This window comes from Callospermophilus lateralis, chromosome 7 (assembly GCF_048772815.1).
Source record: "Callospermophilus lateralis isolate mCalLat2 chromosome 7, mCalLat2.hap1, whole genome shotgun sequence".
In the NCBI taxonomy this organism is placed as follows: domain Eukaryota; kingdom Metazoa; phylum Chordata; class Mammalia; order Rodentia; family Sciuridae; genus Callospermophilus; species Callospermophilus lateralis.
The window spans coordinates 56,681,154-56,817,237 of record NC_135311.1 but is presented as its reverse complement, the minus strand read 5'-3'; the positions used below and the strand labels follow the sequence as shown (position 1 = coordinate 56,817,237).

Here is a 136,084-nt window from a genome sequence, read left to right as displayed (position 1 = left end):
TGTGTGTGTATGTATATCTACATGCACACATGTGCATCTCTGTGTACCTGTATAGATTTTTAGAATAATAGTCTACACATTATTCCAAATTTCACTCTTTTCACTTGATATATCATAAATATCTTAATGAACACTCATACAGAACATTATTACTAAGAGCTCTTTTTTTTTTTAATAGGGGTTGGTACTGGAGATTGAACTTGGGGGCACCTGACCACCAACCCACATACCAGCACTATTTTGTAATTTATTTAGAGACAGGGTCTCACGGAGTTGCCTAGCACTTTTCTTTTTCTGAGGCTGGCTTTCAACTTGTGATCCTCCTGCCTCAGCCTCCTGGGTCACTGGGATCACAGGCAGGTAGTACCACATCAGACAAGAGCTCTTTTCTTGCTATAAAGTATTTCAAACATGTAAAAACAGAGAGAGAGAGAGAGAGAGAGAGAGAGAGAGAGAGAGAGAGAGAGAGAGAGAGAGAGAGAGAAAAATATGTATATATGTCATTTATATACATAATGAGCCCTTATGTACTCAACTCCAAAAATTGTGAACCCAGAGCTAATCCTATTTTTCATCTGCTGACCCTGGGACTCAGATTATTTAGAAGGAAATTACCAATATTACATTTTAGCATCCGTGACCATTTAAGGTTATGTCTCCTAAAAGAAAAGGACTCTTAAGGAAACCATTTCCACAATACCATTATATTAAAGAAATGATTAGTACTCCTTTAATCTCACCAAACAGCCAGTCAGTCACAAGATCTCTTTTTGCTGCCCTGAAGGGATGCTTCTTCTCACTGTAGCATCATTTATTCAATTAGTGCCTTGTTGGTGATAGAAGATGGTACTCTATTTGTCACCATTACAGATGATACTGCAGTAAACAACTTTGACAAAAAAAATTTGCACACACTTAATTATTTTCTTAGAATAAATTTCTTAGGAGTGTCATGGCTGAGTCGAAGGCTGTGTGCATTTTTAAAGACTTTTAATCTCAACTGCCAAATTGCCTTCCACATTGGTTATAGTCATTTATGCAGTTCGTGAGCAGTATAGGAGAATGCCTAATTATTCTTGCCGTTTTATTTTTATTCTTCTGTGTAAACTTTAGAATTATTTTATCAAAATAAAAATGCAACAGAGATAGTTTTTTTGGTGCATTTTTATATGCTAAATTATCTTTGGAGTATTTTGGATTATAATACCAAGACTTCCTCTCCTAGATAAAACATTTTATGTCCTTTAGTAAAATATATTTTATTAACTTGAGTTTCTCACATTTTTTAATAAAACACTGGATATATAATATTCCATAATTACAAAAGGGATCATTGCTTTCTCTTTCTCTTCTCCCCACAACTATTGCTGATATTAAAAGATTAATATTTAGGGCTGGTGGTGTAGCTCAGTAGTAGAGTGCTTGCCTAGCTTACATAAAGCCCTGGGTTCCATTCTGGGGCTTTGAATAAAGCCCCAGAATGGCAAAGAAAAAAAAAGATTAATATTTGTATGTGACTTCTATAATTGTCAACCTTACTGAAAACTCATTAGTTCTGGTGTTCTATGAATTTCTAGACCTATATACTGATCATTTGGTGATGATAATAATCTTGTCTCTTTCTTTTAACTCTTTGTACCTTGTATTTCTTTTTCCTGTTTAATTACAATGGCTACCCTCCAAAATAAGTCTGAATGATGGTGAGGAGAGTTGGTATCGGTGTTTCACTTTTAACTTGAGTAGAAATGGTTCTCTTAATGATTTGTTTTTGCCTGAACGTGGTTGTTGGTTTGTAATTGATCTTAATTGAGGATTCATGATCACATGAGACATTTAATGCAGAACCTTTCAAGTAGTAAACATGCAACTGATGATGTTGTTTTTTATTGTATTTTCATCATGATAAAGATTTGTTCTTGAGATTTATTTTTAAATAAAGTAGGGCTGCTGAATTTTGTCTACTGCTTTCCTTGGGGCTGTGTATTTAAATGATTACCTAGGGTTTTTTTTCCCTGACCTGTTAATGTTGTGATATATTAACATTGATAGATACTTCATTCTTGGATTATGAAACAAATTTTTCCAGAGGTTTGTCATTCTTCTGAAATAGTGCTGAGTTCTATTATTTTATGCAGAGTGTCAGCATCTATTTTCATGAGTTAAACTGTTTTCTATCATTTGTTCTTCAGTGGTGCCTGTGAAAGTTTGAGATCAAGGTCATGCCAACTTGGCAAAATGAATTTGAAGTTTTTCTTTTCAACTCTCCTCTCCCTTACCACCTTCTCCCCAGTATGTTCTATTCTGGGAAATTTTGAAGGCTTATACCTGTTAAATTTCCTTGGGAAAAAATCTTTTTACATATACATATATGTTTGCATGTCCATTTATTGACATGTGTATATATTAACAATACATTTTAAATTTTTTCCACGATTATTGTAACTTTTAAATTTTCTTCTTGTCCTTGAATTAATTTTGGCAATTTATACTTTCCAAGAAAAGCATTCTGATTCTGTTGAGTTTATTGGCATAGAACTGCAAAAAGCCTTTTATTACTTAAAAATAGCTCTTCTGGATCAGCAGTTAAAACCTTTTTTATTTTGTAGCGCAGAGTACCTGTGTTCTTTCTCACTTCTGATTGGAGTTGCCAGAGATTTAATTAGTCATCTCATAGAATGTATTAGGATTGGACTCTAAATTCTTTTAATTTCATTGTTTCTCCTTAATTATACAAGACTTAAAGCTGTAAGTCATTCTCTAAAAGTAGCTGTAACTGAATCCTTAAAGTTTTGATAGGTAATAGTTTCATTACTGGAGTGTGGAAATATCTATGGTTGCTATTTTGAGTTATACTTTTACCCAAAGATTACTCAATAATGATTTTCTTAAATCTCAATTGGAATGCCTGTTTGTTTGCATTTTGTTGTTAATATCTGATGTTATTGAATTTTATATACAGTGTATGAACTATATTATGCTTAATTTTGGAAATCAACAAATTTTTGTGCCTTTATGTCATAAGACGTAATCAGTTTTTGTAACGACTATGTGGGCATTTAAAAGAATATCTATTTAAAATACATCATTAATATGTAATAATCAAAAGAATATTAATAATCTTATTTAAATCTTTTCTGTCTTTATTTTTGTTCATTTGATCAAAGTTGACAGGTGTCAGTTTTTCCACTGTGATTTTGCTTTACTCTTTCTGTTTTATGTACATTAGAAATGCTGTTTTTGTAGTTCAGGATAATAACATTTTGGTCATTTGGTGTAGGTTAACTATTTATAATATTTTAAAAATTCATTTTCCTTTTTTTTGACATTAGTATGTGAGAGTTTGTTGGACTTACATATCAGCTGTGAATGACACCCCCTCTCTTTACACACACACACACACACACACACACACACACACATTATGAGCCCTGATATTTTGCTTGTGTTCATTTTCCTCATGGATTTTTTGCTCAAATCTCTCAGTGAATCTTTTCACATCATTATAATTTTACTTGTATCTCTTTTATGCAGTTTATTGTAACATTTTGTTTTGTGTTCCTATGTGAGATGCTTTTATGGTAATGAGTTATTAAGCCTATGCATATTTTTTTAAACTGTTAAATTTGGTTCTTAGGTTTTTTTACTTCATGTTTTTCCATTAAAAAAAAAAAATCCTCCCTCAATTCTTTTTCCTACTTTGGTTTCTTTTATTCTCCAGTGATTTGGAAGATACCCAGCTTATTTTTGTTCTGCCAGTGACGCCCCCTTTCCTTTCCTCTCTGCCTTCTTTCTCCAATTTTATTTAGAATATACCGGGAAGAATGTCATTTATTCCTTCATCTGAGGGATGTTTATTAAGGAACTCGCATGTGTTCTGCGCTCAGGTGCAAGAGGGAGTTGAGAACAGATCCCTGCTGGTAAGGAAATATGAGTTAGGGAGAGGATCAGAGTGGGCAGGTCTCTGCACAGAAGGACAGTGGAGGATGCAATAGAAAATTCTGGTGTCTTCTTTAGTCTGGGTGTCCAGCAAAGGCCTTTGCACACACGTCTGCTCAGGCTGTGGTAACAAACTACGGCAGACTGGGAGCCTTAAACCACAAAAATCCATTGCCTCACACTTCTGGAGGATTGGAGACCAAGATCAAGTTTTCCTCTGAGACCTCTTTCCTTGGCTGGCTGGTGGCTCTCTACTCGCTTGTTTTAATTTCAGTAATATTGTTTTAATAATTTAGTAACACTCTTTTTATTTAAAATGACAACGAATTGAAAGGTACTCAATATAAAAATTGTTTAAAGATTTTTTAAAAATGTATCGTGCTTCTGTTTGAGGTTTGCAGCATGTTATGGGATTGTGCATGATCTTTGCATGCTACTCCTACCATGGAGACATTACCTGGAGCTACAGATAGATGGTAAATGGTTACTATAGTGAAGCAAACGAACAGAACATATCTATCATCCTGTGTAGTTACTTTTTGTGACAAGATTGGCTAAAAGCAACTTATTTAGCAAAAATCTCTAATACAGTGCAATTTGATTAACTATAGTCCCTAAGCTGTACATTCAATCACTAAACTTTGTGATGGCCATCTTGTTAATGTGTCCTCATATGCTCTTTCTTTTATGCATGCCGGTATTCTAATCTCTTTCTATAAGAACATGCATCAGTTTGGGGTGGGGACCACCCTAAGTATGGCCTCATCTAAATTTTTTAAAAAATTAATTGAGTAGTATATATTTTGGTTGTCAACACAATGTTTTAAGATAGGCATATATTGTGGAATGACTAAATCAAGTTAATTAATAGATGTATTACCTCACATACTTATTTTATTGTGGGGAGGACATTTAAAATCTACTCTTGGCAGTATTCAAGTACACGGTACATTATTATTATCTGCAGTCACTACACTATACAATGGGATCTCTCAAAGTTTTTTTAAATATTTATTTTTTAGTTTTAAGTGGGTACAATATCTTTATTTTACATGTATGTGGTGCTGAGGATCAAACTCAGTGCCTCAAGCGTGCTAGGCAAGCACTCTACCACTGATCCACAATCCCAGCCCAGGATCTCTCAAATTTATTTTTCCCAAAGTTTTGTGTCTTTTTTGACCAATATCTCCCCAACCATCTATCACTCCAGTGACCTTATTTTAACTTACTTGCCTCTTTAAAGAACTTCTGTCCAAGTATAGTCACATTCTGAGTTCCTGAGGGTTGGGGCTTCTTCTATATTTGAATTCTGGGGAGACACAACTCAGCTGATAGCAGCCTGTCTCAGGAGGTAACTTATTTTGAGACCTCCAGATAAGGTCTCAGTAGAAGGAACAGCATGATGCAAAGATCCCAGAGAAGGAAGTTCCAGGTGGAGGAATTAGCAGAGAAATTGACCTGAAATGCAAGGGAACAGGCTGAGTCTGAGGTAACCGAGGCCAGTGGAGGTGGGAGTGAGAGGAGGAGATGGAGTTGCGACCTGCAGTGGGATGACTTATCAGCTTGGATAGGTATGGGAAGTCACTGGTGGGCTTTACTCATGAAACATGATTGGGTTGATGTTTTTAAAAGGTTTTTGCAGTTGCAGTATGGACAATTCAATCTAAAGGGGGCAAACAGGGAGCCTTTGCAGCCACTCAGGGGAAAGTGTTTATACTTGATGATGTGGGATCGGAATGAAGTGGGTGAGTTTGGGACCTCTTAGTAGGTCACATGTCAAGGTCCAGTTCTACATGTCTGTGTTAAATGAGAATAATTTTCAGAGTTCTGGCGGTGCCCTTTACTGAGACAGGAAAGAATGAGAAAAGAACAGTTTTGGGGCGAAAACTGAACTGATCCAGAATTTTTCTGGGCTGGGAAATTTGATGGAACCCAGGCATTCTCAGAGATACTGACATTCTTCTCTTGTTGGAGTCTTTTAGCATTGAGACCCCAACTCAGAGCACAGAAACTCCCAAATGGAGGTGACATGATGTTGCAGAAAGAGTGATAGCTTGGTGATGAGGCTGGCAGGGCTTTGCAGATCATCAGCTGTGTGGCCTCAGTGGGGACCTCCTGCCTGTGGCTTCTGTGAGGTCTTGGGTGCAGTGGGGTTAGGGACACCCACCTTGTAGATCTGTCTCCAGGTCTTCAGCAGTCACTCACACCCTGCTTGTACCATGGATACAAGCCGTGGCACACGCTGGGAAATCGGCATGAACCATCTGGGTAGATGGGAGGCCAGCTTGACTGATGCCATCACAGCCTTCCAGAGGTCCCCCAAGCCCCTTGGTCAGTCTGTAGCCTGTAGTCCACTTAGGCAGCCTCATCATTGATTCTGACTTCAGTCTTGGCTCTTTTTTTTTTTTTTTTTTTTTTTTTTTTATCAGTGCTCTAGGCTTGTACCTGAGACTGTGCATGGTGACATGGCTGTATGTTCAGAGGAAACATCACCCCTTTCACCCCTGGGCCTTTGATCACAAGAGAGGCAGGAAGGAGGTGGCAGGGTCTCTAAGCAGGTTTCTCTTGCCGTCCAAGCCTGCTTCTTTTTGTCAGTTGAACATATGAAATAATGAATTAACCAATGAACAATTGAGAGACTAGAGCTCACTTGTTTTCTCAAGGATGGTTCTCAGGTGGGACAATGTATTTTGCTCAGAGCTGTATTTTTCTATGGTTGACAACAGATGAAACTACGAAAGTCAAACATCATTCTCCTCATGATGCTCCGGAATTATAACCATAAGGCTCAGACTAATGAGCATTTGTTCATTCTGCTAATGTGTGTTGAGCACCTACTTAAGTCTCAGGCATGTGCTGTCTCTGGGGACAGATCATAAACAGCAAACACGCTCGTGTTCCACTATAGAATCCAAAGTCATACAGATTATGATGAATTTCTGTAGAGAAGATAAAGCTGATATAATAAGTGATGAGAAGGTGATATGATTTTTTAAAAAGCAAAGTGATACAATCAATAAATGATGTAATAAATGATTGGGGCCAAGTCTGGCAAGCCACTTTGAGGAGGTGATATTTGAGACTTAAAGGATAAAGAAGAGCCGGGGGGAAAAATGCTCAGGGCACTTGGGGACAAGTGCAAAAGCCCCAAGGAAGCAGAGATGGTGGTGTGCTTTAGGAACTGATAGAGAGCCAGTGTGACTACTGTGTAGTGGAGGAAAGGACAGAAGAGATGAGAGGACTTCTGTGAAGACCAGGGCAAGCAGAATTGTACATGTTGTGGGGAAGGTTCCATAGGAATTCCATAGGAATTCCTCCTAGGGAATTACATGGTCATCTTTACATTTCTGCAGATCTTTCTGACTGCTGTTTGGAGTTTGGGTTGGGAAGGGTGACCAGTAATAAGAAAAGGGAGACTAGTTAGGATTATATGAGAACCCTAAGCAAGAGAGACCAGTGTCTCAGAGCATAGTGGTGGAAAGGGGCATGCAGAGACTGGAAGGGGTGCCAAAGAGATTTGGAGGTAGGGTTGATGGGACTTGGTTTGTTCATGCTTTGGATGAGGGGGTAGGAGAAGGGGAGTGACCAATGAGGAATCCCAGGTATTGGATATGCCGTTGCCATTTAGCAAAATAGAAAAGAGCATTCAGCAACAAGCAATGGATCCTGGAAAGTAAGGCTTCCATTTTGGACCTGTTATATTGGAGACCTTCCCAAGGAGCCACCCCATGTGTCCTGTGGATAAATACCTGTAGAGTTCAGGGGCAGCCTGGGCTGAAGTGTGAAGGCACAAGTTATCAGAATCTCGGGAGTAATGGAGTGAGGGAGTACAGACTTCTAGAAAGTCAGTAGAAAAGAGGGTCCAGGATTGAGTACTGAGGCATTCTAACATAGAAGAGGAAGAACATGAGAAGAATCCTAGGAAGGACCTGACCAGGAAGGAGGCAGAAGGAAATCCAGGGGGTCGTTGGTGTCCAAGAAGACAGAGCAGACAATGCCTCAAGAAGGGGAAAGTAACTCATCCTGTCCAAAGCCATGGAGGAGCTGGTGATCTGAGAGCAGAGAGAGGCCCCGTGTCATCAGCAATCTCCAAAGAGCAGTCTCTGTGGGCTTCAGAGACTCAGGCCAATTTGGGTGGGCTGAAGAGGTGGAGGAGGAGAAGCAGAATGGTACTGATGACCTTTTAGAAAGTTTTGCTTGGAAAGGGAGTGCAAAAAGGATGCCAGTGGGAATATGGAATCCAGAATGTGCCTTTTACAGAGAGGGGATAGTAAGACATTAAAGATGGAGAAGGGAGAAGGGTATATAATGCAGGACAGAAAGGAATACAACCCAAGAAAATTGAATACATTAATTAGTAAGTGGGTTTGGGTGTTATGTAAGGGAGACCTTGAGTCACAGTATTTTAGATAATACCCCAAGTTAATCTTTCTAGGGTTGGACGGATGTTTCTGCTACCCTAAGTTGTGCAAGGATCCAGTTCCTTTATACAACTTGCTCCACCATCACGAGAGTCCTTTTCCAGCGGGTCCAGATTAATCCAACCACAGTATCCACATTCTAAGCATCAGGATGGAAGAGGAGGCAGCCAAAGAGGTTGCAAATGTCACTCCCCTTCAGGCCATGTTAGTCAGATCTTGGTCACATGACCATGCCTGGCTTCAGAGAAGACTAGGTCATGTAGCATTTCTTTTTCTCAGTGTCCATCCATGTGGTCACCTGAAAATTTGGACTTCTCTTACCATAAAAGGTAGGAGGGGCACTCCTTAGCAGTCTACCCCATCAAAATCTAGAAGTCTCTAGCATTTTCTATCACAGTCAAATAAAAAGTGAAATCCCCAGTTAAAATGGGGAGAGATTGTCTTTCAGTAAATCAAGGGACCATTAACTTTTTGCATTAACAGGAAGAACAAAAGAGAAGAAAACAGATATTGATGCTGGAGGGTGGTGAATCCAATGGCCAGTGGACAGGAAATTCCCATCTCACAGCTTCTGTTTTTTTTTCAGTGATACTCAAGGTGAGGTCATTAGATGAATGCCAAAGCATTTGGAAAAAGAGAAGAATAATTACTTGTACTTGGGGAGTGCTTACTCTGCACCAATATTTGCTCTAAAATCTTTACATCTATTAATCTGCATAACCTTTTGAAGAACAGGTGAGGCAGCTGAAGACCAGAGAGCTTTAGTTATACTTGATTAAGATCCCACAGCTGGTTGGGTGGGAGAGCGAGGACTTGAAGAGGAACATAGCTCACCTATACCCTTAACCCTTGTGTCTTCTGCCTCTTCGAGGTATGGGTTGTCTACTCCAAGAGTGGGAAGAAACACACTAACAGAGACTTAACAAAGGCTGAAAGTCCAGGGGAGATTGGTGATCGTGAGTTTAAAATGATCCCGATAAGCTCCATCTTGCAGTTGTCCCCAGAAAAGTTCAAGTTCAGCTGCTAAGTATAGGTCCAGAGAAGCCGATAGGCAGGTGAACCCAAGTTAGAGTGCTCCAGGTATAGGTGACAAAGGGAGATACAGAGAGAAACCAGAGAGAGCAAAATACTGATATTGTGATAGACTGTGGCCTCCAAGGAGGGGGCGATGGCTGGTGAAGACACCGTGGGGTTGGTCCCAGGGAGCCTCTGCCATGTTGCAGAGAGGAAACTAAACCAAGTGGACTTGCAGGGTGGTGAATCAGTGTGGGGTTTGAAATGATGATTTTTAAAGTTTCCAGATTCTGGTAACATAAGAACCAAGGTAGGAGTGAGGGGGTGGAGGATTGGGAGAACCAAGAACAAATGGCTCCCAGTGGGCAAACCATGTGCCAAGTTCACTGTTGGCAGCCGACTCCAGGAGACGGAGCTCATTGCTGGGCTGGAGGGAGGGGCAGGAGTCTCACCTCCTCGTCTGTGGAAGGTGGTCCTCTGGGTGGGTTGACTTCAGAAGTGGATTTGATCAGGGATGGTAGAAAATCACTATTGGCTTCCAACCACACCTCAGTTCTGTGTCCCCTTCCCCCTGTGACCATACCAGAGTCTTCTGTAGCTCCCCTGTCCCTTCCATCAACAAGAGAGCTCCTCTTCAGTAATAACGAATTAGGAATGACCACATTTCCTCCTCGTGTCATTGTGACCTCTAGTACATTATATTCCCTGTCTGGACTTTAATGTTCTTCCCTATTAAAATAAAGCAGTTGGATCAGAATAATCATAGCGAATATTTATTGAGAGTTTCTGGGAGCCAGATGCTATTCCAAGTGATTTACATATATTATATTACATTTAATTGTTCTGACAGCGACATCTGAAGTAGATATCATTATTGCTATTTTTTTTTTCCTGATGAAGGAACCAGAGACACAGAGAATAAGTAACACGCCACATTCATTTCCGATTGCTGCTGTGACAGATTACTACAGACTTCACACAGATTTCTTTTCTGTCATTAGAACAGCACAAATTTATTCTCTCACAGCTCTGGATTCCAGAAGTCCCAAATCAATTTCACTGGGCTGAAGTCAGGGTGTTTGTTTGTCAGGGACCATTCTTTCCAGGAGCTCATGGGGAGAATTCACTGCATGGTTTTCTCCGGCTTCTGGAGGTTGCTTGTACTCCTTGGCTTATGGCCCCTTCCTCGATCTTCAAAGTTATCACTTCAGTCTCTGTTACCACCATCCCATCATATTCTCTGTGATGGAATTTTTTTTTTTTTTTTTTTTTTTTTTTTTGCTGTGAAAAGTGACATATTAAAAGGTTTAAGGGTTAGGATATGAATATCTTTGGGGACTATTATTTTATCTGCCATTCATACCTGTGTGGATCTCTATGTTGTATTGACTCAGAAAGGGCATGTGTGTTCCCCTGAGAGTCACCCATGGAATATCAGCAATGGACTGTGGCTCTTTTCCTCTCAAAATCCAAATGAAATTTCAGAATCCTTCTCAACACTGTTTCCAGGCCACCCCATCAATCCATCTGAATGGTCATGCATGATGAAGCCATTGGGTTATTCTCAACTGTTTTGTGGGTATGACATACTCAAGACTTCTACAGTTCCAAAGACAATTAATTGTGGCAAACCTGTGTACCCTTCTTGGGGGAGATTCCCTTTTTGCCAGGTCAGGATTAGCTTTAAGTTTTTTTTTTTTTTTTTAATTGGGGATTGGACCTAGGGACACATTATCACCAATCTACATCCCCAATTTTTTTTTTGTCTTGTCTTATGTTTGCTTTTATTGAGACAGAGTCTCCTTAAGTGGCACAGGCTGGCCTCAAACTTATGATCCTCCTGGTTCAGCCTCCTGAGTTACTGGGAATTATAAGCATGTGCTGCTGCACCTGGCATTAAACACTAACTCTTAAGGAGTTGGTTATAGGAAAAGCAGGTTTTTTTTTTTTTTCTTGGCTCCTTGGTGTGCTGGACAGGAATCATGGCTCTCTCTGACATGTTCATCGATAATTTCAGAGTTTGGGCAGTAGGAAAGGGAGATGGAGCACACAGGGGGAACATAGCTCCATCCTGCCACCCCATCTGCCTGTGCTTCAAGAACATACTGTAATTGCTGAGCCCTGGATGTGGCAGGGGGAAGAGGAAATTCACAACATGTTCATATAGAAGCAAAAGCAAACAGCCTTCAATATCAGTCAAGGCAAACACTTTTAAAGGGTTTTTGCAAGGGCCTGAAGCCAAAGAAAGTCCCCAACAGAGCTGTCTTGCATCCCATCCTCAGCCTTATCTTAGGCCTTCCCATTCTGTGTGTCAGAACCTCCCTGGGGTTGCTGGGTAATATTCCTTGGACCCCCACATTGGACCCCCTGTGTCGCAACCAGGACCCTCATTAGTGTTCTTTCTCCTCGAAAGCCTGCAGGATGCTAAGGTGGAGAGCTTTGAACTCTCAAGTCAAAGCTGAATTGTTTTTCCCCCGGGTGCTCTGCAACCTGCAGGACCATTAACCATATGTTCTCTCGGGCATCAAATTCCCCAGGTGGGTAAAAATCCCTTTGCAATAAGAGGGGATGGTACATTGACCTTTATTTGTGTTTCTGGTTTCCCACTTCTTTGGGAGCCCCTGGGCTCCACCAGGGCCTAATGAGCTGGTCCAAATGATTGCAGCTCTTTGGGTCAATACCTCCCTTAAGTCAGTCCTTTCCAGAGGTGCTGGCCAGAGAGCTGTGGGGAGGCTTTTCACCCTCTGGTCACACCTTGCATGAATGATCCTTCAGTTGACCTCCTTACTGTTCCCTTCCTTCCTGCCTCCTCCAGCCAGAGGCAGCTTCAAGAAACCTTCCCACATTTGCCACATTTCCCATGAAGATCCCCATAAATTAGGAGTGTCCTTGTGGATTCCCAATTCAATGTCACGTAGGTAGAAAGGATGGGGATGCAGACGCAGCACTTTTCAGCAGCACCTTCAGGGACAAATTCCCCCTAAGGAGAGCTGTAGGGAGTTCCCTCCCTTGACATAATTATGGCTTTAGGGGCCAAGATGGTAACTTTTGGCTTGTGGTTGGAATTTTCTGAAAAGGTTGAAATTTATGTCAGGCTGTTTCCTAACAACAACATTGTGGAAAGTGAAAAAAAAAAAAAAAACAAAACACAGAATGTTATGCTAGAAAGAACCTCCCAAATCCATCCAGTATAAAAGTATTATTTTGCAGATGAATTTGCCCAAGGTCCAGTGGCCCACTGGGAAGTGGCAGACCCAGGTCCAGGGTGGAGCATTCAGTTCTTTGCTGGGCTGTCTTTTCCACATGGCTACCTATGCACCTGGCTTTGGCTCTGTATATTGAAATATCTGAAATTGGCAAGCATTTCCTGGCCAGGTATATGCTTTTGAAAGGGGTGTGTATGTGTGTGTGTAAGTAAGAGAGAAAGAAAGAGAAAGAGAGAAGCAGATGTTGAGGAAGTAGCTGGAGTGCCTTGGCAGCCCTTAGAACATCTGGACCAGTTCAATCCTTATATTGTTTCTAACATGAATGGTGCTGCTCAGGTTCTGGATAGAAGACAGCTCCTAATCTAGCCATTTCATCATAGGGTCATAGCTCTCAGAAGTAGCAGCCAAACCCAGGGACTGGAGGTTGCTATAGAAACGATATGGGGGTGGGGGGAAAAAGCAGAGATTAATCCAGCTACAGTCGGAGGGGGGTGTGCAATTAGATGCTTCTTGATAGATACAAAGTTTCTGCAGTCTCTGCTGGAGTTCAGTTGTAGGCTGGTGATTGTCATTTCCCATCAAGAGGGATTGTAGCACTGGCCTGTTTGTGGGTCTGGGGTCCTCCTGAAAAGGAAGACCTCTGAGGAGTGTGAGAAATCCTCATCCCAGTGAGGTGCTATGATCTACATCCTGTGGGATTGTGTGGGAGTTGGTATCAGTGTGTGACTGCATGTGTGATTGTGTGGGATTATAGTTGCCTGTGTGACTTTGTGGTTGTATAGAGGGTTGTGTGATTATATATGTGAGATGCAAAGTGGTTGTGAGTATGGTTGTGTGCCTAAATATGTGAGGTGTGAGTGTATAATTGTGCGTGTGGTTGTGTTTATGTATGTGACTGTGTCTGTTTGTGAGTGTAGATGTGATTTAATATGCAGTTGTATGTCTGAGTGTGTGTGATTGCATGTGGATGTGAGTGTATGATTAGTTGTGTGTGATGGTGGTGTCTTGCTGGTTGTGTGGGGGTGTGTGCAGTGGTGCATGTGTGTGATTTGATGGATGCATGCGATTGTGTGGTTATATGTGAATGTGATAGTGTGAGCTCCTCTTCCCCCAACATGAAGAAGTCAGAAAGTACCATCTGTCTGAGAACCACCCAGGAAGGGGCTACTGACTGGGGGAATCCCTGAGCACAGAGAGGATGGGGGATAGTCAGGTCTGGTTCTCCAGAATCCCCATCTCCGTTGGTCATGTATCTCCTCAAGACTGACCTCCTCTCCCTGCCAGTGCCTATGAGGGGTGGGAACAATCTGTGGGGAACATCTCCTAAGAGGAGCATGCTGGGTTGGGGCCTTGAGACTGGGGCAGTCTCATGCTCTAGTCATGCTCTAGGGAGTGGAAGGTAGGATGCCCAACAAGAACCATGCCTTGGGGGTATCAGGAGCTTGCATCACAGGCCTCCAGCAGAGCCTGGGAGGTGCTCCCTAGAGATGACCCCATGCATGAATCCTGGAAAGGAGAATGGAGGGTGGCAGGCTATATTGGAAGGTCCCAGACAATGGGAGCATTTTCCTGGCAAACCCTGAGTATGTATTCTTTTTTTCCTGGCAAATAATGGGTCCTGATAAGGTAACATAAGCCTAACTGGCTGAGAGATCCCTTTGCTCCTAAGGTATTGCTCTGGTTGAGCAACAGTGGCCCCAAAGGTCCCCGTGGCTGGACCTGGCATTCCCTGGGGGGGCGGGCAGAGGTGGAGGCCAGTGGCAGGAAGTCATGGAATCAAGAAGCCGGAAGTGTGAGGAAGAGAGAGAGAGGGTGAGCTGGTGAGAAAACCACGTGGCATCCTGGGTTCAAGACCTACTTTTCCTTTGCAAATTTGATCTGGACTAAAAGAAGGCATATTCCCTCTGTTTTGGGAATTCTGAGAGGTGGGAATGACTAAGGCATGGGGAGCCTTATCGCTGGGATGCTATGGAGGATCCAGAAGAGAGAAGCGGGAGGGTATGTGCCTGCTTGGATGAAGCAGGAAGAGTCATTTTCAGAGGCATTTTGAACTTTTGGGGAGGAAGTGGTTGACCTAGGAGGGTGTCACAAGAGATCACAAGGGACCAAAGTTAAGATCCAGCACAATTTTAGGCTGCATTTCAGTGAGGATACTGAGGATAGGGTAGAGGAGGAATGAGTCCAGAATAGCACTGGAGCCTCCTAGGGACACTTTAGGCCTAAATGCAGAGTAACTGGTGAACAATGCTCTTGCCAGGAACTGGCATGTGGACACAGTGCCAAGCTGCTCTCACAGCTGTATGGTTATATGTGAGTGTGATAGTGTGAGCTCATCACACTGTCAAGGGACTTGATATCAGCAAAGGACTTCTTCCCACTTAGTTGTGGGTTGTGGGTTGATCAGAGATGACCAAAGAGGACCAGGAATAGTTGCTATGGTAGTAGAGTTCCCCAGACCCTGTGCTTCTGTGGACAGCCTTGTTCAGAATGTACCTGCTTCAGAGCCCTTCCACAGTTGCAGGCCTAGAGGTCACACTGACCCGCAGTGCCAGGGCTTTTAAGATGCGTGCACATCCATCACATCTCATCCCTGCTTAAGCAAAGCACTCTCCTGTCATGTACCTTTTTGGCAAGTTATTTAACATCGATTTTGCCACAGTTTCCTCATGTGAAAGCCAGGGGCTTGCTTGTAAGATCAACCCCATGGGGATGTATTGTTTGCATCTAATAAGCAAGAGCCTTTATAAAGCATGAAGTATATTGTAAGTGTTCAGTTAAATGAGTTCTTTTACAGATCTTTGTACAACCCTATCTACAATATGAGCTCACATTCAACAGGTTAGGAAACCAAGATTCAGTGAATTTAAATGAACTTCCAAGATGAACAAGCAACACACAGAAAGAAGAGGAGCAAAGCTCCTGGAAAGAAAAGGCAACTTATGCTAGAGAGCCCAAACAGGGGCAGAAAACCCAAGTCAAGGCTGCAGTGTCTGGGTCCCCTCATACCTTGAAGCACAGTGGGCTGGATTGGCTGGTGAAGCCCCCTCGGGATGGTATGCTAAATTGCTTTAATAGAGATCCAAAAAATGCATCCAAAGAATGAAAGTCTCTTTCTCTCTTCCTCAGCATCCTGAGTTTGGGATTGGTGGGAGGCTCTGCCATTCCCTAAGTCTAGCATGTTTTCTGTGGAGTCTAAGCTGAACCACATCCAACTGGCCATCTGTGACCCTCAGGGAATAAAAGAGACAGGAGGAGGCTGTCCCCTACCCCCAGCCTCCTGCTTGATTTTGATGGCATCCATTTTCTGCTTACCTCATAGAGTGGGAGGGGGGGGCATCTTCAAGGAAGGCTGGGAAATGATGTGGACTGGCCACTGATGAGCCAGGCTTCTCTTTTATTACTACAAAGAGCAAAGGCATTATTGGTGGTCATCTGGCAGTCTACACCTCCACTGTCAGCTCCTCTGGACACCCAATGACTGTCCATACTCCTCTTATGACATCCTCTACCCTGCCCCAAGGAAATCAACCCAAAACCTGTTGGTGATCATATCCAGATCAGAGTTCAGAATCTGGGAATCATGCTCAGTTCTCCTTTTGTGAGTCTAGCTGAATATGTTCATGGTCCAGAGGTCTAAAAAATAAAATAAGTGGTCTTTACCCTTCCCCATCACCGTCCCTCACCCATTGCTCCAACACGTCCTTGCACAGTGTACAGAGATGGAGCAGAACTCCCAGATTCACAAAACAGCTTCCATTCTGAAAAGTGAAGGAGCGATAGCAGTGTTTCACTGAAATGATAGGGTTCTGCTGGGTGGGAATCATGGAGATCTGTTGTTATGGTTTGGATCTGGAATGTCCCCCCAAAAGCTCATGTGTTGAAAGAGTGATTCCCCAATGCATCAAGGTTCAGAGTTGGAGATTTGAGGCAGTAATTAGGGCTGAGACTTCATCAGTGGATTAATCCATTTGCTGGATTAATCCATTGATAGTTGAATGGACTACTAGGTGGTGACTATAGGCAGGTGGGGCATGGCTGGAGGGAGTAGGTCACTGAGGGTGTGGCCATGAGGACTACCTCTTTCCTCAGCCTCTCCACCCTGCCCCCCTTCTAGCTTGTTGCCATAAGCAGCTAAGGAGCTTTCATCTACCATGCCCTTTCACCGTGATGTTCTGCCTAACTTCAGAACCAAGGTAATGGACTCAGCACTAAAATAAATCTATCCTCCGGTAGTTCTTGTTAGGTATTTTTTTGATCACAGCAACAAGAATCTGACTAACACAGGAGGTTTCCAGTGGAAACCCTGATCCTAGTTACTGGGAAGAATCCTTGACCCTGGTGCCATACTCTGTGTACTCACTCCCTGGGTCTTCCTTATTGTCCCTTTATTGTCTGCCGACAGCTTTCGCCAAGTGGACATTAGCAAGTGCACCATCATGTGAGACCACCATCCACCCATTGGATCTTCATAGTTGACTTTCTTCTTGATCATGAGATTAGATTTGAAGTCATTTTAAGAACAGAAGAGTCATTGGCTCTTCTAGACCTGGTGTGGTCTTGAACAGTAAATTCCTACATAACAACTTAGCAGGCTTTTGGTTTCTTTACTTCTTATCAGTGGCATGTTCCAATAGCCACATTCAGGATTCCTTCCTAGACATAGGTCTTAAGTCTTCTTTATCCTTTGCTTCTTGATGTCTGGAACTTCATGTTGATTTCTCTGGTGGCTTTCTTTAAGCCATGCAAAATGTTGGTTGGTGGGAAAAGAACATGGCATCCTTCAGTTGATCTTGACCAAAGGTGTGCGTGGGTGTTTGACTGAAACGTCTTAATAGGTCTTTGAAGAAAACAGTCTGTCCTTTGTTATTAAGGATATGGAGGCAGATGGCTTTTCCAACACTGTGCCTTTCTTGCAATGCAAGAATTTTATTCCTCTCTCTACCTATTTATAACATAATGACCTTTAAGACACTGTCATATGTGTACCACTCTGCTTTCTGTTTTAGTTAAAACTAAGATGCTGTAGTAAGGAGACCACAGAATGCATTGGCTCCAATAAGATAATTGTCACACACATTGACAGGTTTCAGGTTTGCAAATATCTCTGCTCAATGCGATAGGCTGTGATCAAAGCTGGGCTTCTGGGTCAGTTTTTCAGCTCATAGACATAGGAAAATAAGAGATAGGAAGCAAGGATTTAGCCTGCAAAGGGCACATGGGGGTCTTACTTTTAGGATTTAGCCTGCAAAGGGCACATGAGGGTCTTACTTTCTGTAGGTCAGGTCATAGGTACAGGGCAACCTGAAAACCAGGGAGTCTGGGGATGGGGGAATATCTGGCCACCTGAGTTTCAGGCTGCAGCTACCATGGAAGATGAAGAGGTACAGGGATGGGCAGCCTGCAGTCTGTGCATAAAGTCTGAGCCCTAAGGAAGTCTTCCTTGACTTAGGGAAGCAAATGTATATTCAGATTCATAAAATAAGTTTATATAACAGCACATGCTCTGTAGAAACACAGTGTAAGGGGATATTGAATAACCAAAATTATTGCTTAGATAAAAGTTAGAGAGCCTACATAGGTGGGAATTAGTCTTAGAAGGGCTGGTCCAATCCCTCATTTTACAGATGAGAATTCTTAAGATAAAATAGCTATGAAGTTTTTAGCATCCAAGAACAGATGAAAAGAGTGTTCTGGAAAAAGGATGATTTATTCTACCTTCTTCAAATAATACAGTGGATTTTGATGTCTTAGCTGTCATTCTGTTAGTGGGACCTGGAGTAGAATAAGAAAATGGGGTACTAGGAAGGGGTTAGATACCCATATCACCAAAGTTAATCATGGAAGGGTGGGGTTAGAGAGAACCTTAGAAATCCTGGTTCAGCCTCTAATTCTACAGATGAGAAACTGAAAGATCAGAGGGAGGAATCATCTGCTCTGAATTACACCTGTTTTTTTTTTTTTTTGTTGTTGGTCGGTTGGTTGGTTCTCTCTCTCTCTCTCTCTCTCTCTCTCTCTCTCTCTCTGTGTGTGTGTGTGTGTGTGTGTGTGTGTGTTGCTTTCAGAATTCCTCTTTGGGTTGATGGCCATTCAGAGGGCAGATGCTGGGGTCTTGGAGGTCTACCTAGAGGGATAGATCTACCAGAATGCATCGGTGTGATTCCAGCTCCCTAAACACACAGACACCTGCCTATGCCCAGCATGTGTTCTCAACCTCACATATGTACACGAATGAATGAGTTGACTTTTCCTGCATAGGGCAAGAGGAGTGTGTTCTGCTTTCTACATCAGAGGGGACTGTGGCAGCTCTCATTACCCCCACTGCCTAAGGCAGAACATCTCAGGCTTCCCAGTATTATGTTCAGAGCGCTTCATTAAATAACACACTAAACACCCCAGATACCATGCTCTGCCATGCACGGCACCACAAACTCTTCTTGCAATCATAGAATGAGAAAGGGCCAACTGTTATGTAGATCAACTAGGAGTTCCTTTGAGTTTGTTGAGATGAAAAGTGCTTAGAACAGTAACTCACCTAGTAAATTCTCAGTACATTTCACCATCATCTGGTTAAGATCAACATTTCTTGTTGTGTACTATATATCCTGAGATAGTAGAACTGTGTGCCTTGCCAGTGGTCTGATGGCTTTCCAGTGGCCCTGTTCATAGCCCATGGTCCTCATCCCTGCCATCTGCTCCTTCTCCCACATCCTTGGGCAGTGGTTTGCAGACAGGTGCACACCGGGATCATTTGCAGGTCATCATCTCATCTGACCTCCTCCTTCACCTGAGGCTGCTGGCCTCTCTTTCCTGGTTCCCAGGCACTGCTCATGTGATTTGCTGTCCTGGGCCCTTCTCCACATTGATAGAAGGGGGCTGAGCCAGTGTGGTTGGATGGTAAACACCAGAACATATTTACAGTCCTGCAGAACTTCTAGCACCATGAAGAGTGCAGGCTCTGCAGCCAGGTGCCTGGGTGCTGGCTCAGCTCCTGCTCCAGTTCTTCCCTGGACAAGTCCATTGCACTAGCCCTACCTGCCTTCCTCTGTGAAGACTGACTCCTATGTGGAGATATGTTGGCATGTGGTCTTAATGATCTACTAAGGAAGAGGCTTAGAATTACTTGGTATGTAATAAGCAGTCAAAATTAAAAATTTTAACTTATCTTTTCTTAATATTTTTCATTAGGAGCTCTTGATCTTGGGATAATAAAATTAATGGAAGCTAGCTGGGTTCAAATTCTGACTGAAGGACTCATTGGGAGCACAATTTGGAGCACATTATTAAACTAAGATCAGCCTGTTAGGCTACAGGATTAATACTACCTACTTCTTAACACACAGTTATTTCAGAAGTAAATAAAATAAATGGAATTAAGCACTTTGTATAATGCCTAGCATGTAATAAATAGGAATTACTAAACTTCAGTGCAGTGGTTTTTAGACTTTATGATTATTGATACCAGATTTAAGATCAAAGATATCATATAGGACCCTATTTTTATATATTAATTGGAATTTAGCTCTACTAGTATCTAGAACTGCAGTAGCAAGAAATAGTTTTTAAATCAGTGTGTATGAACTCTTATAACAAAAATATACTAGAAAAAATTGAGTGAAATATAGTTTAAAAAAGTATATTCACATATGTATATTCACTAAAGGCAGACCACAGTCAAAAAAAAGTTAGAAAATTCCTTATGAATTTCAAAAGTCTAGTTTGACCCCTGTTGAGCAGTTAGTCAAGAAAGAACTTTCACTGTGTTAACACATCCCTCAGTGGCTTTGTTTCATGGAAGAATTTCCAGTCTGTTATTTTAGTGCTGTGCTATTATGCATTAGATGAACTAGTTTTCCTGGTTGGTTTTCTGTTTGTAACATTCAATTGATAATCAACCCAGATTTCTATACAAGATTTGGGACTTTTAAACTCATTATGATGCTTTTTTTGTATATACACAGCAAAGAGGCTATTTTCCAAATGATGTTATTTTGCCAACATCATGAATGAGATGCTGCCAATTTGACTGGTTTGTTAAGAAGGTCCTTTTTTTTTTAGTTTCAGGATGTCCTCTTGTAGGTCACAATTTGCTAAGTTTTTTTTTTAATATGTGTGGTGTTTAATTTTATTGAATATTCTTTAACACATTCACAATACCAGTATCTTGATGTGATGCTTCCTCTTTATCAGTGTTGTCCAATAGACCTTTCTGCCATGACAGAAATGTACAGTATCTGCACTGCACTGTCAGGTATAATAGCCACCAGCCCATGAGCCCATGTGGTTACTGAGTTCTTGAAATAAGTGGTGGGACTAAGATAGTGAAATTTGATTTTGTAGAATTTTAATTAATTTAAATAGTCATACAAGGGCTTTGGTTCCTGTATTGAATGACTAATATGTAGGTTAGCAGAAGACCTTTTAATTGGTGTTCATTATAATTTTCTTTTCCTGATCTTTTTCCTTGCCTGCCTTCCTTTCTTTGTTCCTTCCTTCCTTCCATTCCTTTTTCCTCTCTCTCCCCCTCACTTTTCCCTTTCTCTTTCTCCCTTTCTCTCCTTCCCCCATTCCTTTCTTCCTTCCTTCCTTCTTTCCTTCCTTCCTTCCTTCCTTCCTTTCTTCCTTTCTTCCTTCTTTCCTTCCTTCTTTCCTTCTTTCTCTCTAGCACTGGAGCTCAATCTCAGGGCCTCAGCATGCAAGGAAAGTGCTTTACCACTTAAACACATCCCAGCCTTCAGGAGAGTTTTCAATTAAAGTCTCCTGAAAGAAAGCTGGGTGCACAAATATAATAATTACAATTTTAGAAATGGAAGGTCCATGCCTTTAATCCCAGTGGCTTGGGAGTGTGAGGCAGGAGGATCATAAGCTCAAAGCCAGTCTCAATAAATTAGTGAGATCCTGTCTCAAAAAATAAGATCTCTGAATGTGACTCAGTGGTTAAGCTCCCCAGGGTTCACTCTGCAGTTCCAAGGGGAAGATAAGAATTTTACAAATGGGAAATAATGTTTTTGAAATAGTACAAGTTACATAATTTTAGCTTCAATTTAAAAGTTTACTCCTCAGATTTTATTTACAGGACATTCTGCTATTTTTTTTTTTCTTGAAAACATGGTACTTAAACAAATCTGACTTTTTCAAATGTGAAAATAGAATCCACTGAGAGTTAGCTGCCAATTCCTGATAGTATTTAGTTGTAAGTTCCACAAATACAGAAAGGTTTTTTGTTTGTTTTTAGTACTGGAAATTGAACACAGAGCCTTGCACATGTTAGGCAAGCACTTAACTGAGCTTTATTCCAGCCCAGAAAGTGTTTTTAAAGATTGTCTTGTCTCTGTTATCTAGCATGGTGATGGTGTATAGTAAATTGTCATTAAATGTTTGTTTAATTATTGTAATTAAATATTAACAACCTAAAGCTTTAAACTACACAACAGTCCTTAAATCCTACAATCCAATAGTGACATCAGTTCATGTTAGTAGCAAGATGGAGATTGGAACCAGGGCCACAGTGCAGTCATCCCTGGCTGGTAGCTGAAACCTCAGGATGCAAGCTGCATCAGCACAGGGCACTGCCATGTATGGACACATATTTGGAAACAGCCCAATAGAATCAAGGTCTATTTACCTTACAGTCTTAGGTTCAGAGTTAGAAAGGACGTTCCACATGATTTAAACCAACATTCTTTCCCCAGAAGGATTTGTCTTTACAGTGTATTAAACATGGTTGCTATGGTCTGAATATGTTCTTCCCAAATGTATATGTTGTGACAATCACTATTGTGACCGCAGCAAAAGGGAAAATGAGAGTTACTATGCTCTCAAAATCAACTTAAATAAATTATTTCTCAATTCTAATGACATATACGTTTTCACTGGTTGATAGTACAGAGATTTACAAGGACAGTTATCTAAGGTAATACAAGGAACTAACGAACCTTACACTGAATTTGTAGATAGGCTTATTCAGACAGCTTCTAGAATATTTGGAGATGTAAAACAGGCAATGTCATTTATAAAACAACTGGCTTATGACCAAGCTAATCGTTGCTGCAGAGAGGTCATTAGACCATGGAAACATGAAGATTTAAACACATATATTAAATTATGTAGAGACATTAATGAACAAGGACAAGTCTTAGCAGCAGTACAACAGGCTTTAGATGCCAGGCCAAAAACATGCTACAATTGTGATCAAACAGGACATTTTAAAAAAAAATTGCCCCATAGGAGGAGGGTTTAACAAAGCTAGGTATCAAAGGAATAGAATACCAGGTATTTGCCCACGATGCCGTAGAGGGAGACATTGGGCTAATGAATGCCATTCTCAAACCACCATAGAGGGCACTCCGTTATCAAAAAACGGACAAGGAACAAGTGTTTACCAACGATATCATGGAGAAAGGCATCAGGCTCCATTGCCAAAAAACGGACTGGAGGGCCCAATGCTCCGGGGCCCAAAACCACAAATATACGGGGCAATGGAGGAACCCAGCAGCACCATCAAGGTAGTGCCCAGGACACATTATCCATTAAATCCCTCATCAGACAAACTAGTGGGAGCGCAGGGTTGGACATCTGCGCCTCTGCAAGAGCAGTACTAACTCCAGAGATGGGAATTCAAATCATTCCCATAGGAGTAAAAGGACCTCTTCCCCAAGGAACAGTAGGCTTATTATTGGGACGCAGTTCTTCTACACTAAAAGGACTTATGGTAAGTCCCGGGGTAATTGATCCCGATTATGAAGGTGAAATAAAAATTATAGCTAGTTCTCCAAGAGGTATATCAGTGATTTCACCAGGGGATAAAATAGCACAGTTACTAATAGTACCCAGCCTACATGATAAATTTTCCAGTCGTACTGTAGAAAGAGGTACCAGGGGATTGGGCTCCACAGGTGTAGATTGGGCTATGCTGTCTTTAAATTTAGATTCTCGCCCCATGCTAAAACTAAATATTCAAGGACACGACTTTAATGGGCTACTGGACACAGGTGCAGACCTTAACATCATATCTAGTCAGGAATGGCCAAAACATTGGCCATTACAACAAGCCACTCAAACGCTTCGAGGCCTAGGAGTGGCTACTAATCCCCAAAGAAGTGCAATGGTATTAGATTGGAAGGATCCTGAAGGATGTGAGGAAACTATACAGCCATATGTATTGGATCATCTTCCTATAAATTTATGGGGACGAGATGTCCTAGATCAATTAGGTTTGACGTTAACAAATAACATCAATCCTAAAGCGCCGACTACTAGGGCTAGACAAGGTTTTAGAAAAGAAAAAAGATTAGGAAAACAAGGACAAGGTATAGCAGCACCAATTCAAATAGATCAAGGAACAGACAGACATGGGTTGGATTTTCAGAAAGGGCCACTGAGACAATAAAAATTACTTGGAAATCAAAAAGACCAGTGTGGGTTCCTCAGTGGCCCCTGACTAAAGAAAAGATACAAGTAGCCCATGATCTGGTCAAACAACAATTAGCGAAAGGACATATGCAACCTTCCATATCTCCCAATTGCCATTCAGGGTCAGAGCAGCCACAGCAGCACCTGGTGGTCCTGGAGGGGTGCCAGCTGTGGGCGGGGCGGAGTCTGAATCAGAGTGCTTCACAGCTGACAGCCTGTGATCCACAACCGCCCTCATCTGCCACTGGCCAGGGTTCCACCCCCATGAGCACTGCACAGTGGCTGGTCTCTTGGGGACTTGGCAGTGCATGGCGAGGAGGGGCTTCTGTGGCCAGGGTGGTCTTGGAGGTTGCTTGATAGGGCAACCAAGGGCAATGTGTGGGGGATGGAGGCAGCGAGCTCTGGCCCTCTCTTGCCATGCATTTGGGGGGAGTCTGAGTCCTGGACACTGGAGGAAGCGCAGGGATGAGTGTAGGATGGAGGTGGTAGCTCTGCCGGTGCACTGGGCTGGGGACTGCAGAGATGGCTGCAGACCATTTGCCATCCAGGGTCAGAGCGGCCACAGTGGCACGTGGTGGTCCCGGTGGGGTGGCAGCTGTGGGCGGGGCGGAGTCTGAATCAGAGTGCTTCACAGCTGACAGCCTGTGATCCACAACTGCCCTCATCTTCCGCTGGCCCGGGTTCCACCCCCATGAGCGCTGCACAGTGGCTGGTCTCTGGGGGACTTGGCAGTGCATGGCGGGGAGGGGCTTCTGTGGCCAGGGTGGTCTTGGAGGTGGCTTGATAGGGCAACCAAGGGCAATGCGTGGGGGATGGAGGCAGTGAGCTCTGGCCCTCTCTTGCCATGCATTTGGCGGGAGTCTGAGTCCTGGACACTGGAGGAAGCTCGGGGATGAGTGTGGGATGGAGGTGGTCGCTCTGGCGCTGCACTGGGCTGGGGACTGCAGAGATGGCTGCAGACCAACTGCCATCCAGGGTCAGAATGGCCACAGCTGCACGTGATGGTCCAGGAGGGTTGCCAGCTGTGGGCAGGACGGAGTCTGAATCAGAGTGCTTCACAGCTGACAGCCTGTGATCCACAACCGCCCTCATCTGCCACTGGCCGGGGTTCCACCCCCATGAGCGCTGCACAGTGGCTGGTCTCTCAGGGACTTGGCAGTGCATGGCGAGGAGGGGCTTCTGTGGCCAGGGTGGTCTTGGAGGTTGCTTGATAGGGCAACCAAGGGCAATGTGTGGGGGATGGAGGCAGCGAGCTCTGGCCCTCTCTTGCCATGCATTTGTTGGGAGTCTGAGTCCTGGACACTGGAGGAAGCGCAGGGATGAGTGTAGGATGGAGGTGGTAGCTCTGGCGGTGCACTGGGCTGGGGACTGCAGAGATGGCTGCAGACTATTTGCCAACCAGGGTCAGAGCGGCCACAGTGGCACGTGGTGGTCCCGGTGGGGTGGCAGCTGTGGGCGGGGCGGAGTCTGAATCAGAGTGCTTCACAGCTGACAGCCTGTGATCCACAACCGCCCTCATCTGCGACTGGCCTGGGTTCCACCCCCATGAGCGCTGCGCAGTGGCTGGTCTCTGGGGGACTTGGCAGTGCATGGCTCGAAGGGGCTTCTGTGCCCAGGGTGGTCTTGGAGGTGGCTTGATAGGGCAACCAAGGGCAATGCGTGGGGGATGGAGGCAGCGAGCTCTGGCCCTCTCTTGCCATTCATTTGGCGGGAGTCTGAGTCCTGGACACTGGAGGAAGCACAGGGATGATTGTGGGATGGAGGTGGTCGCTCTGGCACTGCACTGGGCTGGGGACTGCAGAGATGGCAGCTGACCAATTGCCATCCAGGGTCAGAGCGGCCACAGCAGCACAGGGTTGTCCGGGAGTGGTGGCAGATGTGGGAGGTGCGGGGTCTGAATCAGAGTGCTTCACAGCTGACAGCCAGTGATCCACAACTGCCCTCATCTGCCACTGGCCCGGGTTCCACCCCCATGAGCGCTGCACAGTGGCTGGTCTCTGGGGGACTTGGCAGTGCATGGCGGGGAGCGGCTTCTGTGGCCAGGGTGGTCTTGGAGGTGGCTTGATAGGGCTACCAAGGGCAATGCGTGGGGGATGGAGGAGGCAGCGATCTCTGGCCCTCTCTTGCCATGCATTTGGTGGGAGTCTGAGTCCTGGACACTGGAGGAAGCGCAGGGATGAGTGTGGGATGGAGGTGGTAGCTCTGGCGCTGCACTGGGCTGGGGACTGCAGAGATGGCTGCTAACCAATTGCCATCCAAGGTCAGAGTGGCCACAGGGGCTCCTGGTGTTCCGGGAGGGGTGGCAGCTGCGGGAGGGGCGGGGTCTGAATCAGAGTGCTTCACAGCTGACAGCCTGTGATCCACAACCGCCCTCATCTGCAGCTGGCCCGGGTTCCACCCCCATGAGCGCTGTGCAGTGGCTGGTCTCTGGGGGACTTGGTAGTGCATGGCGGGCAGGGGCTTCTGTGGCCAGGGTGGTCTTGGAGGTGGCTTGATAGGGCTACCAAGGGCAATGCGTGGGGGATGGAGGCAGCGAGCTCTGGCCCTCTCTTGCCATTCATTTGGCGGGAGTCTGAGTCCTGGACACTGGAGGAAGCACAGGGATGATTGTGGGATGGAGGTGGTCGCTCTGGCGCTGCACTGGGCTGGGGACTGCAGAGATGGCAGCTGACCAATTGCCATCCAGGGTCAGAGCGGCCACAGCAGCACAGGGTTGTCCGGGAGTGGTGGCAGATGTGGGAGATGCGGGGTCTGAATCAGAGTGCTTCACAGCTGACAGCCAGTGATCCACAACTGCCCTCATCTGCCACTGGCCCGGGTTCCACCCCCATGAGTGCTGCACAGTGGCTGGTCTCTGGGGGACTTGGCAGTGCATGGCGGGGAGGGGCTTCTGTGGCCAGGGTGGTCTTGAAGGTGGTTTGATAGGGCTACCAAGGGCAATGCGTGGGGGATGGAGGCAGCGAGCTCTGGCCCTCTCTTGCCATGCATTTGGGGGGAGTCTGAGTCCTGGACACTGGAGGAAGCGCGGGGATGAGTGTGGGATGGAGGTGGTTGCTCTGGTGCTGCACTGGGCTGGGGACTGCAGAGATGGCTGCTGACCAATTGCCATCTAGAGTCAGAGCGCCCACAGCGGCATGCGGTGGTCTGTAAGGGGAGCCTGCTGCGGGCAGGGCGGGGTCTTCAGCGAGGATGGAACCTTGAGATGGGCGCCCACGAGAGGTAGACGTCAGGAGTGGACACTATGGGAACCGGAACACTGTGGTCCTTGGTGATCAGTGAGCAGTTGGAGCAGGACAACGACGCTGAGGCAGGTGAGGACCACAGCGATACTCGCCATACTCACGGGTTAACTTGACTTTTCCTTTGGGTCTTCACAATCGTCTTTCCCACTGGGATGTTTTTGTAAGTGTGGGTACATTTCCTGTAATTTCATTCTGATGAGTACCTAGGTAATGAAACTAACAAGTGCTGTTCCCTTTTTACTTTTTCTTTACATACTTCACCTCATCTAGGCCTTTGTTGATGACTACTTTCAGCAGGGCAGGGGGCCTAAACGTGCAGGGACACCCTCTTTGCCTTTCTTTCTGACTATATCTCTGTCCTATCTCTTTTCTGTCCTTCCCTTATTACTGTCCCTTCTGTTTCCATTCACCTTTTTTCAACCATGACCTTAGCACAGAAAGTTAGGGTCTAAATTGGAATTGATAAGCTGGGAGATCCCAACTGCTACAAGGAGGGTATGTCCCTGTGAGTATGTGTACAGGATTCCCCAAGACCCTGTCGGTGATAAAAATCTGGTTTCCAGAGGTGGCCCCCCTTCTGAGGAAACCAGTGGACCAGGACTGTCCTTTTCTTTGAGTCAGACAGGTGCTGGTTTCTTTCACTTTTTCACTAGTGTCCCTGTCTTAGAGACCAAGGAGAGGGTTCCACACTGAGTCCTTTGGTTCTTTGACATCCACTGAGTTCTTTGGATCTTTTGGGGGAAGGGAGGAGTGTTAGGTGTTTTGTGAATATTCCAAGGCCATTTCTAAACAGCAGGCAGCTTTTTGTTCTATATTCCTCTTTGGGTTCACTTCACCTCCTTATTGATTTTGGGTGTAGGGGTCTCCCTCTTCATGGAAAAGAATTCAAAATTAGATGTGGAGTTGAGTATTTAGGATGAGTAAATAAATCACAGCACATTATACATATATACATGTGTGTCTTTGAAATTTAGATCCTTTTCCCTGCAGTGAGTTCTTTAATCAGTTTGCCAGAAATGCCTACATAGAAATGCTAACCTATTGTAAGACTTGTGAAAGTGAGGAATAGTGACACTTAAGCCTCATTAGGTTGACAATACCTATAGATCTATTCTCATGATTTTGATAAAAATTTTCAGACTGAATTTGAAGAAAGCCCGATGGGCCCAGGTAGAAAAGTTTCAGCCCCCAAGTTGGCAGGATATTGAAGTTTGGCTGAGTTGAAGAATCACTATATTCAGTGAATGTAGGGTAACACCAGACCACTCCGCCTCCCAAAAATAGAACAACCTCTCAATTATCATCGCCTTCACCTCCCACGTGTGAAAGCCCTTGACCTAGGAATGTGGGCATTTACAACTGCTCTTTGTCCCAGGGAGTTAGTACTACCGTTGAACAAAGATGGTTCCCAGAAGGGATTCTGGAAGGATTTTGATTCCTATGTATTTTAATTTATTCAGCATTCACTCTGAAAATTAATCAGAATCTCACTTTATGCTAGACAGACTCCCTATAGAACCTTTCCATTTAATGAGTGGCAGAATACAATAATCAAAAACTAAAGCCAAAGGAATGATTATTTTCAATGGAGGGAATGAAGTGGTATTTTTGTGTGAGCGTGAAAGTAAAGGGTAATTTTAATAAGCACAGAAGTGGGGGGAGGTCTTCCTGCACAGAATTGCTGGTCATCTCTAATGTCTACCAGGATCTCACTGCTTTGACAGTGCAGCCATTTGCTCAGAGACACTGAGAAATCTGAAAGAGAGCTCTGTAGGTTGCCAGTATGTGCAGGTTCTCAAATCAAGCCAGAACCACTTGATCTGAGACAAAAAGTCACAGACAATAGCTCTGCTTTGAAGATTTGAAGAGTAGTTGGTTTGCTGTTTCTTTTAAATTTCCCATTCATTTTCATCATGGTGATGAGACGCACACACAAAAATAATTCATATGTGTAAAGAATACAGGGGATTGATAAAGGTTGGGAGCATATTTTATTAATTGTCTTTATGATTACATGATAAGGAATTGAGCCACCTTGTTCATAGAGCAGATTTTCAGCAGTAATGCCTCCCTTGATAAGAGTTTTATTTTTCTTGAAGAAAGTTTCAGGGTGTATTGCTGAGAAAGTTTTCAAATGTCACAGTCTTCCTTTTTATTTTATTTGTTGTGGTATTACATATTGAACCAGGGCTTCAGGCACGCTAGGCAAGCACTCTACCACTGAACTACATTCTAGCCCCATAGTCTTCCTTTGAAAGGAAGAGGTCGGAGCTAATTAACATGTTTATAGAAGTGTTAGGGAAGGGCAAGTTCAGTTTCAACTTCAGGGTGTATGCAGACAGAACCTTCCATAATTTTACTTATAATATATATTTTCTAATATTCATTGAGTACCACCATGGTGTCACATTTGTGCTTAGCATGTTAGAATGAATGGCTGGCTTCCACAGGACATTCAGGGCACTTTAGGATTGGTTGAGCCTTGCTGGAGAGAAATGGGAAGGAGAGTGATGGAGCTTATGGGGATGATCTTGAGATAGCCCAGAGTAGATCTGAAGGTAGACTAAAAAAACAAAAACAAGTTTTCATAATGGGAAATTTCAAACAGGCATCAAAGTAGGCCAAACAGTATACTCTGTGTATACAACCTCAGTTTCAAAAATTATCAACACCTGAACAGTCTTTTATCACTACTACCATTATAATTAATAATCCTTAAAAGCAATTATACACAATACATCAACATGGCTGTCTTCCCAAAACATCCTTTATTGATAAAAATAGACAGCTGCCCTTCATAACCCTGAATTCAAAGACGGATAGTGTTAGGTTGTATGTTTAGGTGTGTGGTTTCTGTTCATTTTAGAGTTGACTGAAATAAGGTTTGATGTTCATCCCTCACATTATGGATATCTGTTATTTCAGCACCATTTATTTGAAAGACCACAGAATTACTTTGGCATCTCTGACAGAAATCGGTTGACTGGGATCCAAGGTGGCAGAGTAGAGGAGATCCTGCTTCAAGCTGCTCTGTGCCTGAATCAGAGAAAGCTATCAGGTGGCTTCTCCTGCTCAGGGTCTTGCCTTGAGGGAACACAACATCTCAGTTCATGTGACAGGACCCCATCTGGCAGATTTTCACAGAATCCACCAGAGCTGCGAACACCAAGCAGAACTCAGAGCCTCTGTGTTCAGGTGAGACTCCAGGCTTCAGTCCCAAAGCCCACAGTTTGAGCACAGGCGCGACTCTCAAGTGGGGGAGCAGAGACACCAACTAAGCACCTCGGCAGAGTGGCAGAACTCCAGGGGATGCTCTGCTCCCACGCAGGTCCCCAGACCATGTTCTAGGCACAGCACAAGGACATCCCAGCTCGCCCCACCTCACCAGACACCCCAACTGGGAAAAGGACTGACTTGACCTTTCTCACCATCTTTGGGGGGTGTGGTTACCAGCTGGATCTGTGACTGAACAGGTACCTGGGTTCCAAATCCACTCCCCCAGCTGTAATAACTCGGTATAGAAACTATCAGCACAAAATCAGCTCTCAGTTGAACAGGAGTGCAGTGCCACCAGGACACTGCCCACTTGGTGCAATCCTAAGTTGGAGGGCGTGAGGTCTCCCAGATGAGACCTGATAAGCAAGAGAGGGGAGGAGGCTAAAACCTAGGAGCAACTCAGAGAGACCAAGATTAGGGAAGCCCAGACAAGAGAGGGAGAGCTTTAGTCTTCTCACACTGGTTACCTACACCACACTGAGGGCAGAGAACCAAGCTTGGAATAGACAACTCTACCTACTAAAAGAGAAGAAAAGGGAACTCTGAGAGTATTTTGTTGTTTGTTTGTTTTGTTTTTTGTTTTCTTCTCTTCCATATTATCCTCTTTCTTTCTCCTCTACCCCTCCTCCTCTGGTCCTCACAACCCCAACATATAACCAAGAACTTTGCATGAAATAGAACTGAGTCACCAGAATAGTATAATATAAAGGAATTGCATAAGCCACCCCTCTTTTTTTTTTTTTTACTTCTCTCTCTCTCTCTTTTCTCTTTTTTACTTCCTTTTTATTTTTCTTCCTCCCTCTCTTTCTCTTTCAACCTCCTAATTTTTACTATTTTTACTTCTTATAATTTTCTAAACACATATACGTGTTTGTTTTTATGCATTCTACTGTCCTCCCACATACTTGTCTCCCCTAAATTACCTCCTGTCTATTCCCCTGCTACTAACTCTCTTGATTAGAGTTCTCTTCCAAATTTCTAAGTTTTATTAATCCATTGCCCTCACATCTTTTGCCCTTAACATAAAGTCAGATACCTGACCTCTAGTTCTCTGTCCACCACCAGAAGAAAGTGTACATCTTCTATGAAACTACTGATTATATTTTAAATTATAATTGAATCTAGAATTACTAGACATTGAGACTAACTATGAATGTCTTAATAGCAGTAATTTACACATAGGTGATGTACTGTTTATTTTGGGAATGTCAACATTGTCTCTCTCCACAAAGAAGGGATCTTGGAATATACAAGAGCACTACAAATCTATAGGGTAAAAAGAATAACACACCAGTCCCACAGAGCAGGAACGAAATACCAGCAACATGAAAAGACAAGGGAAGAAAATACCACAAACAATTGAAGACAATGCATCATTAGAAAAATAATTAGAAACAGCAGAAAAAGTGACAGAGAAAGATTTCAGGATTTACATTATTCAGATGTTTTGGAATCTCAAAAAAGACATTAGACAACAAATACAGATAGTAAAAGATCACTTTGACAATGAGCTACATAAACAAATCCAAGAAACAAAAGATGACCTCTACAGGGAGATTGAGGATTGAGGATATATATATATACAGAATTACTTGAAATGAAAGAAATATGAAGCAAATTAAAAACACAAATGAGAGCATCACCAGCAGAGAATACAACTTAGAAGATAGGACATCACGAAGACAAAGTATATTGTCTTGAAAAGAATGTAGACAGCACAGCAAAAATGATAAGAAACCATGAGCAGAAAACCCAAGAAATATGGCATAGCATAAAAAGTCCAAATTTAAGAGTCATTGGGATAGAGGAAGGCACAGAGTTCGAAACCAAAGGAATGTGCAAGCTATTCAATGAAATAATATCAGAAATACTTCCAGACATGTAGGATGAAATGGAAATCCAAATCCAAGAAGCCTGCAGGACACTGAATGTGCAAAATCACAACAGACCCATACCAAGACACATTATAATGAAAATTCTCAATATACAGAAATAGGAGAGAATTTTAAGAGCCACAAGAGAAGTGAATCAGATTACACATAGGGGTAAACCAATTAGGTTAACAGGAGATTTTTCAACATATTCCCTGAGAACTAGAAGATCCTGGAACAACATATTTCAAACTGGAAAGATAATGGGTTCCAACCAAGAATCTTGTATCAGGGAGAGAAATGAATTACAGTAGATGGGGTAGAGAGAGAAGATGGGAGCTAAACTGTGGAGCCAACCTAGATGTCCTTCAGTGGATGAATGGACAAATAATGTGGCATTTATACACAATGTAATACTACTCAGCATGATAAAAGAACAAAATCATGGCATTTGTAGGTAAATGGATGGTGTTGGAGAAGATAATGCTAAATGAAGTCAGCCAATTCCTAAAAAACAATGCCAAATATTTTCTCTGCTATAAGTGGGGTGACTTATAGTTGAGTTGGGAGGAACAGCATGGGAGGATGAGATTAATTCTAGGGAGGGGTGGGAGGGAAAGAGAGGAGGAAGGGGATTAGCAAGGATGGTGGAATGTGTTGGACATCATTTTACAAAGTACATATATGAAGATTTGAAATGGGTGTCAACATACCTTATATACAAACAGAGATATGAAAAATTGTGGTATATATGTGCATTAAGAATTGTAATGCAAAAAAATAGAACATATATACTGGCATAAACTGAAGTGAACATACTTTATATCCAGAGATAAAAGAAATTGTGCTCTGTATGTGTAATAAGAATTGAAATGCATTCCAGTGTTGTCATGTATTTAAAAAAATTAAATGAATTTTAAAAAAAGAAATAGCTTCACTAAATACAAGAGAGTCTACTTTGGATTCTATTTTATTCTGTTGATTTGCATGTCTCTTCCTAGGCCAAAAGCACACTGGCTTGAATCCTGTAGCTCTACAGTGAGTTGTAAAGTCAAGCAGTCTAGATTCTCTAAAATTTCTTTGGCTCTCCAATATCTTTAACATTTTCATATAAACTTTAGAATCAACTTGTTTATTTCTGTATAATAACATGCAGGGTTCTTCCAAAATCCTATGTACTCAGCAATAAAAGAGAATAAAATCATGGCATTTTCAGATAAATGCATGGTGTGGGAGAAGATAATGCTCTGTGAATCTAGGCAAGCCCAAAGAAACAAATGCGAAATGTTCTCTCTGATATAAGGAGGCTGACTCATAGTGGGGTAGGGAGGGGGAACAAGGGAGCACTCTGAAACAGAGGGATGCGAGGGGAAGGGAGAGAACATGGGGTTAGAAATGATGGTGGAATGAGAAGGTCATCATTATGCCAAATACATGTATGAAGACACGAATTGGTATGAATATACTTTGTATATGACCAGAGATGTGAACTATTGTGCTCTACATGTGTAATATGAATTTTAATACATTCCACTGTCATAAGTAAATAAAAAAAGAAAAAAAAATGTGTGTTTTATAAGAGATCAATAAATGAGATGCTTTTTTATGTTAGAAATGCAAAATAATAGCATTTTGTAATATATAAGTAATCTCAAAGTCTAAAAATTATTCCATGTACAATATCATGTGGTATATGTTTTTGTCATTTTACCCTTCTTACATACTAACATTTCTGTTGTAAGGACCCAGCTCCCTTGGAACATTTCAGCAATCATTAATGGCAAAAGCAGCTGCCACCCATAAGTTCAGAAAATGGAGATATGTCCAGCAAGTTGTAGATACTGTGAACACATTGTCATATTTCAAGGTCTTAAATGCCAAGAAGTAAGATCTTTTTGGAATCACAATTTTTTTTTGCTATATACTTTTTTGTTATGATTTTACTTATTTAGAGATGTGTGTGTCCACACACAAACACACATTTAAATATATATAAATTTGTTGTTTATACTCCTGCTACTAAATTTAGGGTCTTGCACATGCCATATTTTTAGAGAGAGAAAAGAGAAAGAGAGAGGGAGAGAGAGACACACACACACACACACACACACAGAGAGAGAGAGAGAGAGAGAGAGAGAGAGATATTTTTAATATTTATTTTTCAGTTTTCGGTGGACACAATATCTTTTTTTAATTTTATTTTTATGTAGTGCTGAGGATCCAACCCAGCACCCTGCGCACACCAGGGGAGCGCATTACTACTTGAGCCACATCCCCAGCCCATACACTCTTTCTTAAAATTGTGCTTTGAAATGGGCTCTTGCTAGATTGGTCTGGCCTTTAACTTGTGAAATTCCTGTTTCAACCCCTCAAGTAGCTGGAATCATGGGCATATGCCATCACACCTAGCTTGCCAGTACATGTTTAATAAAGTCCCACAGTTTATTTTTGTAGTTTTCTTATTTGTTTTCCTGTTAAATGTAATTCACAAACCACAAATAGTACTTTTTAACTTATTTTTGTCGTTATTAGTCAGCCTGTATTTTGCTTAGTTGTGAATAATTTTAAGGTGAGTCAATCAGTTTTCAAATATCATTTTCTTATAGTGTCTTCTTATCTGCCATAAAAAATGCATGGCAAACTTAACCATTGTTTGCGGACATCATAAACTTCGGGGGAAAATACACCTATTTGGAGCAGAATTGTCCTGTGTTGCCAAAAAGGAGCCAGATGGCATTCCTTTCATAATCAAAATGTGTACTTCAGAAATTGAAAAGACTGCCTTGTGTTTACAAGTATGTTGTTTACTCTTAAAACTCTAAAAACATAAATGCCTTTGTGATTTGATTTAATGAAAAAGAGATTTTAAGAAAATCAGCACTCTCCATTTGTAATAACTAAATTTATTCACATTTATTTGGAAAATGTTAATTTATTTGACTTCAACTTGTATTTTTTAAATACTAATAAAAATTGAAGTAGATACATCAACTCTGTCTAGATGTCTGCATTTAGCCCTTTGTACTAAAGTGAAATATTGCATTCTGTTTTTCTTTTCTCTTCAAGGGAATCTATAGAGTCAGTGGCAACAAGGCAAAAATCGCAATCCTGTGTCAAGCTCTGGAAAACGGAAGGCATTTAGTAGACCTGTCCGAATTTTCTTCACACGATATCTGTGAAGTGTTGAAATTTTACCTACAACAGGTTAAAGTTTTATTCTAAACCTACCATCAAATGCAAAGAGCAAAAATATTTTATATTGAATATTTTTCATTGGTATAGACTATGTCATCACCCCCCTCATTATTCTAAGATTTTATAATGATGTACTTTGATGTGGATATATTTCCATCCAGTATTCTGGCCACTCCATGAGCTCCGTCAGTTGTGAGCACTTTAGTTCTTGGAACTTTTCTTGATTTTTATTGCCATTCTCCCACCCTTGTACTTGAAGCTCTTCTTTGGAGATGTGTGTGTGTACCATACACAAACACACATATAAATATTTATAAATTTGTTATTTGTACTCGTGGGGATTAAAAATTCAGGGTCTTGCACTTGCTTGGCAAGCATACTTGTTCTCCAGTTCCCTTACCTTTTCTTTATTGTTCTTTTTTTCTTCAAAAACTTTCTAAGACATTTCCTTGTCTTTTTCTTCTTGAATAAGTAAATTACTCCATTTGTGAGATCATGTTTTAATATTCAAGAAGTCTGATTTTCTATTCTTTTGATCACATTTTTAAATGATTATATGATGCTCTTTTATTGTGGATGTTCATAGATTTTTCTCATTAAGGGTTCTTTTCTCTATTTGGCCTCTAACCTCTGTAGAAATACAATGTGACCCTCATATATAACATTAAATTTTCTATAGCAACATAAAAATTAAAAATAAAGTGAAATGAATTTTAACATATCATTTAACATTTTGAATATCTAGTTTTTCAAATTATGAGGTATTTTGTTTATTTATGTATTTGTATTGCAGCTCTTTTTCTTTGAAATCTGGTATCTATTTTTCATTTAGAACACATCTCAATTTAGATCAGTTGCATTTCCAGTACTCTTTCACCATATCTGACTAGTTGCCAGCATATTGACAGCATCATTTTAGAACTTCATTTTGTTCTTTTTCCACCCATTTTGATTTTTGTCTTTCATGGTGGCTAGTTACATGAGTTTGGACTTGAAATCACTTTGGAAGCACTTGAACACATCAAGGCTTTTTAAAAACTTTGAACTTTACTATAAAGTGGTCTAGGTGGATTGTTTGGTATATGCCTAACTACATGTGTCTAGTTCCCTGTTCTGGCACTGGTGTGATCCTCCTGGGAAGGCATTTTTTCTAATTGTAGATGAACACAATACTTTTAATTAATTTATTTATTTTTATGTGGTGCTGAGGATCAAACCTAGTGCCTCACACATGCCAGATGAGTGCCCTACCATGAGGCACAACCCCATTCCCCCAGGAAAGGGTTTTTTCCTTGCCTAGAGATGCAGTACCAATACTGTGGAAGCCAGGCTTACTAAGACTGTAGGATCTGTGCTTTCAGTGTGCATATAGCCAACATATCCCCGTTTGAAAACATTTACCTCTGTGGTTCTTATGTTTGGCATTGCCTCGATTCAGAGAGCCTCTGTATCCCATTGCCCAGAGAAAAATTTTCCAGAGTTTTAGAAAGGAGATTGCCCTAGTACATGGAGTGGAGACAGGATTCTATAGACAGCTAAGCTTTCTCAGCTGGCCCACCTGCAACCTAAGCCAAGATCAGAGGACCTGGTAGTGATTGTCCACATCCCTTTAGGATTCTGAAAATCATGTTGAGTGACAAAGAGTCAGTTCTCTTGGAAATGCTGCATCAGGACTTATTCATCTGCTCTTCTACTTGTGAATTGTTGCGTTTTGTTTTCTCTATTTTCCTAGTCCTTATGAGCCTACTGTATTTTAGTGGAATTGCAGGAGGGAAAGACATTAAGTATAAATTGCTGGGTCTACAATGTTAGCCCAGGAAAGCATTGATAACCCTTTAATCACATTCTACAGATCCCTCAACTGAGAAATGGAGGTTGATACCTTTGAATGACTGGAAGTCTCATAATGTGTCATCCTTAACCTTGTTTAGTCAGTCAGGGAAAGGAGATGAATTGGGTCCAATACAATAAACTTGCATTCTGTTGAGGAATTTTATATGTCTAAGACTTTCATTTGGCAAAGTGTGCTCAATTCTTGCAATAGTGTTAGAGAGAAGCCTTTATCTGACTCATTGACCTAAAGCTCCAAGAGGTGATGTGACTTGCTTCAGATCCCAGAGTGGTTGAAGGTAGAAACTGATCACAGGGCAACACCTTAACTTCCCACAGATATTATAGGACATCAGGTAGCCAACGATTCACTGAATTTTTTATTGTAGGTCAGTAGAAACATTAAAATTCATTTTGGCAGTGGATATTTGTTGTAAGAACTTCTTTTGACCTATTCATGGCAAATCAGCCTGTTTGAAAGTTTCATGAGATGTTGACAGCATGTTTTTGTAGGTCATATTATCTTGTGCTGATCTTCATTCTTGCCTAAGTAAAATCTGTGCCCTTTAGCACTTTGATATTTTTACCCCTTACTCATAAAATCCATGGGTTTCTGATTCATTTTATAGATTCTGTTCACTATTCTGTTTGTTCCAGTAAAACAGCTGAAGATTATATATTTGGGGGGCAGATGTGAATAGAAGAGTTTTAAAATCCCATAATGAAGCTTAAAGCTTAAACTTCATTTAAAGTTTAGAATTTCACTCATTATCCATTAATTTGCTATTAACATAAATATAATTTATAGTCAAGATTTTGATTTGCTTTCTAAGTCACTTCTCTACCAAACATATATATTCTATTTTATGGGCAGGGATGAAGCTCAGTACTAGAGTGCTTGCATAGCATGCTTGAGGTCCTAGGTTCAATCCCCAATACTGAAAATGATATCAATAAATACAGATTGACTTTAGAAAATTTTGTTAATCTAAAGGGGACATGCTAAATTATTTGAGTAATTCTCACTTATAGTTGACTTTAACAAAGAAAACAGGCAGAAGATTTTTTCAAAATATTTATTTTTTGGTTGTAGCGGGATGCAATACCTTTATTTTATTTATTATTTTTTATGTAGTGCTGAGGATCAAACCCAGGCCCCTGCATGTGCTAGGCAAACACTCTACCTCTGAACCACAACCTCAGCCCAAAGGTATTTTTAATATAATTTTGTTTCTTTAGCTACCAGAACCATTGGTTTTATTCCAATGGTACCAGGAATTTATGCAGCTTGCAAATGTCATCCAACAAATTAACCAAGAACAGGACACCAAAAGGGACAACTCTGAAGACAACACATCTCCAAATATGTGTACAGATATCAACCAAATTTTTCTCAAAACCAAGGACCTTGTAAGAAAATTGCCACTGTTCAATTTTAACACTCTACATTACCTTATCATCCATCTTAAGAGGTAAGAATTTTTATACCATCTTAGCCATTTTTAATTCAACATGGCAATTGTATTCAGTACATTTATATTGTTATGATTTTCAAAATGATTTTTAGGATGTTTTTATTATGTGTTGGGAGAGGGAGACATTGAATACATGTTCATGCAGCAAACATGGTTCCCTCAGATGCTTCCTGTGTGCCAGGCTCTGGCTGGGGAAACTAGGATGGAAATATAGGGTTTCTGCTATTTGTGGACTTATCCTCTTGGGGTACAGGTCTGTATATAACCACAGTTCACCATCATCCTTTTTCTAGTAGCTGTGCACAGCTTGTAGGCATGCAGAGGAAGTTTTGGGGGTAGGAATAGAGCAGAAGAGGCAAAAGGCCTTGTGTCTGATTTTAAGAACTGAGTGGTGATTTGGTATTGAATGTGCAGAAGAGCATATGAGGCAGAGAGAAATGACATGGAGACACAAGAAAGCATTTTGCATTTAGAAAATTTGATTTCATTAGGCTACAATATAGCAAGCAGTAGCAGGAACTGTGCTACCCTTCCTAGAGAATTGATAAAAAATCTTACCTACCTGGCGGATTAGTTGACCAAGGTGTTTCTATGCCCACTAAAGAACTTGGAATCAGGAATTTCACATATTCAGATTTGCCTGCTAGACCTTTCTGACAGTAATTAAGATCTCCTTTTTAAATTTTTTTTAAATTTATTTTTTGTGGCTGGAATTGTGGCTCAGCAGTAGAGATTGTGCAAGGCCCTGGGTTCGAACCTCAGTCCCACATACAAATAAATAAATAAAATAAAAATTTAAAAAAATTATTAGTTCAAATCAGTTATGCATGACAGCAGAATGCTTTTCAATCCATTGTACACAAATGGAGCACAAATTTTCATTTCTCTGTACATGATGTAGAGTCATACCACATGTGTCGTCATACATGTACTTAGGGTAATGATGTTTGTCTCATTCCACCATCTTTCCTACCCCATACCCCTCCTCTTCCTTCCCTCTCCTGAGCCCAATCAATGTTCCTCCATCCCCAGGAACCCAATTATGTATCAACATTTATTTATCAGAGAGAATTTTGGCCTTTGATTTTGGGGGATTGGCTTACTTCATGATATTCACCAACTCCATCCATTTACCTATAAATGCCATTATTTTATTCCCTTGTAATGCTGAGTAATAGTCCATTGTGTATATATACCACAGTTTTTTTAACTATTCATATCTTGAAGGGCTTCAAATTATTCCATGAAATAGAAAAGGAGGAAACCCTTCCAAACTCATTCTGTGAAGCTAGTATCATCCTGATACCCAAACCAGCCAGAGACACATCAAGGAAAGAAAATTTCAGACCCATATCTACACGATGAACATAGACGCAAAAATTCTCAATAAAATTCTGGCAAATCACATACAAAAACATATGAAAAAAAAAAACAATGCACCATGATCAAGTTGTGTATTCCAGGGATGCAAGGTTGGTTCAACATACAGAAATCAATAAATGTAATTCATCACATCAATAAACCTAAAGAGAAGAAACCTATGATTATATCAATTGATGCAGAGAAAGCATTTGACAAAATACAGTACCTTTTCATGTTCAAACTATTAGAAAAACTAGGGGTAGTAGGAATATACCTCAACATAGTAAAAGCTCTCTATTTTACACCTAAGGCTAACATCATTCTAAATGAAGAAAAATTGGAAGCATTCCATCTAAAAATTGTTCAACATAATCCTTGCCACTCTAGCCAGAGCAATTAGGTGAAAGAAATTCAAGGGAATACAAATAGGAAAAGAAGAACTTAAATTACCATTTTTGCCAACGACATAATTTTATACTTGGAGGATCCAAAAAACTCCACCAGAAAACTTCTAAAATAATAAATGAATTTGGCAAAGTATCAGGATATAAAATTAATACCCATAAATCAAATGCATTTCTATACATCAGTGGTGAATCCTCTGAAAGACAAATAGCAAAGCTACCCCATTCTATATATATATATATATATATATATATATATATATATATATATATATATATATATATATCACAGCTACTTTACCCATAGATGAATCTAGTATCATCCTGATAGCTAAACCAGGCAGAGACAGATTTCTTTGGATAGTCATAGAAATATCAAGCTGAGAGTGTTTGAAGTAAAACCAGAACATTGATAGTGGCAATAGAACAGAGAGGTGTTCAGGAGAGAGAACCATCCAGGCTAGAAAACTAGCTGTGGGCACCTGGGAGTGTGGCTAGTGATAGAACACTTGCCTAGCACATGTGAGACACTGGGTTTGATACTCAGCTCTGCATAAAAATAAATAAATACAATAAAGGTATTGTGTCCATCTCTAGGTAAAAATTATTTTTTTAAAAAAGAAAACTAACTGGGCAGTGAGAGAGAAATTGACAGTGTTGTTTCAGTTTCCAGTTCTTATACTGGAACGGGGAGTATATCCCACATACAATGATGGAGCAATTTTTAGAGGTGTTTTTCTTCCTTCTGCTACTGAGTTCAGTAGTTCCTTCTACTTACATGCATTTTATCCTAATATAGTACTCTGAAACTCAGTTTGGTGTGTGGTAAGTATCATAATGAAACAAAGGATTCTTTCCCTGGACCCACCAAACTTGACCCTTGACAAACGTTTTGTAGTCTTCTATAGCCCGAGTTTTCTCCAACCTTCTCAAGTCATAGTAAACTAACATTAAAGACATCTATTAGGCAAATCTCATACACTTTATGTGTTCTTCTTTTCAGGGTTGCAGACCATTCTGAAGAAAACCTGATGAACTCAAAAAACTTGGGGGTGGTATTTGGACCCTGTGTCATGAGGCCCAGGCCTACAACCACTCCTGGTACCATCTCCTCCTCTCTTGTTGCATATGCCAATCAGGCCCTGTTGGTAGAATTCCTCATTACCAATGCAGAGATGATCTTTGGTGGGTCCCTAGAGCCACAAAATGTTTCATCTAGTACTGACGTTGTTGCACCTCGGGTGGATAAAAGCCCTCCTTGCAAACCCGTAATATCAACAGAACATTCCACAAAGTCACAATATTTTTCTATGAAGCAAGTGAGTTTTGACCATTACAGAATTGCATTAAATTTGTGATGTTTATGTTAACAAGTTAATAGTCTTTGAACTGTTTGTTTTGAGATGTGTTTTGCTTTTAGTTTAAAACTTTTCTTGTTTCAATAGGATATTCACACTGCAGATATTGAAATTAAAAATTATGAATTGGCTACATCATTTGAGGAATCAGAACGCAAGCAAAATGCATTGGAAAAATGGGATGCATGTCTCATTGGTGAGTGGTCATGTAACATATATCCTTGCATATTTCAAACCTTGCCAAGAAGTCATGATTAAAAACCAAGTGGAGGGCTGGGCTTGTAGCTCAGTGGTAAAACGCTTGCCTCTGCATGTGTGCGGCCATGAGTTGGATCCTCAGTACCATATAAAACAAATAAATAAAGATAAAAATATTGTGTCCATCTACAATACTCATCCTTTAAAAAAAAAAGGGGTATTAAGTTGAGGTAAGTTCAAACTTCAAGGTTTTATTAGTTAACTTTTCTAGCCATTGAGAAAGTTTAGTGAATGTCATTTAAATGAATATCATGCTTTGTTTCTCTCTTGTAAAAAGATATCTTGAAATTCATAAATTATTTCTGTTCTCTTACTGAGATTTGTTTTCACCTTCACTTCTTTGTCATCAATTAAAGTCAAAACAGAAAAAAGCTGGACTCCTGAAACTCAAAAAAAAAAAAAAAAAAATAGACTCCTAAAGTTTTTTGATGTCCCTTTACCTGTGGCCTAACTTTAGCACATTAAGCACACATGTCTTCCATTTTCTTGGCTCCAGTCTTTTTGTTCACTGTTTTTAATCGTTTTATTTCAGTGAATCGTTTCTGGTAAGGGGGTTGAAAACCTTCCATTCCTTACTGCTCTCGTAGAGCTTAATCTGAATTTTTCAATATATAGTCATAAATGTTAAATTTGATATATAAAATTAATGAGATATCAATAAGTGTAGCCTGAGAAAGTCTGAAAACAAAGAGTCCATTTCCTCTCTGCAAAGAAAAACACTGGACTCACTGATTCCATTTATCTGATTTGATCTTATCAGCACTTCTGTGCTATGAACATTGGCCTCATTTAAGCCATAGTTAACAGTCTCAGGAAGGTAAATAATGCCAAGGGTCATGTCCTTAAATTATTGTTGATTCAGGATTTGAACCTCATCCTGTCTCATTCCTAAATGTAACCTTGTTTTGCTGTCCAATGAAATTGGATTCCCAGGTAGGTATAGTAATAACAATAAATAATTTTAAAATATTTGAAATATTCATTACATACCAGGTAATTATGAACCTTTTATTTAGAAGAACATTAACAACACATGCCAACATATCTCCACATAGGAGTTTGTCTTGACAGAAGAAGGCAGGTAGGGCTAGTGACTAGGCTTGCCCGGGGCAGAACTGGAGCAGGAGCTGAGACAGCACCCAGGCAGCTAGAAGTGGTGCTAGAAGTTCTGCAGGACTGTAAATATGTTTTGGTGGTTGCCATCCAACCACAATGGCTCAACTCCCTTCCATCAATGTGGAGAAGGGCCCAGGACAGCAAATCACATGAGCACTGCCTGAGAACCAGGGAAGAGAGGCCAGCAGCCTCAGGTGAGGAAGGAGGTCAGATGAGATGATGATCTGCGATCATCATCAAGTGATGCTGCTGTGCACTTGTCTTCAAACCACTGCCCAAGGATATGGGAGAAGGACCAGGTGGCAGGGATGAGGACTGTGGGCTATGAACTGGGCTGTTGGAAAGCCATCAGACCAGTGGCAAGGCACACAATTGTGTGATGTTTCTCAGCAGGGAGAAGAGGATCATGGCCAGAGGGCTGCACCTTTCTAGTAACAGGAGCTTCTAAGGTACATGCAGCAAAGACAGAGTGGGAGATGCTAGGGTTGTAGGTGAGAAAACAGGGACCTTGGGACAAGACTAGAGGAGAAAGAGAAGGAGGTAAGTCTGGAGTCTCCAGAACCAGTAGCACAATGGCAATTCTGACAGCTCTTCAACCTTCCTTTGTGCAGAGGATGTTGCCATGTATTAGTGGATCAGCTGGGAGAGCATCCAAGTCCTCTCTGGTGTGTTCCCCTCAGTATGGACAGAATGTAGCTGGAAAGCAGATTAAGTGGCAGGCAAAGTCCTTGGGATTCAGGACATGGAGTTTGTTTGTGTACAGAATAGTGTTACTGTTCTAGAGTCACCATTGTCTGCCTGTTGAAATCAGGAAAGTCTTAACACAGAAAATATTCATTCATGGGTAGTACATTAAAACAAGTTACTACAGGAAGTGGTTTTTTTTTAATTTTATGTGCTTTGTGACTATTTATACTATGAAGATAAATTTTAAAAAGTAATGCTTTAATTAAAAATGTGCCTTTAATATTGTATGGATTTTTAATTCCTCTGCATGGATGACTGAGAAAATAATTTTGGAAAAATATGTAAGTCTCTGTTGTTTGAGAGAATGCCCATTCATAATAACCACACTTCCTTATTAACCAAGCTTCATGAAGTTAAAAAAAAAAAATCTTTTTCAGATCACAAAGAACTTGAATCATCATCACAAAAGATGGACAATATGTGTAAAACCACAAAACCACTTAGTCTGAAATCTGATGTGACAACAAATGATATACAGAGGCCTATGCCAAGCGCCAAGATCAGATGTTGCTGTTTGCCTGTAGATAGGTTCCATCTTGCAAGCTCTCCTAATGAGAAAAACAGCAGAAACGTGGGAAATGTCAGTTCCGACAAGTTTTGCCAGAATCTTACCTTTGAAGGACTTAATATAAAAGATACCTCTACTACTGTTGGCTCCCAAATTAATGGTTTTGATCAGCAGATTTCAGAAAAAACTCAGGAACAACAATGTGAACTAAAGAACTTAACTGGCATGAGTGCAGTGATTGTGCCAAGTGTACTCCAGGAAAAAGTGACAATGAGCATCAATGATAGTGGTGACCATTCCAATGGTGCCACACAGCCCAACATGCCAGCCAGTTCAGCAAGAGAGGCACAGTGAGACTGTCCTCTCATTCTCACCGTCTTGCTCCTGCAAGAGCACCCAGAATACTGCAGCCCCATCTCGGGACAACATTTTACAAACCACCTATCCTGACCAGCAAAGTCAGGGGGACTGAGGAGAGACCAGCTTCACCTTCAGCAGCAGTGCCTCCTAGCACAGCTCTTACTCCCCTGAGTCATGTGGAGACATCTGTTCCAGAGGCAGACAGCACATCAGCTTATGCTTTGAAACCAGCTGCTGAGCCTAAAGAGAACTGTGAGGAGGTTGGCCTGCCTGACATGAATCCAGTGTGCCAGGGACTCAGGCTAAAACAAATGGAAGAGGTACAAGACCTTGAATTTGAAATGCCACAGTTTGTGTAGGTTTTCAAAATTCAGTTTTTCTTTTTCTTGTTTTGTTTTTATGTATTGCGTTTATTTTATGAAAGAATGTTGTAACAGAACCACTTGTATAGGATTGCCAAAGTGTATATTTATCTTTTGGCCTTGTATTGTGTTTGCTAGTTATATAGAATGATAGTGTTTTAGTCATATAGAATGATAGTGCCTCAGTGGTATTGTCTTTAAATTCTGTGTTTTTGAAGTTATGCATAAAATAAGTATTATAATTTTAAATTTAAAATATTTTTCTCTATAAAATGATTCATGTAAATGCATCTTTAATGTATAGTATTGTTCTCAACAAATAGGGGCAGTAGGGAAAAATGAGCTTTATTTTGGAGCAAACCTGGTGCAACTCATAAAATGCTTCTGAATGCAAGTGCCTAAAAAATCTTGATTGGGTATGAATATATTTTTTCCCACATAATGTTCTAGTGCATCTTTGACCACTTGTGTTGTTATAGCATGTGTGGAAGCATTGGCAATTCACTTAACTTTTTTAATATTTACATAGTGGCTTAAAAGCTTGCGAATCTGTGTTTACTAGAATTCTACTTGTCAATTTTTACATATGGTAATTAATACAATTGTAGAAAGAAAATGCACTTCAATACTAACAAGTTTGAGACATTGGCAGAGACAACACAGACGAGCAGAGTTGAGGTATCTTGAGTGTAAGAGACCTGTAACCTCACTTCTCTCACCTGCGGCCTGTTGCTGGACTGCCTGTGACTTCTGGCTGTCTGCTGACAAGAGCAAGTGGCCAACAGCTAGGGCAAGATGAAGCTCTCTCTGGTGGCTGCGGTTCTGCTGCTGCTCTGCGCAGCACGGCTGAGGAGGATGACAAGAACAGGACATGGGTACCGTGGTCGGCATCGACCTGGGGACCACTTACTCCTGCTTCAGGGTGTTCAAGAATGGCCACTGGAGATCATCTCCAATGATTAGGGCATGTGCATCAGGCCGTATTATGTGGACTTCACCCCTGAAGAAGAACATCTGATCCTCGATACAGTCATGAATCAGATCACCTCGAATCCTGAGAACACGGTCTTCGACACCCAGCGGCTCATTGGCAGCACCGGGAATGACCCTTCTGTGTAGGAAGACATCAAGTTCTTGCCTTTTAAAGTGTTTGAAGAGAAACATAAACATAAACCATACATTCAGATTGATATTGGTGGTGGGCAAACTAAGACATTTGCTCCAGAAGAAATCTCTGCTATGATTCTCACTAAAATGAAAGAGTCTGCTGAGGCTTATTTGGGAAAGAAGGTTACCTATGCAGTTGTTACTGTACCAGCCTCTTTTAATGATGCCACTGGCAAGCAACCAAAGATACTGGAACTATTGCTGGCATGAATATTATGAGGATCATCAATGAGCCTACAGCAGCTGCTATTGCTTATGGTCTGGATAAGAGGGAGGGAGAGAAGAACATTTTGATGTTTGATCTGGGTGGTGGAACCTTCTATGTGTCTCTTCTCCCCATTGACAAATTGATGTCTTCGAAGTCATGGCCACCAATAGAGATACTCATCCGGGTGGAGAAGACTTTGACCAGCGTGTTATGGAACATTTCATGAGGCTGTACAAAAAGAAGACTGGCAACGATGTTAGGAAAGAAAACAGAGCTGTGCAGAAACTCCAGCATGAAGTAGAAAAGGCCTACTGGGCCCTGTCTGCTCAACATTAAGCAAGATTTAAAATCAAGTCCTTCTATGAAGGAGAAGACTTTTCTGAAACCCTGACTCAGGAAAAATTTGAAGAGAAAACATGGACCTGTTCTGGTCTACCATGAAGCCTGTTCAGAAAGTAATGGAGGATTCGGACTTGAAGAAGTCTGATATTGATGAGATTGTTCTTGTTGGTGGCTCTACTCAAATTGCAAAGATTCAACAACTTATTAAAGAGTTCAACAATGGCAAAGATCCATCCTGTGGCATAAACCCAGATGAGGCTGTAGCATATGGTGACACTGTCCAGGCTGGTGTACTCTCTGATGATCAAGATACAGGTGACCTAGTACTGCTTGATGTATGTCCCCTGACACTTGGTTTTGAAACTGTGGGAGGTGTCATGTCCAAACGGATACCAAGGAACACTGTGGTACCCACCAAGAAGTCTCAGATCTTTTCTACAGCTTCTGATAATCAACCTACTGTTGCAATCAAGGTCTATGAAGGTAAAGGACCCCTGAAAAGAGACAACCACCTTCTGGGTACGTTTGATCTCACTGGAATTCCTCCTGTGGGGTCCTCCAGATTGAAGTCACTTTTGAGATTGATGTGAATGTTATTTTTTGGGGCGACAGCTGAAGACAAAGGTAAAGAGAACAAAAATAAGATTACAATTACCAATGACCAAAATTGCCTGCACCTGAAGAAATTGAAAAGATGGTTAATGATGTTGAGAAGTTTGCTGAGAAAGACAAAAGACGCAAGGAGTGACTTGATACTAGGAATGACTTGGAAAGCTATGCCTACTCTCTAAATTATCAGATTGGAGATAAAGAAAAGTTGGGAGGCAAACTTTCCTCTGAAAATAAGGAGACCATGGAAAAAGCTGTAGAGGAAAAGATTGAATGGCTGGAAAGCCACCAAGAAGCTGACATTGAAGACTTCAAAACTAAAAAGGAACTAGAAGAAATTGTTCAGCCAATTATCAGCAAATTCTATGGAAGTGTAGGCCCTCCCCCAACTGGTGAAGAGGATACAGCAGAAAGAGATGAGTTGAAGACATTGATCTGCTAGTGCTGTAATATTGTAAATACTGGACTCAGAACTTTCCTTAGTAGAAAACCAAGAGAACTTAAGTCTCGAATGTAATTGGAATCTTCACCTCAGAGTGGAGTTGAAAATGCTATAGCCCAAGTGGCTGTTTACTGCTTTCCATTAGCAGTTGCTCACATGTTTTGGGGAAGAGAGAGAGGAGGAATTGGATATCTTAAAAAACTGGATATAAAAATGTGGGTCAGGATGTGTGTTCACCTCAGAAATGTTCTATTTAATGATTGGGTCATGCACATCTGGTGTAGGAACTTTTTTCTACCATAAGTGACGCCAATAAATGTTTGTTATTTAAAAAAAAAAAATACTAAAAGTTTGGAACTGTCATAAAATAAAAATTTGTACAGATAAAACTAAGGGATAAATCACTATCAGAAGCATTATAACCATCTAAAGTCAAATAACTAAACTATATAATTTAAATTATAATATATTTATATATTATATATTATGTATTATATATTATATACTACATATTATAGATTTACATATATCTATATGATATAAGTTGTTTATATATAAGTATAATGTAATCCATGTTTTATATATCATATTAATATTAATTATACTAATATAATAATTGTATTATTATCTTATTAATAATAGCAATTATATTATTATATGATTACATTACAATGATATGCAATATAATATAAATTAATATAAATCTAAATATATTATATGATATATAATAAATATGTTATATATAATAAAATAATATTTATATATTTAATTTATATATTATTTTATTATATGTGTATATAATATATATGTATTTCATAAATTATATATAATTTATATTAAATACATATGAATCAAACATTTTGATATGTAATATTTTATATAAGTATGTACATTATATAAATTATATATAATATATTATGAATATATAATATATTTATATATTAATATACATAAAATATATATATATATTTTATATATTTTTATTATATGTATATATGATAAAATAAATGTATTATATATAATACAAATTAGAAGGTTATATAAATATATTGTATTTAATTTATATTATATATGTATTATATAACATGTAATATATTTATATAATATTATAATTTAAATTATACAGATAAATTATGTCTTTTTTGACCTTAGATGATTTTAATACATTTGATAGTTTTTAACCCCTTAGCTCTATCTGTATAAATTTTTATTTTATGACATTTTTAACCTTTTTTGTATTTTTTATAATGGTCTTAAAAAATGCGTGCTTCAGATATTTTTAATTTCACACATTTTTTCCTGACATTATGAGGGTTTGGTTAAAACCATTCCTTTGGATGTATGCCTGCAATCCCAGTAGCTTGGGAGGCTGAGACAGGTGGGATCTCAAGTAGAAAGTCAGCCTTAACAATGACAAAACTCTTAGCAACCTGTCTTTAAATAAAATTCATAAAAAGAGTGAGGATGCAGCTCAATGATTGAGTGTCCCTTAGTTCAATTTCCAGTACCCCCCAAAAAAATCCTTTGTATGAAATGTTTTGACTTATAAATCACTTTACATACTTTTTCTACCTGGACTATCAACTAGTGAAAACGTATATGTCATTAGAATTGAGCAATAATTTATTTAAGTTCATTTTGAGAGTATAGTAAGTCACATTGTTTGCAATTTGAGAGATGTAGATGACTGAATGTGTTTCACTTATAAAATACCCAGTTTTTATAAACTAGTCCATTCCTGTTATTTTCTGGGTTTCATCATCTTGCCTAAAATATGATGTAAAAGGGACAAAAATAAAATAGCATTCTTGGTATGTGTGAACTATATTGTGAGTCAATGTTTTTGTATGATCATATTATACTTGATAAAAATTATATGTACAGGTTTATACACACATTATTGTATGTGAATTATTTCAAGTACAATAAGTTATTGTGGCTTCTCTGAAATTGTTGCCTCTTGGAGTATGATACTTTAAGATTATTAACTATTGACTCAGTGGTCAACACATGGGCTCACCACTTGACTATAATATGAAATGTGTTTTAGGGCATGTAATCTTATAGTTCTCCATCACATTAAGGACTAAGGAGAAATGAACAAATGGCCTTTTTAATGCTAAAGCCAGTTTTTAGCCTTCTTTATACAAAGTACAAGAATCATATTGGTTTGAAAACTTAAAAATAAAATCAGAGTTAACATTTATTGAGCTTTGTGTATTTAGACTTTACCAAGTTGAAATTTCACAGCAACCTCTAATGGGTAAGTAAGCATTTTATAATTCCTGTGTTACAGATGAGGAAACTGAGGCTTAGCTAAGTGACATTCTTTTAGTTTTCAGAGATGCAGCCAGCAGAATTGAATCTCAAATACAGGGTTGTGAAATTTTGATTAGTGCTTCTTTTTTTGGGTACCAGAGAGCCACATCCACAACCCTATTTTGTTTTTTATTTAGAGTAGGGTCTCACTGAATTTCTTAGCACCTTGCTTTTGCTTTTGCTGAGGCTGGCTTTGAACTTGCAATTTTCCTGCCTCAGCCTCCCAGTGGGATTACAGGCATGAGCCACTGTGCCTGGCTGGTTAGTGCTCTTAATGAATGTGATTACTAAATAATAGCAGGAAACACTGAACATTAGAAAATGCATCTTTCGATGTTTTTATTGTAAAATACACTTACAATTTGCCATTTAGGCCATTTTGAAGTGTACAGTTAAGTAACACTAAGTATATTCACATTGTCCAAGGTGGCGTGTATTGCTGCGTCATCAGTTGACAGAAAGCAGAAGGGGGGAAAGGGATGTGAATGATGTGTGAAGCCTCTTATATAAGGGCATTCATTCTGTTAAAAAATATAGAGCTCCATGACCTAATCACACGTTTTGACTTATAAATCACATTACATACTTTTTCTACCTGTACTATCAACCAGTGAAAACGTATATGTCATTAGAATTGAGAAATAATTTATTTAAGTTGATTTTGAGAGCATAGTAAGTCTCATTTTCCCTTTTGCTGCTGTCACAATAGTGATTGTCACAACATATACACTTGGGAAGAACATATTCAGACCATAGCAACCATGTTTAATACACTGTAAAGACAAATCCTTCTGGGGAAAGAATGTTGGTTTAAATCATGTGGAAAGTCCTTTCTAACTCTGAACCTAAGACTGTAGGGTAAATAGACCTTGATTCTAGTGGGCTGTTTCCAAATATGTGTCCATACATGGCAGTGCCCTGTGCTGATGCAGCTTGCATCCTGAGGTTTGAGCTACCAGCCAGGGATCACTGCACTGTGGCCCTGGTTCCCATCTCCATCTTGCTACTAACATGAACTGATGTCACTATTGGATTGTAGGATGCTGGGAGCCATCAGCCAAGTAGGTATGACAATTTCCTTGCCAGCTACTCCCATGCTGTCTAGTGGAAGGACTTCTGAAAGGTGACCTTGCTCAAGGACCAGGGCGGATCCGTGTTTAGGGTGTCCCTGGTTTAGCATAATAGGAGATTAGGGTGTTACCCCTTTAGAATAGGGCGTATCCTGCTGCCTGAGGTCCTCTTGAGTTCTTAGGGTCAGACAGTATATATTTGGGAGACAGAAGCCCAGGTGTGGTGGATTTGGGCAGAGAACGTGGATTTCCCCAGAACGCGTTTGTAGACGGCCGGTGTGAGTTCGGGAATAAAGAATTGCTGTTTGAATCCACAAGCTGTGTGGAGACTCGTGATTTATGCCCAGCCAGAGACTGCGGCATTTGGTGGCCTGTACGGGGAACGCCTGAAGATTGGGGGTAAGTGAAATTGCTCGCCCCTGAGGGAAGGCAAGAGAATGGGTGACCTTTTCAAAAAACAATGTGTTCTTCTTTTGATTTATTTTGTTTTTCTTTGAAGCTGCCTATCCCTAGAAATTTCTCAGGCAAACTGGAAAAAATGGTTGACTAAAGGCTTGACGTTTGTTGGCCCTGAGGAAGAGAAAATTGATACAACGATTTTTTATTCCGTTTTTGCTTCATTCAGTTTCGGTTTTGTTTTGTGTTATCTTATTGGGTTGCGTTATCTTTATAGTAGATTAAAACAAACTGAAAAGATGTTAAGTAAATTGTTAGAGGTTCAGAACATGGAGAAAGACATTTTAGATCAAGCAAAAGAGAAGGTCTCTCGAGCTAGTCAGACAGAGGAAGAAAATTTAAAGGAAAAGGGGTTGTTAGGAAAAAGGCCACAACAGGAGGCTGTTACTAGCTCCGTTTTTTCACAAGAGGGTGTAATTCAACCAACAGCCCCACCGATAGAGACAGCTGAGTGGCCCTCAAACCCCGTAGTTGATAAATGGGATCCTGAGACAGGACCTCAAAGATTAGCATGCCCTGTACTTGAACAGGTAGGAGGGCAGCGAATTCACCATGCTTTAGATTTTAAAACAGTGAAGCAGTTAAAGGAGGCTGTAACAACCTATGGTCCCCAAGCTCCCTTCACGGTAAGCATGGTCGAGTCCATTACTAACTTGGACACGACACCAGCAGATTGGGCTAGCATGTGTAAATCTGTGCTAAATGGAGGACAATATTTGTTATGGAAGGTTGCCAATGAGGAATTTTGCGCAGAGACAGCTAGGCGAAATGCAGCAGCTGGTTACCCTCAAAGAAATCTAGAAATGTTGCTAGGGAAAGGACCTTATGAGGGTCAGCGGCAACAAATTGAATATGATCCTGCTACATATGCACAAATTGCTGCAGACGCAGTTAGGGGATGGAAGACTTTACAAGGACATGGAGATTTACAAGGTCAGCTATCTAAGGTAATACAGAGAGCTAATGAACCTTACGCTGACTTTGTAGATAGGCTAATTCAAACGGCTGCCAAAATTTTGGGGGATACGGAACAAGCAATGCCATTAATAAAACAACTGGCTTATGACCAAGCAAATCGTTGCTGCAGAGAGGTTATTAGACCATGGAGACATGAAGATTTAAACACATATATTAAATTATGTAGAGATATTAATGAACAAGGGCAAGTCTTGGCAGCTGCAGTACAACAGGCTTTAGATGCCAGGCCAAAAACATGCTATGATTGTGAACAAACAGGACATTTTAAAAGGAGTTGCCCCATAGGAGGAGGTTTTAACAAAACTAGGTATCAAAGAAATAGAATACCGGGTATTTGCCCACGATGCCGCAGAGGGAGACATTGGGCTAATAAATGCCGTTCTCAAACCACCATAGAGGGTACTCCCTTATCAAAAAATGGACAAGGACCAGGTATTTACCCATGATATCGTGGAGAAGGGCATCAAGCTCCATTGCCAAAAAACGGACAAGGGGGCCCAATGCTCCGGGGCCCACAACCACAAATATACGGGGCAGTGGAGGAACCCAGCAACACCATCAAGGTAGTGCCCAGGACACATTGTCCATTAAATCCCTCATCAGACAAACCCGAGGGAGCGCAGGGTTGGACATCTGCGCCTCTGCCAGAGCAGTACTAACTCCAGAGATGGGAGTTCAAATCATTCCCTCAGGAATAAAAGGACCTCTTCCCCAAGGGACAGTAGGCTTATTATTGGGACGTAGTTCATCTACATTAAAAAGACTTATGATAAGTCCTGGGGTAATTGATCCTGATTATGTAGGTGAGATAAAAATTATAGCTAGTTCTCCAAGAGGTATATCAGTAATTTCACCTGGAGATAGAATAGCACAGTTGTTAATAATACCCAGCCTACATAATAAATTTCCTAGTCATAGTGTAGAAAGAGGTTCCAGGGGATTAGGCTCCACAGGTGTAGATTGGGCTATGCTGTCTTTAAATTTAGATTCTCGCCCAATGTTAAAACTAAATATTCAAGGACACGACTTTAATGGGCTACTGGACACAGGTGCAGACCTTAGCATCATATCTAGTCAAGAATGGCCAAAACATTGGCCATTACAACAAGCCACTCAAACGCTTCGAGGCCTAGGAGTGGCTACTAATCCCCATAGAAGTGCAATGGTATTAGATTGGAAGGATCCTGAAGGATGTGAGGAAACTATACAGCCATATGTATTGGATCATCTTCCTATAAATTTATGGGGACGAGATGTCCTAGATCAATTAGGTTTGACGTTAACAAATAACATCAATCCTAATGCGCCCACTACTAGGGCTAGACAAGGTTTTAGGAAAGAAAAAAGATTAGGAAAACAAGGACAAGGTATAGCAGCACCAATTCAAATAGATCAAGGAACAGTCAGACATGGGTTGGATTTTCAGAAAGGGCCACTGAGACAATCAAAATTACATGGAAATCAGAAAGACCAGTGTGGGTTCCTCAGTGGCCCCTGACTAAAGAAAAGATACAAGTAGCCCATGATCTGGTCAAACAACAATTAGCGGAAGGACATATACAACCTTCCATATCTCCCCATAATACTCCCATTTTTGTCATTAAAAAGAAATCTGGTAAATGGAGATTATTGCAAGATTTAAGAGCACTTAATAATGAGATGGTTATTATGGGACCTGCTCAATCAGGGATTCCTCAATTGTCTGCTTTGCCAAAAACCTGGCATGTTTTAGCCATAGATATTAAAGATTGTTTTTTTTTTTTCAATTCCAATTCATCCCGAGGATAGTCCACGTTTTGCATTTACTATCCCTGCATTAAATCATGAAGGTCCTGATCAGAGATATGAATGGAAAGTACTCCCTCAAGGGATGGCTAACAGTCCAACTATGTGTCAAATATATGTTAACAAAGCAATCCAGCCACTTAGAAATCAAAATCCTGAACTACAAATATTTCACTATATGGATGATGTATTATTGGCACATAAAGATAAAAACATATTGCTGGAATGTTATGCCACACTTACAAACTTATTAAAAAATTATAATCTAGAGATAGCAATAGATAAAGTACAGTTAAATTTTCCAATTAATTATTTAGGAGTTCTATTATCCTCAACCATGGTCCGTCCACCAAAAATTCAAATACGAGTAGATCAACTCAAATCACTTAATGACTTTCAAAAGTTATTGGGAGACATAAATTGGATAAGGCCTTATCTAGGCATACCAACAGGAGAGTTGGGACCTTTATTTGATATTCTAAAAGGTCCATCAGATCCAAACTCACCTCGCATGTTAACTCCTAAAGCAAGAAAGGCATTGAAAATTATTGAAACATATATGGAAAATATACATTTGGATAGAATTGATATAAGTTTGCCTTTATTATTTATTGTACTACCAACAAAAAATATTCCTACAGGAGTATTTTGGCAAGAAGGTCCATTACTGTGGATACATTTATCTTATTCTCCTAACACTATTCTTACTAGGTATCCTGAGGCTGTAGGACAATTAATACTCAAAGGAATAAAAGCAGCGAAGGGAGTGTTTGGAATTTCTCCGAATAAAATTATTAGTCCATATACTATGGATCAAATTGATGAGTTAGCTAATGAGTTAAATACTTGGGCAATAATCATGTGTACATCTAATGTTTCATTTGATAATCACTTACCATCTAATCCTTTGTTGTCCTTTTGGCCTAAGCATCCTGTAGTTTTTCCAAAAATGACAAGAAAAACCCCTATCATGAATGCTCCAAATATATTCACTGATGGGTCAAATAATGGTACAGCAGCAGTAGTTACCCCTGATCAAACTTTTACATTTTGAGTACCCAAACAATCAGCTCAAAAGGTAGAGCTTAATGCAGTATTACAAGCCTTTTTAATGTTTAAAGATTCTGTATTTAATTTATTTTCTGATAGTCAGTATGTAGTTAATGCTATAGTATCTCTTGAAGATGCTGGTAGGATTTCCCCTTCCTCTAATGTTTTCTCTTTGTTTTCCACTATACAAAGTCTAATCTGGAACAGAAAAGATCCATTCTTTATAGGACATATTAGGGTACATACAGGATTGCCTGGAGCCCTTAGTTTGGGAAATGATTTAGCAGATAAAACTACACATGACATACATATTTTCTCTACACTAGAAGAAGCTACGAATTTTCATTAAAAATTCCATGTTAATGCTAATACTTTACAAAAGTGTTTTAAAATAACTAAGGAACAAGCCAGACATATAATAAAACAATGTCAAAATTGTGTGACCTTTTTACCACAAGTTAATCTTGGAGTCAATCCTAGAGGACTGATACCTAACCATATTTGGCAGATGGACGTCACACACTTGCCAGAATTTGGAAAATTAAAATATTTACATGTTACAGTTGATACTTCTTCCGGATTTTTGATGGGCTCCCTTCATGCCGGAGAAAAAAACTAAAGATGTTATAGCTCATTGCTTACAAAATTTTGCCACTGTGGGCGTTCCTAAACAGTTAAAAACCAATAATGGTCCTGGCTATCCCTCTACCTCTTTTAAACAATTCTGCTCATCATTTGGCATTACTCACATAACAGGAATTCCATACAATCCACAGGGACAAGGCATAGTTGAAAGAGCTCATCAAACTATTAAAACGTACTTATTAAAGCAAAAAGAGGGAATTGGAAAGGGGTATATATCCCCCAAAGATAAACTTAAAATAATGCTTTTTACTCTAAACTTTTAAAATTTGGATTCATCAGGACTTAGTGCTGTGGAAAGGCATATGTATCCAAAAAATGTGCATAAGCCTAAAGTTCTTTGCAAAGATATTCTAAGAGGACAATGGAAAGGTCCTGACCCAGTGATTGTCTGGAGTCGGGGCTCTGTTTGCGTGTTTCCACAGGGAGAACAGCAGCCGATTTGGATTCCAGAAAGACTAACTAAAACGATTTCTACAGATCGAAAAGAAGATGATTTGACTCAAATCCATAACAGCTGATATCCAGAACTCCAGCTTGGCCATTCTTACATCTGCAACAGTGATTAACCAGGATATTTTTTTCAATATCTATTTTATTATTGCATTTTTCCACATCATAAGGTTCTATTTTTATTTTTTTGAGCTCGTACAAACCTAGGTTAATGTTTTTTTTTTTTTTTTTTTTTTGATCAGTTTTATTTTTTGACTGTGGAGTTTTTAAACATTGCAATGGAGATTTCACCTAGGTAAAGCTACAAGACCTTTATTATTGTCTTATGTGTTGTACTCTTGTGTTTTGTGTTGTATGTCTGTGTGTGCGTATGTCCATATTTCATATATGAGGAGCGCTCATGAGAAAATGGATCCAAATTATTATTATTTTTTATTCACATGATTTAAATGGCCTAATTTAAATTAGGTAAACAGCTGTTAAGGATTGTTTTTAAAGGTGGTTAACAGATCTGCTTGTTTACTAATTTAAATCAGGTAAACAGCTGTTAAGGATTGTTTTTTAAGGAGGTTAACAGATCTGTTTGTTTACTTTCACCTTTCCTTTTCATTATATTTAATAATTCTTTTCTGGATAATGTCTTTTTAGCATCATTGCCAGAATTCCTATCTTCATCCCAATGAATATAAGTCAACAAGTATGCTCAATCAAGGAGTCAACTTACTTTGGGAGGCAACGGACTTTGGGAGGAGACGGACATATTGATAGATTCCTCCACTTTGAACCACTTGCAGAACTTGCCTGGACTATGTAACTACGTTTAGTGCAGCAAATTGTGGTAATGCTGGCATATCTTTGCCGATGGTGTCACCAGTGATGCAATTTTTATTTCCTTGCCAGCGCACCACATGTTAATTGTGGTAATGCTGACATATCTTTGCTGATGGTGTCACCAGTGATGCAATTTTTCCAAAGGAACTGTCAATTGGCTTGGTGTCGTGGCATTTCTGTATCCTCCTCCCTTCTGCTAGTGATGGTCTAAAATTTGGGGGCCAATGACTATATGCTGGACCAGTAGTCAGTGACGGGTATGATCCAATTGCAGTGGTATCAACCTAAGACAGGAGGCTGACGCCTAAAGGTCAGTTGCCTAAAGGTCAGTTTTCCAATGACGGGTAAGAACCATATGTTGAATTGGACAACCTACCAGGCACGGTCCTTAAGCCACATTAACCTCACTCCCCCACTAGCACCAAGGCCAAATTTGGGGGCCAACAGAGGTGAGGCAAAGAACCTCACCCCCCGACTGGTGCATAGACCTATCCACAAGTATGGCTGTATGCTGGACCGGTAGTCAGTGACAGGTATGATCCAGTTGCGGTGGTATCAACCTAAGACAGGAGGCTGACGCCTAAAGGTCAGTTTTCCAATGATGGGTAAGAACCATATGTTGAACTGGACAACCTACCAGGCATGGTCCTTAAGCCACATTACTTGTTGTTTAATTAATCAGAAGGGGGGAGATGCTGGGAGCCATCAGCCAAGTAAGTATGACAATTTCCTTGCCAGCTACTCCCATGCTGTCTAGTGGAAGGACTTCTGAAAGGTGACCTTGCTCAAGGACCAGGCGGATTCCTGTTTAGGGTGTCCCTGGTTTAGCATAATAGGAGATTAGGGTGTTCCCCCTTTAGAATAGGGCGGTTTAGCATAATAGGAGATTAGGGTGTTCCCCCTTTAGAATAGGGTGGTTTAGCATAATAGGAGATTAGGGTGTTCCCCCTTTAGAATAGGGCATATCCTGCTGCCTGAGGTCCTCTTGAGTTCTTAGGGTCAGAGAGTATATATTTGGGAGACAGAAGCCCAGGTGTGGTGGATTTGGGCAGAGAACATGGATTTCCCCAGAACGTGTTTGTAGACGGCCGGTGTGAGTTCGGGAATAAAGAATTGCTGTTTGAATCCACAAGCTGTGTGGAGACTCGTGATTTATGCCCAGCCAGAGACTGCGGCAGTAGGATTTAAGGACTGTTGTGTAGTTTAAAGCTTTAGGTTGTTGATATTTAATTACAATAATTAAACAAACATTTAATGACAATTTACTATACACCATCACCATGCTAGATAACAGAGACAAGACAATCTTTAAAAACACTTTCTGGGCTGGAATAAAGCTCAGTTAAGTCCTTGCCTAACATGTGCAAGGCTCTGCGTTCAATTTCCAGTACTAAAAACAAACAAAAAACCTTTCTGTATTTGTGGAACTTACAACTAAATACTATCAGGAATTGGCAGCTAACTCTCAGTGGATTCTATTTTCAGATTTGAAAAAGTCAGATTTGTTTAAGTACCATGTTTTCAAGAAAAAAAATAGCACAATGTTTTGTAAATAAAGTCTGAGAATAGGACTAAACTTTAAAATTGAAGCTAAAATATGTAACTTGTACTATTTCAAAAACATTATTTCCCATTTGTAAAATTCTTATCTTCCCCTTGGAACTGCAGAGTGAACCCTGGGGAGCTTAACAGCTGAGTCACATTCAGAGATCTTATTTTTTGAGACAGGATCTCACTAATTTATTGAGACTGGCTTTGAGATTATGATCCTCCTGCCTCACACTCCCAAGCCACTGGGATTAAAGGCATGGATGGACCTCCCATTTCTAAAATTGTAATTATTATATTTATGCACCTAGCTTTCTTTCAGGAGACTTTAATTGAAAACTCTCCTGAAGGCTGGGATGTGTTTAAGTGGTAAAGCACTTTCCTTGCATGCTGAGGCCCTGGGATTGAGCTCCAGTGCTAGAGAGAAGGAAGGAAAGAAGAAAGGAAGGAAGGAAGGAAGGAATGGGGGAAGGAGAGAAAGGAGAAAAAGGGAAAAGTGAGGGAGAGAGGGAGGAAAAAGGAATGGAAGGAAGGAAGGAACAAAGAAAGGAAGGCAGGCAAGGAAAAAGATCAGGAAAAGAAAATTATAATGAACACCAATTAAAAGGTCTTCTGCTAACCTACATATTAGTCATTCAATACAGGAACCAAAACCCTTGTATGACTATTTAAATTAATTAAAATTCTACAAAATCAAATTTCAGTATCTCAGTCCCACCACTTATTTCAAGAACTCAGTAACCACATGGGCTCATGGGCTGGTGGCTATTATACCTCACAGTGCAGTGCAGATACTGTACATTTCTGTCATGGCAGAAAGGTCTATTGGACAACACTAATAAAGAGGAAGCATCACATCAAGATACTGGTATTGTGGATGTGTTAAAGAATATTCAATAAAATTAAACACCATACATTTAAAAAAAAAACACACTTAGCAAATTGTGACCTACAAGAGGAAATCCTGAAACTAAAAAAAAGGACCTTCTTAACAAACCAGTCAAATTGGCAGCATCTCATTCATGATGTTGGCAAAATAACATCATTTGGAAAATAGCCTCTTTGCAGTGTATATACAAAAAAGCATCGTAATGAGTTTAAAAGTCCCAAATCTTGTATACAAATCTGGGTTGATTATCAATTGAATGTTACAAATAGAAAACCAACCAGGAAAACTAGTTCATCTAATGTATAATAGCACAGCACTAAAATAACAGACTGGAAATTCTTCCATGAAACAAAGCCACTGAGGGGTGTGTTAACATAGTGAAAGTTCTTTCTTGACTAACTGCTCAACAGGGGTCAAACTAGACTTTTGAAATTCATAAGGAAATTTCTAACTTTTTTTTGACTGTGGTCTGCCTTTAGTGAATATACATATGTGAATATACTTTTTTTAAACTATATTTCACTCAATTTTTTTCTAGTATTTTTTTGTAAGAGTTCATAAACACTGACTTAAAAAACTACTTCTTGCTACTGCAATTCTAGATACTAGTAGAGCTAAATTCCAATTGACATATGAAAATAGGGTCCTACATGATATCTTTGATCTTAAATCTGGTATCAGTAATCATAAAGTCTAAAAACCACTGCACTGAAGTTTAGTAATTCCTATTTATTACATGCTAGGCATTATACAAAGTGCTTAATTCCATTTATTTTATTTACTTCTGAAATAACTGTGTGTTAAGAAGTAGGTAGTATTAATCCTATAGCCTAACAGGCTGATCTTAGTTTAATAATGTGCTCCAAATTGTTCTGCCAATGAGTCCTTCAGTCAGAATTTGAACCCAGCTAGCTTCCATTAATTTTACTATCCCAAGATCTAGAGCTCCTAATGAGGAATATTAAGAAAAGATAAGTTAAAATTTTTAATTTTGACTGCTTATTACATACCAAGTAATTCTAAGCCTCTTCCTTAGTAGATCATTAAGACCACATGCCAACATATCTCCACATAGGAGTCAGTCTTCACAGAGGAAGGCAGGTAGGGCTAGTGCAATGGACTTGTCCAGGGAAGAACTGGAGCAGGAGCTGAGCCAGCACCCAGGCACCTGGCTGCAGAGCCTGCACTCTTCATGGTGCTAGAAGTTCTGCAGGACTGTAAATATGTTCTGGTGTTTACCATCCAACCACAGTGGCTCAGCTCCCTTCTATCAATGTGGAGAAGGGCCCAGGACAGCAAATCACATGAGCACTACCTGGGAACCAGGGAAGAGAGGCCAGCAGCCTCAGGTGAAAAAGGAGGTCAGATGAGATGATGACCTGCAAATGATGCTGGTGTGCACCTGTCTGCAAACCACTGCCCAAGGATGTGGGAGAAGGAGCAGGTGGCGGGGATGAGAACCATGGGCTATGAACAGGGCCATGGGAAAGCCATCAGACCACTGGTAAGGCACACAGTTCCACTATCTCAGAATATATAGCACACAATAAGAAATGTTGATCTTAACCAGGTGATGGTGAAGTGTACTGAGAATTCATTAGGTGAGTTACTGTTCTAAGCACTTTTCATCTCAACAAACTCAAAGGAACTCCTAGTTGATCTACATAAGAGTCGGCCCTTTCTCATTCTATGATTGCAAGAAGAGTTTGTGGTGCTATTTAGTCCAGGGCCAGTGCAGATGGTGTGAACAGTTTGTTCACGTGGGAAAATCCTCAGGGAGTTTAAATTAAAGACACAGACACCATTTTATCTTTAAACCAGCTCTGGGATGGCTTCTTGAACCCTAAGCCTCAAGCCCCCCAGGGAGGCAGTGAGGTTTAACTGAAGAGGAGAGACAGAGTGAGAGAGAGAGAGAGAGAGAGAGAGAGAGAGAGAGAGAGAGAGAGGAGAGAGAGAGAGAGAGAGAGAGAGAGAGAGAACACTAGGGATAGGGCTTTTATTGGGGAACAAAAAATTCTGGGGAAAATTTCATCCAATGAAGGTCAAGCGGGGGGGGGCAATGTGGCAAGGTCAGGTGCGATGATTGGGTCTTTGAGGCAGTGGTGAGACATGCCTCCACATCACAAGGAAAAGCTCTCAAACCCAAGAAGGGTGGAGAGAGCTCTGCCACATTAAAAGTGTCTGAGCACCTCACAACTAGCCAGGGAGTAAACTCAGTCAGTTCAAGGATGGACTCCCACAGTGCTGCACTTTGAAGGGAAGGGAAACAAAAATATATGACGACTCCTCTCTAGGGAGCAGAGTGGCTCAGCAGATCAGCAGCTTGGGGGTCACCCAGTTCCAGGAATGGGGTCGGGGGGGGGGGCGTCCAGAAAACTCACCCAGTTCCAGAACTGCAGGGTTCTGGGAGATCACTCCATTGTAGGGTCTAGGATTCCTATCCAGTTCCAGGACTGCAGAATCATGGGAGGCCTGCTGCCCCCAGCAGCACAGGCATCCAAACTAAAGGTTACTCCAGTGAATTTCCTAGTATACCAAATAAAACACCCAGGACAGCTCCTCTGCCTCAAGCTCTCCAAATGGGAGAGCAAGGAATGTCACGAGGGGCTGGTGAGAGTGAGCATGTCCAAGAGTGGACTTTTACCAGGGAGACCCTCATTCTTTAGAAAATTCCATCCAAATAAGGTCAAGAGGGGCAGGGTTACAAGGACAAGTAAGGTAATTTGACCCCTGGGTTATAGGAAGGCATGCCTAAGCATGAAGACACATTCTGCTACTTCCAGGATCAGGGCAGCCATGTAGGGCCACTTTGAATGTGGCCAGATCACTGCAAGTGACTGACAGAGCTGCAACCAATCAGGGAAGGAAAATGCAACAGCCCCCCACAGAGGCCTATCCAGTTCTAGGAGTGGAAGGTCTAGGAAGATCACACAGTTCCAGCATTGCAGGGTCCTCAGTCTTACCCAGGGTTGTTGGGTTTTCTGACCTGTAGGTGAGGATGCAGCTCAGCCAATGCTGTTTTCTGAACCCATGGCACTATGTTCATCTCAGCCCTTGCAAGTCTGGCTGCTCTGCTAGGTCCCAAGAAGTGATGTGAAACTTCAGTCAGATGTAGGTTATGACTGCTGTGGCACTCAGATGCCTCTTCCAGGAGGCAGCCTACAGTCCCAGTCTAGGCCCTGAGGGGCAGGGTGCACCAGAGACTGGGAGCACTGATGTGTGGCTTCACTGCAGGCTGGCCCCATGGGGTAGGCTATGACAGGGGCTGAGCTCAGGAGTGGCAGGCTACCAAGTGTGGGTGGTTTAGCAGTGCTAAGTCTCAGGGAAGGTGGGGTGCCATGGCTGTTTGTCACCTGAGCAAGACACAATCCAGCAGTATTTCCAGTCCCCAGGTGTCATGGTCTAATAGCTGTGCTGGCCACAGGAGTGGGGTACACCGTCACCTCCTTCTCTTCTCGGAGCTCAGATGTGTGGACTCCAGGCAGTCACATCAGGGGAGCTGAGTAGCATGAGAATACTAGTCTGAGTAGTGAGTATGGAAGGTGTCCAAGGTTTGGGTGGGAGCTGCTGGGGTCCTCTTGCTTGATTAGTCCACACAGGGAGGAGGCTCCCTTGTTCTGAGCTGCTCCTGGCTGTTGATGGCGTGTCAGACACTAAGTGTGTCCTATACTCTGTGTGAACATCCCAGGTTCCCATGCTCTGTCTGGCTTCTGCTGATCCTTAGATGTGCTCTGAGGCTCTCTTCACTTACCCTCACCAAAATACATTGCTTATTTTGGGAGTTGTCTTTGTGGGAGGAAGGATGGTAGGACTTCTAGTCAGACTTCTTGCTAGCATCTCTCCTCCCTAGAAATGTTTACTTTAAAATCAGAATAATCATACCCAGCATCACCATGTTTAATCAAATTTGTATTGGAGATCCTCATGAATAAAATATAATGAGAATAAAAGAAAGTAGAAGAATGGAATACTAAAATATAGAAAGCTTAAACTTGCATTATTTTCAAACGATGACTATTTTTTAAGTTTTTTTTATTTTTTTAATTTTAGATGGACCCAATATCTTTATTTTGTTTTTTAATGTGGTGCTGAGGATCAAACCCAGTGCCTCGTACATGCCAGGCAAGCTCACTACCACTTGAGCCACATCCTCAGCCCAAACTATTTATATTTTGAAAAAAATGTAATCTCTAGAAAGATTATCGGAAATACCTATAGAAATTGTCAAGGTTCCTGAATAAAAGCTTTAGGTATAAAAGTAAAATTAAAGTTTTATATTCCAGTAGCAAATGATTAGAAATTGTGATTGAACAGGATATATTATTTACAATAGTATCAGAGACTGAAATTGCCTAAAGAATCAAATAATAGACTTAAGACTTCTGTAGACAAATTATAAAATTTTATTAGTGGATATTCAAAAGAACATAAATACATAAAGGCATATACTATATTTGTCAATATAAGACTTATTCTAGGTCATTTTTAAAAGTATTTTTAAGGTATCCAGGTGCGGTGGTGCTCACATGTAATGCCAGCAGCTCAGGAGGCAGAGACAGGAGGATCATGAGTTCAAAGCTAGCCTCAGCAAAAGCAGGCACTAAACAATTCTGTGAGTCCTTGTCTCTGAAATAAAATATAAAATAGGGCTGGGGGTGTGGCTCCATGTTAGAGTGCCCCTAAATTCAATCCCCAGTACATCCTCCTCAGCCAAAGTATTTTGAAGGCTAAAACACCATGAAATCTGAAGAGGAACCTGGAGTGGGTCTGGCCTATCAATTAACTATTAAGCTATTATTATTATAAATTAAGCTATTGTCATTATAAAGTTGTTCTGATTAAAATAGTATAATGCTGGTGCAGATGTAGAAATTACATTAAGTACAAAACTACTTTGATGAAACAGCAACCTTCTATCAATTAGACATTTCATTTTGCATAAAAACACAGAGGCTCACAAAACAACTCAGCATTATAGAGTCACAGAGTTTTTGAAGAATTTAAAAATTGCTGCAGTCTGGCGGGGCACAAATCACCGAGCCACCACAACGCACTTGTATGTTCAAACAGGAAACTTTATGCCCGAACTCCACCAGCACTCCATGCACACTCCCTGGGAACTCTCTCAGCTCTCCATCTGGCTCTGTCCCCACTCTCTTTGACCATGAGAACTCCATGGGAACTCCAAAGTAGAGTACTGCCCGAGGCGGCAAGAGCCACTGCCCTATTGCTGGAGAGTAAAGGTCTATATACAATTGAATACACAGCTTAACATAACCATCATCATCTCAATGGCTCGCTGGCTTCACCTCTCAGCCACTGCCTTCCGGCAAAATACCATGCCTCATCCCGACTTGGCTGTGGCCCTCAACAAAATACAACAGTTACTAATATGGCATTATGTAAAAATGTGGAAGTGTAACCGATGAGATTCTGCAATCTGTATTTGGGGTAAAAATGGGAGTTCATAACCCACTTGAATCTAATGTATGAAATATGATATGTCAAGAGCTTTGTAATGTTTTGAACAACCAATAAAAAAAAAATGAGCAGCAGAAAAAAAAATGTTCAGTAAAATGCAAGAGGAAATTCATTGCAAAATTACACACTAGGGTAGTGTGCAAGAAGAATGCAGATGGAAGAATATACAATCTAAATGTCTGAATGTTCTATTCCTCATGACATACCCACTCCCATGCACACATTAGGCTTTCTCGGTAAGAGTGTAAGAGGTTAGCTGTGAAGACCAGACTGAAGGGAAGCAAGGCTTCTCAGCAGAAGGAGTTTTCCGAGAGCCATGCACTCTTGCTCTTTTGGGAGATGCAGGGGCAACAGTATTGGTCAAAGCCACAATTCTCTCTTTTTTAAATTTTTAATTTGTTTTAATTAGTTATACATGAGAATAGAATGCACTTATATACTTTGATATATCATACGTAGATGGGATATAATTTCTCTTTTTCTGAGTGTACATATTGTAGTATCACATTGGTCATACAGTCACATATGTATAAAGTAATAATGTCTGTTTCATTCTACTATCTTTCTTATCCCCATATCCCCTGCCTTCCCCTTCTTTCACTTCCCTCTACCTAAGGAACACTATGTTTTTTTTAGCATTACAATTCTTAACACACATATATACCACAATTTTTGTATTTCTTTTTGTATATAAAGTATGTTGACACCCCATTCAAGTCTTCATTCATCACATTTCACCATCCTTGATAATCCCCTACCCCCTCCCTTTATCTCCCACCCTTCTACCCTGTTTCCCCCATGCTCTCCCTCCCAACCCCAACATGAGTCAACCTTATTATATCAGAGGAAACATTCAGTATTTGTTTTTTGGGGATTGACTAATTTCACTTAGTATTATCTTATCCAGTGCCATCCATTTACATGCAAATGCCATGGTTTGTTCTTTTTTAATACTGAGTAAAATTCCATTGTGTATATATGCCACATTTTTTTTATCCATTCATCCACTGAAGGACATCTAGGTTGGCTCTCATCTATTTCATTCTACTATCTTTCTTATCCCTGTAAAGGTAAAATTTCTAAGCTGATTCTAAGCTGCAGAGCCAGAGTTAAAGTGTAAAAGACCGGACATTGTGAAGTTTCTAACTGCAAGGCTTGGGTTAAAGAGTAAAAGATTATTGTTACAATTCCTCTGCTACCCCCGGAACCTGTAATCTCGGTAGCTGTTAGGACAATACCCGAACTGCCCAGTAAACATTCTCACTGGCTCCTCTGGTTGTCTAATAACTTGGGACTCTGTGTAAAATGGCACGTAGACATTACAAGTCCCAAAACCAATCAGTTTGAATGTGCACCCCACTTAGAAGTAACCAATCACCCCTGTCCAATCTGTTCCCACCAACAAACGTGCTAATCAGGTCTCAGAGTTGTTGTTCAATTTTCCCGTGCCCCATGATGATTTGTTCTGATGTATGCAAAGCCCCCCGCCCTCTCCAAAAAGTGTAGTTAAGCTCTGCCTGACCTCTGCTCTGGGCTCTGGGCTGCTGTATCTTCCTGAGTGAGCCTGGAGCCTCAGAATGCTGAATCATTAAAACCCCTTTTGCCAATTGCATGGAGCCGGTCTCTTGTGGTCTCTCCCTCCGACTCTTTGCTGGACCCTTACATTTGGTGCGTTGGCTGGGAACTGCGTGTCACCGGACAGGGAGACCCAACGGACTGCTTCAGGGGTAAGTAAGGAGGCGCTTTCCTCACTCTCTCTCTTTCTTTCCCCTCCTTCTTCTCATTTTCTCTTTCTTGTTTTTCTTTCGCAATCGCTCGGGTTTGGTTTCTGGTGGCTCAATGGTGTGCGTAAGCTCACAGAGGGCATACGTTCTCAGAGCCTTGGTTTGGGTTTGGCAGCGTGTGGCTGTCAGTGGAAAACGTAAGTTTTTCCTGGCTGTGGTGGACAGACGTGTCTTTGGAGCCACAGGCCACCCTCCAAGGGATGCCTTGGGGGACTCAGGGGGTGGGGGACATAAGAGCCCCCCATCAGGTAGAGGGAGGAGCCCTCGTAAGGTATATTCTGCTGCCAACCCGTCTGGATTTTTTTTTTTTTTTTGCCGGCAATTCTTTTTGTTGTTCTCAGGTTGAATTCACTGTCTGTCTTTAATTTTTGCTTCTGAACTTGTGTTAAACGTTTTACTGTGGGTCTGTGATTGCGTCTCAGTGTGTCTTGTCTGTATTGTCTTGTCTCTGTCTCGGTTCAAGTAACTCCCAGTATGGGACAAAGCCATTCCATGCCTCTGTCTCTGACCCTTGATCATTGGACGGATGTCCGTGCAAGGGCCCAGAATCTTTCCTTTACAGTGAAATGCCGGACCTGGCAGACACTCTGCACTTCAGAATGGCCTACCCTCGGAGTTGAATGGCCCCCAGAAGGGTCCTTCCACCTCCCTCTAATCCGCAAAGTCAGAGATATTGTCTCTCAGCTGGGGCCGCATGGCCATCCAGATCAACAGCCATATGTCTTATCCTGGCAGGATCTCCGTGAATTTTCTCCCACATGGGTGAAGCCCTTCCTTGTTCCAGCTCCAACCCCTCCCCCCACCCGACTTACAGGTTTAATCGAGTCGCTGATGTTCTCACACCAGCCCACTTGGGATGACTGTCAACAGCTTCTGGGGACTGTCTTCACAACAGAGGAATGGGAGAAAATCCTCTTGGAAGCCAGAAAGAATATTCTTGGACCAGATGGGAGACCAACCCAACTTCCTAACATCATCGAGGCTGGCTTCCCCTTAAACTGACCCAACTGGGACCCTAACACCTTTGAAGGTAGGGAGCATCTGTCCACTTATCGCTGGGCTCTTGTAGCAGGTCTCCGAACGGCCGCTAGACGGCCAACTAATTTGTCCAAGGTAAGAGAGATTATCCAGGGTATGACCTTAAGAGATTTGGCTAGAGAAACTGAGGAAGAGAGGGAACAAAAGGAAGATGAAAGGAACAAAAGGCAGACTAAAGTATTGGCAAAGGTCCTGGTCACAGCCACAGATAGGCCAGAAGTTAGAAAGCAGGGAGACAGGAAGGGAAATCTGGGCCCATGCCAAAACCTGCCCCTGGCATCAGACCAATATGCCTACTGTAAAAAAAAGGACACTGGGCCAAAGAGTGCCCCAATAAGAAGCAGCTATGCCAGCCTGTCATGCTGACTCCAAAAGATGACTAGGAAAGTCGGGGCTCAGATCCCCTCCCCGAGCTCAGGGTAACATTTAAAATTTCTAAATCCTTCAATAAAAACTCCCATAATCACGGCTTTGACTATGTCAGTAAAAGATAGATATCAACTCTTTACGCTCCCAGGGACTGATCAAACAGGCAAACTAAAAGATTATCCTGATGCCTGGGCAGAAACTGCTGGCTTAGGTCTGGCCATAAAACAACCTCCAGTAGTAATAGAATTAAAAGCCTCTGCCTCTCCAATCAGTGTTAAACAATATCCTCTAAGCAAAGAAGCTAGGGATAGGATAAGACCCCATATTCATAAATACCTGGCTCTTGGGGTCCTAAGGCCCTGTCAATCGGCCTGAAATACCCACCCTGTTACCAGTAAGAAAGCCAGGAACTAGGGACTATCGTCCTATTTAAGACCTGAGAGAGATCAACAACAGAGTGCAGGACATTCACCCCACGGTGCCTAATCCATATAATTTGCTTAGCACTCTGAATCTAGAGCGGATATGGTGCACTGTGCTGGACTTAAAAGATGCTTTCTTCTGCTTGCCCCTACATAAGGACAGTCAGTTATTGTTTGCTTTCGAATGGATAGACCCAGAAATAGAAACATCTGGCCAACTAACCTGGACTAGACTCCCACAGGGGTTCAAAAACTTCCCCACTCTTTTTGATGAAGCTCTCCACAAGGACCTCAATGACTTCAGAACTGCACACCCCGAAGTCACCCTACTCCAATATGTGGATGATCTGCTGCTGGCAGCCAACACCAAGGAAAACTGTGAGTCTGGGGCCCAAGCACTATTATCCGAGCTTGCTCAGCTAGGATACAGGGCTTCTGCCAAAAAGGCCCAAGTTTGTCAACAAAAAGTAATCTACCTGGGTTAGTCTCTTGGGGGTGGCAAACAATGGCTTACAGAGCCCAGAAAAAGAACTGTTGTGCAGATACCGCCCCCATCTGATAAGAGACAGCTCAGAGAGTTTCTTGGGACTGCCGGCTTTTGCAGGTTATGGATTCCTGGGTTTGCGTCTCTTGCTGCCCCTTTATACCGGCTGATAAAGGGGGATGTCCAATTCCAATGGACCCCTGAAAACCAACAGGCTTTTGATAATATCAAAAAGGCACTGCTATCCGCTCCAGCCTTAGCACTCCCAGATGTAGAAAAACCCTTCACTCTACATCGAGGAAAAAGAAAGAAATAACACGGGGAGTGCTCACTCAGACTTTGGGACCTTGGAAAAGGCCGGTAGCATACTTATCAAAGAAACTGAATCCAGTGGCCAGCGGGTTGCCCCATTGCCTAAGGACTATAGCAGTGGCAGCCCTTCTGATAAAGGATGCTGATAAATTAATGTTGGGACAGAAGCTAACTATCATAGCCCCCCCATGCCCTGGAAAGCATTATCCATCAGCGTCCAGACAGGTGACTATCAAACTCCAGAATAACCCATTACGAGAGCCTCTTACTTGACAAGGACAGAATAACACTGGGAACCCCTGTTCCACTCAACCTGGCTACACTACTGCCAGAAGAATTATCAGGACCTGTCGCTCATGATTGTCAACACATACTGGCAGAAGAGATTAGTGTACACCGACACTTAAAGGATCAGCCACTGCCCTACCCTGAGGTCGTATGGTTTACAGATGGGAGCAGCTTCCTCCAAGTAGGAGACTTGGCTGCACAGGAACATTCAGGCAGCTTATCATCTGGGGACACAGATACAGAACTCTGGGAAGCCTTCTCCACAAAAAAAGAAATAACCCAGAAGGTGGTCAAAAAGATTCTGGAGGACATCTTTCCAAGATTTAGACTGCCTAAGGTAATGAAGTCCGATAACGGACCGGCATTTGTGGCCCAGGTAAGTCAGGGACTGGCCAGGACCCAGGGGATTAATTGGAAGTTACATTGTGCCTATAGACCCCAGAGTTCAGGACAGGTAGAAAGGATAAATAGAACCATCAAAGAGACCTTAACGAAATTAAGCTTGGAGACCGGCATAAAAGATTGGACTATGCTCCTACCTTATACACTGTTTTGTCCTGATCAATTCTATTTTTGGTCAACTGTGAAGTTTTTAAACAACTTGAGTTATGTGTTATATGTCTGTATGTGTGTATGTCCATATATCCTGCAGTGATATGACAATTGACAGATGAGGAGCTCTCATAAAAAAAAAAAAATTAGATCCAAATGTCCTCAATTCCCATAATTCTGTGATTCAAACCGTTCAATTTAAATTGGGTAAACAGATAAAATGTTGATGTCTATGAAATAATCTGCCTAAATTCAAAAATTTACAAGTATTGTTTCAAAATGTGACAGAAAGAGGTTAACAGATGGAAAAGAGAAACTAAAAGATTCTAGATATGGATTTAATAGAGGGAAAATGTGTTCCTAGATAAGAAAGTCTATGTGATTAGGTAATTAAGAGGGTTTAAGTAAGTGATAAAGAAGGTTTGTGTAAGTTGGTTATGTGTGTAAGTTTTTGAGCAAGTAATCTTAAAAAAAAATTAAACAGCTGGAACAGCTGGTTAAACAAATGCTATTATTTTAACAAATTGTGCTATGTCATTTCTTTAAAAGCCAAACTTGGTTAATATAAAATCATCAATGTAATTATGATATTTTTAATATGTTCATATCTTCCAGGTATACAAGTCTGTAAGGTAAAAGCTTCAAAAGAGCATTATATCAAGCTGGTGTTCTAAAGTTGTATGGTAATTTTAGGCTTAAAAGAAAAACATGTTGGAGATTTATTTATATTATTTGTATTCTATAACTGGGCTTGTTATCAATAAGATATGTACAGTTCAATGTTACCTTTTTACACTGAGATACAACTTAAGTGTATTTTTAAGTTAATGAGGGCTTAATCTGTGTAAAGGTTTTATTGTTAAACACAAAAGTACTTTGCTACATTTCTACAAAAGGTTAGAAACTTTCAGCCTTTTTTTAATTCATGTTTTAGGTGTGATATTATGTTGTGTTAGCTAATGTTCATGTAAACTTGAGCAGCAGTTTATATAAACTTTATAAAATGATGTCTAAAAAGCAAAGATCAGCTTTAGAACTATAGTATTTAAGATTTATAAAGAGCCCTGCCTTACTTGAGATAAGGCTCTATGTCCCATCTCGCTGCATGTGAAAGTGAGTATAAAAAAATAGGCCAGATTTCAGTACATTTAAAGTTGTGTCCAGAAGTTGGTTTTTGTCACGACTGCCAGGATCTCAAACAGGGGATTATAATGCATAGCTCTGCCAAAATTCTAGGTAGCTAAAAATGAACTAAATATGTTTCTGCCCTAGTTAGTTTTGTTTTGTAGTTTGCTTATAGATGGTCTAAAGATTGCCTGTTAATGTTTTAAGGAGATACTGCTTTAAGAACTTACAATCTGGGTCAACTTAAGATAAGGAGTTACCACCTACAGGATAGGGAGATAGACATTAAAGCCCAGTACTCTTAATATAAGGCTGCTAATTCTGTTAACTTATTTGCTGGATGTTTAAGATTAAGTTTTAAAATTAAAAATTTGGCTATTGCCCTCTGAGTCAGTCTGAGTCAGGGGATAGGGGACTTCTCCAAAGGGCTCTGCAACTCTAAGCCACATAACCTCCTCAACAGGGAGATTAATGAGACCAGTGGAGGACAGAAAGCCAATCGGTGTATTTGCTGTGAAGAGGAGGGTCATCAGAAAAGGGGAGACATCCCTGATGCTTCCGAGGGAAGCCATATGGTCAAGCGAGGCCTGGAGCCATCCTAGCGCAAATGGCACTAGCAGAACTGGGAAGCTGCTGTAAGTTCCCCGAGGACTCCCAGGGAAACTCAGCTGACTGTTAACAATAGATGGAAACAAAGGTCAGTTTGACTTGCTTCATCTTAAACACTTAGCAAAGACAGTTAAAGCCAAAGCATAGCTGTTCCTGGGCATTTTAAATGATAGTAATAGTTAAATGTAACTTCCATAAATAAATAAACTAGAGGCTACAAAAGAGATTCTTAGGTAAAAATGCCTGATAACCATCAAAAGGAACTGCCAGAGTAGTTTTTAGTTCAAAGCCTTTAACTAACGCAGGTAGGCTTAATGTTTGCTAGTATGGTTATCCAGCCCTAGTAACAGAATTAAAGGTTTCTCTATTAGGCACAGAGGTCATACTAGTAAAAGGATTTTGCAAGACCAAATGACATTAAATTATTAAAATTATTAGACAGAGTATATCTTAAGGGAAAGGACATCTGTAACCCTAAAAGTTAAATGTTGTATGACAAATATCCTTAAAGATTTACATGCTCAGATAGAAGCCATGTCCTCAGCAACTTTGTCATGGAAACAATATCTTAGCTCCTGGTTCTTGGTACTTCCTTGTGGAAAACATTGTTAGTCTTTGTCTTTGCCATCATACTCATTGGCATATTCCTGTGCTATGGAATTTATTGCTGCATCAATCTGGTTCCAGTACTAATGAATTCTTGTTTCTTTTATAGACCACCCATCACTCAAATGGCCTTTCAGTCTGTTACTTCTCAATTGGACTTTTATCATGGACCACTCAATAGACCTGATTTTTATAGGGGGACTCCAAACTGCTTGCCCCACACCGTCCCTTTTCCTTACAGCAGTAAGGAGTTCCCAAATTAGAGGGGGGAAACAAAGTCAGATTTAAAGTTAGGTAGTCAGTGTAGTTAAATTTGGTCTAATATCAAGTGGGATCTAAAATGGAGGCCATACTAAAAATGATTCCAGGGAACGTGAAACAATTCATGTAATATGAGACCCTTCATTAATTATGATTCAGTACTTTTAAGATTAAAAGTAGTCAGAAAAAGGAGTGGGGAATGTAAAGGTAAAATTTCTAAGCTGATTCTAAGCTGCAGAGCCAGAGTTAAAGTGTAAAAGACCGGACATTGTGAAGTTTCTAACTGCAAGGCTTGGGTTAAAGAGTAAAAGATTATTGTTACAATTCCTCTGCTACCCCCGGAACCTGTAATCTCGGTAGCTATTAGGACAATACCCGAACTACCCAGTAAACATTCTCACTGGCTTCTCTGGTTGTCTAATAACTTGGGACTCTGTGTAAAATGGCACGTAGACATTACAAGTCCCAAAACCAATCAGTTTGAATGTGCACCCCATTTAGAAGTAACCAATCACCCCTGTCCAATCTGTTCCCGCCAACAAATGTGCTAACCAGGTCTCAGAGTTGTTGTTCAATTTTCCCATGCCCCGTGATGATTTGTTCTGATGTATGCAAAGCCCCCCGCCCTCTCCAAAAAGTGTACTTAAGATCTGCCTGACCTCTGCTCTGGGCTCTGGGCTGCTCTCTCTTCCTGAGCGAGCCTGGAGCCTCAGCATGCTGAATCAATAAAACCCCTTTTGCCAATTGCATGGAGCCGGTCTCTTGTGGTCTCTCCCTCCGACACTTTGCCGAACCCTTACATCCCCACATCCCTGCCTTCCCCTCCTTTAGTTATTGTGAAGTGCGCTGCTATAAACATTGATGTAGCTGTGTCCCTGTAGTATGCTGTTTTTAAGTCCTTTGTATATAGTCCGAGGAGAGGAATAGTTGAGTCAAATGGTGGTTCCATACCTCCATACTGTTTTCTATATTGGCTACACCAATTTCCAGTCCCACCAGCAATGTATGAGTGTACCTTTTCCCCCACATCTTCACAAACACTTATTGTTGTTTGTCTTCATAATAGCTGCCATTCTGATTCGAGTGAGATTATATCTTAGAGTGGTTTTGATTTGCATTTCTCTGATTGCTAGAGATGATGAGCCTTTTTTCTTATATTTATTGATTGATTGTATATCCTCTTTTGAGAAGTGTCTGTTCAGGTCCTTAGCCCATTTGTTGATTGGGTTATTTGTTTTTTTTTGTGTGTTTAGTTTTTTGAGTTCTTCATGTACCTTAAAGATTTGTGCACTATCTGATATGTGAGGTGTAACGATTTGCTCCCAGGATGTAGGCTCTCTATTCACCTCACAGATTGTTTCTTTTGCTGAAAAGAAACTTTTTAGTTTGATTCCATCCCATTTATTAATTCTTGGTTTTAATTCTTGTACAGTAAGAGTCTTATTAAGAAAATTGGGGCCTAATCCCACATGATGAAGATTAAGGCCTATTTTTTCTTCTATTAGATGCAGAGTCTTTCACAACTCTCTTTACAATACTGAGTAAGTGGCAATTATTTTGCTTGGGTAGACTTTTCATATGGTAAGAATAGATGTCATGAAAGAAAGCGAGCTGTCCATTGGTAGGGGACAGGTCTCTGCTTCGTGACTACTTAGTGTTGAGTGGGTTCTATAAGCAGTGTTCTGATACTCCCACATTAAAAAAAAATATGTCCAACATATATTCTTCCCAAGGAAAGCTATATCACACAGGTTACTATTATTACCCTTCTATACAAGTGGGTGTCTTATGACAATATTTTTTCTTTTTACTCTGTAGCGGAAGGAAACATTCTCAACCGATGTAGCAAGAATCATTTATCAATAGAATAAAAACATTAGTTTACCAACACATTCTTAAGAATCCCAGAAACAGAACTGTCCACATGGACAACTTGGATTCATGATGGAGATGGCATCATAGAGAAGTAGGAAAAAAGAGAATTACTTAACAAATGGGACTGGAGAACTGACATTCCACAAATAAAATACACACTTGCATTCCTATATCATTCCATATGCATTGTCAACGCTAGATATATTAACCATGTAAATATTTTAAAAGGAAATTTTAAAATGATTAGTGGAAAATATTGTGGATAGCTTTTAAAACCTGATCTTACAAAATATTTCCTAAGAATGTACACATAAAAACATATGATCACATGAGAAAAGATTAGTAATTTGAGCACATAAAATTAAAAACATCTGGGGCTGGGGCTGGAGCTCAGCGGTGGAGTGCTTGCCTACCATGTGCAAGGCGCTATTTTTGATTCTCAGCACCATATAAAAATAAATAAATAAAAGTATTGTGTCCAACTATAACTAAAAAACATTTTAAAAAATATTAAAGACGTCTGTATGTCCAAAGATGTCTTAAACAGGAAGACCAGGGTGCTGCTGGGTGAAAAAGGGTGCCCAGCGAAGATGCTGCTGGACTTTTTCAGAAGAGCATAGGGAGGACCTGGCCTTCCTGCCGAAGTGGTGGTGGAGTTTGCGTGGATCGGGGTGGAGTTCCTGAGGCGAGGGACCATCCCCAAGGTCTATGAGGGTGCCGCCAGGAAGCTCAATGTGAGCAGCAACACTGTCCAGCATGGTGTGGAAGGGTTGACCTACCTGCTTACCGAGAGCTCCAAGCTCATGATTTCTGAAGTGGATTTCCAAGACTCTGTTTTTGTTCTGGGATTCTCTGAAGAACTGAACAAATTATTGCTTCAGCTTTACCTGGACAACAGAAAAGAGATCAGGACTATTCTGGGTGAATTGGCACCCAGCCTTCCCAGTTACCACAGCCTTGAGTGGCGACTAGCTGTATAGCTTGCAAGCAGAAGTCTCAGGCAACAGATTAAGTCAGCAGTGACTATAAAACTACACCTAAATCAGAATGGAGACCACAACACCAAAGTTCTGCAGACAGACTCAGCCACCCTACTTCATTTAGTTCAGCAACTGTAACAATCCTTGGACGAGATGAAAACCAACCACTGTAGGAGAGTAGTTCACAACTTCAAGTAGTACCAAGTGTTAAGGTCCTAATGCCTTTGACTCATTTGTGAATGGATGACATTCAGGAATTACTTTTCAGAATTAATTTTTATTAATTGGTGTTGATAAATGCATCTAGATTCCATGAAATTCCTTTTCCTATTCCAGGATATTGAGGTCATGATCAGAAGCTAAAGTCTAGTACCTTTTCTGATGCTAAATGTGGTCAGCTTCTTGACAGATTGAAATGTAATTTTGTATTTTAAATGTGTAAATAGGATTGAATCAACTAGAAATAAATCTATACTGTTCATATCTTCTGTATATATGAGCAATACCCTGTTTTTGGTACATTTTTGTCTGCTTAACTAGTATTTTCCTCCTTATTGATCATTTTTGAGAATAAAATTTACAGCTAATTTCTTTCCTTTTCAGAGTATTTCTAAATAGTACAATATTTCTGACTTTTAAAAGCATCTCATGATGTGACTAGCTACAGAATAATGTAAAGTGAGTATGAGTTTTTTTTTAATTATATGCCAATATTGTTATAGGAAGTTCATGTATTTTTCTTTGAATGTAAAGGTAAGTCGTTTTTACCATATTGCTGAAGTTTGACTTATGATTCATTGACTTAAGTAGTACTCAATTTTGTGTGATTGTTAATAAAATATTTTCACAAGGATTAATTTTTCCTATATACCCAAAGCAACTAAGAGACACACTGTCATTTACATTTATAAATAATGGATACAAGAATAATGTAATCAATGCTTGATTATCTGGGAGAAAAAGATGTCTTAAACTAAAAATGATTCGAATTTTAAGAATATATTTTCAATATAACTGATAGAGTTTCAATATAACTAACACACTTTAAAATTAAAAAATATGTAAAGATAACCTACAAATTGGTAAGAAAAATATATTTAATCTAGTTAAAAATGACCAAAATATATGATCAGGAATTTTACAAAGGAATACAAATGACTCTCAAACACAGAAAAGGAATGTAACATTATCAATGACAATAAATATAGACCTCATAATGAAATAGCTTCTGAAGGTTTTATTGCCAATAGCTAAGAGACCTTGAGAAAGTGCCTGGACACCTCCAAGGAGACTAGACCAAGGGCATCTCACATGTGATCCACACTTGTGGCAACTGATGCTGCTTCTAGGAAGAGAGCTGGGTGTGATCCCTGGGCTGACCTCTCATATGCCCTGTGACCAGCAGCCACATTCCCAGCACATACACCAGGGACAGTCCCACACAAGGAAGGCCTGTGCCTAAAGCTCGTAGCAATGAGGTTCAGAGCAGCAAAAACCTGGAGATCTCTCAAAAGTGCATAAGCAGGAGAGTGAGCAAGGCAACCAGGTACATCCACAGGCTGACTCCAGTCAAAACCAGTGAGCACAGTGGGTGAGTTTAAGGACCACCACTCTTTGATGGCTATTTTTATGTGTCCAGCTGGCAAGGTTATGGTCCCCAGTTGTTTGGTTAAGCATCAGTCTAGATGTGGAAAAATACTTCTTAGCCGTGATTGACATTGACTTTGAGTAACATAGGCCACCCTTTATAGTGTAGGTGGGCCTCATCTAATCAGTTGACAGCCTTAAGAACAAGAACTGAGGTTCCTGAAGCAGAAAGGATTCTTCTCAAGGTTGCAACATAGAAGACTCATCTGAGTTTTCAACCTGCTAACTTATGGAATTGACACGAGATTGCAACATCTACTTTTTCCTAAATTTCCGGCCTGCTGACAAGTGCCATGGATTTCTGATTGTCTGCTCCCATAATATGAAACAACACATCAAAACTAATCTCTCTCCCATTCTCTCTCTCCTTATCTCTTCCCAGACTACACAGAATATAGATACATTCAACAGAATATTTTTGTTAAATTAAAGGATCACTAATATGTTATACATTTATATGAATTTGTACACACAGACAAACACATACACATACACATATAATGTTAGGAATACTAGCAGCTTCAATAAAACTTCAAAGAATGTGAGAGAATAAGAACTCCTAAAGGTGGAAGGAGGCAGGGGAAAGCGTATACTTTCATGAAAGTTGTTACACTTGAATTTTCAAGGTAGGTTTATGAGAAATAACTAAAAACTTAATAAAAGCAGGCCAGTATGGACAATATAAGTGTGTTATCACTGTGAGTTATGGGCAATTGAATCTTTGGCATCTGATATCTTTTGAAACATGAGAAAATTAGTAATCAATGTTTCAATGATGTGCATGGATTTCTGGTGGCAGTGGATGGGGGTGGAAGAGGAAAACAAAGGCCACATGCTGAGGAGAGGCACTTTCCCACACCTGTGCTCATTTTTCAGTCATCTGACCAGCAAACAGAACTGTGGAATCTTGGCTGTCCCTGGAGTCACCTGGGAAGTCCTTAGTGCCTGGATCTCACCCACAGACATGCACATTTATTGGCCTTAGAATGAGTTTAGGAAAGGACATATCTGAAGGCTCACCAAGGGGTTCTCAGTGCAGGTCTAGAACTCCCTGCGGGACAGGATGCTCTCAGGCTGCAGGTGTCTGAGCTCTGATTTAAAGTTAGTTTCAAGCAGGTGAAGAGCACAATCAGATCTGCTTTGTACAAAGAGTACAGGGCAGAGGGTAATGGACAGATGAGCAAAAGGACAGGCTGGCCGTCACAAGGCAGTTTGATGCCCTTCTTGGTGGCTTTGGAGAAAGGTGAGGCATTTGGAAGCAAATGTGCTGACTGTGGTGTGTGGAGACCAAGAGGGGAAGATGCTCAGGGGTGTCTGGTGGGACCCAGGATTTCAAGCTGGTGATTAGGTAGGTTGTGATAAGTAGTGATGGTGAGCAGACTGGAACCCCTGGTCCTTTGATGTGCCAGCTTTGCAGAGCCTGGGAACTCTTTGCTGCAGAAAAATGTTTGTTAATCATTGGATGGCTTGAGAGAAGGTTAAAATCAATGAGTGATTATGGGCATGGTGACATATTTTTGTAATCCCATCGGCTCAGGAGGTTGAGTCAGAAGGATCCTGAGTTCAAAGCCAACCTCAGCAAAAGTGAGATGCTAAGGAACTCAGTGAGACCCTGTCTCTAAATAAAATACAAAAAAGGACTGGGATGTGGCTCAGTAGTTGAGTGACCCTGAGTTCAATCCCTGGTACCCTTACTCCAAAAAAAAATTTTTTTTACAATAAAAGCAAAGGGTGATCTGTGCCTTTCCTCCCAGAGGGCTGTTCAGAAAACTTTGCTTCTCATTCTCTGGTTCCTTGTGCCATGTCTGTTGGTGGCACAGCTTTTCTAGAGAGCAGGATTGATGGTTACTATGGAACCCACAGACTTCTCATGAGTTGTTCCATGGGGCCAGTTGCACTCACCTCTGTCTTAAGGTTTCCAAAATGCTGGTATAGTCCCATGAACATCTTCTTGGTTTTATTTTATCTGTTTTTAAACAAAAAGTGAGGATCTATTGAATTTCACCTAAAGTAATTAGCAAATAACATTTTTCCCCTTAGTTCACAGTGTCACAGCAAACCATCTAAAAGGTATTCATGAGCAGAGTAATGTTAATATTAATAAACCTAATGATGATTTAAAAGCAAATTAAAAATTTAATCTTTCATTAATTCATGACATAGTTATAGAAAGCCTAGTTATTATGATTTCAATAAAAGTTCTTTTGGAGATTATCACACTTTATTTGGAAAGAAACTGAAGGGCAAAAGTTTCTAAATCTAACTTGCAGTTCAAATCTTCCAATTCCTCCTCCTTTTCTGGAGGCAGGGTGAGGTTAAAGACTTCCTTTCACTCTTTTCGGCTTTCTTATTATGGACTTCCCATTTCCTCCTGGCTGATGATTTATTTAAGTTACTTAGGATGGAGGAGGCATAATCCAGGGGGTGGGAAACAACCTTCAAGAGCTGCAGCTTGACTAGACAGCACTGGACAGGTACCCGGGTGAAGAGCTGCAAGTGCTGGGTTGGGGGGCCCCCCCGTAGCCCCAGACACAAATGTTTGCAAATTAAGCTCAGAAATACATCAGGAGTTTTTAAGGGAGTAAAAGCATCTCTGGTTTGTGAGATCACATGAGGAGAAGATGGTTTCCTGGGCCGCTGCTCTGTCAGGTCACTGGCTCTAGAATAGAGCTCAGTACAAAAAAGGTCAGAGCCCAGTCAGAGGTTGCCCTGCCTCTCGCCTCCCTGTAAGTGTGCTTTGGCAACCTGCACCTTCTGATGGACTCAGCGCCAGTATCTGCAGCTGCTCGGTCTGCCAGAAGAGCTGTATGAAGATGGGCATGTCAGGAGGTGTCAGGAGTAGTAGGGATGAGAGCCTGGGCCTGGCTACAGCACAGGAGTGAGTCTGAGCCACACCAGGTTGTAGAGAGGGCTGCATGGCAGCCTGGCAAAACTCAACTGTCCTGACCTCTGAAGGTAAGGATGAGCCCACATTGCTTTTGGGACCATGCTACATACCACTTTTAAATATGTTTATAAAGAACTGGCTTCAGAGTTATCACCAGGCACTGCTCACAGAGTTCGGTGAGAGGCCAGCACATGTTTCCCGAAGGTAAGACAGAGATACCCAATGAGATCCGACCCCTCACACAGCATCCTCCTCACCCTCTCTCCTGTACAATAAAAGGTATGAAGGTCATTACACCTCTCAGCACTGGGCTGGGGACACATGGGTGACTCGGTACCCTGCTTCAATTCTGGCTGATGGCCTGATTTTAACAGTGCATGTCTGGAATGTTAAAGCGGCATTTATGATCATTAGAAATAATCCAGTCCAGACCAAGGAAAAAGGTCTAAGAGAATGTTCGATAATTTATAGCTAAATGACTTTGGGACCTCAAGATAGAATATCCAGGTGGTTCTTAAAGGACTCACAAATACTCAATTTAAAGGGGAAATATTAACACGGAGGTTTATAATCAGAGCATTGAAATTACATTGATCATCTCTACTCTGGCTCTAAAAATAAAAATGGAATAATAATCCAGCTACCTAAGCAAGAAGGCTGCAAGCCATGTCTTGCATGGTAAAGCAACATCTGCCATTGGCACAGCTCAGGGACCTTGCTCCAGGAGACTTTCCTGGAAACGCCCCCAAGGACTCTCAATCGACCCAGCCTCTAGCCCCAACTCTGCCTGTCAGGAGTGAGTGTGTGCATCATTTGCTGTTATATTCTGTTTCTTTGAGGCAGAGAGGACACATATCAGAGTGAGAGAGGTTGATGGAGACAACTTCTCAGGAAGAGATCTGCCCATGAGCTGGAATGGGACCTTTCAAAGTTCTGGTTGTCCTGGGGCTGGCATAGAGAATGCAAAACAAGAGATAATCTGAGCGTCTTTGGTGAGGGTTTATAGTACAGAGGGGTGGACCACAATGAGAAACGGAGAAGTGTGAGGCCTTCCAAGAGAAGCAGAGTGCCCAGGCCTCTCCTTAGATACCTGCAGCTCCTGATAGGGTTAAGGAATACCAAGCTGGTTCTGACACCTCCTAGAATGGAAATGACAGAAAAACTCACAATTCCTGCCCTACCTACCTTAGGATCTGTTGGAAAAATGTAGTAAGATCAGTTTTTACTGGAAAGAGATGAATTCTAGATAGGGCAGAGGGGTGGGAGGGAAAGGGAAGGGGAAGGGATTAACAAGGATGGGGAATGTGATGGACATCATTACCCAAAGTACATGTATGAAGACATGAATTGGTGTCAACATGCTTTATATACAACCAGAGATATGAAAAATTATGCTGTATATGTATAATAAGAATTGTAATGTATTCCACTGTCATTTATTTTTTAAAAAGTCAATAAAAATAAATTTTAAAAAATGAGAAGCTAAAAAAGGAGATTAATAATAATAAAATAAAATAAAAAAATAATTATAATAATTTCCCTGAAAAAAAAAAGATCATCCTGGAAACTAAAAAGTGCAGTCCAAATGCAAGCTCCACAAAACACACATGAACTTTGATTAATTATTTCCTCAATGGACAAATCCAACAAATGGGTGGTGGTGCAGAGGAGAGAAAAATCACTTCCCAGCAACTAAAAAGAACGAATCACTGCCTCTCCTAAGACATTCACTGGCCATTTTGGGTGGCCATTATTTTTCATTGGAACTCAGCTGTATTACACATATTCTTCTGTACATATGAAATATTTCAAATAGGAAAATAATTCCATTAAATGAATATGAGATATTTTTGACAGGTATTATCAAAGAAGTAGGTATTATATTTATTTTTTAATAAAGGTATATGTACATGAACATATACCTTTATTTGTTTTTATTTTTATGTAGTGCTTAAGAACGAACCCAGTGCCTCACAAGTGCCAGACAAGCACTCTACCACTGAGCTATGACCCTAGTCTGGTATTATATTCCTTAAAAAAATCTATCAAATAGAAATGTAAAATATAGAAAAATTATTTAAATGTCTCCAAATATTAAAGTTATTTCAGAGCAAAATGCCAAATCTCTGAAGTTGGATACTTGGGTAATCTGTAATGTTGAACTATATTACCCTCGTTCATGATTAGTTATTAGCAGATATGATTAATTAAGATGAGGTTATACTGGGGTAAGGTGGATCCTAATCCAATATGACTGGCATCCTTATACAGGAGAAATTTGGACACCAACATGCACAAAAAAGGAATGCCCAGTGATGACTGAAGGTTTGCTGTCATAGCCCTAATGCCTTCAGAGAGATATTGGCCCTGCCCATGCCTTGATTTCAGATTATTGACTGCAGAAATTGAGACAATATTCTGTTGTTTAATAGCTTCTGTGAAGTCACTCAGTTTACGGTGCTTTGTTATGGCAGCCCTGGCCATAACAAAGTCCTACTGATATTATGGAACAAAACAAGGTTATAAAATTACTAAAATTATAAGATTATAAAACTATGCTGCTCACAATTAAATGTGGACACTAGTACATGGAACATTCCCACACTAGTATAAAAAAGTCTCCTTTCCTGAAAAATTCATCCCTAAATTTATTAGGCAAGCAGAACAAAGGGTGGTATCTACAAAAAGAGAGAGGAGGAGAAAACAAGGAAAGAATAGTGTTATGGTTTAGATTAGGTTTTCTGCAAAAGCTCATGTGAGAAAATGTAAGATTTAGAGGTGAAATGGTTGGGTTATGACAGCCTTAATCTAATCAGTGAATTAATCTCCTGACAGGGACTAACTGTTAACTGTAGGCAGGGCGGGTGTACCTGGAGGAGGTAGGTCACTGGGAATGTGACTTTGGGATACATATTTTGTCCTTGAGGAGTAGAGCTCTTTCTCTGCTTCCTGCTGTGATGTCTTGATCTGTTTTTCTCCACCACACCATTTGCCCTGATATTCAGCCTCACCTCAAGCCCTAAGGAATGGAGCTGAGCCCCAAGGAATAGAGCCAGCTCTCTGTGGACTAAGACCTCTGAAGCAGTGAGCCTGCAAGTAAACTTTTCCTCCTCTCTGCTGTTCTTGTCAGGCCTTTTTGGTCACATCAGTGAGAAAGCTGACTAAGACTGATTACAAGTACTTCAAAGCAAGATGTCAGCTCTCAAGAGGTATAAGGAAGGAGGTGGAGTCACAACAGGTGTGGGGGTGGTTGAGAGTAATCTGAATTCAAGTGATGTAAGCAAGGAACTTGCATGTAGAGGTTGCCTAGTTTGGAGTGTAAGAGAATATGGGAAGGGCATTTATGTCTCAGGACATCTGTTCAGGGGATGTCAGAGCCAGAGAAGGCACAGATGGTTTGAAAATATAAATATGGAAAAATATATGTAGGTAACAAATAAAAGAAATCTGGAGTGCTACATTAATATTAAACAAAGTAGACCATGGAGCAGAGAAGTATCAGTGATAAGGAAGGTGATTTCATAAAATTTTATACACTTAATAACAGTGTTTCAAAACACCTGGAGCAAAAACATATACAACAGCACACAGAAACAAGTACAGCAGGAGATTGCAATATTCCTTTGTCAGTAATTCATAGAACAAGGATATGTAAATCCCTTAAGGAATTTGAACATCAACCAACTTAAACCAACTGACATTTCTAGAACACTCCACCTAAGGATCACAGAATATATATTCTTTGCAACTGAAAACAGATGAATTACCTAGACAGAAATCTCTGAATGATAACTACTAATAAGTTTATAAGGATTTGAGTCACACAGAGTATATTCCTTGACTACAATAGACACAATTTTAAAAACAATAATAGAAATAGCTCTGGAAAATTCATGAACATTTGAAAACTAAATAATGAATTTCTAAATAACCTATGAGTGAAAGATGAAATCAAAGGAGAAAACAAAGTACTTCAACCAAACTTGGAATAGAACCACCATTGGACCCAGTTATCCCACTCCTCTGTATATACCCAAAGGACCTATAAAACAGCATACTACAGTGATACAGCCACCCCAATGTTTACAGCAGTTCAATTCACAATAGTGAAGCTACGAAGATAACCCAGGTGCCCTTCAAGAAAAGGTGGTATATATACACATGGAATATTACTCACCATAAAAAAGATTGAAATTATGGCATTTGCCAGGTAAATGGATTGAGCTGGAGTCTTATCATGCTAAGTGAAATAAATGAATCCCAGAAAACCAAAGGCCGAATTTTTTCTCTGATAAGCTAACACACAATAAGGGGTGGGGGAATAGAAAATCACTGGATTAGACAAAGGGGAATGAAGGGAAGGCAAGGAGGGTGGAAAGAGGAAAGACAGAAGACATTCCTTTTCTAGGTTCATATATGAATGCACAACCAGTGTAACTCCACATCATACACAACTACAAGAACTGGAAGTTATACTCCATGTATGTATAATATGTCAAAATACATTCTACTGTTATGTAAAACTTAAAAGAACAAATAAAAATTTTTAAGAAAAGGAAGTACTTCAACTAAATGAGAATCAGAATTTGTGGAATATGGTAAATTGATACTTAAGGGGAAATGTATAGCACTAAACACCTGTATTAGAAAGGACAAGAGGCAACCAGGGTGCACATCTGTATCCCAAGCTACTTAGGATGCTATGGTTGGAAAATTACAAGTTCAAAGCCTGCCTAGGCAGGGGATGTAGTTCACTGGTAGAGTGCTTGCCAGACATGTGTGTAGCCCTGAGTTCAGAAATTAGTATTGCAAAGCAAAAACACTAACAAGAAACAAACAAACAAACAAAATCCCTCGGATTTTTAGAGAATGAGCATATTTAGGTGCTGGAAATAAAAGGCAGAGAAAGAGTAAACAGAGTTAATAGTGCAGTGGAATACCAAGGAATTGACACTTCCTGCTTAGAATTGCTTTTGCTATTCTGGGTTTTTAATTTTTCCATATGAATTTCATGATTGCTCTATCTATTTCTACAAGAAATGTGAATCAGGCGGTATAGCGATAGCAGATCTCAAACTATACTAAAGAGCACTAGTAACAAAAACCAGCATGGTACTGGTACCAAAACAGGCGGGTGAACCAATGGTACAGAATAGAGGACACAAAGACCAATCCACAAAATTACAACTATCTTATATTTGATAAAGGGGCTAAAAGCATGCAATGGAGGAAGGATAGCATCTTCAACAAATGGTACTTGGAAAACTGGAAATCCATATGCAACAAAATGAAGCTGAATCCCTTTCTCTCACCATGCACAAAAGTTAACTCAAAATGGATCAAGGAGCTTGATATCAAATCAGAGACTCTGTGTCTGATAGAAGACAAAGTTGGCTCCAATCTACATATTGTGGGGTCGGGCCCCAAATTCCTTTATAGGAAACCCATAGCACAAGAGTTAATAACAAGAATCAACAAATGGGACTTACTTAAACTAAAAAAATTTTTCTCAGCAAGAAAAACAATAAGAGAAGTAAATAGGGAGCTTACATCCTGGGAACAAATTTTTACTCCTCACACTTCAGATAGAGCCCTAATATCCAGAGTACACAAAGAACTCAAAAAATTAAACAATAAGAAAACAAATAACCCAATCAACAAATGGCCAAGGACCTGAACAGACACTTCTCAGAGAAGGACATACAATCAATCAACAAGTACATGAAAAAATGCTCACCATCTCTAGCAGTCAGAGAAATGCAAATCAAAACCACCCTAACATACCATCTCACTCCAGTAAGATTGGCAGCCATTAGGAAGTCAAACAACAACAAGTGCTGGCGAGAATGTGGGGAAAAGGGTACAATTGTACACTGCTGATGGGACTGCAAATTGGTGCGGCCAAATTGGAAAGCAGTATGGAGATTCCTGGAAAAGCTGGGAATGGAACCACCATTTGACCCAGCTATTCCCCTTCTTGGACTATTCCCTAAAGACCTTAAAAGAGCATACTATAGGGATACTGTTACATCGATGTTCATAGCAGCACAATTCACAATAGCTAGACTGTGAAACCAACCTAGATGCCCTTCAATAGATAAATGGATAAAAAAATGTGGCATTTATACACAATGGAGTATTACTCTGCACTAAAAAATGACAATACCATGGAATTTGCAGAGAAATGGATGGCATTAGAAGCAGATTATGCTAAGTGAAGCTAGCCAGTCCCTAAAAACAAATGCCAAATTTCTTCTTTGATATATTGAGAACAACTAAGAACAGAACAGGGGGGAAGACCATGAGAAGAAGATTAACATTAAACAGGGACGAGAGGTGAGAGGAAAAGGGAGAGAGAAGGGAAATTGCATGGAAATGGAAGGAGACCCTCAGGGGTATACAAAATTACACATAAGAGGAATTGAGGGGAAAGGGGGAAAAAACAATGGGGAGAAATGAATTACAGTAGATGGGGTAGAGAGAGAAGATGGGAGGGGAGGGGAGGGGAGGGGGGATAGTAGAGGATAGGAAAGGCAGCAGAACACATCAGACACTAGTATGGCAGCATGTAAAAAAAGTGGATGTGTAACCAATGTGATTCTGCAATCTGTATATGAGGTAAAAATGGGAGTTCATAACCCACTTGAATCAAATGTATGAAATATGATGTATCAAGAACTATGTAATGTTTTGAACAACTAATAATAAAAACTTAAAAAAAAGGAATACCAAGAGAAGATGATTAATTACTGGAACAAGGTCTCATAACAGGTCTGAAGTGATGAGATGATAGGTAAAAGTAAAATGACCCCATGCATGCCAGATATTCTTACTTTTTTTTAACAGATAAAAGGGAACAAAGAGAAAATAAATGCAAAACCCCCAGAAATAGTACAGGGCAATGACAGAGTTGGGCTTTCTGTGAGTATATTTAAGCTAATGAAAACCAATTTTCATGCAATGTTTAGTGGATACATTGAATTCCCTTATGTTCTTGAAAGAGACGTGATACAATTTATGCCAAATATGCATAATTAGTCTGACCAATAAGATGAAGACATAATCTAGATTTTGAGAAATTAAGATAGAGTTGATGAAATTTGTACCATTTTAGAAAAATATGTAACTCTGACACTGTTAATCTGCTAATAATTAGGACAGAGGAGATGAGAAACTGTTTTTGAAATAAGTCAAAAGGCCAATTCCAATATTTTAACTACAATTAGAAAATTTTTGAAAATTGTTTTATATATATGTGTGTATATATGTGTGTGTGTGTGTGTGTGTGTGTGTGTGTGTGTGTGTGTATATATATATATATATATATATATATATATATATATATATATATATATATATATATATCAACTAGTTCAAAAGGCCTGATCCAAATATTTTTGTTTTTTTGTATTTAATCTTTGCTAACCACACTCTGAAAATATGAGCTAAATTTTGAAAATCAAAGACTATTCCATGTGTTGAAATCTTACAATATCAAATCCTTAGCTTTAAGTAACTTACTACCTAAAGTAATGAAGGGAAGGTAAAATTTCCCTCGATGGACTCTCCCATGTTAAAGAAGAAAGGTTTCAAGCTTCATTGGGATACCTAGAGCACAGAGAAATGAATCCTAAGGAAACCCAACTTAGCTAATATCTAAGAACTGAGGACACACCAGTTATAGACATTACATGCCCATGACAACTTACCCCTCAAGATGAACATAATGTTGAGAAAGAACATTTTTAACCAAAAACATTGTCTTTGCACTACACTCCGGACCCATCAATTTGGAAAAATATAACTTTGCATGAAGAAAATATCCAACAGGCCATAGCCATTCCTGAAAAAAGATAATTTAAAAGTAAAGAAAAGAAAAAGAACTGTGAATATCTAAAACTATTTGAAAAATAACTGGAAACTCAGAGAAAAATGAAATTCTTACAGGTCCTTGGTGATAATTGAAACCTCTAGCAACATTGTAGTTGTCATTGTCTAAGGCATTGTCATGTATTCCGGAGTAAACCATATCACTGCAAAATTATTGAAACTTAAGATAAATAAAAGAAGCTCAGATATCATAGAAAGCATTAAAAACATTTCAATAGCAATGTTAAGAGAAATAATCATGTTATCTTCCAATTCACAGTATAAGCTCAGCATTAAAACATAATTTAAACTTAAATAAGAATATAATGAGTCCAGAGGACTTTAGCAATATGTTTAGGAATGATTAACAAATATTGACTAATATAAAAAAATATTAAATATTCTGGTATCTTGCCTTCCAGGAGTTAGCTTGACACTAACAATTTGTTTAAAGTCAAATATTTCAAAAGGTCTCTAATATATGACTAATAATTCAAATGGCCATATAATGAATTGATTTATTAAATATTATAGATAAGGTTTTACTGGTTATAGATTATGAAGGTTGTTTTTGAAACTTCTCCATGAAGTTATTTTAAAATTATATTTGGCATATTATCAGACTACAAATAGCAATTCAACATACATTCTGATAGTATGTAGAATTTATAACATACTTATGCAGCAAACAATATTACAAAATTATTGTAACAGATAACACAAGGGCTATGTATACTTGATTTAATTTAAATACAAAGGTTTTTTTTAAAGTAAGATAGATGTGGCCACAAAAATAAACTTTGTGTTTTAGTTTTGATCAGTGCTTCTTAACCACTCTGAAAATATGAGAATCTCAGAATGTAGTTAAGAAAAAATATACAAAATTTTGCATTTCATGATGGAAATGAATACGTAGTAAAGTAGGAAAATTCTACAAAGGTGAGGTTCTGTCATCAATTCATATAGAAAGCAAGTTGATAACAAGTATTAAGTTTTAAAGAAAAATCATAAAGGAAAAACAGAAGGGTTATTAGAAACTCAAGATAAAAAAACAAAGTTGGAAAGGACAAGAAATACATGATGACATAAACCCACAACTGTAAAATAAAAATGAAATCATTTATGGATATAAGTAACAAGAGTAGTATAATTACAAAGAAAGGATGAAGAAGACTAATTTGAGAACAGAATTAAATCATCCCCTGTCATCACTATATGTGAATAATACGTTATACTTAAAATATCATAAAACAGCAGCATATACTTTTTTTTTTTTTAGAAATGTAGAAACAGCTATTAGTAGGAACAATACAGAAAATAATGACCACCTTTGAGGAGTAGAATCGAGGTGAAGAAAGGAAGCAAGGGAATGAATTATTTTGTTTTTGTGTACTGGGGATTGAACCCATGTAATGTTTTACATAAATTCTCCTAGGTATATGCACATATGGTCCAAATTATACAAAAATGCACAGATAGATCAGATGATAATGATGCTTACTTCTAGATAAAGGGGTTTAAAGTAATTTTATGATATATATATATATATATATATATATATATATATATATATATATATATATATATCTGTAACTTCTAATGTTTATAATAATCATTTACCACCTTTATGATCAGTAAAATGCACATCAGAAAATATTCATGACATTAGTTTTATAAACTAAAACTCTAATTATTTATTGAATACAGAATAAGACAGAGGCATTCTGAGTACTGATGCTTAATGAAGGTAAAGATGATGCTTTCAAAACCTTAGTCTGAATGAAATTTTGGAGATGTTATTGGTAAGAAAAATTAATAGCTGGTGTTAATATATTTGGATTAAATATAATACTAACAACATTCTTAATACTTAGATTCCAACTTACTCTAGATCTAAAGTTTTCATGCCAAGGGGACCAAGTAATTTTTTTTCTGTGATCTCCAATGCTCTTCATGCTTTTTCTGTAGTAAACAGCTCAGGGGCCTAATGAATGTCAAAAACAAATATATGACTTTTTTACATCACAGAAGAATTACTTTCCACCTACATATACAAACCATCATCTTGGAAAAGAATGAATATTATTGAAAAATACAGTGTGGGCAGAATTGAAGAGTAGATGCCTAACCAGATTTAATTCCATGAGGCTAACTTGGAAGCACTATTCTAGGCCTTAGAAGTTAGGAAAATGTGTGGGTATTCTTCAAAAATGTACTAGATCAATAGGAAGTTGCCATAGTTATTAGGAATACAGAAATCACTTCAACTCATGTAATTGATTCTTTAAAATTTTTACAAGATTTTTCCTTAAGGTATATCTGAATGCACTTTCTGCTTCTAGGATCATAATAAAATGTAGAACAGTGTAAAGTTACTTGTGATACAGAGAAGAAGGAGAAGATGATCTGCATTAATTTTGGTGGCTGACCTACAGTTAATGTTAATGATTAATAAAATCAAATGCACATTGAACCAAAGCTGTCCTGTGTGCCTGTGTGTTTTTCATTCTACTGTAATTTATAATACCATGTTTAGTTATGTTTTTGACAAAATGGAAACAGCTAGGCAGGCATGGACAAACACAAACCTCTATTTTATTGCCCTCATAGTTTAGGCAGAATTTAAAAGGGAGAGACTCTAGAATCCTTGGTTATACATAATTTATTAATTATCAATACAACAAAGAAAAGAGCATGCAAATTTAAGCTATTCCTGGTAATTCATTACTCCAGAACTTCCCATCTAGCATGCTAAGGCACTGGTTGTGGCACAGATGATTGGAAATACAGACATCTTTAGCTTTCAGGGCTACTGGGTGGGTCAGGGTCTCATTGAAGCAGCTGGATTTGGCATAAACAGCAAAATCCAAACACAGTGTCTTGCACAAATATCATTTTCTAAGTGTATTCAGGATGTGAAAAATACATCAGGAAAACACTTCATTGACCATCTTCCATTTTTTTTTTATTTTTTGATACTGATTGGTAAATGTTAAAGGTGATAAGCAGACCTTTTTAATTATAAAAGACTATATAAAACTAGCTAGTAAGCAATAACCTTTTCTGCAGTTCAATGAAAACAGTAAAAAATAAAAAATAATTAAGTAAATTCTATTACAATTTGGACAGTAACAAACACTTCACTTACCATGACCATTGCTCTGGTAAAATTAGGCCTGAGCTGGTAGTTACACCAAGGACTTGAAGCTCCATAACTGTGTTTGTATATGCCACATTTGTGAACTAGATTTGGATGCTTCTCATTAGAATCAGAAGGATCTTCTGAAACATGAAACAGTTTTTCAAAGTTTTCTTGTATTTTTCTTTTCCATTCTTCATATGAGTCTGTTACAACTTTTCCTGGAAAACGATGAAAAGACATGGCAGTTTCAGACATTTAAAGCAATTAAAACCTGTAACAAGAGTCAAAAAGTCGTATTTAGTATACTTATTACTTTTTATTTACTAGGGAGAAATAAATTGTCTAGTTTTTGAAAATGTAGCTAGCCTAAATTGAGATGTGATATAAAACATTTACTGATTTCAAACATTTAGGACTTCCCAAAATATAAAATAGCTCAGGAATAATTTTATATTGACTACATATTGAATAATATTTCACAAACATTATCTTAAATGAAACATAATTAATTTCATCTGTTTCTTTTTACTTTTATCAAATGAATTAGAAAATTTTAAATTATGTGGCTCAAATAATATTTCAATTGGACAGAATTTTCTCAAAAAAGATGTACAGATTTCAATATTGTTCATGAAAATAGAACCAGTTCACAGTCACACTAAGATAAAAAAAAGCACAATAAGGCAGTAACTATGTTGTTTTTCTTACCTCAGTTTAAACTGCTATCAAAAATATGGTTAGTAACTAGATTTGCTACAATTTCCATAGAGTAGATTAATGATTTTCTTTCTTCTTGAAATTTATGGTTTTCTAATATTAGTTAACTGCATCAAATGATAAGTACATAGTTAAAAATACAGACAGGAGAGCCGCCAGGGACCTGCAAGGTAGGCAGACCTGCGACTCACCAGCAGATCAGGCCCAGCAACCCGTGGAGTGGCAGAGCCACCCCCCGCGCCTGCAAGGTAGGCGGACCCGCGACCCACCAGCAGAACAGGCATAGCAATCCGCAGAGCGGCAGAGCCACCCCCCGCACCTGCAAGGTAGGCAGAACCGTAACCACTGATAAAACAGGCCCAGTGGCCCGCCAGACACATCGGCCTGGTTGGGGGAGGTGCAGAGCCACCAGCACCTGCTAGGTAGACAGACCTGCAACCGACAGACAGAACAGGCCTAGCGGCCAGCGGAGGGGCAGAGCCGCTACTCGCGCCTGCAAGGTAGGCGGACCTGTGACCCACCGGAAGAACAGGCCCAGAGGCCTGCAGAGGGTCTGAGCCGCCGTCTGTGCCTGCAAGGTAGGCGGACCTGCAACCACTGAAAGAACAGGCCCACCGAAAGTACAGGCCCAGCGGCCTGCCGGTGTGGTAGGCACATTGCCCCAATTGGAGGAGGGGCAGAAACACTGCCAAAGCCTGCGAGGGAGTCTTTGCAACTATACAAGAGCAATATAAATATATAGGGGGAAAATCAATAACACAACAGTTTAACCAAGCAGAAAGAAACGCAATCAGTATGAAAAGACAAGGAAAGAAAGGACCACAAGCAATGCAGGTTAACTCAACTTTAGAAGAGGTAATATCTGCAGCAGATGGAATGTCAGATAAAGAATCAGGATATACATGCTTCAGATTATCTGGAGTCTCAAGGAAGACATTAGACAGCAAAATCAGACAATGAAAGACCACTTCGACAATGAATTACATAAACAAATCCAAGAAGCAAAAGATCAATTATACAGGGAGATAGAGGTTATAAAAAACAAACAAACAGAAATCCTAGAAATGCAGGAAGAAATAAACCAACTTAAAAACTCATTTGAGAATACTACCAGCAGAGTAGAACACTTAGAAGATAGAACATCAGACAATGAAGACAAAGTATTTCAACTGGAGAAGAACATAGACAGCTCAGCAAAACTGTTAAGAAACCATGAGCAGAACATTCAAGAAATACGGGATAACATAAAGAGACCAAACTTAAGAGTCATTGGTATACAGGAAGGTATAGAGGTTCAAACCAAAGGAATGAGCAATCTATTCAATGAAATAATACGAGAAAAATTCCCAGACTTGAAGAATGAGACAGAATTCCAAATCCTAGAAGCCTACAGGATGCTGAATGTGCAAAATCAAAAGAGATTCACACCTAGACACATTATAATGAAGATGCCCAACATACAGAATAAGGAGAGAATTTTAAAAGCTACAAGAGAAAGGAAGCAGATTACATTTAGGGGTAAACCAATCAGGATAACAGCTGATTTTCATCACAGACTCTGAAAGCTAGAAGATCCTGGAATAACATATTTCAAACACTGAAAGAAAAATGGGTTCCAACCAAGAATTGTGTATCCAGAGAAATTAAGCTTCAGGATGGAAGATGAAATTAAAACCTTCCATGATAAACAAAAGTTAAAAGAATTTGCAACTAGAAAACCATCTCTTCAAAACATCCTCGGCAAAATATTACAGGAAGAGGAAATGGAAAATATCAATAAAAACCAACAGCGGGAGGTAGTACAGTAAAGCGGGGGGGAATAATCAAAGAGGAAAACAAATCATGTTTAGTAACATAAATAAATAAATATGGCTGGAAGAACAACCCATATCTCAATAATAACCCTAAATGTTAATGGCTTAAACTCACCAATTAAGAGACACAGGCTAGTAGAATGGATCACAAAACAAGACCCAACAACATGCTGCCTTCAGGAGACGCATTTGATAGGAAAAGACATACATAGAGTGAAGGTGAAAGGTTGGGAAAAATCATATCACTCATATGGACTTCGGAAACAAGCAGGAGTGTCCATACTCATATCAAATAAAATAGATTTCAAGCCAAAGTTAATCAAAAGGGATAAAGAGGGACACTACATACTGCTCAAGGGAACCATACACCAACAAGACATAACAATCATAAATATATATGCCCCAAACATTGGTGCAGCTATGTTCATCAAGCAAACTCTTCTCAAGTTTAAGAGTCTAATAGACCACCATACAATAATCATGGGAGACTTCAACACACCTCTCTCACCACTGGACAGATCTTCCAAACAAAAGTTGAATAAGGAAACTATAGAACTCAATAACACAATTAATAACCTAAACTTAATTGATATATATAGAATATACCACCCAACATCAAGCAGTTACACTTTTTTCTCAGCAGCACATGGATCCTTCTCAAAAATAGATCATATATTATGTCACAAGGCAACTCTTAGACAATATAAAGGAGTGGAGATAATACCATGCATCTTATCTGATCATAATGGAATGAAACTGAAAATCAACGATAAAGAAAAAAGGAAAAAACATGCATCACTTGGAGAATGAACAATAGGTTACTAAATGATCAATGGGTTATAGAAGACATCAAGGAGGAAATTAAAAAATTCTTAGAGATAAATGAAAACACAGACACAACATATCGGAATCTATGGGACACATTGAAAGCAGTTCTAAGAGGAAAATTCATTGCTTGGAGTTCATTCCTTAAAAAAAAAAAAAAAAAAAAAAAAAAAAAAAAAAAAAACAAATAAATGATCTCATACTTCATGTCAAAATCCTAGAAAAAGAAGAGCAAAACAACAGCAAAAGAAGTAGAAGGCAAGAAATAATTGAAATCAGAGCTGAAATTAATGAAATCGAAACAAAAGAAACAATTGAAAAGATTGACAAAACTAAAAGTTGGTTCTATGAAAAAATAAATAAAATCAACAGACCCTTAGCCATGCTAACGAAGAGAAGAAGAGAGAGAAATCAAATTACTAGCATATGGGATGAAAATGCAATATCACAACAGACGCTTCAGAAATACAGAAGATAATCAGAAACTATTTTGAATCCTTATACTCCAATAAAATAGAAGATAGTGAAGGCATCGATAAATTTCTTAAGTCATATGACCTGCCCAGATTGAGGCAGGAGGATATAGACAACCTAAACAGACCAATATCAATTGAGGAAATAGAAGAAACCATCAAAAGACTACCAACTAAGAAATGCCCAGGACTGGATGGGTATACAGCAGAGTTTTACAAAACCTTTAAAGAGGAACTAATACCAATACTTTTCAAGCTATTTCAGGAAATAGAAAAAGAGGGAGAACTTCCAAATTCATTCTACGAGGCCAACATCACCCTGATTCCTAAACCAGACAAAGAAACTTCAAAGAAAGAAAACTACAGACCAATATCTCTAATGAACCTAGATGCAAAAATCCTCAATGAAATTCTGGCAAATCGGATTCAAGAACATATCAAAAAAATTGTGCACCATGATCAAGTAGGATTCATCCCTGGGATGCAAGGCTGGTTCAATATACGGAAATCAATTAATGTTATTCACCACATCAATAGACTTAAAAATAAGAACCATATGATCATGATCATCTCGATAGATGCAGAAAAAGCATTCGACAAAGTACAGCATCCCTTTATGTTCAAAATGCTAGAAAAACTAGGGATAACAGGAACTTACCTCAACATTGTAAAAGCAATCTATGCTAAGCCTTAGGCTAGCATCATTCTGAATGGAGAAAAATTGAAGGCATTCCCTCTAAAATCTGGAACAAGACAGGGATGCCCTCTCTCACCACTTCTGTTCAACATAGTTCTCAAAACACTGGAAGAGCAATTAGACAGACGAAAGAAATTAAAGGCATAAAAATAGGAAAAGAAGAACTTAAATTATCACTATTTGCAGATGACATGATTCTACACCTAGCAGACCCAAAAGGGTCTACAAAGAAACTATTAGAGCTAATAAATGAATTCAGCAAAGTGGCAGGATATAAAATCAACACGTATAAATCAAAGGCATTCCTGTATATCAGCGACAAATCCTCTGAAATGGAAATGAGGACAACCATTCCATTCACAATATCCCCCCAAAAAATAAAATAATTAGGAATCAACCTAACAAAAGAGGTGAAAGACTTATACAATGAAAACTACAGAACCCTAAAGAGAGAAATACAAGAAGATCTTAGAAGATGGAAAAATATACCCTGTTCATGGATAGGCAGAACTAACATCATCAAAATGGCGATATTACCAAAAGTTCTCTATAGGTTTAATGCAATGCCAATCAAAATCCCAACGGCATTTCTTGTAGAAATAGAGAAAGCAATCATAAAATTCATATGGAAAAATAAAATACCCAGAATAGCAAAAACAATGCTAAGCAGGAAGTGTGAATCAGGCGGTATAGCTATACCAGACTTCAAACTATACTACAGAGCCATAGTAACAAAAACAGCATGGTACTGGTACCAAAACAGGCGGGTGGACCAATGGTACAGAATAGAGGACACAGAAACCAATCCACAAAATTACAACTATCTTATATTTGATAAAGGGGCTAAAAGCATGCAATGGAGGAAGGATACCATCTTCAACAAATGGTGCTGGGAAAACTGGAAATCCATATGCAACAAAATGAAACTGAATCCCTTTCTCTCGCCATGCACAGAAGTTAACTCAAAGTGGATCAAGGAACTTGATATCAAATCAGAGACATGGCATCTGATAGAAGAAAAAGTTGGCTATGATCTACATACTGTGGGGTCGGGCTCCAAATTCCTCAATAGGACACCCATAGCACAAGAGTTAATAACTAGAATCCACAAATGGGACTTACTCAAACTAAAAAGTTTTTTCTCAGCAAAAGAAACAATAAGAGAGGTAAATAGGGAGCCTACGTCCTGGGAACAAATCTTTACTCCTCACACTTCAGACAGAGCCCTAATATCTAGAATATACAAAGAACTAAAAAAATTAGACAATAAGATAACAAATAACCCAATCAACAAATGGGCCAAGGACCTGAACAGACACTTCTCAGAGGAGGACATACAATCAATCAACAAGTACATGAAAAAATGCTCACCATCTCTAGCAGTCAGAGAAATGCAAATCAAAACCACCCTAACATACCATCTCACTCCAGTAAGATTGGCAGCCATTAGGAAGTCAAACAACAACAAGTGCTGGCGAGGATGTGGGGAAAAGGGTTCACTTGTACATTGCTGGTGGGACTGCAAATTGGTGCGGCCAATTTGGAAAGCAGTATGGAGATTTCTTGGAAAGCTCGGAATGGAACCACCATTTAACCCAGCTATTCCCCTACTCAGTCTATTCCCTAAAGACCTAAAAGAGCACACTATAGGGAAACTGCTACATCCATGTTCATAGCAGAACAACTCACAATAGCAAGACTGTGGAACCAACCTAGATGCCCTTCAATAGACGAATGGATAAAAAAAAATGTGGCATTTATACACAATGGAGTATTACTCTGCATTAAAAAATGACAAAATCATAGAATTTGGAGGGAAATGGATGGCATTAGAGCAGATGATGCTAAGTGAAGCTAGCTAATCCCTTAAAAACAAATGCCAAATGTCTTCTTTGATATAAGGAGAGTAACTAAGAAGAGAGTAGGGACAAAGAGCATGAGAAGAAGATTAACATTAAACAGGGATGAGAGGTAGGAGGGAAAGGGAGAGAGAAGGGAAATTGCATGTAAATGGAAGGAGACCCTCAGGGGTATACAAAATTACATACAAGAGGAAGTGAGGGGAAAGGGGGGAAAATATAAGGGGGAGAAATGAATTACAGTAGAGGGGTTAGAGAGAGAAGAGGAGGGGGGGAGGGGGGATAGTAGAGGATAGAAAAGGCAGCAGAATACAACAGACACTAGTATGGCAATATGTAAATCAATGGATGTGCAACTCATGTGATTCTGCAATCTGTATACGAGGTAAAAATGGGAGTTCATATCCCACTTGAATCAAAGTGTGAAATATGATATATCAAGAACTATGTAATGTTTTGAACAACCAACAATAAAAATTAATTAAAAAAATCAGCCAAAGAAATGAATAAATTGAAATTAAATTAAAAAAAAAGAAAAGAAGAGGAATAAAAAATGCGCTAAATAAATAAATAAATATTATCAGCTTAAAAAAATACAGACAGTATTAGTAGTTTCTTTGGAAATAAAAGGAACAGCTTACCATGTCTTTTTACTCTAACTTCATGATAAGGAAAAAAAAAATATATATATATATGATAATTCCAGCAACCAATGAATGGCAGATTTACACAAGCCCACAATTTCCACAGCAGACCCATCTCTAAAATTAAAAATAAATTTTATTCTCTAAGTAGGATTCATTTAGGCACTATTTTAAGAAGGTATTCAATAAACAATTCTGATGAATAGTATAACCATTTCATTATAAAAGCAACTATCTACTAAGAAATCCTGACTTTATTAGGAATATATATTTTTGCTGGGGATTGAAACCAGGCCTCACCCAAGTTAGGAAAGTGTTCTACCAGGGACCTACACCTCTCAGTTTAGTAGCAACTATTTAAAAATTACTTTTTGGATAATTCTGACTGAAGATAGAATTTGAAGAAAAGAGCTTCTTAGTTTAATACAGTACAAGAAGCTATTTGTTGATAGCTTCTGAAATAAAAAAAGAAAAACTCTTAAGAGACAAATTCTGGGGCAAAAGTTTAAAGAATTAGGAACAAAAAAGATTCCCTTTTTATGAAGTGAAAATAAAAGACAGAATAACTGATGGTTGCTCATATTTAAAAAAGATATGCACAATGAACTATTAACCATTGGGATAAAAGATCATAAGATGTGATTTTGAAGTACTTGCAGAGGCTAAAACCTTGATAATTTCTAAAAAAAAAAAAAAAGAACAGACAGCTTTGCTATATACCATATATCAAAAGGAACATATCTGTGTAACGAGGAGAAAGAAAGGATGAGTCAGAAAATAGAAGAGAGGAAGAGAGGCAGATTTTTATGGATTTAATATGAAGAATACATCAATAATACAGTTAAATATTCCACAAGTATTTGTTTTTAAAAACCAAAATGGTAAATTAACAGGGCATAATTTGGGCTGGGGATGAGGGTCAAGCAGTAGTGCGCTCTCCTGGCATGCTTGCAGCCCGGGTTCGATCCTCAGGACCACATGCCAACAGGGATGTTGTATCCGCCGAAAACTAGAAAATAAATATTTAAAAAATGCGCTCTCTCTCTCTCTCTCTCTCTCTCTCTCTCTCTCTCTCTCTTTTAAAAAAAGGGTATAATTAGAGGCTGGGGTTGTGGCTCAAGTTGTAGAACGCTCACCTAGCATGCCTGAGGCACTGGGTTCAATCCTTAGCACCACATAAAAAAAGTAAAATAAAGGTATTGTGTCCACCTACAACTAAAAGACAAATATTTAAAAAAATAAATTTTTAGAAAATGGCATAATTACAAAAGCACTTTAAAATAAACACTACCTTGGAGTGGCTGGGATTGCTCTGTTTCTAGCTCTCTCACTTTTTCCCATTTTATCCAACCATGTGCCACAATTTAAGTGATTTCCTCCATATATAAATCCTGTTTTGTCATCAACCCCTGCAGTTGTATTAAAACCTAAAAAACCCAGAACGTATAAAATAAATGTTCTATAACTGGTACATATTATATATAGCAAATGAAAATTAATATTTTATTTAAAATATTTATACAATTTATAGGAAGATAGTAAACCAGTACAAGTATTCTGAAGATCAACTTGGTAATACCTTAAAAATTAGAGATGTGAAATTGCACAGTAATTACATTTCTTTCTAAATATACTCTAGGGAAATCCTTAAATGTTATTTATACATGGGGAAACACCCTACATCATATAAAATTAAAGAAGTAGATTTATGTGAACAAAAATAAATACCCAAGACAAAATGATTGAGTAAACAAGTCATAAAAGGACATGTATAATAAAAACCTTTTCTGTAAAAGCTTAAAACATAGATAATACTAATGTATACAGCTATGCGTGTCTATATGGTCTATATGGCTATGTCTAATATATTTATGTATAATTTTAAAATACATCAAATATTTATACAGTGTATATGTTATAGTACACTAAATATATACAACACATTAGATCACATATACTTTGCATATACTTGAATACACAGAAAAGTCTAAAGCATTAAAAGTATACAGAACCCTGATTATAGGATAGTCATTAATTCTAGAGAGGAAAGAAAGAAAAAGAGAGGTGAATCTTTGGATATACCTGATATGGTTTATTTCTTTTCAAACAAAATAAGAAAGATCTGAAGAAAATATAATCAAAAGTTAATATCTGCTTAATTTGAGTATGAAATTTGAGGTAAAATTTATACCCCTATCTGAAAGTTGAAATGTTTCATATTTATGAAAAACTAAATTAATTCAAAGATATCACAAAATATGTTCTTTAAATATAAAATCTATTTCTATTGATTTACTGAAGGATAAAAGAAGGATTAAAGAACTATAAGTGATTGTTAGCAGACTACTTGGGTTAGCAGGGTTAGTATTTGGTGTTACTGCTAGAAATAATAAATTAATGATTTTAAATTAATATATAAAATGTAATTTTGAACATTTTGCCAATGAGTTTAGTGCATTACCTAGAATAATCAAAGGTTCATTACGTTATGTTAAAAATGATTCCATTATATTAATATTAACATATTAATATTATATTTTAAATGTAGTACTATATTTTAAAATCATAAATTATAAAACCATAATCATATTTTAAAATCAAATTACATATATTTCTTTCTAATAATTTTTATACAGTCATATTTTTATAAATTGCATATATCCAACTATTTTTTAATTACTAGATTTCACATTTGTATACTATATTGTCATAGGTATAATTTTGTAATTTTTTAATTCTGGTCAAAGTAAATATTTTCTGTTAATTGTAAAGGCTGTTTCTTCCTTTTATATAATTATGAATAATGGTATGATCAATATTATCATATAATATGACTTTTCTGTGTGTTTTAGATTATTTCATAGACTACATACCTAGGAGCAGATTAAATTAATAAAAACATAAATATTTTCTCTCTTTTTTTATTTATATATGACAGTGGAATGCATTACAATTCTTATTACATATATACAGCACAATTTTTCATATCTCTGGTTGTATACACAGTATATTCACACCTATTCACGTCCGCATACATGTACATACATGTACACATTCCACCATCATTAATAACCCATGCCCTCTCCCTTCCCTTCCAACCCCTCTGCCCTATCTAGAGTGGGATAGCGAATGGGAGTATGGGAGGAATATTTCATATCTCAATAAATACATTTGTAAATTTTCTTTCTTTCTTTCTTTTTTCTTTCTTTCTTTCTTTTTTTTTTTTTGAGAAAGGTCTCACCAATTTGCTTAGAGCCTCACTAATTTGCTGAGGCTGGCTTTCAACTGGCAATCCTCTTGCCTCAGTCTCTCCAGCCATTGGATTACAGGCATGCATTACCATGCCTGACTGTAAATTGTTTTAAAAAAGAATGCCATCACAAACTGGTGTGAATATACTTTGTATACAACCAGAGATATGAAAAATTGTGCTCTGTATGTGTAATAAGAATTGTAATGAATTCCACTGTCACATATAAATAAAAAAATAAAAATAAAAAAGGAATGCCATCTGTAGTATATAAATACTTCTCAAAACTAAACATTTTCATTTTGTTTGAATGGATCCCTCCCCACAAATTTAAAAATTGTAATCCTTGCCTCCAGTGTATCTGAATGTGACTTTATTTGGAAATTGAACTTCACAGAGGTCATTAAGTTAAAATGGTCATTAGGGTGGACCCTAATCTAATCTGACTGGTATTTTTATAAGAGGAAATTTGGGCACACACATACCCAAAGAGACGATGATGTGAACTACAGGAAGAATTTCATGTGAACATGAAGATCCCATTCTAAATAAAGAGAGAGGCTTGGATCAGATTTTCCCTCACAGCCCTTAGGAGAAGCCAACCTTGCTAACACCCTGATTTTGAACTACTTGTTTCCAAATTGTGAGACAATACATTTTTGTCACTTATGCCACCCAGTTTGTGGTACTGTGTATGGCCATCCCAGCAAACTAATATCCACTTTTTTGTTGTTGCTACTAGAAGACTTATAACACCTGTTATTCAAAAAGTTAGTAAAAGATAATGTGAGAGCTTTTTTTCGTGACATGCAGTGGGGTAGGATCTTGAAACAAAATATAGTGATGAACAATATAGATGAAGTCAGGTGGGTGTCAAGCTGAGGAAAGATATGAAATATCTAAAACTGACAATAGACAATATCTAGAATGTACGAAGAACCTTATAAATCAACAAGGGAAATGAAGAACTGTCAATAGAAAAAGAAATAAAGGCAAATGACTACTTTATAGAAAAGAAAACTTTCCACAAAGGACAAATAAACATCAATAAGTATTCAAATTCATCAGTAATAGAACTACAATTAGAATTAGATACTGTTTTTCACCCATAATATTAGTGGATAATGTGTTAATAGGCCTGAGGCACATCATAAGCCACTTTGATGGTCAGTAGGAACATAGATTGGAATTCCTTCCAGTAATTATGGAAATAAATTTGTTAATATTTAGTTAAAGAACATAAGAATATGGCATATGTAGCAGATATGTAATCTCTGCCAGGAAAATGATCATATATATCTATAAAGATACCTCTAGGTTCATCAAAATCTTGTTTGTGGTAGCTGAGAGCTGGAGGCAATCTAGGTATCCCTCCATGAATATATAAAATGTATAGATGCACATTATGTAGAATTCTATGAGTCAGATTAAAAGACTTGCTATAAACAATGGAATGAACAGATATAAGAAACAATGTTAAAAAAGATAAAAAATGGATTTAGCAAATTATAACGTGTGTGTGTGTGTATGTGTGTGTGTGTGTGTGTCTGTGTGTGTATGTTTTACTGGAAAATGAACCCAGGACCTTTCAAGTTGAAAAGACAACTTACAATATGGGAGAAACTATTTACAAACCATATCTGATAAGAGTATAATATCCAGAATATACAATGATCCCTACAACCAAACAAAATAATCCCAAACAACCAAATTCAAATATGGGCAAAGGATGTGACTAGATACTTCTCCAAAGAAGATATACTATGACTAAGAAGCACATGAAACAATTCTCAACATCACTAATCCTTTGGGAGATGAAAATCATTAGAACACTGTGCACTGTTGGTGGGAATGTAAATAGTATGGTCACTGTGGAAAACATTAAGCTCCTTTAAAAATTAGAAATAGAATTAGTGTATGAAATACCAACTCCACTTTGGAGTATATATCCAAAGAATAAAAAAAAAGATCTTGAAGAGTTATATGCATACCCATGTATATTGCATCATTATTCACAAAAGCCTTTGTTTCATACAAAGGCCTACTAAAATAAGAATGAATAAAGAAAATGTAAGGTATGTTCACATACACAAGTGTACACAAATACACAACAAAATATTTGGCCTTTGAAAAGAAATCCTGTCATAACTTATAATATGGATAAACTTACCTTGACTTCCTAAGTGAAATAAGTCATAAAAGGACAAATACTATTTGATTTCATTTATATAAAATATATAAAGTGGTCAAAAATCATAGAAACAGCCAGTGTATGTCCCTATCTGGCAGGCTAGAAGACCCTTGATAGTGCTGTCAATGGCCCAGTGGAGGAGCTGAGGGCAACATCAAATTTGAAATATTTAAAGTAAACACAAAACTATTTCTGCAACACAGATGATTAAGTGTGATGTTGTGGGCTATGGTGCCATTGGTAAAACATGTCTCCTGATATCCCACACAACAAACAAGTTTCCACCTGAATATGTACCAACTATTTTTCACAACTATGCAGTCAGTTAGGATTGGCAGAGAAATACATATTCTTTGATATTTGACAGTGCAGGGCAAGAGAATTATGACAGATTACAACTGCTGAATTATCCATGAACAGATATATTTCTTGTCTGTTTTTCAGTGGTCTCTCCACTACTGGAAATGTAAAATTAAAGTGGTTGCCTGAGATACTCACCATTGTCCAAACATCCACTTTTTGCTTACAAAAGATGACCCTTCTATTTTTGAGAAACTTGCCAAGAACAAATAAGCCTCTCTCTCCAGAGACTGCTGAAAACTGGCCAGTGATCTGAAGACTGTCAAGTATGTGGAGTGTTCTGCACTCACACAGGAAGGCCTACAGAGTATGAATACTGACTGCCTTGGAGCCTCCAGAACTGAAGAAGAGTCACAGCCACATGTACTGCTATGACAGAGAGCCCTTTCTGCACAGCTGATGTCACCATCACACTAAAAGCAATGTTTAAATCAAAGTAAAGATTAAAAGTTAAAATTTGTTTCTGCTTTAATACAAATGTCATACACCTACCCACATGCACTTGTGTCAGACAAGGCCCACAGGTATGCCTGCCTTCCCCTATACTAGTTAATTTTGAGTAATTGTGTATTGTCAGAAAAGTGATCAGTACTGGTTTTTGTTTTATTGTTTTTTAAAAAAACTCTATTTTTGTTGTTGTTCAAAAGCAAAACATGCCAGGTGCAGTGTTGCATGCCTGTAATCCCAGCAGCTCAGGAGGCTGAGGCAGGAAGATTGCCAGTTCAACGCCAGCCTCAGCAAAAACAAGGTACTAAGGAACTCAGTTAGACCCTGTCTCTAAATAAAATACAAAATAGGGCTGGAGGTGTGAGTTAGTAATCAAGTTCCCTGAGTTCAGTCCTGGGTAAGCACCCCCCACCACACACAAAAAAGCAAACATGCTTGTGATGACTTTGTAACAGACCAGTTTGTTGAAGCCATTCCCTGGTTCCAACCAGGAGAGAAATCTGGGACATCTTAATTTTTTGTTTGTTTCTTCCTCTTCTTTTGTTGGAGTGAGGGGAATGTGTTTGGAATTTTTTATAGTTTTTTTTTAAATTCATTAATTAGTGGGCAGCTTTAGGTGAAAAGGATAGATTGATTCCACCACATTCAACTTCCTCAATCTAGTTTAGAAAATGTTTTTACAACCTGGTGTTCTTAGGAAGGATTACAGTAAATGACCCATTTAATATAATGCTCCTTATTCAAAGTTGCCTTTTCTCTTCACCTTGAATAGATCCAGTATTTGATGAAACTCATGAAAGTGAGTGGCAACTGTTTTGCCTCTTCTCTTTTCTAGGGTGCACTCTACATGTGACTGATTTCCAAGGAAATTTGTTTGCTATTTGCTGGGGTTTTTTTTTTGGGGGGGGTAGTTAATTTCTAACTTCTTCCACTGAAAAAATAAACCACGTGTATTGAGTCTATAATTAAAAAAAAAAGTTTCCTGTCAGTCATTGTCTTATATACTTAGCACAGATTTGCAACTCAAAATTGTATGGCCTTCTTGGAACTCAGCTGTAGACTTGGCACATAGCGGTGTGGTGGCAGAATACAGATGCCTACAAAATGACTGGCATCCTTTCATGTTTGAGAATGTTGGCCTGCTTCATTAAGAAGCCAGAGATGTGGAGAGAATACTTACCAACAAGGGGAACATTCAGGGGAAGTCCTTTATTTCTGTTTGGCACATAAAGACCCTCTATCCTATTGAGATTCTCTAATGATTCTCTAATGAAAATCATGGAAACAGTCTGGAAGAGAATCTCTGTAAGTGTTAAGAGGGTTTTTCTTTTCTTCCAGCTTATTTTGGTTGTAATTTCTAGTTTTTAAAAATGTTGGATGGAGAATTTAATTTTAGAAATTTTTATCACAAAAGAAACCCTCAAAAAACTAACCAAAAAAAAAAGGAATGGAATTCTGATACACATACAACATGGTTGAAACATAAAAAAAAAATTATGCTCAATGAAATAAGCCAGAAACAAATGGCAAATATATTATTATTTCAATTATATAAGGTACAGAGATGCTATGATTTATATGTGCTGGAAGCTTTAAGAGGTGTGGCCTGATGAAGGTGGTTGAGTCACTGGAGACATTACCATTGGAAAAGATCAATGATGCCTTTCAGAGGGGGCTAGGTTCCAAAGAATAAGAATGTCCTGACCTCTAAATCTCTGGCTTTCTTTCTTGTCATGGAATCTCCCCCAAACATAAACTCTCCCACTATGAGGTTATCTGGCATGATGTGATATAACCAAGAGGGTCCTCACCAGAAGCTAAACTCAACAAAGATGCTTCAGCTTATACTTTCAGCCTCCAAAACTTTGAGCTAAACAAATCTTTTTCTTTATAAAGTTGCCTGCCTCAGGTATTTTGTTATAGCAACAAACACTGGACAAAAACATTCAAATAGTTAAATTCATAGACACAAAAAGTAGAATACCAATTTTTAGGAGCTTGGGAAAAGGCTAATGAGTACTTATTATGTACTGGGTAGTTTCTGTTTGGGATGACAAAAAAGTTCTGGAGATGGATAGTGATGATGGCTACACAACAATGTGAATGTAGTTAAAGGCACTGAACTGCACACTTTCAAATGGCTAAACTGGGACATTTTATAATAAAATTTTTAAAACAATATTTTTAAAATGCTTAATAGTCAAAAATCAGCAATCCAATTAGAAAATAAGCAAACAACACAATTAGGGAATATGAATGGCAAATAAGTATATGAAAAGATGTTTAACATTAGAGAAATGCAAATATTGTGTAGCAGTCTACACAACCATTAGCACTTCTTTGAAAACAAAACAAAACAAAACAAAACTCCATAACAATAAATGGTGATTCAGAGTGGATGAAAATGGAAACTGGTCTTCTCCAGATTGCTGGAGAGGAATATAAAATGGTACAACCATTTTGGAACATTGTTTGGCAATTTCTTATAAAATAAAACAGGCACTCATTATATGATTGACTCATATCCTTGGGCATTCCCTGAGAAATGAAACATATGTGTCATGTAAGAATCTACATGTGAAATATTCATATTAGTTGTATTAGTAAAAAAAATGGAACTACCTAAATGTCCTTCAGTGGATGAAAGTTTAAATAAATTCTGACATCACTAAGAGGGAATACTATTCAGCAAAAATAGGAATAAACTACCAATGCATGCATCCGCTTGGATGGATCTCGAGGGCATTATGATTAGTGAATAAAACCACTCAAAAGGTTATATGCAGTATGATTCAATTTACATAACATTTTCAACATAATAAAATCATATATAGAGAGAACTGATTAGCAGTTGTTAGAGTTCAAGTGTGGCAGTAGAGTGGGTAGGTGTTAACTATAAAGGCAGACACAAAGACCTTTGTGGTGATGGATTAGTTCAGTACCTTGATTGTGGTAATGGTTACATGAAGTTATACATGGAGTCACATGTCACAGAGCTACATGCATACATACATGCAAGTGTGAGCATGTATGCACAAACACACAGACACACAGATGAGATAATGTAAAAACTAGAAACCAAATCAGATCTATAGGCTAGTTAACAGTATCACACTAATGTCAATTTCTTAATGATACCATACTTCAGTTATATAAGACACCCCCATTAGGAGAAGCTGAGGGAAATGGGGTGAATGTTTTATGGTTCTCCATGTGAAACTTCTTTGCAAACTTTTATGAATCTCAAATTCTTTCTAAACTATAAATTTAAAAAAATTGATATGCATGGCATTTGCTATTAGATGAATAGAACTGGAGAACAGCATCTAAGTGAAATAAGACAGATCCAGAAAGTCAAGGGTATACTGTTTTCTTTCATATTCAGAAGCCAGAAACAAGGGAAAAAGAAAGGAGTGCAAATCCCATGAAAATCAGTGGAGCAGAGGGGGAAGGAGACAGGATGGGAAAAGAGAGGAACGATTGAATGCAATTGGCCAAATTATGCTATGTATACAGATGAATATACCACGGTGATTTTCACCTTTATGTGCATCTATTAAACACCAATTAAAAATGGTGTATAAAATTAAAAATGTATAAGTAAATAAAAGACCAGTAGAGTAGAGGAAAGGGAATATGGTGAGGTGAACATGGATGGGGGAAAGAAGAGAAGAAAAGAAGAAGTACTAGGGACAGAAGTGGAGCAAATGCTGGTGTGATTATCTCAAAATGAACCCCAAATTATATATAACTATAATGCACTAATAAAACATTAAAATGACACATAAATAAAATAATACATGTTTTATGAAAAATAAATATACAATAAATGCATTAGAATGATTCTCTAAAAGAAATAGGGAAAAAATGAAACAATTAGCCTTGCATTGGCTGGTAATGATTGTGTGCCATAAAATAAGTAAGAAGAAGTTAAAAGTTTATCAATTTTAACTTGATATACATATATCCTTTTTGTAAAAACTGTTGTACAGGAGTCTAAGCCAAAGAGAGAGACCAGGGAAAAATTCCTAGTTTGCCACTTAGTAGCTCTTTAGCTCTGGGCAGGCTACTCTTAAGAATTTTCTCATTTAGTAAAAATGAAAACAAAACAACTTGTTCCAAATGTTCTTTGGAGTATTAAATTGGAACAACATAGGCAAGTAGTTAGCACAATGCCTACCAGGTAATGACTCAATTCAATGCAATTAATATTAATATTATCATTATAAATTGTAACCATCACTATTATCGTTAATATTTGCTGACTAGAATGATATAAAATTTCATATTTCCTCTAGAAACTAAAAACTTGGTGAGATCAGAAACAGTGTTATCTTTCTCATTAATATATCTTAAGGTTTTGCATCCATTACTGCAAAGTGAAAGAATGATTACAAGGTTTAATTTCTCTGCATTAGTGAATATTCACTATGGAGTTAAAGTTACATACTTTCATCCTTCATATTTTGATCTATCTGTGGTCTAGCATTTCTTTCTTGGAACTGTATGCCCTGCGTGTGTCGGCTTCCTGTATTACTTCACACAATGGTTGATCCTGTTTGAGATAGAATGGATGTGACCTCTATTAGAAACTACATTCTGATCTTCTCCTAAATCCCACAGCATAAGTAATGTGAAAACACATACTTTTCTTTGGAGGGAGAAATAAGGATTGGAGCAGGCCCATGGAAAAGCAGCAGCTCCTACTACCCAAAATAATACAATCTGTCATATGAATATTTAACATTAGTAGTTTTAACTATTCAGGCCTGTGACAAAATAATTTGTAATTTTGCAGGTAGGTGAAATGATGAGCTTGAATAGTTTCTAGCAGAACAATAAACAATAAATGAGTTTAGCTTGTCATTTAGCACCTATATATTCTTACTCCTCTGCACACATAAGTAATAGTGATTAAATTTTGTGCAAAAGTGGTACTCTCAAACATGGGAATCTATGATGACTTCAGGAAATATCCCCAGTGAATGTAAAGAGTCCACAGATAATTTTCTTTGTCCATATTAATAATAAAGTAATACTTAGGATGATATATAGGGAGATATATAATTGTATTTTTTAAAAAGAAGGTGAAGCATGTAAACTAAAAATGAAATTTAGAGTCCTTATATATTTGATTATACTTTATTTTTTAAAAAACCTGTGAATAAATCTGAATCTATTATATAAAATTTCTTGATATAGTTATAAAATGTATAAAGCACATAAAAATACTGTGCAACTTTTACCAAATTGTGAGAAAATAAATAGGTCTAAAGTAAATACCTACTTGCATTAGAATGTCTATGTGTACAAAGCAGAGTCTGTTATTTCAATGAAAGAACAATTGCATTTCTTTTATCATTCAACAAGATAATCATAGCTTAGCTACTGTGAATTATGCTGCTATAATGTGCCTACATGACTGTATTATGTGATTTTAAATTGTTTGGATATATACTAAGGAATGGGACAGCTGGGTCAAATGGTGGTTCCATTCCTAGTTTCCTAGGAATCTCCCTCCATACTGTATTTCAGAGTGGTTGCACCAATTTGCAGTCTCACCAACAATGTAAAAGTGTACCTTTTTCCCCATAACCTTCCCAACATTTATTATTGTTACTTGGATTCTTGATAATTGCCATTCTCACTGGAGTGAAATGAAATCTCAGTGCACTTCAAAAGATGAATGGATAAAAAAAAATGTGGAATATATACACAATGGAGTATTACTCAGCCTTTATGACATTTGCCAGTAAATGATGGACCTGAAGACCATCATGCTAAGGGAAATAAGCCAATCCTCAAAAACCAAAAGTTTTCACTGATATATGGAAGCTAACCCACAATAAGGCGGGGTGGTGAGAAAACATAAGTTCAGATTAGACAAAGGGGAATGAAGGGAAGGGAGGGGGAATAGAAAAAGAAAAGGTACTGGAATTAATCTTACATAATTTTTCTATGTACATGTATGAATACCTCACTGTGAATTATACCAAGGTGTACATCCATAAGAATGATGTCTTAATTAGAATAAAATACATTCCCTGCTTATATAATTATATCAAATACACTCTGCTGTCATGTATAACTAAAAAGAACCAATAAAAATTAAAAATTAATCATTCCCACCTTATTAAAAATGTTACTTTGGTTTCAATGATATCAACTAAATTTAGTTAGAATTTAATGAATCCATGAACTGTGTATATGGTATATTCTGAGAAATAAATAAACTTAAGATAAAGTTTTTCCTTCAAGGGAAGGAAAATTTGGGAAATAAACCTTAAAATACAAAAAAATCTGGAAAGCAAAAGAGTATAAAATAACATTCTACATATGTCCTAAAACTTTTGTGAAAGGTGAATGTTGCTCAGTAAATATTGGTACCACTGTTGAATAATGAAATATGATGGGAACAGTATTTCAGGAAACAAATCTGACAGTGTCCAAAGAGAAGGAATTAAGTGTGGAGGAAGGAACAACAGCTCAGAGTGAAAATGGAGTAGGGTAATTGCTTAAAAAAATCTAACAGATACATTTACTTACTACCCATAGAACAAAATAGTTTGTTTTGCCAATAAATACAACAGGTCTTGGAAAAATTTACTAGAACGTATGTAATTGCTTTAGTAGGAAGAACATTTGAGTTCAAGACCAGCCTGAGCAACATAGCAAAAACCCCTCTCAATTAAAAAAAAAAAGAAAAAGAAGAAGAAGAAGAAAAGATAGTATAACCATAAAAGCCAGGTGTGGTGGCACATACCTATAATCCCAGAAGGTCATGAGGCTAAAGCAGGAGGAATGCAAGTTCAAAAATTCAACACCCTCAGCAACTTAGTGAGATCCTAAAAAACTTAGTGAGACCTGACTCACTTATTGAGACCCTGTCTCAAAAATTTAAAAATTGAATAAAAAAGGCTAGGGATGTGGTTCAGTGGTTAAGAACACTTGAGTTGAATGGCAAGTACCAAAAAAACAAGAACAAAATAGGAACCATCAAAGTATTGATTGCTAAAATAATAAGTTTGACAGAAGAGTTAAAAATATGATTGAAGAAAGTTCCAAAAAATGTTGAGTAAGATGACATTTTAATAAAAAATGCTTAAGAAAAAATAAAATGCATAGAGAGTGTGATGTTTAATTTTATGTGCCAACTTGACTGGGCTAAGTAATGCCCTGTAGTTGGTTTCACATGTATCTCTATGAGGGTATTTCTAGAAGAGATTAGCTTTGAATGCATAGATCTACTCTTGCCACCATCAGTGGGCATCATCCAACCATTTGACTGTCTTTATAGAACATTAAGGTAGAGGAAAGCAAATTCATTCTAATTTCTTGAGCTGGGACATCTTTGTCTCCATGTTCTCAGACTCTCAGGACTCAAAGTCTTATACCAGTAGATTCACCCTTCACCCAGTTCTCAAGTCTTTGATCTTGGACTGAGAGTTGAACCATAGTCCTCAGGACTGTGGATTTGAATACTAGAAGGTCTCCTGGTTCTCCAGTTTGCAGAAAGTACATCTCAGAACTTCTTACCCTCTATAATCACATGAGCCAATTCCCATTATAAATCAATCACCCACTTCTTTCATTTAATGAGGTACAGGACTGAACACAGGTGAAAAAATATGCACACTGAAAAAAAATAAGATTTGTGCCCCTTTCCCCTTCTTTGAATTCAGAATATCTACAACCAAGCACACTTGCTTCATCTCTATTTCTGTAAAAATTAGAAATAAATGTGTTCTTCCATGGCTCAAAAAGGTAAAAGTAGATAGTGATTGTTGCAGGAGACCCATAATTTCTGCCTTAAGTACAACATGGAAAGAGTGGAAACCCTTCCTCTCCCCTTGTCACAATTATATCACCAGTCCTATAGAAACTTGGTCCCAAGGCACACACAAACAATTTAAGGTATGGCCTACTTCAAAGGGACCACAACCAATTACAGGTTCTTTCATATGGTAGGGAATATAGAGTGAGTGTAACTCCTAGACCAGTCTCTGTCTCTTCATGACACAATTTTGATTCTCTCCATGAATCAAAGAATACTGTATGTTTATCACCCATCTCCAAAAGAAAGGAGAGACTTCTCTAATTTTGCCCCACCCTAGAACACTATGATAGATTATTAGACTGTGTTTAATAATTTGTCAACATATGAATCTCCATCCATAAAAATTGTGTATGGATTTAAAAAAACAGTATATCATTAAGTTTTTGTAACCTCAACATGAGTTCAACACCTGGAAGCTACTGAATAAATGAATCCAGATCACTGGCAATAAAGTAGTTTGCACATGAGAGTATAAAAATAGTATTCACCTGTCTAAAATCTTCTCTTTTTAAAGTGTCACATATTATTCATGTTACTCAAAAACATACACATGAGCCATGCAACACACTTGCATTAGGATTTTTAGACGTTCCAATGGTGCTGTGCATGTTCAAGCACAGGTACCAGCTATGCCCCAGGCCAGCAGGTATTTCCACAACTGGTCAGGTCTTCTTTCTTCATCAATGATATCCTGAAAAGTCCATCTTTTTTCTAAATCAATTCCCTTTTAAAACAAATTAAATAGCAACTAGATGATCTCAAATGAAAGTTCTAACTCCTCATAAGATCTAAGGAATGTTGTACATATCTCAGCTCCATAGTAAATCAGCATCAGACTTTTCTCAAATATTGTGCTCTACCAAACAATACAATTTTAAATATCTCACAATATTTTCAATTATAAATTAAAAATAACTAGATTATCATGGTTATGACAATCTTTACACTACCAATTTTTAAATCTATCATATTTTCAATTGAAAATTATTTATCTAAGATTGAACATAAAAAGAATAATCTTTCAAATTTTAATAAATTTTTTGGCTATGGCAAAACTCAAATCAAACAAACTACTAGTGAGCTAGTAGCTTTTTAATTGGCAATAATGTCAGAGTCTCATTAGAGTTCAAGATCTAGTGGATGGCTATGTTATCTTCAGTCAGACTATACTTTAACAAAAAAATATAAAATATATAAAACATATTTAAAAGAGTTTTGTTTTACATCTTGACCTATAATGGAAGTGGTGAAAGTCTGATCATTTCCATGTAATACCTAAAGCAGAAAATAAGTTCTGTTATACATGTATCATAACTTGGAATTTTTGAGGGGAAAGAACCTGGGCCCAGGAATCAGATGGAATCAAATCCTGATCTCCCTAATCCTAACTGAACAACTCCTCTGAGCCTCGGTTTCCTCAAATGTGAAGTAGAAACAATACTAATACCTTCTTTGTACGATTATAAATGACAAGCCAGGTGCAGTGGTGCACACCTGTAATCCCAGGCTGTACTAGAACTTGTGCTTCACCTGCCTCAGTCTCCCAACTACAAGTACACCACAGCATCCAGCAATAACACAGAATGTTAAGAGAAAATTAAGTGTTGAAGAAAAAATGTAGATTTCACAAAGAAACAACAGACATCACAGCTTTGAAATACCAGTTTCAGTTCAAAGTCCTTTACTTTCTACTGGTAATCATAATAGCCAAAAAAGTATGGTGCTTAATATGTCAATTGTTATTCTAAATGCTTTTCACTTATTAATTACTTTAATTCACACAAGGACCTAAGGCATAGGCCACATTGACACATAATTTTACAGACTGTGTTACATTTTTATGCCCATGACATAAAATAAACAAATAGTAAAAACAGACTACTTACAGTAAAATGATTCCAGTAATGAGCAATTTCCTCAACATTTCCGACAGGTTTCAATAGGAAATGCTTCTTCCATTCATCCCAGTCCATTGTCATTGACCCATCAAATCTGTGCTGTACATTTTTTAAGAAAGAATGTGCTCAAATATAAATTGTGATTCATAAATTTGGAAAACATCAAATGACATCAAGTTAGAAAATCTGGATTATAGTAGAGCTCTGTCCCTTGTTACTTTTGTGATGTGGAGGCCACCTAACAGCCCTGAACTACAATTTATGTAGGAATAATTCCTACAATAAGGAACTATTCAGAGTATTAAATGAGATGATATATACATTGTCACCATAAATTATAAAGAACTGCAGAAATTTAAGTCGGTATTATTACATCCCAATCTGCAAGTGCTTCTTCTTCAACTTTTCTCCTTCTTTCTGCTTATTACCTCATTTCATAACTTCTTTTCATTGCTAATCTCTCTAGCAATAGAGTCATGCTGACAAATACCCTTTGTAGTTGCAGATCTTAAAAGACAATTTCCATTTTTATGGATCTACAATATATAATATCCAAAATGTCAAAAAAATCTGAATAGCCATGGAATTATAATTCCCATTGAGATGATACTGTTCAAACCAATTTCATAAGTTTTTAAAATTGCCATCAGAGCCAGCACAATGGCACAAGCCCATAATCCCAGTGGATTGGAAGGCTGAGGCAGAGGGATCGCTAGTTCAAAGCCAGACTCAGAGAGACCTTGTCTCTAAATAAAACATAAAAAATGGCTGGAAATATAGTTCAATGGTTAAGCACCCCTAGGTTCAATCATCAGTACCTCAGTAGAAAAAAAAATTCACATCAGAGAATTTCTCAAATAATTAAATGAAATTAAGAATTTGAAGAAAGACAACGAGATACATTGCTTTACTAATTTTGGTTTCAAATTCTTGTCTCAGCCAAATTCTGTCCTCATTTTTTTCCAGGGATTATTGCTAATCCTAAAGCATCTCCTCAAGCCACCAGTTCAATTCCTAACACTCATTCTCAGGCCCCAAGTCATCCCAATTCTTCCCAAAACATGAGTGCTCAAGCAGTTTCATCATAAATAAATAAAAACAAGAAGACTCTTGTGCCCACCTTCCCCACTATCACTCTGTTTCTGTCTCTGTCCTTGCAACAACACTTAATCAACAGTTACCTCCCTTGTCTCCAATCTCTCCTTGCCATTTTTGAACCCACTAAGATTTTACCACCATTACTCCACCAATGGCTTCCACAGGGCTAAATCCAGTGTTCTTTCCCCTGTCCATGTCTTAGCTTATTAGGGTCATTTGGCAGAGAGAACAATCTCCTCCCAAACTGTCATCTGTATTTCGCTTCCAGAACAGAGTATTCTACTGGTTTCCCCTTTTCTCTCTAGTTGCTCCTTCTGGGTCACTTTGTCTGATTCTGCCCATCTTCCCTGTGCCGCAGTCTGGCTGCAACAAAATAACCAGGGGGTGACTTGTGTACATTGATACAGCAGGAGTGGGAGCCATTTATTGTAGAAAAGAAGGGGTATGTATACATTACACACAGCTTATCTTAATTAACATAAACTAGATACAGCAGTCAACCAACAAGGAATCTCCACACTTAATGGCTCACTGGCGTTACTTCACAAACCACTCCCTCTGGCAAAATGCCAGGCGCCATCCTGACTTGTTTACACACTCTAATGCCAGTGCCATCCTGACTTGTTTACAGACTGTAACATCCCTGTCTCTTAACATTGGAAAATATTAGGACTCAGTATACTGTGTTCTCTCTCCCTGGTCATCTCTCCCAGTCTCATGGTTTAAAGACTTTCTGAAAGCTGTTGGTTCCAACCCCTCCCAGTCAGCTATTAGCCACCTCCTCTCTCTAGCTAGGGTGTTTCTTTGAACTCCAGATTACTAGTTCAAGTTGCCTACTTGACATTTTTACTTAGATGTCAGATTAGCATCTGAAACTTAACAAAAACAAAACTAGATTCTGATATGCACTCTGTCCTAACCCAGTTTCTCTCACAATCTTGTCCATCCCACTACATGGCAGCCCCAATCTTCTAAGTGCTCATATCAAAACTCCTGACTACCCTCTTTTGTATCATATACACATGACCCAGAAGAAAATCCTGTCACCATTTCAAAATATATCAATAATCCAAACAGTTCTTACTTCTTCCATCCTAGTACAAGCCACCCTCAAATTTTGTCTGCGCTGTAAAACTATCCTAATTGCTCTCCTTGATTTCATCCTTACCCTAGCTACTCTCAATACACCAGCAAGAGTGAGGGTGTTACAACTTAAGTTATATCATGTCACACACTTGTTTAAAACCATCCAATAATATATCAGTAAAATTCCAAGTCCTCACAATTTCCTGCAAGACCTCATGTGATCTAGCCTGTTACCTTTTCAATCACACACCTCCTAGCATCCTCTTTCTCATTCACTCTATTCCAAACTCCCTTCAGCCGCTACTTCTTTCTATTTTTTTTTCTAGAAAGCTCTAGAATCCCCCAGGATTCATCAAGTCTTCCATGTCACTTCCTTCAGATCTACTCAAATGTCACCTTCAAGGTCTTCTCTATTTACCATGGGTAAACTGTAGTTTCCACCTCAACACATACACACACACACACACACACACACACACACACACATCTTGAGCTGTTGGTTCCAACCCCTCCCAGTCGGCTATAAGCCACCTCCTCTCTTCACATCATGTGCGACATGTCCTTCTCTGACAAATATTCTTCCTCAAAGCTCACCTATCCTTAAAAAAATAAATAACCTTTAGACTGGCTCATTTGTTCTCTTTCTTTATCTCAATATTTCTAAATCAATAAACCACAATAACAGACCTCACCTCCTCACCTCCCTTTCTTTCAACAGCCCTCTGCAGTCTGATGTAGCCCTTTGTCACACTGCTGAAACTGCTTTCACTGAGAAATCTCCCAATAGACATTTTTCAGCATTGATCCCTTCTGTTAAAAAAAAATCTAGGATTTAGCAGGGCTGCTGTCACAATTGTTGCCTCTGCCACCACCTCTGCCACCACCAAGGCTCAGTACAAGGGCGCCCCAAGAGAGGCAGGATGCGCCAAAAATCTGATGAAGAAATGGGAAGAGCAGCGGGAGCAGATGGAGCAGAGGAAGCAGTGGATCGCAGAAGAGAATGTAATAAAATCCAACATTGACAAGAAGTTCTCTGCCACTATGATGCTGTGAAGGCAGAGCTCAAGTCCAGCACCGTCTTGTGACCCTGAATGACATGCAAGCCTAACAGGAAGCACTGGTAAAGGAGCAGGAGAAGCAGCTGGCCAAGAGGGAGTAGTCAAAGGAGCTGCAGCTAAGCTGGAGAAGCTGCAAGAAAAGAGCGCAAGAAGAAGGCCAAGCAGAAGATCTCTAGTCTGCCCTTCACCTTGGAGGAAGAAGAGGAGGGAGGCGAAAAGAAGTAGGAGGTGGCCATGCATGAGGAGGAGCTGGAAAGGGAAGAGATCACCACAAAGAGAAGGAAATTGAGGAAGAACCCAGATGTGGACACCAGATTCTTGCCTGACCAAGAAAGGGAGGAGGAGGAAAATTGTCTCTGGGAAGAGCTGTAGCAGGAGTGAGAAGCCGAGCAGAAGATTAAGAGTGAAGAGATTGAAATCACCTTCAGTTACTGGGCTGGCTCTGGACACCAGCAGCCAGTCAAAATGAAAAAGGGCAATACAATGCAGCAGTTCCTCCAGAAGGCACTCGAGATCCTGCTTGAAGACTTCAGTGAGCTCAGGTCAGCGGGGTGGGGCAGCTCATGTACATCAAGGAGGAGTAATCATTCCCCATCATCACAGTTTCTGTGACTTCATCGTTACCAAGGCATGTGGGAAGAATTGGCCACTCTTTAACTTTGATGTTCATGATGATGGGCGGCTACTCAGCGATGCCACTGTGGAGAAGTATGAGTCTCATGCAGGAAAGGTGGTGCTGAGGAGCTGGTATGAGAAGAACAAGCACATCTTCCCTGCCATCCACTGGGAGCCCTATGACCCTGAAAAGAAGTGGGACAAGTATAAGATCCAGTGAGCATCCAGTGGTTTGGCCTTGGCTGTCCCTGGTTAAGCCCCAGGTCTCCAGAACTCAAGAGTCTGACTCCTCTGTGACTGTGCTGCTGTGTGCTAGGAGGACAGTAGCCACTCATCCCCTGGAACTGTTATTGCTTTTTTCTTTTACAATAAATAAGTGCTCATGTTAAAAAAAAGATCTAAATAAATGAAGATGTAATGTTTATGAGAGAAAATTTAATATTATAAATTTGCCAATTCACCAGTAAATAATTCTACACATTTAATAAATTATAATCAAAACCCAAAAAGGGAGTATATGTGTGTGTATGCTTATGTGTATGTAACTAAACAGCCTGGTTCTAAAATTTATATACAATTTATGAAAATATATAAGATAATAAGAGCAAAGGACCAAGAATAGGATTGATGCTATTGAAGATTAAGAAAGTAAGACAGGACCTTAATTATAAAGTGATTATAAAGATATTGTGTTAATTAGCTTCGTTTCAAAGTGACAAAATACCAGAAATAATTAACTTAAAGAAGAATGGACAGTCCCTCGCCTGCGGGTCTGGGCAGCGGAGGAGGGTTTTGGTAGTGGCTGGAGGCTTTGCTATGGGAAGTTGTCCCTTTGCTCTCTCTGGGCCAGCCCTCCTCACTGGTTCTCCTCAGCTGCTGTCTGAGGAGTGCACTTGGAGGCCCAGGCTACAGCTGAGGCTGTTTCTCTCAGCCTGGGCAGCCACGCCACTTGGCAGGTGCTGAGTACCTCCCTTGCCACCTTTCTCCTCTGCCTCGCTGCCTGGCTGCCGCAATGAACAAGGGGGGTTGGAGCAGCAGATTCCAGCTACAACGCCCCCCCCACCCCCTCATCCCCCCCATCCCTGCGAGCACCCCCCCAGCCCCCAGCAGCACCACCCTCGCCTATTGCAGCCACATCACCTGTGAAATTGGAGCCACTGTGATCACTGGCTACTTTCTCTTGCTTAGATTCCCTAGCACCATCATCATGGCTCTGCCAGAACCAAAGGCCCCAAGTCTCACTGGCACATACCGCCATGTTGACCGTGCCACTGGCCAGGTACTAACCTGTGACAAGTGTCCAGTAGGAACCTATGTCTCTGAGCATTGTACCAACACAAGCCTGCGAGTTTGCAGCAGTTGTCTTCCAGGGACCTTTACTAGGCATGAAAATGGCATAGAGAGATGCTATGACTGCAGTCAGCCATGCCCAAGGCTAATAGTTGAGAAATTACCTTGTGCTGCCTTGACTGACTGAGAATGCACTTGCCCACCTGGCACATTCTAGTCTAATGGTACCCGTGCACCCCCCCCATACAGTGTGTCCTGTGGGTGGGGTGTGCACACTAAAGGGACAGAGAACAAAGATGTCCAGTGTAAGCAGTGCACTTGGGGTACCTTCTCTGATGTGCTTCTATTGTGATGAAATGCAAAGTGTACACAGATTGAGTCAGAACCTGGTGGTGATCAAGCCTGGGACCAAGGAAACAGACAAATGGAGTAAGGGAAATAAGACAGAAAGTGTAGACCTTGCTCTGTCAAAGACCTTGACTGAATTGGAGAAGAGAGTAGGAAAAGGGAAAGATGGGAGAGCCAGGGTCAAGGGAGGATCATTGTTATGAGACAGGAAGAATTTGAAAACATAGGATAAAGAAAAGAAAGTTGGCTAGGGACCATGGAACATTCCTATAATCTCAGCAACTCAGGAGACTGACGCATGAAAATCAGAAGTTTGAGGCCAGCCTGGGCAACCTAGCAAGACCCTCTCGCAAAAAAAGAAAAAAAGAAAGAAAGAAAGAAATGAAAAGAACTGGGAATGTATTTCAGAGGTAGAGAGACTCTGGGTATAATACTCAGCACTGTTTAAAAAAACAAAAACACATCAAAAGCATTGAAAAACAAAAGAAAGTTTTACTTTTCCTCTTTTAAAGGAGATAAGAGGACCTGAGGCCAAGAAGTACCAAACTTGAAAAGGAGAAGAAACACTTCACTCCCTGAGACTAAAGGAAAGAAAGTAAGCACAAGCATAAATAAAGATAAACTAATACTTGACATATTTAATATATAGGCTAATTATCTGCTTAAATCTCAGCAAGCAATTTTAAGCATTTTCCATATGTTTGCTCATTAACCATCAAAATAATCCTAAGAGGTAAGCAACATTATTGTCCCCATTTTACAACTGAGTAAACTATGAGAGTAACAAAAGTCTAAAGAAGTTTGTTCAGGCCACCTCCATGTAGTCAGTGAAGTAATTGGTATGTTCATCTATTGGAACGGAGGAGCAAGGAACACTAGGAATTTGCAGTTGAACTAAGTCAGGTACCTCAATGTAAATACTATTGACATTTGGATTCAGGTAATTCTTTGTTGTCCTGTGCAATATGACATGTTTAGCAATATTCCTGGGCCTTTGCACACATATGTGCATGCACACACACACAGTCAGAATCTTTAAAAATGTCCAAAAACAACGACAATGTCCCTGGGGAACCAACTCATCCCTGAGGTGGAGGTACAGAAGACAGCACTAACTCTAGACAGCCTGATGAAGAAGAGGAGAGGATCCAGCTCTTGCTGAAAAGATAAATGTTATTGTAAGCTTCCAGGGCTAAATTCAGTCGGGAAGAATGATATAACCACTGGGGAGGGTGTTGCTATTGTTATTTGTTTTGATTTGTATAATGAAAGGTGAATGCAGAAAAATTAGAAAGTAAATGTGGCCTCCCAGAATCCAGTGTAACCAATGCATACTGACCATTATTAACACTGCCATCTGTGGTTTGATAGGCCTCAGGGAACAAACCATCAATTTCCATAAGTAAAATGTGATATAGCATTATTCATACTACATAGTTGTCTCATTTTCTCTGGCATGTACTTTGTAAATCTTAAGAATGATACAGTTAATGTTGACTGTTACTATGCTAACATGTTTTTTTCCAGGACTCAGAGACCCTTGCCTTCACATCCATCGTTTAATTCAAGTCTTCCAGAGAGAAATTTATTAGATTTCTTATTTCTTTTGTCTTTCTGAATTTAATTCTGTTTCTTATCTTGAAAAAAGATTTCTGCAAAATCTGGGGTCACAGTCATTTTAAAACATATTTTCACCCCCACAACCTCTCTCACACTGCCCATTGGGCCATGTAGTCTATTAGAGAAGCTTAAAGTAAAACAAAGTAGGTTTTTTTTTTTTTTTTTTTTTTTTTTTTTACTTTATTGGGTCAACTGGTTAAATACGCAGCTATAGAAATGAAGAGACTCTGAAAATACAATAGTAATTATTCTGTCATTTGTTTATGACAATTCTATACAATAGTGTACAGTATTATAGTATAGATATCTTTAGTATATGGTTGTGCTGTAAATCTGTGGTTCTAATTAATGGCCCCTCCCTGCATCAGCCAAAAGGTGACTGCACAGGGGAAAGCCCCAAGACATTCTCCTGCTCCCTGATGAGCACTTGGCCAGGGATGGGGCCTTGGGAACAACTCCTCTGCAGGTGGGCAGGCCCCAGTTTCCAAGCTGGGATGCCCTTGAGGAGAGCTCTTGGATGAAGCATCATCAGCCACCAAGAGGGACCCTCGACTGGCTTAGATGGTTCATATTGCCTTCTATGTATTTGGGTGACGCTGGCCCCTCAGGCAGAACAGTAAGGTTCCCTGTGCATTTCATAAAGCAGCTCACTAATAGAACATGAACTTGCACCAAGTGTTCCCAGAGCCCCATCATTTGCAGGAAGCTGCTCACTGGGAAAGAACGTCTGAGCCCCTGAGGAGAGATGGAAAGGATGGAGTGGCCTCCAGCGGCCTACCCCAGACCCCTGCCGTCCAGACGCCACTGCGCCCCACTTTGCTGTCCTCCATCAGAGGAACACCCATGGCTTCCAGGACTCTTGGCAATTCCTCGATGTCCACCATCCGACACCCGTGACGGTCCAGCTTCCGGAAGAGCTCTTCAAAAACGCGTCAGGTTTCATCGTAATCAAGCCCGGCCACTGTGGGCAGCAGAAAGCCCCACAACCCACGTGGCATGGTGACAGAGTGCCAAAGAGCCCGAAAAGGAAGGAGAGCCCCAGCCGTGTAGCTGGGTAGTGGGCACCAGGGGGCTTCCGCAGCGCTGCAACCGCCAACAGAACGCAGGGGTCAGGAGGCTGTGGCCCTGCCCATCCTGAGGCCACTCAGGTCTCAGCTGAGGACCACATTGTTCCCCCTAGTTGTGTTTGGCTGGAGAGTCCCACACAATTTTGATTCGGCCTCTAAACTGGCTGAGTGGTTGTGTTTATGATGTGGTTGTTTTATTCATTTGTGTTCAAAATCAAGGTTGCTGTAGATAAGCTCCCATTTTGTCCTCCTGGGCCAAGGGAGAAACACATATGCACATATAATACCAAACAAGTCCTGATGTTGTTTTCTCCTTGGATGCGTGTTTGTGTGTGTGTGTGTGTGTGTGTGTGTATGTCTGTGTGTGCGTGTGCATCTAAGGGAAAAAATTAACTTTCTGATATGTAACATGAATTGACAATTGCAAATGTATACAATATATAAATATATGTTCACACATTAAGAGTAGCTGAACAAGGAAATTTGGAGCCCATTCCTCAATTGTGTCTTCTGAATTTGGAAAAAAAAGCATCAGCATTTTTTTAAGCATCTTTGATGAACTGATGGGACAGAAATCAGTTAATGAGCATTAAGGACTAGAAATAAAAATACATTTCAGGTGAAGATCTAAATGTAGAAATGTGAACCCTTAAATTCTAGGAGAATTTTAATCTCCTAGATTTAAATTAAACCTTTAAAACCTCAGTATAGAAAAGGAGTTCCAAATTCAAACATAAAAAACAAATCATAAAATATAAATTTGGTAAAGTTTAAAACATCTGTGCATCAAAATATATCATAAAAATTTTGGGGAAAACCCCCAGATAGAATGAAAATACAAACCTTACAACCAACAAAAGATGGTGCTCAGAACACACAAGGAATTCTATAAATCAATAAGAAGACAAATAACCTAATAGTCAAAGAAAAAGGACCTCACAGGACCTACAATGTATTAATGTTTTCATATTGTCAGTCCTCACTTCATCATGTCCTCATTTCTCTCTTTAGTCCCACTTAGATTCCATGATCCATCATCTTAATCAGTATCTTACACATTCCTTTATTCCCTGCTCTGTAATCCATTTCTCTTACTCATTTTCAAAACCCTGTTCTTGAGAAAATCCAATTCTCTGTATTCACACCTGTAGCTGACTTCGGCTGTAGATACTCCTCCTTCAATGCAAAAATAGAAAAAAAAAATAGGTGCAAACTCTATTGAGAGTTTGGAGATATGACAGTAGAAAAAAGATGACCTTGCAGAGAAAGGGCCCATTCAGTAGCTTCCATTTCTTAAATGAAAAATGAAGAACTATGGCAAAAATGAGGATGTAAGAATGTAAAGCAGAAAGTATCAGAAGGACAGGATGTGAGGACCAGAAATTTGAGGAAATAAGAGATTCAAGATCATTACTGTGAAGAATGAGAAGGCTATGTTACAAAAGAAACAAGATATTTGGGCCGTATGAGTATAATTTAGGGCTATGAATTCATAGGATATCAATTTCTGAAATTTATTGGGCATCATAATAGCTCAGAATTGAGCACACAAGCCCTGACACATGCCTATAATCCCAGCAGCTTGGGAGGATGAAGCAGAAGAATCACAAGTTCAAAGCTAGCCTGAGCATAGTGAGGTCCTAAAGCAAATTATGAAGACTCTGTCTATAAATAAAAAATAAAAAAGCATTGAGCACACCAATCTTATAGAGTTGTAATGGAGCATTACATCACACCTTCTGTCAGAATACCCAAATGCCAACCTCCACTCTGATGTGGCATACAGACATCCTAATGCACTCTCACAGAGGCTCTGTGTCTCTTCATAACACTTAGTACACATGGCTGATACATGACAGAGCTATAAGACAGAAGGAGTCAGGATCCTGTGGACAATGGAAACTTCATGTCAGACCTGACATACATAGATTTGTGTGTAACAGAAACAAACTCAGATCTTAAGTCACTAGTATTTTCACGTTTTCTGCCTCCCACAGTTGATCCTAACTAACCAGCAAAAACTCTCCAATTAACTAAAAAGAATAACATAGCCACAAAAGTACTCATGTTAAACCACAGTCAAAATGACAACAAATAAAGGGTTTAAATGGTGAGTAATATCGATGTTAAAATAACTTTAATTCTTTATGGAATTAATATATTAGAAATTTTATTACTAATTTTATAAATTTAGGGTAATGGTATTTATAATAAAGAATTTCATAAAAATGATAAATGAAGACATGAATAATTGCACAGATTGCCTCAGCATTTTCTTTATCCAACATTTATTGAGTACTATACCATGCTAAACAGTATGTTGGCTGCCAGGGATATGAAGATAAAACAAGGAGTCCCTACCATTGAGGAGTTCACAGAGACATAAACAGATGATTTTATGTATTCTAATTTCCAGTATTATTTATTTATTTCTGAACATAAGTAGTTAATTAAGCAAATGGACAATTATTTTTTCTTTTTTTTTTTTAACCTGTAGAAAAGAAATCAACTTTGGTAGAGAAAAGGGCTAACTGTAATTTGTCTCTCTGAGCAGTAGACGGCAACAGAACATCAAAGTGACAGCTTGAGTAAGCCTCTGTGGACCATGATGTAGGCCTTTTTCTATAAAAGCAATTTATTCAACCAAGTGTTTTTTTCCCCAGACTCAATAACATATATTTAACTATGAATATACAAATTGCACAAATTCATTCTGAATAAAATACATTCATGACTTGACAAAAATAACAATTTTGTGGGACTGGGGTTGTAGCTCAGTGGTAGAGCACTTGCCTAGCATGTGTGAGGCATCTGGTTCAACTCTCATCACCACATATAAATAAATAAAATAAAAGTTCATTGGCAACTAAAAAATATTTTTTAAATAATAATTTTAATTTATTCCTGTGGCATTTATCATTTTTTTCTCCATCTTATAAAATCATGAAAATTCATTATTCAAGAAAATACATTTAATCTGGTTTTTTTTTCTCATAAGTATTGTAGATCACTTCTTTCTTATTGGTGTCTTCCCAAGATTAATTAATAAAACACAATGTGGTCACCAGCTGTGGGTTTTGACAGAAGAATTAAAAAATTTCTTCAAATTACTTGTGAGTAGCATCTCTTTGCATCATAAAATTTGACAACCTTCATTTATGTCATCTCCTTTGACTATAATTCATATGATCAAAGCTTTTTAAATTGCACTAAAGCATTTTATATTAATCCACAGTGTGTTTTCTATGAAAAAGAAGGGGAAAATGGCTTTTCTTCATCATGTTTTGTTTAAGATTACTGTGGAAATGCTCCTCTGGGTACCAGTGAGTTAGTTAACTCTCATTTGGAAAGTTATCAGCTGGCAGTTATTTGTGGAGCTCCAGTAAATGCTCAACTTATAAGTATTCACAGAAGGAAATATTTTAAATTTGAGCTAGAGAAGCTTCCTAGGATTTCTGTAACAAATTACCAGAAACCCCGTGACTTAAGACAATAGAAAATTACTCTGTCCTAGTTCAGGAGGCAGAAAATCAAAATAAAGGTGTTGGCAGAGTGTGTTCCTTCTAAAGGCTCAGAGGAGATTCTGTTCCTAGCATCTTTTCTAACTTGTGGTGGCTGCCAGCAATCTTTGTTTTTGACTTTTAGCTGCATCACTTTAATCCCTGCCTTTTTCATAAGAGGTATTCACCCTATATGTGTCTCTGGGTCTTCCCATGACCTTCTTACAAGGTCATCAATCATTGGATTTGGGGGCACATTCTAATCCTGTATGACCTCATCTTAACTAATTACATTTGCAAAGACCTTATTTCTAAACAGGATCATATTCTGAGGTTCCAATGGACATGAATTTTGCAGATTCCTTTTTCAATCCACTACAAATAGTAAGGCTATTTTGTATGTCTTCAAAAAAATATTTAAAAGGAAGAAAAGTATTTTCTCTATGGAAATGAGTACCAAATATATTCTATCAAAATAGATACATACCAAAATGTACTCAACTAAATTTTTAAATTTACTTTATTTTCATATTCATGTTATTTATGTTATCTTGTACAGGAGTTTTGAAGTGTAAAATAAAATAACCCATTCATTATACACTAAGTATAACATAATATGTATGCTGATCATTGTCAATAATGTGTACATTTTATTAACCCTGTAGAATTAATAAATAAAGGAAGATATAGTAAAATCTTACTATAAGTAGAGTCCAAAAAGTTCTATTATATAAGAATTATGCCACAGTATTGCAAGGTTAAAAAAAACACAAATTTCTCAAGTAGATTTCCAGTTAATGTGCATTTTAATTTATGTTTACATTTATAAAATGTATAAGAAACAAATTATGTTAAAATTGTACCATATATTAAATTTAAAAAACCTTAAATAATCACAGAGCACTCTTCACCCTGCATACCTTTAGCCTGTCCCCATTTGAGAATTGCAACCGGGTAAAGTATGAAACCAATTACCAACCCAATTTATGTTATCTTTCTTTTTTTTATCTTCAATTTATATTATCTTCTTCTTTTTTCCTTTTTTTTTAGTTGTAGACACGACACCTTTATTTATTTATTTATTTATTTATTTATTTTTATGTGGTGCTGAGGATCAAACCCAGTGCCTCACATGTGCCAGTCAAGTTCTCAACCACTGAGCTACAACCAAAGCCCTGAATTCACATGATCTTAGAGACACTTTTAGAGTTTTCAGAGAATAAAATCAAGACTAAAGAACTTTAAAAAGATGATAAAGGGAAATGCCATTATGTTGCTTAACGACAGGGAGGTATTTTAAAAAACAAATCCTTAGACAATGTTATTGAGTGAACACCAGAGTGCACATACACAAACCTAGGTGGCATAGCCCCACTACACACTAAGCTGTATCTTCTAGCTACCACGTATAAGGTTTGTCTTGTTAACCAAAGCATCTGAATGCAGCACATGACTCTACAATGAATTGTACAATTCTCATTATCAGAAAGGAGGGAATGCATCTGGGTTTTGAAAAAAGTCAAGTTTCTGTAGCAAAGAGTTGTTTGAAAAAATCTTTCTGAAAGAAAAAGACAGCGGATAATGTCTCTTAAAAATTCCTAAAATAATCACAATAACAGGCTTAATAAGGGTACTATGTTGTTTTTTTTTTTTTTTAAATGAAGGTCATAAAGCTAAACCACAACTCATTCAAGGCAGTAATGGCTAAGACTAGGCCAATGATTGTTCCAACTTATTTGAAGGAATAGAGGTTAAAGAATTGAAACAAATGTCCTTTAAACACACTTCAAATATCACCCTCCTGCTGGCCTTTTGGTAGGCAGAGGATGACAGACTCTATGAGACATTCTCCCTGATGAAAACCCAAAGTTAGTAGGCTGAGGTGCTAGTACTGAACATGCTTTAAAACAATTGAGCAGACAGAGAAGTGACCTTTTAAAGATAATATAGCCAAATCAAACTCTGGTTGAATACATGAAACATTCCTACAAGGGAATTCTGGGGTTTCAAGACCCAGCACAAGACTTCTTCCCTACCTTTCTAAGGCCTAATGATAAATGGGAATTCATTCAGAACACCAAGAAAAGCAGGAGGAGAGTTGCCAGTGCAGGATGGAATATGCAGGAAGTGATGTTAGTGTAGGAGAGATCAGTCTTTATGGCAGAAACCCAAGGAAGCTTCAGGCTCACTTTGCAGGTGCCTCTAAGGGCAGAGAGCTAAGAGGCTAAAATGAAAGGATGGTTTGAAAGTGGGCCTAGCACACAATGGCACCAGATATCTGCCTACATTCCTGCCTTCCTCTGCCATTTTTAAATACATGAAATACCAACTAGCATTTCACCTCTGGGAAAAATAAAATAAGTTTTCTTCTTCTGAAAAAAAGAATAAACTGAGGAGAATTAGGTATGTTGAGGATGGACATCAGTGTCCTCAGTAAAGCCCTCTGCCTTCTTCTTTGGAGTTCCAAACCTCTCCCTGCAAAACTAAAAGGCATCAACATTCTAACCCCAAGATTAAGGCAACTAGTGGGTAAGTCTGTTTATTGACACTGTGGTTAGTTGGGGCTAGGGTTGTGGCTCAGTGGTAGCGTACTTGTCAGGCATGTGTGAGGCACTGGGTTTGATCCTTAGTACCACATAAAAATCAATAAATTAATTAATTAAATAAAGGTATTTGTCCAACCACAATTTAAATATATATATTAGAAAGCTGTGGTTAGCTATGTAACAAGAGCTTGACTTCCTCATTCCTTAACCTCATGCTTTTCTGGGAAGGGACTACCAAACTGGGCATTTCATTTTCTGTCCTCCCTTATATCCAAATGTAGCTATTTAACTACACGGAATATGAGTAGAAGTGGTGTGTGTCACTTTCAGGCCAGGGCTTTTAAGAAAGTAACTGTGGAGCTGGAATGTAGCACAATGGTACAGCACATGCTAAACATTTTGAGGCCCTGGGTTCTGTACCCAGTGGATGGTGGGGTGGTGGGGAGAAAGTGGGAAATAAAAGAAGGAATAAAGAAAGAAAAAGTGCCTTTTCACATTCTCACTCACCCTGTGCCAGCTGGAAGCAGAAGCCACGAAGGTCAAAGATGCCTGTAGCATCAGTTGAAGAAGCCTGGGTCTCTGTGTCACTACATGAGGAAAAGCCACCCATGAATCAGGAACATCTGAACTATGCTGCAGTTGAGAAAAAAGCAAATTTCATAGAAAACAATGAAGTTTTGAGGCTTATTTTGGTAACGAGCATTACCATAATTAATTATCCTTCCCATGTACATAGAGCACCCAGCACAGGCACTTAACCTGTGGAAGGAAAGACCTATATATTCAATAGTAAGAAACTCCGAAAAGCTATCTAGAACAGTCCCATTCTTAAATATGATGGACAACTAAAGATCCAGCTTAGTGGTAAAGTGCCCCTAGGTTCAATCCCCAGTAACTCCCTGAATAAAATTGAAGTGTTGAAAGACAAAGAAAATAAGCAGAATAAACAAACAAATCCAAGATTTACTAATCCAGAAATAAAAACAGAGATTGTAGGCTTATAAAATAGGAAAAAAAACTAAAATATTTGAATTTGTGTTCTTAGAGAAATTTGAAAATATATTAATTACTTCCACAAAATTAGCCCTAGATAATCCTACTCCTTGCCCTGTCCCCCTACACATCAAAATAAAAATACAAAAGAAAATTCTTGTAAACTAAGCATATGATTGCTAAAATTTTAAAAATCAATTGAAAGTTCATGGGACAGTGTGCCAGGTTTTGTGGCACATACCTGTAATCCTAGGGACTCGGGAGGCTCAGACAGGAGGATCACAAGTTTCCGACCAGCTCCAGCAACTTAGTAAGACCATGTCTTAAATAAAAACATAAAAAGAACTGGGTATGTAATTTAGTGGTAAAGTGCCCCTAGGTTCAATCCCCAGTAACCCCCCAAATAAAATTGAAGTGTTGAAAGACAAAGACTAGGACCCCTTCTAGAACATAAATCAAAAGATTAGAAAAAGAGAGCTTCAGAGAAGGTGAAAGAAAGAAAATAAATCCTTAAGTTCCAACATCCAGCAAATAGAATACAGAAGAAAAATAGCTGGGGATATAGCTCAGTTGGTAGAGTGCTTGTCTCACATGCACAAGGCCCTGGCTTCAATCCCCAGCATCACACACACACACACACACACACACACACACACACACACAAATGGTGGGCCTGGGGTTGTGGCTCAGTGGTAGATCGCTCACCTAGCATGTCTGAGGTGCAAGTGTGAGGCCCTGGATTCAATCCTCAGCACCACATAAGAATGAAATAAAGATAATGTGTCCAACTACAACTAAAAAATAATAAATACTTAAAATAATTTTTAAAAGAATAGAGAAAAAATAAAAATAAGGAAGAATGAAATGGTAAAAATTATAGAGAGATCTCCAAAGTTAAAGACATAACTATTCTTAATAAAGGGGATAAATGAGTACCAAGGAAAAAAAAAGACCATGTCACGTTACCATGAAATTTTAGAACACCAAATGATTAGAGAAAGGATTTTATTTTTATTTTTATATTTTACTGTAGTAAGAACATATAAGATGAGGTCTACCTTTTTTACTACATTTTCAGTTTATGGGACAGTATGTTCACTGAAAGCACAGTGTTGTACAGAAGATCTCTAGAACTTACTTATCCTGGTTAACTGAAACTTTCTAGACATGGAACAGCAACTGCCCATTCCCCCTCCCCCAGTACCTGGCAGCCACCATTATATTTCTGCCTTTACAAACTTGACTATTTTAGGAATCTCTTGGAAGTGGAATATTGCAGAATATGTCCTTCTGTCATGAACTCACTTCAGTGAGCATAATGCCCTATAAGCTTACCTCTGTTGTTGAAAATGGCAGGGTTTTCTTCTTTTTATGGCTGACTAGAATTCCCATTGTGTACATACCACATTTTCTTGATCCATTCACCTCCTGATGGACATTTAGGTTGATTCCATATCTAGGCTATTGTGCACAGTGCTGCGATAAACATAGGAAAAGTAGATTTTTTTAAAAGTCTCTAGAGAAAAAGAGGTCACTTACCAAGAAACAATAATAAACTGGCATCAAACTTCTTATTAGGAACACTTTGTGCTAGAAGAAAATGAAACAATGTCTTCACCATTCTGAGGAGGGAAAAAAAATTGAATATACAATTTTGTGTTGCCCTAACTGTTCTTGGTTCCACTAGGGTGCCTCCTTCCCTTAGCAATTTACTTAACACCCCTTTCAGATTTTCGTAACAAAGACAATACAACAAACCAAGACAAAGCAAGACACAAACATACTGTATCAATCCTCTCCATTTTCTCGAAATGGCCATCCTTCCTCTCGTCCTATCTACTTCTAGGGATGAGCGGATTTGCTCCCGTCCTATCTATCTCTAGGGACAGACAGCTTTTCCTTGTCACTTACCCCCCAGTGTCACGGGGCTCCCCATATGGGCCACCATCTGTCACAGTCTGGCTGCGCAAAATAACGGGGGTGGGGTGGGGGGGTGGATCTTTACAAGCAACTTGTGAAGGTTGATACAGCAGGAGCCGCTTTATTATTGGACAGAGAAGTATATATATCCAACTAATTACACACAGCTTAACTAAATTAACATAAACTAGATACAGCAGTCAACTAATAAGGAATCCTCATCATTTTAATGATTATACACAGCTTAAATTAATTAACATCATTAGATACAACAGTCAGTCATTAAGGAATCTCTATCATCTCAATGGCTTGCTGGCGTTACTTCTCAAACCACTCTCCCTGGCAAAGTGCCAGGTGCCATCTTGACTTGGTTGTGGCTCTCAACATTGTGCTCTGCCAAACTATAAATCAACATGAAGGCATATGAAAGACACTTTCAAATTTGCAAGTGCTCAGAAATTTCATCTTCCTTCTATGTGTTTGTTTGTTTCTGTTCAATATGCCTTTGGATATATTCCAGAGAAGTGAGGTACAAACCAACAATGATGTAGAATATGAGGGAGTGGAACTAGGAGTGAAGTTTAATAAAAAAACAATTCCAGGTTGAGAGTTGTGCATGGAGTTTGCTAAACAATCTAAATCAGAATAGGAAGCCAGTTGGCCCCCAAATACAATGTTTTCAAGAACAAAAATGAAATGTGGTCTACATTAAAGATATGGAATAATTATGGAAATGTGTGATATCCATGATGTAGTAAAGAAATGTTCTCCCAGTAAAAATAAAAGAAAGACAAATAGAAATATCAGGAAACACAAACAACAAAAATTGTGTAAAATAAGTCATGATACAAATACAAAGCCCATTAAAATACAGCATCATCTTAAGTTATTTCTGAAATGATAAAAGATAATTTATTTCATTTGGGCACTAGAACATTCTTCTCCAAGGATTCTAGAGATCATGACCTTAAAACTTTAAAAAGAAATGTAATTGTTGCACATTATTTGACTATGCAGTAAATGATAGTTAAAAAGACACAATAATATAAATTAGGGAAAGCACTAATTTTCAATTTTGAGGATCAACCTATAAGCAACATGTGAAAGATGGGTCTCAGGTAAAGAATGAATTTGGCACTGACCTTGAAATGCAAAAACAAAAATACAGCTGACAGAATGTGGAGGTTCAGATACAAGCATGTGGAAGATGGAAGAAAGGAGAAGAGGTCCAATTGCCTCATCAAAGCATATCCAGAGGCTCAAGCAGGACTGCCTCTGAGGAGGCAGGAGGATTCCGGCCCTAGGGGGGCTGTCTGGGGGGGGCAGCGGTGGGGGCTGCCAATGGAAGCCGGCCTGATCGGCTCTCCCCTGGAGCGCCATGGGAGGGCCGCCTCCACCTCATCCTCTTGGGCTGGGGAGCCGGCACGCACAGGCTCCAAGGGCAGAGGTGGGGGTCACTGGGGCGTCTGGCTAGCAGCCTGTCAGCGCCTGCTGTTGGGCCTCGACAGATGGTGTGAGGCCCCATGGGCTCAACTCCTACAGCGGCCCTGTTTGGGTCTCTGGCTCGCAGTTCGAAAGCCTCCGGGAAAAGCAGCCGCTTTTTCCATGGTTTGGCTTGGATATTGGTGGAACGCTTGTCAGGCTGGTTTATTTTGAACCCAAAGACATCACTGCTGAAGAAGAAGAGGAAGAAGTGGAGAGTCTTCAAAGCACTGGAAAGTACTTGACCTCCAATGTGGCTTATGGGTCCAGGGGCATTAGGGACATGCACCTGGAGCTGAAGGCCCTGACTCTGTGGATGCAAAGATAAGTGGTCTTCAGCTTTGCCAACTGCATGAACTAGACTGCTTAATCCAAGGAATTTTATGTATTGACTCAGTTGGTTTCAATGGACTATCACAGTGCTATTACTTTGAAAATCCTGCTGATTCTGAAAAATGTCAGAAGTTACCATTTGAGTTGAAAAACCCACATCCTCTGCTTCTGGTGAACATTTGCTCAGGGGTTAGCATTTTAGCAGTGTACTCCAAAGATAATTACAAGAGGGTCACAGGCAAAAGTCTTAGAGGAAGAAATTTTTTTTGGTCTCTGCTGTCTTCTTACTGGCTGTACCACTTTTGAAGAAGTTTTTGAAATGGCATCTTGTGGAGGTAGCACCAAAGTGGATAAAGTAGTGCGAGATATTTATGGAGGAGATTATGAGAGGTTTGGATTGCCAGGCTGGGCTGTAGCTTTGAGAACATTAACCAGGTAGTATTTGTTGGAAATTTCTTGAGAATTAATACCATCATCATGCAGCTTTTGGCATATGCTTTGGATTATTGGCCCAAGGGACAGTTGAAAGCACTTTTTTCAGAACATGAAGGTTATTTGGGAGCTGTTGGAGCACTCCTGGAACTGTTGAAGATTCCCTGATTGTTACCTGGGAGGGTATCCTGAAATTTCTACAATGGGATCTGTGGAGTTTTGTTTTTTAAAAGACTTACTCAGTTTTATGATCGTGTACTACCTGAATCAAGTTGAGAAATGACATGTATTTTTCTAAGTCATCAAGATAAATCCTTAAAAAATTTCAGTCTAAACTAGCAACCAGTAAGGAAAGAAGCATTAAAAAACAAGTGGACCATGTTCAGGCAGCATGAGGATTGCTGTGTTTAAGTTGCCCTTCAGAATAGTGCTGTTACACCTGTGAAATGTTTGGAAATCTCAGCAAAACTCACTGAAGAAGCCTTGGAAGAGTTGTCCCACATTGAGTTGGCTATGGTTGTGCATTCTATTTTGACTTGCTGTGTGCAGGACAAGCTGCTATGTGTGATAATCTAATCACTGTTTTCTCAGTAGGACCTTAGATATCATCTGTGTGCATTTAGCCTTTGTGTGTACATATTGAAAAATGGTTTATTTTAAGCATCTGCAAACTTAATTTTGTGGGTTAATTCTGTTCCTGAAACTGAAAAAGCAGCTTTTAGAAGGGCAGCTCTTGTGTTACTTCTCTAAATCATGGGAAGATCCATATGGAAGGAGAAAACTGCTGACAGAATTCTTTAGCGTAAGGGGCATAATGACCTGACCAAAGTGGGTGAGCTAGTGGAAAAAGCAGAGGCTGGCAGTGTGACACAAGAGAGCCTCTGGAAATGACAGCTCTTCAAGGAGCCATGTAGAGAGTATCCTTTCAGGCTGTGTAGCAAAGGAGGAATTGAAGTGTCTGCTGATGAAATCTGGGAGCCTCTGGTGCTCATGTGTTTCAGGCTACTTGAGTGTCTTGCTAAGGTCTGGACCTTTTCTTTCTACTGTGCAGAATAAGTTAAGAAGCCTTCCCCTTGGAGACAGTGCAGCTTTTATATCTAATGTACCAAGTGGTGTGGGAATCACAGTTGAAGGCAAGGAAATACCTGGTATAAAGCAGCCTTGTAACCAGAAGGAAGATCTCAAGACCTTCCCTGTTCTGTGATCTCTACACGTAGCTCAGTTTTTTTCTGGGGTGGAAGAGAGGGGTGAGTAAATTGGGTGTGGGCTGTGTGATGGCAGCAGAGAGCCAGCTGCATGCAAGGCATCCCATAGCCTTTTCCCAGAGTAACGCGTGCCTTTATGCATGTGCCTTGACATATCTAGAGTGTGGGTCCAGTTGGGCTGGAGCCTCCTGCAGCATAGTAAGAGGGATGCTGCTGGGATGGCAGTCCACTCTTATTGCAGCCACTCATCTCTAGGCCTTCCACTCTCAGTTGTCTGCTTGTTGGCTGCACTTTCTCCTTGCTACCAAAAACACCACCATCATCTACCCACTTGTACTGGGACTGGAGGTAGGGGTTTCTCAGCTCCTGTGCCCTTGGCTTTCCTGCTCCACTGGGCAGATTATTCCCGTGAACTTCCATCTCATGGAGCACATGAGGTTATGACAGTGCTCCACATGGGCAGTCTCCTCAGCCCTGGCTATTCCTACAGTCTAGCCTAGAAGGAAATTGAAGCCCTGAAGAGCAAATATACCCAAGGTCACACAGCTGCAAATGGATAAAACTGGAATCAAGCCCAGATCTGTCTGGACCCAGAGCATGAGCTGTGAA

General features: G+C 39.1%; 1 protein-coding gene and 5 pseudogenes across 1 annotated transcript; all 6 read left to right on the top strand.

Moving 5' to 3' along the window:
• Nucleotides 1-27,227: 27,227 nt before the first annotated feature.
• On the top strand, nucleotides 27,228-45,347 carry LOC143404313 (rho GTPase-activating protein 29-like). Its single transcript, XM_076862525.1, is given in 10 exon segments — nucleotides 27,228-27,297; nucleotides 34,118-34,194; nucleotides 34,197-34,259; nucleotides 34,982-35,170; nucleotides 35,442-35,579; nucleotides 38,640-38,872; nucleotides 41,645-41,960; nucleotides 42,087-42,195; nucleotides 44,498-44,977; nucleotides 44,980-45,347. Coding segments are annotated over 10 exon segments (2,043 nt in total).
• A 969-nt stretch (nucleotides 45,348-46,316) lies between these two features.
• On the top strand, nucleotides 46,317-48,118 carry LOC143404312 (endoplasmic reticulum chaperone BiP pseudogene; annotated as a pseudogene).
• A 13,447-nt stretch (nucleotides 48,119-61,565) lies between these two features.
• LOC143404311 (COMM domain-containing protein 2 pseudogene) lies at nucleotides 61,566-76,523 on the top strand (annotated as a pseudogene).
• A 28,020-nt stretch (nucleotides 76,524-104,543) lies between these two features.
• On the top strand, nucleotides 104,544-105,100 carry LOC143404310 (cell division control protein 42 homolog pseudogene; annotated as a pseudogene).
• A 96-nt stretch (nucleotides 105,101-105,196) lies between these two features.
• Nucleotides 105,197-118,959, top strand: LOC143404309 (protein FAM50A pseudogene; annotated as a pseudogene).
• A 14,405-nt stretch (nucleotides 118,960-133,364) lies between these two features.
• LOC143404636 (pantothenate kinase 2, mitochondrial-like) lies at nucleotides 133,365-134,438 on the top strand (annotated as a pseudogene).
• The last annotated feature ends 1,646 nt before the right edge of the window (nucleotides 134,439-136,084 follow it).